Genomic DNA, 144,179 nt, shown 5'->3' on the forward strand with positions numbered 1-144,179 from the left:
CTTTAAAAGCCACTTGGTGTGTAAATGAAAGGGCCATTCTTCGGTCTGACACTTCGAAGAAAAAGCAGACAAGGTTGCTACAGGAGTGTACGTTTTCGGGGTATGGCGTGGCATGGCAAGAAATTTATTATGGTCCAGAGAAACTACGGCCAGAGGGCAAAGCCCCTAGGCTAAATCGGTGGCTCCGCCCACGTAGTCACCGGTAGACCAAAGGCTTCCCCGATGGCGTGAGCTCTCCGGACGAGCAAGAGTTGATCTTGGAGGGCTGCACTGGTTATACGCAGACTCCAGTCCTCCTCACTGTTGAGATCCGAGGCCCTTCGGTTGGGGCACAGCCAGAACATATGATCAAATAGACACGGTGTGTGTCCACAACGTTTACAATCGGCGGGAAAATCCCCGTCAATTTTGTTAAGCACAAAGGGTGTGGGATAAGATTTGGTTTGGATCAATCTTAATGTGACTGCCTGAGCTCGGGTAAGCTTCTGATGGGGGGGGGGGGGAGGAAAGAATCTTTTACCGTCCCTATAGTGTGAGATGACCTCATGAAAAGTGCTAAGAGGGTCTTCGTAGGAGCCGCAGTCATCCTGGGGCAATTCTTGATCTGGTGCGCGGCATGCGAGGTCTCGCACAGCAGAGTGAGCTTGCTCGTTAGGATTGCACCCATTGGGGCTGACCGAGTGGCCCTGATGAGTCGGAAACCAGACGAGTTGTGTGCTATCCAGCTTCTCGCTGTGATGAGTACTGAGACTGTTCATAAGTAACTTGTGTGCTTCCATTGATTCGGAGCCGGCTGAGTAATTCCTAATGGCTGTTCGGGAATCGGAGACAATCGTGGAGCTTCTCCTCATTGTAATTGCCAGTGCTATGCTGGTTTCTTCGGCAGCATGAATTGAGCTCGTTCGATGCCGCGCTTAATAATTTGCCTGTCTCATTAACCACAGCAGTAGCGTAGCGGTTGCCCGATTCATAAATAGTCGCATCGACAAAAAGAGCGGAGTTTTGTTGTTGGTGCAGTATACACAGAATGCATTTCGCTCTGGCGTCTCTTCTGCCCATGTTGTCGACAGGATGAATATACCTAGGTATGGGGTCCACAAATAGTCTCCGCCTCCTATTGTAGTTTAAACGTAGCGACGTCTCCTAGGCGGTATTCGGACTTCATCTAGAATTTTAAGCCCTGCGTGTGTTGGATAGTCGGGCAATTTGACTGAATTCGCCTTAATGAGCTCATATATAGTGTTATCAAGTCCTAACTTGTTAAGGAGCTCAGTACGCGTTTTGTGAGGAAGCCCCAGAACCCTTTTGAGTCCGGAGCGTATAAGTGTGCCTAGCTTAGCCTTCTCTTTTCCCCCTCTTCAGGTATGATGCAATGTAAGTGACATGACTGAGGAAGAAGTCCCGATATGCTCTGATGTTGTCCTCCTTGAGACTTGAATTTCAATTTGAGACCCTGCTGAGGAGCCGTCTTACCATTTTAATAACCGCTGTTTCATTGACAAACATTGGTTTTTACGAGTACAATGCGGCATTGCGAACCTAGCCTCCAGTTATACTGCAATCCGTGACAACTGCGCTTCTGTAGTCTGCTACTGAGCGACAGCGCTATGTACTAAAAAAATTAACTCCAGAGCACACTTCCTCGTCTACGATAGCGTAAGCACAGAGTGTATATGAAATGGTTTCGGCGTGATACCGGAAAGAAGCAATGAACTTGATAGAGAGAAACGGTAGGGATGTTAGTCTACAAAAACTGGTCTGCTAGCCTACACTGGGGAAGACATAGCGGAGTTTGAAAGTTAGAGGTGGAAAGAAAGAGGCAGGGAGGGGGGAGCGTGCATGCACAGTCTCGCTGCTCATGGTCACAGAATCGCCATTAGTCTATCACCGCCGGTGCAAGGCTGTTGAATTCAGTTGTTTCAGCGATGCCTTCGTCGCCTTCATCCTCGGTGACCTGTCAGGACGACATTCCAAAATGGTTACTGCTGTCATCGGTCTGTGGTCTACGAGAGGTATAGCGACCCCGAGTGATCGTCTGTGCCCACTGTAGTGAGGACAGTCGCAAAAGATGTGCTTTAATGTCTCCTCGCTATCACAGTTGTTACAAAGAAGGTTGTCAGCCATTGCAATGCGAAAGAAAAATGACTTCGTGAATGGCACTCGCAGCCATCATCGGCAAAGCAGAGTGGCCTCTCTGCTTTTCCGATGTACAGTAAATGTCTGAAGATGTACTGTTCGGTTAGTGGTAGTGCTAGTTGTTCAATCTACCTGCCGTATGCCAAGAGGAAAGAGTAACATCTTGTGCCACCACTGGAAGTTGGCTAGCTAGCAGGGGCGTGATGCCGGAGTTTCGGAAACGCTAGTAACGATCTTACAACAGTTGACCAAGGCAGTCTATCATACACGTTTGTGTTGCAGGAGTTACAAAAACTATATATTTGCGGCAACGTGATCACTCTTACGAGGCCAAAAATATGCACCTTACGCAAACTGCAATGATCTTCGTTCTTGCAATATTGGTTGTACGTCTGTAGTTAACGTCTATGCCATCCGGTAGCTCTAACGTGCCGATCACTCGCCGTTTGAGGATTGCCGGTCTAGCAAGCGCTACCTTGACGGCAAACTAGGGGGTCTAAACAGTAACCTCCTAGCAGGACAGCAATAAATGCCTAAAGATCCATCCCTTTTCCGTGATGGTCACTTCAGAGAGCAGCATTACCCTCTTCTAAACAGATCTGAAACATGCCACCGGAACGTTCACTTCAACAACTTGCGGTAAATGAACACGCACGGCGAATGCGCAATAGACGTGGATGCGAGGAGAGAAATATTTTTTTTTCGTCGACTCTAGCGTCTCGACATATTCACAATTTTGCACCAATTTGAGTCCCTTACACATGCTTTTGCTTTGCCGAATCGTCCTGATCCACTGTACCATTCCTCTGACCTTCCCGGTAGTGCGGATCATTGTTTTTGCGCACTAAATGTCGCAAATGTAAAAATTGAGAACGCACCCCAAACGTGTTCTCTCTGAAGCTACCGTGCGCTTCAAAACTGCAACTATCTATCTCGTTCGAATAGCTCACTCAACCGTGTGAGCGAAGTGCGGATTTGCGCATCAGCCATCACTTCCTGTGCAACTCTTGCTGCTTAGGCAAACTAAGCTGCAACTCTTCCGTGGGCCTCGAGTGGACTTGTCGACTTTCTTGATCACACGAGCGTGGCCTCCAGGCCATCATCCGCAGAAAGCCACACGAACAGTTCGTGCAATGCTTGAACGTGACCAGTGCATCTAACAGTAGCTACCAGTGTCGTGCTTGTTCCTCCCCTCTTAACCGTCCAGGGTGGCAAACAGTGCAATCTAGTTAACCGCAATTTTTCTTCATTGCCTCTGTCTTGTTGATGCTCTTTGAGTATTGGGATGCCCAATTCCTTACCTAGGAGAAACTCAACTATCGAGTCTCGAGCGTTGCAGTGTTATCCTGAGGGATCCCGCAAGGTGCCGGAGGGCATAATTATAATCACCAACCAGCCTTTTGTAGCAATATTCTGTATCTTTGGTCTTTGAGTAATTAATTCGTCCTCGCGCTGCCAATTGCTAGCATCATGGTAAGCTCAATTGGTTGAGCGACCGCTCCGGAAAGCCGCTGGTGCCGGGATCGATCCCCGGACCAGGACAAATTTTTCTTGAACTAGGAGGCCTTGCTTCCTGAGAAATTCTTATGAATTTCCTCGTGACGTCTTGAAAGGAATAATTGATAACTGTCCGTTTGTGCCACAATCTGTAAATAGGTGCAGTGCAGTCTCTAAACGCACCTCAGCTTCGTGTTATCGTAACACACTTTCGACAACATTCTTTGACGACAGCATTGTTTGACTCTTTCCCGTCGGCTATGTTCTACGCAGGTCAACACCACACTGGATGTGCTCGGCATCGACATGTGGCACCATCCCCACCAATTCGTTGTTTACAAGGTTATCACAGACTTCAAGCTCTCCTCTCGTCTCGTCTTCAGCTGGGAGAACCCTCTTGGGCTCGAATTCGTCCGGGGACACGAATTGTGCTCCTTGAGCTCCGTCTACCTGAATTTTAACCGGCGGGTACCGGTGGACACCCAGGTTCTTCTGGATGAACTTAAAAAGTGCACCCGAACAAAACAAGCTGACATGTACTGCACGGCACGCTCAAAGCATCCAATGCCACTACTTCTGGTCAACGCTCTGAGAAATCTGCAGCACCTCAGGTGTGTATATCGCTACTTTCGCTGCGTTAAGAACCGGCCAATGGCTTCAATATTGTTCGAAAGCTGAAGGCCACGCTCAGTGGTAGATCTGTGTGGCAGTAAATTGCTCCTCAAAATTCGCTGCTCTAGTCATTGTAAGAGGCCGCCCACATTTTTCTCTCGTGTTAACGTCCATACCTGCGGTCACCCCTAATGAGGGTCCGCAGCACTGTCACGTCATAAAACACGAACGGGTAAGAACTTAGTGTAGCGGCCTACCGCGATCTGCAGCTACGTGAATGTCAGCTTTATGATTAGCTCTACAAGAGCGCTTAGCTGCGTTAATAAATGGATGGATCTATTCTTCCATCTCAATTGATCATAAAGAAGCTCTGAACTGCTTCAGGGGCCCTAAAACTTTTCTGAACAAAACCAGCTTGCCTTGCCACTTGAGCACGGGCTATGGTAGCGCGTATGAACTTGTGCAATGGAGCTCAGGGTCACTGGTTCGCTACCAGTGACCCGGTACACATGTTTCAGTTTTGCCATGCTGGTTCACATGTTTCGATTTTGAAATCTACGAACGGCCTCACAAAATCAACACCTACTCTAGTACAACATTATGTGCAGACGACAGTAGTAGTAGTAGTAGTATTCATATGGGTTGGGATAAGGGGTCATGAGCTCGATGGGTGCGGCCACAAGTCCAGGGCTCCACTGGCGACTGCTGCCTGCCTGACGTGACCCAGAAGCGCAAGCTGTACCTCCGGGTCAGAACTGGCGAGCTGGGCCTCCCATTGCTCGAAAGTATTAGATAGGTTGTACTGGCCTAAAAGGCATGTAAAGTTGGTGGTCGGTTTAGGCATTCCCACGAGATGTGATAGAGATGGCGAGCCAATGGGCTTCTTACCATGCTGAAGATTTTTATTTTTCTTGTATGCGCTAGCACCTGTTGCAAATTTTCTTGGTTGCCAGTATCTTTTAGGGGAAGACAATGAAAGTATGTATATCGGAAGTTGAGAAAAATCTTTTCAATAAATGGTTTGCGTATACACTCAGATTCTGGTACTTGCTGCATTTGCCGTTGTTGATCACATCAGCTATTAAAACCCTGTATACCATAACAGCCTGTGTACATGTACCAAGGAATTCAGGTTTACTGGAGGTCATATAAATAAATCGTTGTACAAAAGGAACTCTCGAAATACATAACAATAAAGGTGAATATAAAGCCCTCTTAAGTCTACTAAATATGTGCACGTCGAATGTTTTGACTACGATTACGCACCTAAGCCGTAAAATAACTTTATTTAAGATCCGGCAAATGGAAGGCCCGGGCTTGGGGCCGCCTAGATGGCCGCTTGGAGCTGTTGCTCCCACGCTGCCTCCATGGCTCGCTGGACGGCCCAAAGTTGCTCCGTCAGTTCTGAACTGAGCAGCGCGGTCGACTACCGCGCCCGTAGATCCTCCGGGGGACTGCCATGTGATCTTGATACTTTGGACATCCCCACAACATGTGTTGAAGGGTGGCTCTAGCAGACTTACATAGCTGGCATGTATCGCCGGTGTATATCTCAGGGTAAAAAGTCTTTAATTGCACGGAATTCGGATAGCCGTCTCAATATTTTTTTTTCACTCACCGCCTATTTTATAGCAGCCTATCTTTTGTAATTGACAGAAAATGTGTAGAGTAACATTTTTTTTGTTACCTAAAGCTCGCCACAACATCGACACGTCTCGCCTTCTCACGCTGCCAGGCAGAAACGCTCAACAGACGCGACACCATTTATTACGAGTGAACTGCTTGTTCTTACCCGAACGATCGTTGAATGGAACAAGCTTAGTCACGAAACTGTGACACGGGAATAGCTATCACGATTTGAATCGCCCCTTCACTGAGAGTAATTTTCGCTCCAGCTGACATAATTTGCAAGGACAACCGTACGGAAAATTTTTGTACGCTCGTCCGCTATTCCGAACGTTTGAAAACCATTGGATCCACAGGAACGTTTTCGACGCGCATGCAACTTATATATATATATATATATATATATATATATACCGTATGTATATTATATCTATGGGTGTATCCATATATGTATGCAAACAATTATGTCAGCATCGCCCTAGTCGTGCCAAGCCTGAAAGAAGAGCGAAGCTGGTTGGCCTTCCTTGCCTCTCTAAATTTTTTCTTTCTTTCTTTTTCATTTTCTTTCTCTCTGTTCGTCGTGTCTGATCATTTCTGTCTTTCTCACTTTCTATCTTTTTAGGCGATTATTCCATTTATTTTTCTGTTTCTCTTTCTTTCTCATCTTCACGTGCTTGTTGTTTTTTTTTCACAATCGCACCTGCTGTACACGGTAGTGGGGCTTGCCCCATTCCTGTGGTGCATACTCACCTGAGGAGTTTTTCACGACGGAGCACAAGTTGCCGATAGCTCACAGCTTCGCTGCAAAGAGAATTAAGAGCGCGCGTGCCGGTTCATGATAATGATAGTGTTTTTACGACGGAGCACAAGTTAGCGACACCTTAAGCAGCTTCGTTGTTAAAACAAAACAAACCGTTTATTCACTTTGCTTCCAGAGGACCGGGCTTCACCAGATTAAATTCGGATGAGCGGCAACATCGTTTTAAAGGTCTAGAAAAGTGAGGATATGGTAGTTTTTGTAGGCACATAACAAGGCATTTTGTCCCATTGTCGATGAGTCTGGCCACGACACTCCGCGTATTGTACGCCATTGCGCTCACGAGAGCAGCATTTTGGGCAAGCTGGAAATTCATAAATTGAGAGCGACTGCACAACGAAAAAACGCGGACGACAAAGAAGACGCACCCAGCCCACCCACACAGAAGACACACACACACACCCAGGGTGTGTCTTCTTTCTCGTCCTTGTTTTTAGGGGCGAAGCTCATAAAGCCGTGGGTCTGTCCTTGCTCTGTCACCGGTTTGTAACCACCTAGTTGGGGCCATAGAGTTTCCTATGGTTGGGGCCACCTCTAGCTCGTGAGAAGCGCGCGTTCTGGTATGCATTAGAAGACGACCTTGACGAGTGAGACTCTCGTGCGTGTTGTCACTCGTCAACGTCGTTGTCGTCGTCTTCTTCTTCTACTGCATACCAGAACGCGCGCTACAATATCTTCTATGAAGGACCACGCTCGCGCCAATGCTATCGTAGTGCTGCAGCACGAGTTGGCTTCACCCCACTCATCATCATTCACCACGTGGATATGCTGTGATTTTTTTTCGTTGCGCAGTCTTTCTGAAGTTATGACAATACGCACACTTGAAGCGCCAGTCATATGGACGCCAGAAGACCGGTTCTTACAAAGAAAACGATTTTTTTGTTGAGATGTCTGTTTTCGTTACTCGATATATGTAATGGGTGTGTACGTGAATATTTGTATCTGGGTATGAATACAAACGTGGATGTTTTAGCGCAATCTCCGAACCGTTCAACACTCGCTGTTCCCTTTCTTTTTCTTTTTTACAATCCTCACAGAACCCTGAGTCTCCGCCTCCCGCTAGCCGAGAAATACGTAGTCCGCGTGTTTCTCGGCCTGCGAGACAACAGGAGCATTCAAAAGTTGACCCTCTCCCACATCGTCTTCGGTAGCAAGGCCATCGAAGCGCTGGCCCAAATGGTTCGAACGAACAGGACCATCACGAGTCTGTCTGTACAGCTCCAGTATAGCGGTCCCAGCAATTGGCACCAGCTGAAGGACATCCGCAACCGACTTGGGGAGGCCATCCTGGCCAACCACTTCATCATCAACCTCTCTGTCGGTATGGCGGACGTCAGCCGCGCCAGCAGCTATCAGATAAAAGAGGCCATCAGGCGCAACATGGTGAGGATCCCTTTTCAGATTTTGCGTACGTTTACTAATCGTGAAGGCAGTCTCTTTGGCTCTTCCACAAATGTTCTTTTGTTGGCTACGTTGAGTAATTTTCGTAAGTGACACATTAGCTCCCATGTTACAGCCACTGACTAGCGCATCCTGTTTTAAGGCGAAAGCCTTAGGTGCCTCACGAAACGCCAAAAGTGACCGCCAGTGGCGTCATCGTCACCACGAACAATGCCAAATGTCACGTGATCAGAGATTACGGCTTGATTGCGTCACCATATGACACCGTCGTGGCGTCAGAGATCAACAAAATTTATGCCGTCATTACGATGTCACTACCACGTCACACTCTCTTAAAAATATTGCTGCTTACTAACTTTGAGGTAGTGCTTGTCACAATATTTACTATATACGTGTTAAGGTATGGTAGTAACTGCAAAGTTTGTAACGGACTACAAAGCTGGCGGCGCCAGAAAGGCGGTGGGCGCGGCGTCACAAAGCGCGCCGTCCTCCGGAGAGGGCGTTGGAGGGATTTGCGAGGAAAGGCCGCTGTTTAAACAGTAAAACTTCCCTTCTTTCAACGTTAATTTACTAGATAACAACCCCCCCCCTCCGCGTTGTGTTGCAGGCATACCCGTTTCACTTGCAGTACAGGTGAGAAAAAGCACGTGTACGACTCCTTGCAACAACTAAATAAAACGTCGGTATTCGGGTTGCCTAGACGACCTTTGGTGAACTTCGTACCTTCATCTAAGCACACGTGATATCTATCCGAGATTTTGTACTTGACAATGCGCCGTCGCTAAAATGTTCCGCGTGATGCAAAGGGAAGGCAGATTACTTGTAAACATAAGTAGCTATTGTTATCGGTTGTTGAAAAAGTGATTCTTCTCGCTTTTTTCCTTCATAATATACAAGGAACATGCCTCCTCTGACCTTCACCGTAGCTTGAACATGCGACCATTGCGACTCTGAGAGGTTGGCTGCGAACTTTAAAGGGGTTATACTAGTGAAAATGTTGAGCTACACACAAAATATTAGCGCAGCTAGCACTACATCGTGCAAAGGTGGGTCACAGCAGAGCTGATGGGCACCTAGCTCGTCCTGACTTGGCTTGGATTTTATTCTATGGCTAGGCTCTTACCATAGCTCTATTTCACAGTGCAAAAATTGTTACAAAATGGAGCGAGTAACTCGTGAGATATTGTCAAGGCTGGCGAAATACGCGCACTATCAGCCTTGTGCGTCAGTCAGGCTGACTTATAAAGAACTGTGCAATTTGGCGAAGTGATGGAATATCGGAAACTTTTCAGTGTGCTACATATGACCTTAGTTTGTGAAGACGCATGCGCGCCCGCTCCCCTCTCTTCGAATCTTTCCCACAAACGTCAGTTATGAGGTACTATCCTGTCCACTTAGTTTCTTCCTGTTCTGCTTGACATGACCACAGCGCAAAGTCACAAGGCCAGTAAAAAGGACACAGACGGCAGCGTTGATTTACTCCGTTTATTTGTCACAATTGCGCATTACGTACTTGCGTAGTATATAACAAAAAGAGGGAACGATAAAAATAGTAAAAAGAAATGCAGCCATACATCATCATCACGACAGCCCGCCATGGTCATCACGTGTACAAACATGCTGAGGAAAATCAATTTCTTTCTGATATAAAACAATCGAAGGTCTACTGACACACACGCTGCCTAGCCTAGCCACTTCTGAGGCCTTATGAATGTCGCGTATCAGCTGGTGCCGATGACATCTGACCAAAGCACAACGCTGCAAGTCGGGAACGCAGCCAGAGCCTGAAAAATGAAGAGACGCTGTCTGCGTGCTCCTTCAGCCGCTGGCTTAAACACTGGCCAGTTTGGCCGGTATACTACCTCTTGCCGCCAGACAGGAGTATTGAGTACACTGTCGTCCTTTATGAAAGGGAACACACAAGCGCGGGCCTGCGCTCTGCGACGGCTGCCTAAAACTCCGTCAACCGACAGCTACAAAAGCAAGCCCGCTTTCTTTTGACGCAGGATCCACGGCCTCACATGGACGAGCAAATATAGACGAGCAAGCATAGACGAGCAATTGCATTTACACTTCATTGGAAATGGCTTCAAAAAAGTTTGAGTCATTAATAATACACGATTGTCTACCATTATTTATTTACTTCGCATTTCAAAGCCCTCCATAATAAGCATTTGCGGCACGTCGGAAATATCGCGCAGCATTTCAGAAAGCTCGTAATGTACAGTGTCTCTTGAAACGACAAGCAGCTTCACCATTTGTACATGGTTTGTGCTCATTGGAAGGGCTTCAGATTTCCGAGTTGTGTTTACAGAGAGCGCACTATCCTTAAATGTCAAGAAATTATTGTATGATGCTTGAAAGATGCATCTCAAGGGGGCAAATCTGCAGGGGAGTCCCCCCATGCAGCCTGAACAGAAGGGGAATCGGGACACCCCTAACCCCCCCCCCCCCCCCAATGATTCACTCCAATGCCAATACCATCACAGATACATGTTGACGCGCTCGAGTGGTGAAGATCGCTGGATCGAATTTCGGCTGCGGCGGCTGCATTTTAGATGGAGGCGAAAATGTTTGAGGCCCGTGTGCGTAGATTTAGGTGCACGTTTTAAAAAGCCCCAGGTGGTCAAAATTTCCGGAGCCTTCCACTACGGCGTTTCTCATAATCATATCGTGGTTTTGGCACGTTAACCCCCAGATATTATTATGTTGACGTCGCGCACGTGACCCGGAAAGCCGGAGAGGCCCGGAGAGAAGGAGTCGTTTCCTTGAATTTGTGGCGTACCCGAGGCTCGTAGCCCTGCCACGAGTGGCATTGTTGATCGCGACAGCATTCTCAACACGATCCGAATGTTTACTTGAAATGTTTAAAAAAATATCGCAGGTGGTTTAGAAGCCCTTTGACACTTTAAGACGCCAACTATGAAGAACTGTCTGTAAATGCGTCAAATCGATGCAATGTTATTTTGAGGCACTCGATATTACATTGCAACAAAAATAATGTCGTAATTGGTTTACGTGTTATAGTAATCATGCGTAATGGCTTTGTAATTAAATATATCTTTATTCTCAAGCTATTCATGCTCTGTTTTTCCATAAATAGAATGAAATCTCAGGCTAGAAATATAGTGCAAATTCATTTTAGGCTATAACCATGTTGAGCAAAGAAAATTTATACTTTTGACGTGGGTCGCGGGAAGCGGCACATAGAACGACTCGTCGAATATGCTGGTGAATTCAGCAAAGTGATCATATGCAACAGTGCACTGTAAAATGAAGTTAAATGAAGACAAACTTATGATAAGGAGTCCAATTCATTCAAAGCTCAACGTAGCTCGCTCTTTCTTTATTCCTAGTCGATACAAATAGCAAAACCCAATGGTGTACACAATTGTGTACATAGCGTATCCAAGGTTTAAGCACTTGTGCCCATAGCGAGTTGGTAGAGTGCCCGGTACCTATTGTCGTGGACAGATTACGGGTTCGACTCCAAGGTCATCGAAAACAAAACTTTCTTTTAGTTTAGTGACGAAGGAGTTTTTCTTTGTCATTTGTATTTCAGTGACTTGTTTCTGTCACGGAAGTAAGTCGGTGAAGCCCGGCGTGAAACTTTCGTGTTTAAAAAAAACACGTAAGAGTAACGACCAAGGAGCCGTGCGTGCAGCTATAGCAAACTAACAGCTTACGAGCGTTTGTAGAGTTTAGCTGACTAAAAAGGAGTGTTTATCGCATCGTAGCATCGCATTGTGCTCGGCGTTCGTGTGGTTCTGATCTCTTGCGTGAGTGTCTGCATCTGTTCGAAACTCGAAACGTTTCTGAAGCATCCGTATGAGTTAATGCGAAGGCGAAAACCTTCTTTGCGCCTCCCTCCGAAAGCTTTCTGCAACTGTGTTTTTGCAATGCCTCCAGGATCGGAGGCAGTGTGTTTCCTGCAAATCGCCTTGTTTTGCGCTGCCTCTGGGATTGGCCCACCTTTGACAAGTCAACGATGACACCAGATGGCGCCACCCATTTTGGGGATCTGTAACGTCATGACGGCCTCATATGGGGACGTCATCACGAGATAATTTTATTGCGCCAGCGTACCCCGCTGCCGACGGGGTACGCTGACGCGAGACGTCGGTCAGTTTTTTCGTTTCAGGAGGCATCTAAGGCTTTCCCCTTAATAAATGCGTTTCACCTCCTCTGCAGATGCTTGTCACCCAAGCCATCCGATATGTCCACGGTGCCAAGGGCATGACCGAAGCGCGGGCCTTCGACACCCTTCGGTACTCGGCCTCCTTGAAGTCGACGCTGTCCAAATACTACCACGTTGGAGATGACGAATCGGACCTCCTCATCAGCGAGGCACGAGCACGTCTGGCCGCCAACTACATCTTCTACACGGGCATCGTCAAGAGTAAGATCGACTGCTATCCTCACACTCAAAGGAGAATGAACGAAAAAACGATCGACATCCTTGACCCCGAATGCCTGGCCCACGTTTGCCGCTACCTCAGCCTCGGCGACGTTGCCAGCCCGTGAGATTCCCGGAGAAAATCCTGTTCCTACAGCATTTGAACTGGTGCTACTGCTTCTACTGCAGCCGGCAAAAAGAGTCGACGTGAAATTGTGACTCGGTATTTGGCGAACCCAAGTTTTTTCTTTGATGTATAATTTCTGCTCTTAAGGCAAGTCTGATTGAAATCCGTGACTGTTCACTAATATTAACAAGCTCGTCGCCTATCGAAACCTCCCTGTACAGCAACCGCCTTGACTCTTGGACCATTGGATATTAGCTAAATATAAGAATTTCCACAAATTAGTGTCGCACTTCAATAACTTGCACTGTGCCTCTACTTTCTTATTTGCAGTAATTTAATAATCGGCGGCTCCGCGCTATCTTTGTGCGCAGAAAGTATTTAATTCCATTACGTTTCCCACCAGTGTTCTGTCGCTTTCATGTCGGTGTACGATTAGCTACTTTTTCAAGCACCTTTCGATGCACCTAGATTTGGTGCACATATATAATTGTAATTGCGGTGTTCATTTTTACGCAAATTTCTGAATATATTTGATCCCGTTGCAACATTTCAACATGTTCATAATACCCTGTAATCATCAGGAGTTGTTAGCCTTTAAAGCCCACGGTGAGCTTTTTATGTTCCGAATCAAAACAGAAACGTGATTGTAAATACGATTGAATTTCGTTTTTATGTGAAGTTGTTACGGCTAATATAGGGGATGTCTAATACATTGTTTATGTTGTTCCGTTGTTTTGGCGTTACCGGAATAAAATGCCTAAGTCATACTGAGAGCGTCACAAGTTTGTGGAATCTACATTTTAAACTGAGTTTTAAAGGGTGTGCGAATATTCGAGTTTCGAATTCGAATCGAATAGTTCCTAATCGAATAATTCGATTCGACTTTCGCATAATTCGACAGGACGAATGTCTAAAACGCAACAAAGGCGAATGGTGCAACTTGGTTAGTGTAGGGTGGCTAAAGCTAAAGGTAACTTCACCGTTCGTTAAACTTTAACTGATATCCTGGTTCAAAAACGAGCGCATGTTGATCTTAAAGTGATTGTCATTTCCGCACATAGCAAAACACATAGGAAAACTGTCAAGTCCTTTACAACTTCGCTCCCGAAATGAAGACACGGACTTCATGCGTAGGTCGGTCGCATATGCCGCAAGCGCCGCAAAACGACGTGGCATTGGCCTGCGAAATCCTCGGTGATTGGCTTTGCGTGTTAAATTTGTTCACGCTGGGCAGTCGCCACTGCTGCACCGCACCACTACTACAGAAACTCCCATCGTTTCTGCTGTGAACGGGCGCCTGAAAAAACGCCAGGCCTGCGCTGAAACCGCAGCACAGTCATAGCGAAAGCTGGAAGAGCGGCGTTTCCAGAGCCCGTTGTAAGCTCTGTTGGGGCGACAGTACAAGTACGCTAGAAAGGTACCCACTAAGCCATAAATCACAATTTTTCTGCAGTTGGGAAGCCCCTACTAAGCCATTATTCGTCATTCTGCGGAGAAGCGAGGCACCAGCTACACGTCTGTAAGGCATTATCTTCACTTTGTTGACGCGACGACTGATGACGACGAAGAAATATGACTCAGCCCTTTGTAATGGGTTGGAATCTTTAAACGGGCCACCAGTTATGTAATTTGCATTGGGTGACGCCCGGTCGCTATTTCCCTCTCCCGTCATGCTGTATAATATCCGTTGACGTGGGAGAGAGACGGGGGGGGGGGGGGTGGCGAAGAACTTTACTGAGACCCCGAGGAAATGGATCATGCGCTTATGGGCTTCCTTGGCAACCAATAAAAGTGCACTTCCGAGGAACCCACTACGCTATAAATCATTGTAATTTTTGAGAAGTAGGGTAGCAGGCACTGTGCCATTTTTCGTCATTCTACGGACAGCATTGTTAACTGCTAAACGCATGTAAGGCATTATGCGCACTTTGTTGATGCTGTGCCTGATGACGATGAAGAATTATGGCAGAGCCCTTTGTAATGGGTTGGAAGCATTCAACAACCTTCTCGTTGCGCAATTCGCATTGTATGACGACTGGTTACAGAATTCGCGTTGTGCGACGTACGCTCGGTGCTTATTTTACTCTTCAACCACGCTATATTGCATATGCTAGTGTGGTTCTTTCCCGACATGAAGCCTGTATAGGACCTTTTTGCAAAGCAGTTTCAAGCACCGGCATGGCTCAGAGGTTGAATACTGGGCTCCCACGCAGAGGGCGCAGGTTCGAACCTCGTTCCATCCTGAAAATTTTTTCTTATTTCGTTTTTTTTTCTTATTTCGAGCGATACTGGTTACGGACACCGGCGGCGGCGGCGGACAACTACGGCGCCAAAAACGGCCGGTGAAATGATCTCATAACAGCTTTCGCTGTAAAACGCTGCTGTGAAAGGGCACCTGGAAAAGTTTGGCTGCGGAGCACCCATCGGCGATGAAGCACAACATTACCGTTGTCAGATGAGCCTTCTGCTCGACCATAGGGAAAGAAAACTAGCTACCTACCCCCCTCTATTAGCCTTTAGGAGGTTAACAGTGGCGCTGCTGACTGGAATGGCGGCTCTTCTATCCACATTCTTGCGCGCCCATAAAAGCTGAAAGAAAAGCCACTCCCGAACAAGCGCGTAATGAAGCTGCGAGCTCGCCGTAGCGTCCCTGATTTTTCCTTTGTCTTGCCGTAACTGGCGGTACACATTTCGTGTAAATATACAACTCGATTCGACATTCGTTATTTTTGGCCACTATTCGATTCGAGATGAAATTTCACGATTCGCACACCCCTAGAGTTACCTTCTTGCTCGCACTGCTGTTTTGAAAAAAAACTCAGTTTCGCATCAAAACGAAGAGCACATCTTGCTCACTTTGATTTCTGAACATGTAGGGTATATTTGTGCAAGGAAGCAATTTTACGAGTTATAACTTCACTGATTTACTGTATAAATATTTCGCTGAATTGTTTTTGTATGGAAACTCGCCCAAATTTAACCGAGTGAGAAGGAAACGATGGACTTAGCCTTGGAGTCATCTTAAGGGAATACATAAGCGAGAGATACTTTTTTTTTTTTTGCAGACTGGTCCGTCGCTTTTCTTTCCGTTTGAAGGTGTGGGGCATATGCAGAGGAACCGATATCACAGAGCACGGAATCCTCTAAGCGGAGAGGCTTGTTTAGCCTCGAATAATCAAGCCTTTGTGTACACAGTCGACTGTAATGCGGCGTTACGGGGTACACATAAGGTTACATTGCTGTACGAGCAGGAAAACAACCCCATGCGAAGAAAGCAGTACAGAGCGACGAACTTTTCGCTTTCTTCTGTTTTCGAGCGTTTTTGTTTTTGTAGTCGTGCTACTAGGTTTTCCTAGATGTCTGCCAACATGCGCAATGAGTCTACTGAAATAAAATAGTGGAACTTCTCGGGAAGTGCTTACATCACACAGGAATAATACGAGAGTTGTTCAATAAAGATTGAGACTGGGTGTGGTGCCATTTACTGTGCCCTCGCAGCGTCAGCTCTTCGCGTAATTCGAAAACGATGTGAAGCCATTAAAATCCTCCCGATCACTCGCTCCACTGCGGCAGCAGCAATACGCATCCAATGAATAGTTAGCATGTCGTAGCCTCCAAACTTTGACCAATGAAAACTAAAGCGGAAAGATTGGACAACACGATAGCCGTGGTCACATTTTTCGACTGCAAGAAAATGTTGTGTACCCATTGAGTTCTTACAGGCCAGACAGTGGAGGCAGTGTACTAAAGAAGTGTTTTGCATACACTCGGAGAGTATACATCTCGCGAAAAAGGCCCGAACTTGTGGAAAATTGGAACATTCACTGCCATGACGCAAGGGCTCACGATGCGAACTCTGTGGTCCAATTTCTCTCTCGCAAAATGATCTCAACCATTGCTCACTCATCCTGTAGGTCTCACCTGACCCCCTGTGAGTTTTTTTTTTTTTGTACCCCCGAGGCAAAAACGGACCTCTGGGTTTACTCATAAATAGCTTCACTCAGGTTTTTTAGGAATGGCAGAAACGCCAATACAAGTACACTGCGCGCAGTGGAGAATTCGTCGGAGGCGACAAGTGTGTTGAGTAATTTTCACAAATAAATGTTTCGGCCATTCAGACATCGTCTTATGGAACAACCCTCGTATTACGCTTTTTGTACTGCTCTACACCAATAGCAGATTTGAGATATCATTGGAGCCTTCAATTCTGAGGCGCGTGAGAATGCTTCGCGCTTGCGTGCGTAAGCGTTTTCGTTTTATCGAATTGCACTGCGGCACGAAATCCACCCAATTCCATGATGAATCCTGCGCTCGTGATGTATTCAGTCGGGGCCACGTATTTCCTAACAAACTTCTTTCGAATCATGTCATAAAAGCAGTCGTTACTTACAGATTTTCATTTTAAAATTGCCACCGCGATATCTTGTGCAGAAGAGGCCATTTTTTGAAGTCACGGTGAGTGCAGATCGTAGACCAAGGACTTGGCCTTCTGAAGTGAATGCGAAGCACTTTCTTTTATCTGTTAGGGGGGGGGGGGGCAGGGACGGACAAGACTTAACAGTATTATCTGGAGATCTTCGTGCCGAAACCACAATATCATCATAAGGCAAGCCGTAGTGAAAGGCCCCCAAAATTTCGAACATCTGGGGCTCTCTAAACAGCGTCATCACCTGCAAGCACGGACCTCTGTAATTTCACCTCCATCGCAATGCCACCGTCGTGGCCGGAAATCTAACCCGCGACTTCCGGCGCAGCAGCGGAGCACCGTAACCACCGTACCACGTTGGTTGCAAGTGGGGACAAGACGTCACTACACGTAACCTCTACGTCATTTTTATTGTAGTAATATTTTTTTTTGCATGAAGCCGCGTACGTGGCTATTTAATACAGGTCTATGCAAAGGGAGGCACTACAGGCCTAAGAGGAAGCCTGAACAACTTTTATTTGACCGAAACTCAGAAATGATTTTTAAACTATAACAATGGAGATCGCGTTTTTAAAACCCGAACTCAAGTTTCTAGGCCTGTGCACGTTTATAGCTAATTTCCTATATTTACCCGTCTATTCTAGCATATACCAAAGATGAGCTCAGGAGAAGCACTAGAAATACTACTTCACATTCTTGTACAGACTGTTCATGTCACAAAATTTGTCATAATTTCATTTGACAGCAACAAAACATCTTTTTTGGTGGCACTTCAGCGCTTGTCAGGCAAAGTGAGGCGGCAAGACGTAAGCGTTACAGCCACCTTGCCAAGCTATCCACAGCCGTGGTGGCAACGCATTTCTAAAGACCCTGTCTAAAGGTTCGAGTGCAGACCGGCATACCCTGTACATTTAGTTACCCTTAACTAGAACTTTCAGTGAGACGTAAGACGTGGAAAGTGTAGATCTTGCTGACCTGCATCCTTGGTGGTAGCTTGAAAGTCTCAACTGGGAAGTCAAGTCTGAAGGAAACTGAACACTACTACTAATTTCTTTGAGAGACTCGTAGAAGAAGGTTAGGCTGCGAAGCTCCAAAGATAAGCGCGCTTCAAAAAAAATCACACCATCTAAAGGGGACCATGAGAGCTAAAAGGGACCATGAGGCGATGCGAAGCAGCGTTTCGGCATGTCGAGCCCGCGTTTCAGAGTAGGAGGGGAGAGGGAAAGTGAGAAGGGAGAGGGCAAATGGAAAGAAGGAAGGCGGAGAGGGGGAGTGGAGGGGAGGGTTAGCGGAGAGGGGGTCGAGGAGTGGTGGTGTGTGGAGTGGGTTTGCGCATGTGCAGTAAAGGTGGTCACGCCACACACCACCTGTTTGAACTCCGCCATAAGATGCTTCGCATCTAAAACATGGTAAGGATGAGTATCCTCGCACACGTAGTGTTGCTGGAACTAACTTTTCGGTAAGAAGTCTTCTTCGAGGCAGCAGCTGCCTACCTTAGCTCATGTATGTGTATGCTCCGTACACTTTCCCCCAATCAAAAAAGGCGAAAGCTTGCACTCGGCCGCGCAAGGCTTGAGACACCGCGAACCTAGCCGAGCACGGCGCCGCTCGGACTCGGCTTTCCCGGTAGGCTGGATCCTGACGTACAGCTCGCACACGCGCAGCATTCCACTCACGGTGATCGGCAGTATTTTCCTGTCGTCTCTTGCTCTCCCTTACCATGGGCACATACAATTGAAACCCGCAATAACGAAATCGGCGGGAAAAGCACAAAAATTCGCTCTTGCGGGAATTTCGTTGGTGCGAGAATGCGGCACAAGAAACATGGAATTTACCAAAAACACATTTTATTTCCAAAAGTCAGTAAGTTTGCTTTGACGGGTTACCATGCAGCAATTTCGTGCCTCTCGATCGGGAATCTCGTTTGCCACGGCACAAAGTTCGCCCCATGCACAGATCAGTGACAGCGGCACTGCGCTCTCACCAGTACCGTCATGAAGTGCGCCTACAGGCGAACCTTCTTCCAGCTCCGCTGGATCAGCGCGGATCAACGCAGAATCGTGGACAGCGAGCTGCACGCAACGCCGAATTCTTCAGTGATGTCCATTCTTTTCCTGCCATTTTCCACCTCACTGATGATTGCAGCCTTAGCTTCCAGCGTGGTCAATTCTGCTTTTTCGTTGGAGGCGGCATCTTTGCAGGCAGCGAAATCGGACGAAGCAATCGCAACACACATTTCAGGTTGCACCAAGCCACAAAGCAAACACTCCACAAAATGGCTCCACACACGCGACCATGTGCACGCAAAGCCGACAAAGCCAAGCACAGAGCCAAGCCAACGAACGAAACTCCAAGAGGAATGTGGATATGGCTACGTAGTCCGCGATAACGAGCAGGTGTTTCGGCAAGCCATCATCATCATCATTGTCGCCAGCTTTATGTTTTTTTGCAAACAATGATGGCGGCTTCTTCTCAAGTGCGCTGTAGCGATAGTTTTGCACAACTGAAGTGTAGCATGAATGCGTTTCAGCAGTTTTCGAATGTAGTTAAGTTGCGAGAGTAGACTATTTGCGCACTCATGTTTCAAAAATTTCATTAATAAGTGACTGCGGTATGAATATATTTCATAGTCGCGAGTTACGAAATGCATTAAACGTATGGGCGTTCGCCGGTGCTCCGAAAATATTTCGTTGCAGTGAGAATTTCGTTCCCTCGGGATTTTGTTATCGCGGGTTTCGACTGCATTCTGAATCTGCTCGTCGCTACCGTTGCCGTTCTCGTACCGCAACAAGCCTCGCTTCACGATGCGCTGCTTCGTCTTCGGGAGTACGTACTGTCGGCGTCAAATGAAACGCGAACAGCGGAGAGCGTGGCACAAGCATTAGCAGAGGTATAGTGTGTGCCATCCCGTCAACACCACTGACATGCGCGCACATTTGATTTGGCAGGACTGAATTATTACCCTACAGTCCGATAATGTCGGCTCTGTTCTAGCTCTGATATTCGAAATAGAGAAAATAAAAGAAAATAACGACCAAAAACGTTCGGCACACCCACGCCGGCCACCATTATCACCATATCAGAACTAGAACACAAGTAAAAATATTACACCATAGGGGGATACCGCAGTGCCGCCAAACAGGATGTGTGCGCCTGTCAATGGTGATGACTGGATGGGGCTCACTAGGCCTTTGCTAATGCTTGAGCCACGCGCTCCGCTGTTCGTGTTTCATTTGGCGTCAATAGTACTTCCTTTGCGCGTCCCATGGCTGTACGCTGCGCAACCGATCGAGCGATGGAAGCGCTGCGAAACTCTGTTGCGCGAGGTGTTGCGCGTCGCTGGGCTCGGCTTAGCGATAGCAGCGTGGTTGTCGTTACTGCGCACCTGCGGCTTGGCAGGACGTCACGAGGCTTTGCTACGTGTTCTAGCAGCTGCAGCGTCGCTGGTTGCCACGGCTACGGCGCGGCTCGGTTTTCGTGAAACGCGCACGTTTTAAAAAACAAAGTTCGCGTTCGCTGGTCTTACAGTATTGATTGGGGTCCCTTCAACCACCTTCCTGTCGATTCATTAGCATGGCGACTCGACAGTTTAATCACTTCATTGTATGAGACATGTCCACACGCTAACGTTCTTGGCCGAGACATTGGCCCTTACACAAAACTGTTCACGTGGCGCAAACTTTTGACGCAGGACAAGAGAAGGGACGAAGGCGTAGGGGCGAAGAAGTGGCGCTCGTCTTCTTGCCTTGTACTCTTGTCTTGACCTTGTCTCTTGTTCTTAAGTAGTATTCCGCGCAGGAATGCCCCAAACCACCCACCGGGTGGCCTTCGTTTATAAGATTACAATGTTCTCTTAGAGGGCCCGTAAACCACTCCGAGTTCAAAGACGAGAGAGTGAATCCTTTCTCGCCTTCACCACCCCTCCTATAGGCGCTATCTTCGCCGCGCCACTTATTTCTTTGCAAACGCGTGGACAATGACGGCACTTAGCGTTGAGCCTATAACGATTTTGCACTTGGCCGCACGCCGTTATCTCCGCTTGCGCAGTCGAAAACGCACAAAACAATGTGAAATCGGTCGATCGCGCACGAAGGCCATGCGAGAGAAGGCAGAAAGGGCGTGCGATTGCACAGCAAGGCAGCGTAGGAGGCGATTCGCCACTGATATCCCTCGTATATCGGGCAATACAGAGCTTATTTTCGCATGGCGTCAAGTGAACAGACTGCTGGTGTCGCGAATGGTGCGGAAAAGACGGGGAACGCCTGGACAGAATGGTAAATTAGGCGGGCTTGCGAACCAGCGGTGTGAGCGGGCGAGGGGAGAGGGCAGCGGAGCGCATCACGAAACGAAGAGTGGTAGCTGCGCGACGTCCTTGTTTCAGCGAAGTAGAGTCACTAGAAAAATTTCAGAGTACCGCAAAGGTAGGCTGCACGCGGGCAACATTGAGCGGCGGCGGCCATTTCCCTTCCGGACCGTCCGGCGCGTTGGTAGCGTGTGTTGAGAAGTGACCGATCTCTTCGCCTCGATGCCGTGTTACGCTCGGCGTAACTGCAATATATGTGTGTGTTTCTTTAAAATGATATCAGAAGTCATTTCGAGTCATCGACAGTCTGAATTGACTGCGCGGTAAGCGGTGTAACTAATGAAACTTGCGGCGAATGTTGCCATGTGCTCGCGAACTCTCTTCGTGGCTTCATCGGTCTCTTTTCGTTTCACGGCCGGGTGTGTTCGCAAGGTCCGGAGCTGTAGACATAGTTGCGTTAGCGTAATGACCGTGCGAGATGCCATTTACTTCGACACTTGGTGAATGTTGACTGTTTGCGCTAGCTTTGCAGTCGGTGTTCAGGTTCACTTCATAGCGCATTCGAGAACGTTATCGAACATCGAGAACATTCAGCATTGCGTCTTTCGACTGATCGCTGACGCATATCTAACTTGCGCACCATGCTTGCTGTTCAGCTGGGTGTTATCTGTAATAGAAGTGGTATGTGTACGGTAAGTGGAAGTTGTGCGTGAAGTATTTGTCTCGGTTCGGAACGCCAGCAGCCGAACGCATGGGCGAATCGGCGTGCGGTAGGTAAGGTGCATCTTATTTTGCGAATATATTGTCATTTCCTAACAGATACGTAGAAAATAGGCCATCAAAAGTGATTGACGTCACTACTCAGTTGTTTCATTTCCTATTTTTTGTCTCCTTTATATTCCCAACGTTGCAGTGCATTTCCAAATATTTTGCTGTGTTCCGACAAGTTTTTTTTCTTTTTTTTCGCGTTGCCAGCGCGTAAACGGCTGGGGTTCAGTTTCTGCACTGCTTTTAATTTCAACTTTTTTTTTCGCAATGCACTGTTGTTAAAACTTCCTCGGTGCAGTGCTTTAGGTTATCTTGATCAGAAATAGCGCATCCCGAAAAGCTTTAACGCGTATGCTACTGCAACACAGTATGTATATAGATCTAGGGCTCGCATGAAATCGATTCCCTCAATGCGTGAGAGGATAAAGCATTTTTTTTTTGCTGCGACCATTTCTCTCCCGCTAAACGGTATTGTAAGGGTAAGCTCGGCGTAATGCAGCATTAGCAACATTCTTTTTTGAAAAAAATAAAATACGCTTAATAGCATTGCCTTATACCAAGTTTATCAACAGAGTTCCACGCTTCAGTTCTGCGCAGTGGCAAATGATCATGCGACAGTTGCCTTAAGGCATACAGTAAACAGTTATTATTTTAATAAATTTTCGCTCTCGTGCGTGACATGCTTATAACTCGAAATGCATGCACAATCTGTTCAACAGATCAAGATAAAAATAGCCGAGCAAATAGAAAGGTATTTATGTAGTTTTCAATATCGCTGAACATAGCGAACCGAAAAGGTGAAGTATCCTGTTGCATGAGAGGTTTTCCAGCAATGTTTGTGTAGTTCACTGAAGAAAGGAGTGTTCTTCGAAGGGGGCTAATTCATTCCGCGGCCAACTATGCAGCCACGTACAACAACGCTCTTTGGCGTTATTGTTTCCCACACGCGCCTGCACCAAAATCGCTTGGAAGGGATATGACGGCGAGAGGTCACGTGATGCGAGTGAGCCAATCGCGTCGGCGGCGGCGCGCGGAAAACAGATGCGATACTCTGAAATTTTTCCAGTGACTCTACAGCGAAGCGCATTACTGCGCCACCTGTTAAACAAGGTTGAAGTTACTGTCGATCGAGCAGAGGCTTTGCCTCGGCACCTGCCGAGTAATTGCTGCGAAAACAATATTGAAAAAGGCATTTTTATTAAAATTTATTCGATTTCCTGGAGGTGCCGCCGACGACATGCCGCCGCCGCTTGTGTTGGAGGCTGCCATCTTGGAAAACGCTCTCGTTCCGCTGAGGAGACGAAGTGAGCAGGCAAGCGGCTCGCTCCGTGAAGACGCCGGCTTTCGCAGCGTGCCGCGCTGCGCACTTCGCCTTTCCGCTCGTCCGCTGGGCAAACCCATCCAGCTATTACTCTCTAATAACGGGCTCGTCCTTTGTATGTTCCCCCGTTTATTAAGGGGCCCTTTAATATTTCATTCATACAGTGGCCCGCTCACCCGACGTAGCGCTTACCGCAGGGGGGAGGGGCCTGATAAATGACAGCTTCTTTGAATTCGACGAACCGCGCTCTATGTCGCTTCCTACCAGCGTTTATCTTCTGTGGTGCTTGACCATCAATTATGCAAATTCATTTTAGCTTGAGCGGGATCTAGAAAGCTTATAGCACCTTAGCACATGATGCGAGCCGTCTTATGCTGTGCGAAATCTTGTGCAAGAAATGCACGGCAACTATTCTTTTTAGAGCGACATTACTGTTCGAACAGCCAACTTGAGTCAACTTGAGTCAACTTGAGTCAACTTGAGCACGTAATGAGGATGGCTGGCTAGCTCTACACTGCAGAGCGTGTAGCTGTGAACAATTTAGTCAGAATGCAAAGGCGTTATCAAGTAACGGTGATGAACGGAAGAATTGATGCTATAAGCAGCAAATATTACAAAGTTGGGCAGAAATGCGCAGGTACTCGATCGCTATCCTTGTCGCATAAAGAATTGGCTTTCTTGAATGCGCCGTATCTAGTGGACATATTAATTTTTATGTGTTGTGAAAATGAAACGTAGAAGAACCGATGTACGACGTCTTGGTTCAGCACGTGCGCACCACCACTGTGTGAATTTGTGCCTCGTCTGCAGTAAATCAATTTGTTGGATGTTAGCACATGTGTAGTGTCCGTCCTTCTTCGTCCATATGTTGCATCTGCAATAAATATTATTTACCATGTGTTGCCAACCTGAACAAGTCTGTATTGTGTATTGTCTGGTTTCTCTCCGATGTGTGCATCTTCGCGCCCCGCCACGGTGGTCTAGTGGTTAAGGCGCTAGACTGCTGACACGAAGGTCGCGGGATCGAATCCCGGCCGCGGAGACTGCATTTTCGATGCAGGCAAAAATTTTTTAGGCCCCGGTGTACTTAGATTTCGGTGCATGTTAAAGAACCCCAGGTGGTCGAAATTTCCGGAGCGCTCCACTACGGCGTCCCTCATAATCTTATCGTGGTTTTGGGACGTTAAACCTCAGATATTATTAGTGTCCATCTTCACACGCCGACCCTCTTTGGCAATGAAGGCTGAACGTCTGCCCGTTTAATACTAATAATAATAATATCTGGGGTTTAACGTCCCGAAACCACGATATGATTATGAGAGACGCCGTAGTGGAGGGCTCCGGAGATTTCGACCACCTGGGGTTCTTTAACGTGCACCTAAATCTAAGTACACGGGCCTCAAACATTTTCGCCTCCATCGAAAATGCAGCCGCCGCGCCCGTTTAATACTCCGCAAGTGAGCTATATACCAGGCGATTGTTTTGAACATTTCATTTGTGATCTTTCAATAAACGAGTGAATTGTTTCCCGCTGCGCCAGTATTACAGAAGTTTGAATCTTTGCGCGGTATCTTCAGACAACTTTCTGAAACTTATGTTCTTTTAGGCAAGTTTTCACACTGGTAATCTTGTCGCGGGGTTATTAGGGAGCACAAGTGCAACGCGCGAGTATTATTTCTAGCTTAATGATGGCAGCGTGTCGATTATACCAGGACGCAAGAATGCTGGCCTGTTATCAATATGGTGGCTTCACTGTACTGTCTGAGGACGGAACGCCCATTTTTCGCAGCACCAGAAAAGCCGTTCTTTGAAAGCTATCGGCGTATACAGGATGCCCTAGCTATCTGTAGCCAAAGTGATGTCACGTGATATTTTTTTTTCGCGGGCATCTGTAGCAAACAGAAAAACACTGATACTTAATAGATATAAATTTAGAAATCGGCTAATGGGATGTTTTTTAAACTGATCTACAGCTTTGTCACTGGAATTGTTTGCCCAGCTTCGTTGCTTCAAGAGTTAGTTGATTAAACGTACCTAATTAGACAAAATAAGAACACAGAAAATAGTGTGACGTACTCCAGGCAATAGTCAGCAATCTGCATTTAGTTGCGTCGTCATAGCATGCGCCAGCATAATTTATAGAGCTAGACGGGCTTGCGAGAGAGAAAGAAATGTAGAAGGATAAAGCAAAAGAATCAAAGAAGAAGAGAACAGCAATAGAGTGATAGACAGAGAGAGAAAAAGATAGAAAGAAGAAGGAAGCAAGTGAGAAATGGAGAGAGGGAGAAATAAAGATAGAAACAGCAAGAAAGAGAAAGAAATAGATAAAGAGAGAAATAAATAAGTAGACCTAAACAGACAATAAAAAGACATTGAAAAAACAGGCATAGGTGAGAAGTAGAAATAAAGAGAAAATTTGCAAAACAGCAAAAGCTGGGACTTCGTAGGTACTTATACATCGGCTCCACGGTCTCTTCAGCTAGGATCAGGGTGTCGGAACGGAACGAAAACCGAAAAACGAAAAACGAAAAAAACGATATTTTGGACCGGAACGAAAACGTAACCGAAACTTTATCTATTATTTCGTTCCGGAGTGAAAACGAAATTTTTTTCAAACGTTTTTCGGTTCACGAGAAAACTTCGCAATCCGGAGCAACTGAGCTCGCACAATGTGAGCATATCTTATGGTACGGTATTAGCGCGTACCTCTGGCAGGAATTCCAAAGCAAAGATATGTTGAAATTGTGCGAAAAACGAAAACAGTGGCAACCAGAGATGTTTATATTAATGCAAGTGGATTTTTGCGCGCCTGTCACGCAGGCCAGCTTAGAGAGGGCATTGTCGGCGCCGAAGTTTGTTACAGCGAAAGCTGTTATGAGATCACAACAGCTGATTTTGGCGCCATAATTGTCCACCGCCGCCGGTGTCCATGACCGCTAACGCGTGATATAAAAAAATAAATGAGAGTGAGTGAAACAACTTTATTCGGTCCACAATAGACGCGAGTAAACTCAACGTCACCTGGCTAGGCCCACTCGGGGAGAAACAAATTTCTAGGTGCGGATGGCATTTCAACCAGCGCCCACTGCGTGGCAGTCGGGTCTTCCACAACAGTGCCACGCTACTGCTTCTATATGCTTGCGAGGAGCGCTTAACAAGCGTGAGTGCTGACGAGCAGTGCGGCCCAGTGTTCCGTATGCGATGCGAAGGCACAAATAGGTGCCCGAGCGGTGCACTGTTCCAACTAATAGCAGCAGATCTAGAGGGTCTTATTCCTCATTAACCAAATCTTATTTTTCTCCATATTCACAACCGCTCCAGACGCGTGCCAAAACTGCTTAGTTTTCTTGAATACTACTTTTGTCAGCATAAAAATAGGCTACGTCGTCATTTTACCATTAACACATTTAAGCATAAACAATATTAAAACACCACCATTCGTTCAAACATGCTGACCATGCAAATACTATAGGTAGCGGGAGAACTTCCCCTATGGGAATTAGTAGGGTGGTTGTACTACACGAGATATGTAACCAAGCTACTATCCCTCGATCTCGGTAACCTGTTTTGCGTACTCTTGCAGTTCTTAATGCATCTGATGACATCAGCTTTATGGGGCGTTCATTCTTAACTCGATAAAACTATCAAGATGCCTTTCTTACGTGGAGGAATTACATTGATGGAATTGAACTGCCCGGCCATTCCCAGAGTCCGAATGCGCTAAGTTTTTTTTTCATTCCGAGGAATTGAAAGGAATGGAATTGCGGCAAGTTCTAATTTCCCGCAATGGAATTGAAATGGAATGGAGGCGCCCATTCCGCCACACTGCTTCCCACCCACTGCAAAGTGCTCAGCCATAATTCTTTATCATCATCAGTCACAGCGCAAAGTGCACATAATGCCTTACATATGTGTAGCGTGTACAACGAGAGTCCGAAGAATGACGAAAAATGGCATAGTGGGAACTTCTCTACTTCAGAAGAATTGGGATGATTTATGGCGTAAGGGGTACCTTGCATGTGTACTTGTATTATTGCCCCAAGAGACTCTCCAGCGGGCTCTACAAAGTCCGCTCTTCCAGCTTTCGTTGTCACTGTGCTGCGTGTGTCGCGCAGGCCTGGCGATCTCTTTATCAGAACAGCGGTCTCGCACATCAGAGAGTACACTCAATGACGTGCTGCGTCTGAGATCGTACTCACTCCCTTGACACAAAGCACTGAGCCCACTGAAAAATTCGTATTTGTCTTTTGAGAAAATAAATACTATGACTTTGAAATTAATACTGGTTTGTGCTAGTTGGTAGAAATCGTGGTACAGTTACTTCCGCTCCTCTGAAGAACGTATTTTACCCTTGTCCCACTTTCCTAAGAGCAGGGCAAGTAACTACATCACAAATCCAATGTTCGTAATGATTACCTTAACTACAAATTTTTCCATAAAAAATACCGTTACGAACCGTTACGGAACATTTTTTTTTCGTTCCGGAACAGAAACGGAACGGAACTTTTTGCGGTGGAACGAAACTAAAACCGAAACGAAAAACATTTCGTTCCGACACCCTGGCTAGGATGATTTTTTTTTAACTAGCAGCCAAATTTCAGCAAATGTGTGTTCGAACGCCTCGTACACCCGCCCCCCCCCCCCCTTAAAAAAAACTAGCTGGGAATTTAAGCCGCAGCATAGATCTTAGCCGCGCAACAGCTCAGCTGTGGACTTACCTCGGTGGCATTCGCGTAACATAGCCCACTTTAGTTAAAACAAGAAGCGAATGGCTGAGCCTGCAGCTGTGACGTAAGAGAGTGCTTGCACGTGGAGCGAACCTGCTATGTTTCATCGGCGTGTTAAACTACTTTTATTGATTATTGATACGGTCGCAGCGTGATGTCTGTAGTCGGAACAACGGAACGTTGTGTTGTTCCGTTGTGATACCTTAATTCTCGATTCTCGAAGTCGCCGAAAGTGTCGCATACCCAAGAAAATGTCTTCGAATTATCACGATTGTCGCGCATGCTCTGTGTGGCGGAAGTGGCTGACAGTTATGAAGCCGTGGTCACGTCAGCCGTGACGTCTGCAGCGCCCGACGTTTATACCCCCTCAGCACCAGTGGGCGTGCACTAGAGTTGTAGTAGTCAGCCGCCGGCACCGGACGCTTTCGGTGCACGCATTTAGCCAGGGAGGCTGCGCATCGCTATTTTCCCGAGGTAAGAATCGTTTTCTTGAAGATATGCGGCGCATCGCAGCCGCAGAATAGGCATTTCCCGAACGCAAGTATAGTGTCGCTGTATTTTTCTTGACGTGCTGCTGGTAAGACTCGATCGCAAATACATATTTCGTGGTAGGTCAAGAGAACAGTCGTCGCACTTGTTCCAAGCTTATTGTTTCACGTAAGAGTTACGCCGGTTCACGAGTGGGAGAGCTATTAGGGATTGTTCACGGCAATGGCTAGTACGGGTAGCGCGATTAAGTTGGGCGCAAACGGCAGTCTTTGCCGAAGAGTGGCTGCACTTTCTGGGCCGCTCGCAGCTCGATTTTCGAGGTCTGCGCGCGGCTGCAGTCCCTAGCCTCTAAAGCAATCGAATGCGCAGCAACAGGATGCCAGCTTATTTTGCGAAGAAATGGCGGTTCCAGCAGACGTTACTAGGGTTGTTGCGGCAGCTGTAGGTCGCACTAGCAGGCGTAAACATCGGTCGCCTTGAGTCGCTCCTGCGTCGACAGTCGCAAAAGGTCGCGCGTCCGATGCCAGTCGCAAGCGTCAGGGGCGTAGCCAAGGGGGGGGGGGGGGTTGGGGGGGTTCAACCCCCCCCCCCGAAATTTTTCAGTTTTGCTTGCGTATAAAGGCACGCACACATACAAACGCACGCACGAACATACATAAAGTATGGTTGAACCCCCCCCCCGAAAAAAATTTCTGGCTACGCCCCTGGCAAGCGTGAATGAGGAGTTGGGGCAGTAGCCGCAAACGTGCGGTAACGCGAGCTGATGTCGCGGGAATGTGTAGGACATGCGCGCGGCTGATTTGTTAATCGACCCAGGCACTCTCCGACAATGCTTGTGCAATAACGTATGCTGTCGGGCTTGTTGGTGCATAGCTGGTTAGAAAATCGTTGGCGCAAAAGTAGAACGCGGACGAATAAGCAACACGGACAAGCGCACCAAGAACGTGGCCGACGCTTTGTCCGTGTTACAATAGTCTTCCACGTTCTTGTTTTGCCCCAACGATTTTCTAACCAGCGATGCTTGTTCTTCGCCATTGCATTTAATCCCAGGCCCTTGTGAACGGTGAATACCGAAAGACCTGCGAGCGTTGCGTGATACACTGCGTCGCTGAAATCGCGTGGCTCTCTTCTTCGAAAAGTAGCCCAAGTACCACGAGGATTCGCACCCACTGCTTTTTTCGGGCGCCTTGAGTGCGGGATCGTCGATTGACTGCTCTGCTGCTCAATCACGCGTCGAAGCATAGCCGCGCTGGTCTCCAGGAATATTTATCCCTTCCTGCAGGATTTTACTAGCTTTTGCATAATGCTCGCGTCAGCTTAAGAAGTAGGCACAAGATCGGCAAAGCGCCCGATGTTGCGCTTCCTACTTTCGCAGGCCTTCGTTTTCTTGTTGAGCTGCCATATCTTCCCGAGTGGCCAGCCACAGACGACGGCAGCAAATTTTACTCAACCACGACCGATAAGCGAAGGAATGGTTCATATCAGTTTCAGCTATTTGCTTGTTTGGAATCCGTAATTTGAATTTTGTAGTTTGAATGAAATGGTGCCAGCCTTAAGATATGATCATTCTTTTGGCGACAGTTCAAATCAGGGGTCCCACTCCTCCCGCGCACCTTTCGCTAGCGGCCCGGCCCGCACATGACTGTCTTAGTGAAGTTTGTGAGCAACACATAAGTGACTGGTTTCAAGCATTATTTCCGTGAGGCACCCAGCGCGGTCACTAGTGTCGAAACTTAATTGAGCGAAAACTTTATTTCAGAATGTGTGTCTAGAATTCATTCAGGACTTCGGTATCGATAAGTTTTCTCACATCTCTTTAATGGGATGTGGTAAAGGCATTTTTCTTTCAAATGACATTAGCTCACATCTTGTTCAGTAGACATCCTAATCAAACTTCGAGGTAGATTAGATAGTGGAGGCGTTTTACATTGACAAGCGAAACGTTTGTTAACCACCCCTCTGTTGCCTTACTTCAGAAATTTTGCTGTTCTCATCTGTACGTTAAGGCATGTGGTCACGCGTTGTGCCATGTGCGCGTTTGACGAGCTTTTTACCTGTTCGCGCAGATCGGAGGCTTGTCCAGTGAGGGTTTTAGAAAAAAAATAACGCAGTTGTTAGATTGCGCTCGTCTTTGTGTATCCCTTTGTCTCCGTGTGCTTGCGCGAATCCGTGAAGATGCTCCTCTTCAAGCTTCGCCCCCTCCCCTCCCACTCCAACCTTGATTGTCACGGCCCTTGCGGGACTGCATTAGTTAATGCAGCCCGTTAGATAATGCGAGTTCGAGACCCCTATATTAGGTAGACCCAGGCAATGTCGTAAGATATGCAGCCATCGTAGACTCATTGTCGCGGCAGCATTCTTCGTTAGGACGGGCAGCATTACCTATATTAACGCGATAGCGTTAAAGAGCTCGTTTCGCAGAAATTCCGCCGTCGGCGTCGGCACCGTTGGTTGTGAGCGAAAAATCATCATCTTGTCCGTGACCGAAAAATCGAAAAAGCTGCAAATAAAATAAATAATAAAAATGTTGGGTCCGAGTGAGAATCGAACCCAGGCCGCCTGCGTGTCAAGCAGGTGTTCTACCACACAGCCACGCCACTGCTTAGAGCTGCACTGAAAGTAACTTTGATGCTTCCCAAAAATACGCGTCCTGTATACAGGTGTCACGTTAGGAGATGTAATATGGCAGTAATATTGCGTGGTACAAGCGTACATTGCCATCGGGCGTCACACCATATCAATATCATAACGACTTGGTGGTTTAAAGACAGCCACCCATTACAAAAGGCCCGCACATTACTGCGCGTATTCCCTTCAGGCCACGTAGTGGGTGCATCGCAATTCGAAAAAAAAAATTCTTGTTTAAATCATGCTACCCATTATATAAGGCACACACCTTAGTGTGCGCATTCTGTTAAACACTCGTAGTGTTCGAAGTGCGCGCCAGGGGCAGGATATCGCTATCGCGTTCAACTCTTAAAGGCGAAGCTTAAGCGGCCCCCAATTTTTTAAAAGTAGACACACGTTACAAGTCAACAACGGTGTGTCGAGGTAGTGTGCCGTACAATAATTCGTGCGATCCCCAGTGTAAACGCCTGTTTAGCTATGCTATTCCGGATCATCTCCCTATTCTGCTCGACTTGTTGAAAAAGATTAGGTGGGCGTTGTCTTAGCGCGAACTGAGAATTTGACTAACGAGAGCGACTCATGTGTGCGACAGGCAACACTGACAAGCTTTCGCTTACGACCGCGGACGAATGTTTTCAAATGACGCGATTCACACTTTTTTTAGTTGATTGCATTCAGTGCACTGTACAGCTCTCCCATTTGGAAGCAAAGTGGAATGAACTTAGCGTTCGGCGATTTATCTGCGCGGTAGCTGTGAACCCATACGGCGATCTGGTGTGTGTATTCTCAAATGCCGCTTCACATAACCTTGAACTTCCAGCTACTTGTTGATATATATGGCGGTTTTGTAAGGCGACAGCTAATTGAACGGCTTTTCCTATGGGTTAATCCGGAATCTGCATGGGAGAGGGGAATGGGTTGGTCTGCAAAAAATTTGGGGTTGTCGACATCCTCCTGGAGAGGGGAGTAGGGCTATCAAAGCTGGTGTGCCATTTTCTGCCTTTTCAAACATGTTTGTTTGATGGTATTCTTTGTGCAAAAGCGTACAGGACAAGTTTTTCGTCCTACAAAAACAGCTTGCGCATAACCGTCGCTTAGCGACAGTGCAAACGACGGCACCTATTACAAAGTTGTACCGGCTCGTACTGAGCGCTTTTGCTCTGTTTGGTGCTTGTACATGCATCGCAGAAGTTCGCTGCAGTGATAACTAAATTACTGTCCACTATCCAGAACGTCACAAGTTTCTTCGGTCGTTCGATGCTAGATTATTCAATGTCGAGCGTTCAAGGCATTTTCATGACCATATTAATTTTGGTGAAGCTACTTCAGCCCTTTATTTTGTTGCACAGGTGTTCCGCAAGTAGTTTTGCTGAAAATCGTTTTCTCCCCATATACCGCACTTACAATTTTCGCCCAATTCTACGCATTGGCGATGAAAAAAAAGCGCTCAGTCAGTTTTTTTTTTTTTGACGGTGTGGAACATTGTGTCGAGCGTTCTATTTCGCATTTAATATGCAGCATTTCTAGCTGGAAGGTTTGGCCAGGAACACTAATAGGCAGTTTTATAATAGAGTACACAAAGCTTTGCGTTGGCGCTTGTTGCCACTGCACCTGCGTCACACGATATCTGCTTTGGTACCCACGTTAAGTGATGGAAATAGCTTATCGTACCCAATGAACGCAATCTCTGCATACTATATTTTAGGACTGCCTAATGTGTCGTCTATATTACAAAATTTTACCATAATGTCGGTTTCCTACCTATAAAGATAGTGCAGATATTGTTGCACCTTTTTAACACACTGCACTGTAGACGTGTACTACACGTCAAGACTGTTCAAAACTGTTCGCGCACTTTCTGAAAATGCGATAAGCATTCCGATAGTTGTGTTTGGTCCCTGCTCCATTATCTTCTCAAACATTTTGTTGATGCAAAATCGCGGAACTAACGCGCCCGCCTATGGGCATTTCGATTTCAGTGCGAGTCAACACGAATCTTCATGTTCGCACCGGCGCTACAATTGGTTCAACAACGCAGTAGCGGACAACGAACAAAGACGAGAACAAAGACAAGCGCTGTCTTTCTGTGCTTGCCTTTGTTCCCTTTGCCCCTTGTCCGCTACTGAGCTGTTAGTTTAAGATGGATTAGCACTAGCCCGATCTCAAACTTTACTACACTTGGCAAAATCACGCATCAGGATTTCGTCGCGCGTCTGGGCCGTTGCCATGTGAGACTTGTACCAAAGACGTCCACCCGGCACGGATCATTGAAGTGATTGCGACCGTGCCCTCATTATTCTTCGAACACTACCGATACAATTCGATGTAGGGGTGTGCATTTTGCGCTACTTTGCTTGTCGTTAGACGGTATTCGAGATGATCTTCCGCTTCGTTCTAGCGCAAAAAAAAAAAGCTGACACCGCAGAAAAGCATTTCACAACAGAACACTGCGCGTTGTCACATGTGCCCTTTCTTGCGTTTCTGCCGACGCTGCAGCAATGCAGGTGGCATACCCGCAAGCCCACATAGCCAACTTTAAAACCCGCCGCGCCAATCTAGTGGTTATGTGTTTTACTGCTGACACGCAACTCGTGGTATCGAATCTGGGTTGCGGCGGAGGCCGCACTTCGGTGGAGGTGATATGCTAGAGGCCCGTGTGCTTATATTTAGATGCTCGTTTAAAGAACCCCAGGCGGTCAAATTTTCTGAAGCCCTCCACTACGGCGTCTCTCATATTGGTATCGGGGTTTTCGGACGTAAAGCCCCAACAAATACATCGGCCAACATTACAGTACTCGATCAATACGCGCGGTTGGCACAAAGCAGAGTAGCGCCAGTTTTCATCGCTTTGCGAAGAGTGCTCGCGCAATATGTCGGTAAACCTTAGGCGAGGTTGCTTCATGAGGCAGATTTCTCTGCGGATAAGTGATGGCTTGACGCTGATCAGTGAAACATCTGGTCGATGACTTCAGATAAGTAACGCCCGCGATTTGTGAGAAACTCTAGCGGAGTGCTAGCGACATCATTAGAACAGACAACAAAGCGAGGGTAAGCGAACTGCTGTGTTTTAGGATTACATTTTGCAGGAGAACAGCCGCATAGCCTGTGGCGCAACTAGTGAGCGGTGGTTGGGTAATGGCGAACTGCGTGTCATTGTCGCTCGCAACAGCATTTTTGGCAGTGAGGGTAATTTTACATTTCTTTATTGCCGCGGCTGCAACTATTTTGGCCGTCAGAAGCGCTGTCGCTCTTGTAGCACCGAAGAAAAAAAAAATCCCGCGTAATCGCCAAGCTCCACACCCGATGCAGCCATGCTGCAAGATTAGCCTTCGGTCAGCGGATCATTCCAGCAGTCCACCGAACGTGTGTCACTGCTTTTCTTTCTCTTCGGTGCTACACCATTGACAGCGCTTGTGACGACCAAAGCAGTTGTTTGGCCCGCGGGGATAAACAAGGAAAGAAAATGAAAGGCAGTCGTCATAGGAGGCCTAGCATATTGCGGTATGGCGCATTTCAAAGCACATATATCTGTAGACGTTGTCCGTGCAGCCCCGAGAGCGATGCACCGGCATTCTAGACAAGCGTGTTGACCTCTATACATCCCCTCTGGATTAATAAATGCCCAGAGCCTCTGTTTTTAGCTAGGTGGTTAAACAGGCACCCAGAAATGCCAACTTGTCATACAGCGAACGAACTCTGTGAGAGCGCTTGTTAGTTGCCGGAATGCCAGATGGCTGGTCGTATCCGAGTTCAAGCAAGCTATTACCGAGCACACAATCGGTACATGCAATACAGCCACCCGAGTAAAAAAAAATCGGTTTCACCGCAAGGCCGAAGCAGTGAATGCGATAGCAACAAATTGTAATGTTATACGAAGTGAGGCTGGCAGCTAACTATTTTGGATCCGATCTCGCGTAACTCTACAAAACGCTGGTGTAAGAGGATACGGCCGCTCCAGGCAGGGCTGTGGTTTTCGCAGTCTCTTCGCGTTGAGAGCACAGCACGTAGAAGCGTATACGAGGCTGCCGAGGCAGCGCGTGCGCTAGCGACCGCGCCCTTAAGGCCCGAACACACGTACGCGTTGCAGCGCGTCAACGCGTGACTTTTTGACGCGGCGTCGCGCCCTCTCCCTATGGGGAGAGAAGGCGCGCGGCTACGCGAAGCTGCGCGCCCTCCCTCTCCATAGGGAGAGGGCGCGACGTCACGTCAAAAAGTCACACGTTGACGCGCTGCAACGCGTACGTGTGTTCGGGCCTTTATGATCAAAGTTCATAGTTGCTGGTCGAGTGACACCCCCTCTCGCGTTCATGCATGCGTTTAAGACGGGCGGGTGATTTCCTTGCTGCTAGAGTAGCAATCGACGGCAGGCTTCACATGCGTGGGGATGTCATTGCGTGCGCCCCCCGTGCGACGGAGATTGGTCGGCTCGTTTCATCTGTTTTAGCCGCGTTCATCGCCCCCGCTCGCGCGCTTTTACCCCCAGGTAGAACATACGATGGGCGAACTGATGTTATCGATTTCGACTTTAAACGGAAAATGACGGAAACGGCAACGCCGACGGCAGAAACGCGTAGTGAGTCCACATAATTGCTATCGAATAAAATGTATTTTTTAAAATTGATCGTGCTACGCCTAAGCCGGCGCTTCTAGCTTGAAAAAGAGCCGTACTTGACAAGAACCACCTGTAGAAAATGGCATGACTATTTAGGCGAGCTGGTGCTGATTTCATGCACATCATTACCAATTCACACCAACAACTCGCCGCTTCTGTTCGTTTGTTGCGCAACCTAGTTGTCTGCTGCTGCGTCGGTTCATAATCATGCAGTAACTGCGCTAACGAGACTTTTCTGTTCTTTTTCTCCTTACAGAATATGGCGGGCCCGTCGAAAAAGCGTCCCGACACCGGGATTCTGAGCGCCGAATACATGACCTCGCTCCAGAAGTTGTGCAGGCTGACCACTCCGACGGTGGGCGAAGTCTCCTCCATCTTCACCGGCGATTTTCGCCGTGCTCTCGGAGGCGCGAGGGCGAGACCTTCAGTCAGAGCTGAAGCTGCCTGTGCGCCGGCTGCATCACGATCGAGTGCCACTCCGTCAACATCCCGTGGTTCCAAGAAGCGTGGCGGCCAGTCTGGTAAAGACCTTGCACGGCTTTCTCTCTGCGAAAGACACATTTCCAATGCTTGCTACTACTTCTAGCGACGTGCGGTGAGCGGAAAATGTTCAAAGACCACGGCACGTAAGAGGTGGATACTCCTGCTGGAGCATGTGTTCTCAAAGCAGCAGGAATATCCAGCTCTTATCCGTGGTCCGGGTTGACGCAGACGTTACGTTGTCTAGGTAGGACGCTGCCATACGCAGCACGCATTTTGACGCACAAGTACGGGCATTCCAATGGCCCACGACGTGGCAGATATACTAGGCCTATCTTACCCGACGTGGGAGCGGCTCACTACATTCCATTTAACGCCTCGAAGAGCCTAAAGTTATTCCGTTCCTGCTGCTTCGACAGGGAGCCTTAAATTTAGATTTCCGCTAAAATGCGCTGACATGTACTGTGCAGTTCGGCCGAATGCGGTTACAGATCTCTGAGAAAATTTCCTCAGACCCAGTGGTCTCAACTCTCGATGCCGACTATACCAGTCATCGCGTGTACATTGTCAATTGCTGAACCACCACGATTACATGACTGTTCGCTCGCCGCGTTTACATCAACGCGATAAATGGCGCATCGCATCAATGTAAACGGAGGCAATGAGATTGACGGGGTTGGAATTCCTGATATTAGTCTGACAGACCGTTAATCGCAATGAGACCAGGGCAAGTTAATGCTTTACAGGTGAAAGGCATCACATCGGGAAATGTGATGTGCTCCTGTCGCAATTGTCGCATGCGTGTAAGCTGAGCCCCTTACTTAGGTGAACCATACTTACGCGCGATCTTGCAGGATGCCGACTGATGCTATCAATGGTCAGTCGGTGTTATTACAGGTCCAGGAGAAACGTCGAAATATCAACGATGGTTCGGCTTATGAGCGGATGTTCTTCGCGCACGTGGTTTGCCGCGCTCATCGACTGCGTAGTTGACGTCAGCCTTGCGAAAAAGCGACTCTCATGCATCAAGCGCCTACCACCAAGCTCCTGCAATCTCGTGTATCAAGCGCCATTGAAATGTGAATACGTGATGGCATCGTCAGCACCTACAAACTTCGCACAGTCATTACCTCACGTCACTGCTTTTGACAAATGAGGTAAATAGGGTATTTACCTCTACTGCATTACTCACGCACCAGGTCATGTATTTCAGATGTCTCCCATATCTGTCCAGTATTGTGTCGCTTCGTTTACGGCCTGTCTGGCATTTTCCGGTATGTGTACGCAGCACGCTTTACCCTCTCCCCTCCTACCCCTCACTGCCCTCAAGCCATCCTGCTGTAATATACTGTATGTGGCTGTGCTTTTAGCCTCCTCACAAGGAGGTTCTATAGAACCTCTGGAGTGGCAGTCCCGGCCGCCGCCAACGGGAGCAAGTGAAGCCGCCGGCGGCCATGTAGCTAGAGGAAAAACACGGCGCGACCGCCATAGACGGCAATGGAATACGCGCGGCGCGCGCGTTGGTTTGCAGTCCCACAATCAAAAAATGAGATGGAAACTGCTTTAAACCCACGAACAGTTGCCTCTTCTCGTTTATGAAACAAATTATGTCATACTATTATGTCAGCTGCAGACTCTCAGAATAATCTGTTGTCGAAGGGGTGCTTCGTATATCGAGCGCGCTGTAATTACATATGTGTTACTAGGAACTGGGTTTTTGTGTTGTAACGGCGTCAGTGTTCAAGGGGTAACCACAAGCTAACGTGGAACGCACTTATTCTCTTTACATCATAAGGGACAAGTATAAGCACTACATATCAGCTTACCGCTTCTGGTGTTGGCAATACGCACGTATCCGTTGGCAGTGTTACCGAACCGTAAACAACTGGTTATATAACACATAATTATGCGGCTCTTGAACATATATATATATGTGCGTATGAAATTTATACAGATCTTTAGCGTCATTTTGTAACTTGTCGCTATAAAAAAAAAAATACGCCACAGTCACCATCCTGCCGCATGCTTCGCATAACACCGACTCCCACGGTACGTGGGATCTGCCGAATTTTTTGTGTTGAAGCTGCGTCAAGGAGGTAGAAACTAACAGGCTTTCGTAGATGCGCTGGGAAAGCAGGAAAAATTGTAGGTACAAATTGTAGGTGCCAGGCCGTCTGCCCCGTTCTGTCGAAGCAGCATTCTGCGAAGTGAATAGAGCAGAGGTGGTTGGTTGGTTGTTGTTCCTTGGCAACCTGGCGCAACCCACCGCGGGGTATCGGCCATGAAACGGGCGGCACCTTATTTTAGAGATAAAATTGTTTTACATGGAGCAGAGATGGTCAGAGCTGGTCGAGCTGGTAACCGTCCTTAGCTCTAACCACTTCTTCGACCGGCACGTTCCCAGGTAGAACGCTGCGCGCAGTCTTTTGGAAACATGTAACACGGATAATCACGTCATGGAATGTTGCGTTTGCCAATTCCTCGATAAACATCCATCAAATTCGATATCCATGCACCGGATAAATGTGCATGCACGCCGTCAGTCTTGACTTGCAAGAAAACACCAGAAAGCTCGGAATTCTAAGGGCGTTCTGACTTCCTACTCGTACCAATATTGCTCGGTACGTCCAGCTAGACTGCACCCACTTCGTGTATACACTTAAAAATCACGTACAACGTCGTGTCAGCGAACATTTAAAGCGTAAAATTTTCGTCGCTACAACTGCACGCATGTATTACATGTATGCGCACCTTTCAAATTGTTTCCAGTTTAACAGCGTGCACGAAAAACAGACAATCGTCAGCGAACTAAGTGAGGACACTTACACGTGAAAAGTGATCCCAGGCGTCTTCTTATTGCGATTTGTGCAGCCATAAGCGACGCACGAAGTCGTCATGGCCTCGTAAAATGTTTAACTGCTTTACAAAAGCATGCCACCGTCCCCAAAGACAACTGCGACGGCGGGGCAACGGAGCGCACTCCGTCGTCTGCTTCCGAGTTTTTCCTTTTGCAATATGGCGGCGACCGGCTTCACTTACGGGGGCGCCACCTCCACTCCAGAAGAAATAGTATATAACCTCCTTGCCTCCTCATCACCCTCATGTCCGTTCCACCCGCTTGCTATACTAAACATGCTTATGCTTTACCGTACGCCTCCTCCTTTCCATACCTCTCGCCCTCACTTCTCCACACGCCACTCCTCCTCACCTTTACTTCTCTCTCCCACTCTTTTGCTAAAAGCATCACCTCCTACGATCACATCAATCCTTACACTCACTTACTACTTGCATACTATACGGTATATGCCTATGCTATCCATTATCCTCTCCTCCTCGACCTTTCCATCCTTGCATGTGCCAACTGTTTAACGTCGCCCTTACAGAGCTCCGCCGTTAACATAAAACCCTTTATTGGCCGAATGAGAGCACACCAAAAGCAAGCAAATCGCAATATGATAGCCGCGATAACGTGCGTCGATCGCAGAGAATATGATGTTCGGGTGTAGCTTGCCTGCATATATTACATGCACCATCGTACAATCTCGCGTTGTCGCCGGTACTCCAAGTTCTGTAATGTGCACAACCACTGGCCTCGTGCGCGCAATCTGATTAGAACACTCGAAAACATCGGAGAACCATTAGCCAGTGCCAGCCTTGGGTTGAGAAACACTGAGTTTACAGCGCACACGACCGCACCGGCTAGACGCCTTGCCTAGACTTCGGCAACCATCCGGATTCTCTCGACTTTAGGCAATTGCGCTTTGCCGACTGTGGCCTGTTGTCGCTTTCACGAAATCCACCGACTAAACGCGTTGCCTAGACTTTTGTAACTGTCCGAATTCTCTGGACTATGGACAGTTGTGCTTTGCCGAATGTGGCCTGTTGTCGCTTTCACCTGGTATGGAAGACAGCTCTGCTTGCAACCAATGCAACAGTGAAGAAACAATATAACACGTTCTTTGTCTCTGTCGTCGCTACAGCGTGCCGACTGTCGCTAGCTGCTTTGTTGGCCCGCCTTGACGACAGGCCCCTGTCGGAACAGTCGGTACTAGAATGCCAACCCGAACTTTCGTCGCACCGGAAGTAAATTAATGCCTTATTGAACTTCTTGCGTTGCAGCGACCTATTAGATAGGCTATCGTACTGCCGGTCAGCAACCTTATTTCCTTTTGGTGCACCCGCTCTTCTCTCGACCCTTCTTTCTATATTCTTTGCCCTCCCCTTAGTGTAGCAAGCCGGACGCAATTTCAAGCATTGCACGAAATACTTTTTCTTCAGAACCAGCATCTCTCTCTTACTTACACCGGTTAAATAAATGTATTTCATAGAATTTTGTTTATTAGGTATCATGTGATGTACTAGAATACCGTGCTGCTCCGTACCTGACCTGTCTATCTTATCTTTAGCATTGGACCGGAAAGTAGCCTTGCCTGGCTATCGCTGCAGTTGTCTGTATCTGTAAAGAAAAAGTAAAGAAAAAAATAGCCCACTTTTAGAATTGAAATTCTCCTTGCCCGACCTGCCTTTATCTCGTTTCTCTCTCTCTCTCTCTCTGTCAGGTCTCCGAAAAGGTCGCGGCCGCAAGAGTGTCGCACGTGAGGAACCCGACGACGAGGATGAACCCAAGGTTGAAGACGTCGGCTTCGCACGCCCGTGCACGTGGAAAGCCGATAGTCCGTGCTGGCTTAGGGACGAGCTGCCAGAGTGGAATCGCCTGCTTGCCAAAAACTTCTTCGAGCTGCAGGAGCACTCGTGGTCCGAGTTTAAATTCACCGGATATCTCTGGTCCCAGATCGACATGCCCGAAGAGGGCGCTACACTCCGGGTTTCGCTGCTCATCAACTTTCTACTGCGCCACCACAGGTGAGCAGCAGGAGCTCGGTTGGGCTTTGCTTTGCTTCGTAACCTAATCTAGTCGATGGTTGGTGAAGGCATGGTGGTTGTCGCTGATCCCGTTAATGGGGAGGCAGTCCCCAGGCAGATTTCAAGGGCTGAGGTATCGGCCCCCCGAAACGCACCGCGAAAGCGCGGACAATTTAGGGTATGTACTTTTAGTGCACCCGCGAACGTCAGATGCGGTCCAATGATAGTCGGAACCAAGAGTGGATAGCCGAAACAAAATATATTTAGATAGGGCTGTACAAGCATCACACAAACATGCACACTCGGCTAGTATCGATTACAACTTTCAATATAACTTTGACGGTGTTAAAACAGGAACGAACAAACAAATCGCGCTACAAATGCAGTCTCATGCATTCAAGAGCACTTAGTCTTCAATATTCACCAAAATTCTTGGAACGTATTCCGAAGGTGTCTCTTCCAGGAAACAGTCGCACGAAGTCCACTCCAGCGCTGATCGTCGCTGTTCCCTTCTGTCACTGGCCCCGAACGTTTCTCTTCCAGAAAACACTCACGCAACTTTTCACTGCTTCCTCGGCGTCCCCAATAGATTCCCCCTCCCGTCGCCGCGTGCTTATATCTGTGCGCGCCCAAATTCGGGAAGCTTCCAGGTGTCTCCTTTGCGCGTAACACAGTGGAAGTACCGGACAGGGCTAGATCATTATCGCATGTTCGTCTGCGGAATCGGTCGGCGCCGCTTTGATTTCTCGTTTCTCGTTCTTGCGCGGCCGTAAGGCTGTCTCAGCGGCACCTATAGTGGAGAGGGCAACGGAGTGCTTTCGGCGTATTTTGATACTTGTTTGTTCAGGAGCCAAGCTTCTTAGGGGAGGCCCGCACCCCGCCGTCGCAGCTCCCTTTTAAGCATCGCTTTAGGCTGGAGTGGCCGTTGAGTTAAGAGCAAATGTTTAGGCCTTGAGCGGTTTGGTTCTAGCGCGCCAGAAATTCGAGGGTGAAAGAAATAAGCTCTGTGCACAACCGGTTATGATGGTCGTCTTCACTTTCACCATCTTTATGGTGGATTGTGAAATGACAACAATCATTGTAGCGCACTGCAAGTGCTTTGTCGAAGGTAGTAGCAGACGCTGTCCCCACCCGGCGCCGGTGCAAATAGAAATTAAAAAGCTGCACGCTCCGGACGCCGTCACAGCTCCCCGCCACATCATCGCTCGCACCCCTCTCGCAGCCGCCTCCCTCTCCCTGCGCCGCGCGTGCCGCACACTCAGTCGTTCACGCCACCGAGCGCAGCAGACGCTGTCCCCACCTGCTCCCCACCCTACCGCCTTCATGAAAGCCAGCAGCGAGATCAGTCTCATAGTCGTTTGGGTCCCATTACTAAGGAGCTTAGCTCATCGGTTGTATTCGTACGCGGAACAATTATTGAGGAACTGTTGGCGCCGTCATTTCTTGCTGTCGTCTCACGGCGCGTGCCTAATTAAGCGCTCGATTGTGACAGTGGTACACATTAAAGGAACACTCAAGTGAAACAATACTTTAATCTGATAAATTTTGTCTGAAAAGTTTAAGGGCGTTAATTGCACCACCGTAGGTTTATTAATATATTAGAAAATCGAAAGTTTCTTTTACCTCCGACACCTCTGTGGTGAAGACACTGATTTCAGTGTATTTTCGTATTTTGGTCATATTGGCTCAACAAAATTTCCTGATACTTCCTGTGTTAAGTCTCTGGCTCTCTCACAAGAGAATACACTTCTTTTTCACGTAGATGCGAACGCGGGCAGTTCAAAGTAATGTCGCCACCCACATTTTCTTTTTGCACGTTTTCTCGCATAACAAGTCTTCTCGCAGCAAGCGTGGAGTTTTTGGTATCGTGAAATAATTTGCTAGTACGAAGGAACTTTTGCTTATCTTTAGTTTATCTTTATGTGACACCAGAGTCACTTCTACCCGACCCTCTCAGGCCCAAGTAATCTTCAATGTGAGCAGCAGGTTTTTTCACAATTTGAGACGCGCAAGTTCAAGGTAGTCCAAAAAGTTGTGCTCACACTTTTGTATCGGGAGAAATTGATATAATTTTTTAATTCTTGAATATTTTAACTTTTTCGATGGGATCGCACAGCAACCAATAGCCAAAATTTCGACAGAGAACTAAAATACATGCCCTACCTCTGCACGGTCACAGAAGCTGCAGCGCTCAGCGAATTCTAGAAGAGCCCGGCCTCTTCTGTCATTCTTTGGTAGACAAGTCACCTTCTTTGTGTGTACCAGGTTGGCAGCATATGTAGAACAGTTGCCAAATGTGAGTTATAGCGGAAGAACATCCATTTTTGTTGCTTACGGGGTCGTTGCTGACTGAACTACAAAATTGATTATCCCAGTTGTTATCACTGGGCCTGCAAACGGCTAAAAGACCTGGAGCGACGTGCGTAGGGGTTTCACGATGCACAAAACAATTTCTATGAATTTTTGCGAAGCACCTTATGCGCTCGGGCTGTCGGCGTCTCCTGTCGTCGCCCGTCACAGTAAAGCAACTGGCAAATAAGACGGCGTGTTCACTCAGGCAAAGCTCGCGAGAACGCGCACTCGCCCGCTAGAGAACGCCAGGTGGGCTTCGCCGAGTGACGAATAAGACGGCGCGTTGACTCGTCAAAAGCTGTCTGCGATAGGCGCTGAACGCTGTCTGCGCCGCTGTCTGTAGCAACGAGGACGCTGTGCTTTCATTGGAGAAACACCGGTGATTCGCACCTCCCCGGATTTCACGTTAGTGGAGCCTTTTTAAAGTCTTCCTCATGATACTTGAACGCAGAAATTTCTGTCTGTCTGTCGCATGATTCAGCCACCCGGCTAAAGTTTACGCACTTGCTAAAAGACCAGCCATCTTCAACTGGTAGCTGCGTTCATATTGTGAACATTGTCGATAAAAGAGCAAATATTACGCATATCTGAGGCGCAACATCAATGCGTATTAGGTGGTGTCTTTCTTTACTAGAAAATATAGATATTGTGAAGACGCGTCGCCGGTCAGCAGTATCGCCAACACATTCCTCGCGCTGCTGGTCGCTGGCATCTTTCTGGACGGTGCTCTGCCCCGACTCGCTGTTTCTTCAGAGCGTCACAACAGGAACGCACCGCCAATAAACCTCTTCTCAATACGTAATTCTAAAGACCCTAGTGTTTCTAAGGCTGCGCTGAAAATGCGACGCTATGCACGAAAAACCCCCTGCCAACGATATGGTGCTGCCACCTGGCAGTGGCCCGGGGTTCTGCACAAGCTCGTTTCCCGACGCCACTGCCAGATGGCATCCATATCTCACGCAGCACCTCCTCTATTTTAACAATGCCAGCCAGATGCGGCCGATTCAACATAAAGCAGGCGCTGTCTGAGGCAAGGCAAATCATAAATGGCCGCTTGATGAAAAAATTGGTACGAGAACAGCATCACTGGTGGCCGCGGATGAGACCAGGTCTCGTGTAGTACGGCCGGCACAACACTAGTCTTTCGACGTTATTTGCAGCGAAGCACGCAGATACGCGGCCAATTTTTTTTAAACGGTACCTTCATAGTGTGCGGAACGTTGCATTGGGTACGGTAGCACACACGTTATTTTATTATATTATTACAATAAATAGCCAATAGTCAAACGCTGCCCCATGGTGGTACGCCACATAACGGCTGACCAAAGTTCGTGTTATGTCCACTGTCTTAACGAATCGTACGCGTTTTTAAAACTGTTGTAGCGCATATTTTGTGCTAATTGGGCTGTGATTGCTTGTCATACTTGATATTGCCGCAAGTCTTATATTTCATGAGTTGAAGCTTCACCCACAAAGACTGTGGGCAACGCGCTGCGCAGGCCTCGCCGTGATGTGTAGGAAGCTTCGCAATCCGTTAAGATTGCGCGCCGCACGAGAATGTTCCAGCTTTGTCGAGAGATAACGCCGCCAACAGCGATATCGCTGGAAAGTTCGATAGCACCTGTATAAAAGCCGACGCACTTCGCCGCTTGTCAATTGATCGACGGACGACGCCCTGTTCGCCGCTATCATTGTACAGCGTGTATTGCTGTAGTTCTAGTTCTCATTTTCCCGGCCACAAGTTCGGCCAAATAAACAGTTTCATTCTGCAAACGCCGACTGCTTTCTTCGTCGACGTCACGACCACGTGACATCTGGTGGAGGTGCTGCTAGTTCATGTTCCGGACGCCCCCGACAAGCCTTGAACCCAGCCCACGTCGCAAAGAAGACACCGACACCATCAGCGGCAGTCGAGCCAGCCGCAGACTGGAAGGACTACCCCCACAATACGGACCCCTACCGGACAAGACCAGGATCACAACGAAGAAGACAACAGCCACAATGACAACCGCTGTGGCGCCTACAACGGTCGTCATGCATCAACCGAGGGAGCCGCCGACATTCCGCGGATCACCATGCGAGGATCCAGAAAGCTGGCTGGAGGCATACGACCGAGTCTCCACGTTCAACAACTGGGACTGCGACGAGAAGCTACGCCATGTCTACTTCGCCCTTCAAGATGGCGCAAGGACCCGGTTCGAGAATCGAGAGTCCACGCTAACATCATGGGACCTCTTCCGCACCGGATTTCTCAACACCTTCACGAGCGTCATCCGGAAAGAAAGGGCTGAAACCCTTCTCGAGACCCGTGTACAGCTCCCCAATGAAAACGTCGGACTGTACACCGAAGAAATGACTCGACTATTCCGCCATGCCGATCCAGCCATGTCCGAAGAAAAGAAAGTTCGCTTCCTGATGCGGGGTGTGAAGGAAGAACTCTTCGCCGGACTTGTGCGCAACCCGCCGAAGACGGTCTCGGAATTCCTTTCAGAGGCCACCACAATCGAAAAGGCACTAGAAATCCGCACTAGGCAGTACAACCGCCGCATTCCTACGACGACCTACGGGGAGGTTCAGGCGCTGCAGTCTGATGACCTGCGTGACACCATCAGAGCGATTGTGCGGGAAGAGCTGCGCAAACTGTTACCTTCGCCGCAGCATCAAGTGCATTCAATCGCCGACGTTGTCCGCGAGGAAGTCCGGCAATCGCTTGGAATTCCCGAAGCACCGCAGGCTCAGCCGGAAGCCATGAGCTATGCTGCTGCAGCCCGACGCAACGCCCCACCCCCTCGCCCACGTCAAGACGACGCGTCGCCGCAGCAGTTCCGCCGCCAGGCACCGCCGCCACCACCACCGACGCCATACCGCCCGCCGACAGGACAACGCTGCGCCCCCCGAAAGACCGACGTTTGGCGTGCCCCTGACAACCGGCCGCTCTGCTATCACTGCCGGGAAGCCGGCCACACATACCGCCGATGCCAGTATCGACAGATGGGGCTACGCGGATTCGCCGTTAACGCGCCGCGCCCGCAGCCAGGCGAACGGCCTCGCGACATCGACGACTACAGTGGGAAGAACGACGAGCTTCCCGCTCGCCGTCGCCCGGCCGATACATGTCACCGCACCGCCGGCAGTACACTGGCCCAAACCGGGGCCGGTCGCCTAGCCCGTATCCGGGAAACTAAGGGCAGCAACCGATGGAGGTGCGGTTGCTGTACGACGAAATGCCGAAGACCCTCCGCGGCCGCCGACGACGACAACGCGACGAGACCTTCAGAACACGACGCAAACCGGACGGAGCCCTCACGACGAAACTTCGCGGCCCGAAGAAAACCTGACGACGCAACGTAGAAACAGCGGGACAAATCGACGAAGCCGTGATCCGACGCCACGACATAACCGCAACGAAAGACGACGAACTAGCGACCTCGATATCCTTATCGACGGCCACAGCATCACAGCTCTCGTCGACACCGGTGCCGACTATTCCTTCGTCAGTGGGCCATTCGCCACCAAGCTGAAGAAAGTAAAGACCGCTTGGAGTGGCCCCGAAATCCGGACAGCTGGAGGCCACCTGATAACACCGATTGGTGTCTGCACGGCGAGAGTCACCATCAATAACCACACTTATCCTGCGAGCTTTGTAATCCTACAAAACTGCTCCAGGGATGTGATACTCGGAATGGACTTCCTAAGTGACCACGGCGCCGTTATCGACCTGAGGTCTGAGTCGATAACACTAACCTCGGACAAAGCGCTCCCGCCCCAACCGACGCCAGGGAACCATGCACTGAATGTGATAGAAGAGCAGGTGACCGTTCCGCCGCGCTCCAGCGTCATTATTTCCGTCGGCACTGAAAAACCTGCAAACCTTGAAGGCGTAATCGATGGCGATCAGCAACTACTCCTGAATCGTCAAATTTGCGTCGCAAGAGGTATCGCCGAGCTGCATGACGGTAAAGCAAAGGTACTGCTGACAAACTTCAGCCACGAATATAGGCACCTCAACATGGGTACGACGATTGCCTACATCGACGAATGTGTAGCCGCCAGCGATGCTTTCGCCCTCTTCGATGCTGCCGAACCTGCTTCGACGAATAGAGGTCCCGAACCGGATTTTGACGTCAACCCGAGCCTTCCGAAGGTCAAGCAAGACCAGCTCAAAACCCTGCTCCTGCAATACAAGCACTGTTTCTCGTCGTCCTCGCGGGTCCGACAAACGCCCCTTGCTAAGCACCGCATTATAACAGAAGAAAATTCTCGACCACTCCGACAGAGCCCCTACAGAGTTTCGACGCGAGAACGTGAGGCCATAAAGAAACAAGTCGACGAAATGCTACGCGACGATATCATCCAGCCTTCAAAGAGTCCGTGGGCGTCACCCGTGGTATTAGTGAAGAAGGACGGGACACTGCGCTTCTGCGTTGATTATCGGCGCCTGAATAAAATCACGAAGAAGGACGTGTACCCCCTCCCACGGATAGACGACACCCTGGATCGACTTCACAACGCAACGTACTTTTCGTCGATGGACCTCAAGACCGGCTATTGGCAGAATCGAAGTAGATGAAGAGACCGAGAAAAGACCGCTTTTATAACACCCGACGGCCTCTTTGAGTTCAAGGTCATGCCTTTCGGTCTTTGCGCGGCACCTGCGTCGTTCCAGCGCGTCATGGACACTGTACTGGCTGGATTGAAGTGGCAGACGTGCCTTGTGTATTTGGACGACGTCGTCGTGTTTTCCTCGACCTTCGACGAGCATCTCCGGCGGCTTGAGGCAGTACTTCAAGCAATCAAGACCTCTGGACTGACCCTGAAGCCTGAAAAGTGCCGATTCGCATACGACGAGCTCCTGTTTCTCGGTCATGTGATCAGCAAGTCTGGAGTGCGCCCAGACCCGCGGAAAACAGCGGCCATCGCCGACTTCGCGCCTCCCACCGACAAGGAGGCCGTCCGCCGATTTCTCGGCTTATGCGCCTATTACAGACGCTTCGTCAAAAGTTTTTCTCGCATCGCCGAACCACTCACGCTTCTCACGAAGACTAACGTGGAATTCAGGTGGGAACCGGAGCAAGTGCAAGCATTTGAGGAACTTAAACGACGCCTGCAGACGCCACCCATACTTGCGCATTTCGACGATTGCGCCGATACTGAAATACACACCGACGCAAGCAGCGTAGGACTCGGTGCCGTCCTTGTGCAAAAGACTGACGGCCTTGAAAGGGTTATCAGTTATGCTAGCCGGTCACTATCCAAGGCAGAAGCAAACTATTCCACAACAGAAAAGGAATGCCTTGCCATTCTCTGGGCTACGTCAAAGTTTCGCCCCTACCTCTATGGCAGGCCCTTCAAAGTTGTCAGTGACCATCACGCCTTATGTTGGCTAGCTAACTTGAAGGACCCTTCAGGTCGTCTCGCACGATGGAGTTTGAGGCTTCAAGAATTCGACATTACCGTCGTGTACAAGTCCGGACGAAAACACTCTGACGCCGACTGCCTCTCTCGTGCACCCGTCGACGCGCCGCCGCAAGACGACGACGATGACTGCTTCCTCGGAACTATAAGTGCCGACGACTTCGCCGAAAGGCAACGGGCCGACGCGGAACTGGGGGGCCTTATGGAGTACCTCGAGTGCAAGACCGCCGTTGTTCCGAGGATATTCAAGCGAGGACTATCGTCGTTTTTCTTACGGAACGGCGTTCTCCTGAAAAAGAACTTCTCGCCACTTCGAACGGACTATCTTCTTGTCGTGCCCTCATCATTGCGACCAGAATCCTCCAGGCCCTACACGACGACCCGACAGCTGGACACCTCGGTGTTTCCCGCACGCTCGCCAGAATACAGGAAAAGTACTACTGGCCACGCCTTGCTGCCGACGTCGCCCACTACGTCAAGACTTGCCGAGATTGCCAGCGACGGAAGACACCGCCGACTAGGCCAGCGGGACTTCTGCAGCCAATCGAACCACCTCACCGGCCGTTCCAGCAAATGGGGATGGACCTACTGGGGCCGTTCCCGACGTCGACTTCCGGCAACAAGTGGATCGTCGTAGCAACTGACTACCTCTCCCGCTACGCCGAGACAAAGGCATTGCCCAAAGGCGGTGCCGCGGAGGTAGCCAAGTTCTTCGTGGAGAACATCGTCTTGCGTCATGGCGCCCCAGAGGTCCTCATCACAGACAGAGGTACCGCCTTTACTGCGGACCTAACTCAGGCGATCTTAAAATACAGCGAGACGAGCCACCGCCGCACCACCGCCTACCACCCGCAGACCAATGGCCTCACCGAGCGTCTAAATAAGACCATCGCCGACATGCTCGCCATGTACGTCGACGTTGAGCACAAGACGTGGGACGCCGTCCTTCCGTACGTGACCTTCGCTTACAACACGGCCGTCCAAGAAACGACGCAGATGACGCCGTACAAGTTGGTCTACGGAAGGAGCCCGGCGACGACGTTCGACGCCATGCTACCCAACGTCACCGACGAAGAAAATGTCGACGCCGCCGCTTACTTACAACGTGCCGAAGAAGCTCGACAGCTGGCCCGCCTGCGCATCAAGACCCAGCAGCATACAGACAGCCGTCGCTACAATCTTCGACGACGCTTCGTCGAGTACCAGCCCGGCGACCGTGTCTGGGTCTGGACGCCAATACGACGACGCGGACTAAGCGAGAAGCTTCTTCGACGATACTTCGGACCGTACAGGGTACTTCGACGTCTCGGCACACTCGACTACGAGGTTGTCCCCGACGGCATCACGAACTCTCAGAGGCGCCGAGCTCGACCCGAGGTCGTGCATGTGGTGCGCCTTAAACCGTACTATGCTCGTTAACGCACCTGAGGACTCTAATGTTTGCTTTCTTTATTAATTTTCTTTAGTATTGCATGTATTCATGTTCTGTTTTTAAGCACCGGGACGATGCTTTTTCAGAGGGGGGCATTGCCGCAAGTCTTATATTTCATGAGTTGAAGCTTCACCCACAAAGACTGTGGGCAACGCGCTGCGCAGGCCTCGCCGTGATGTTTAGGAAGCTTCGCGATTGTTTTGGAACAATCCGTTAAGATTGCGCGCCGCACGAGAATGTTCCAGCTTTGTCGAGAGATAACGCCGCCAACAGCGATATCGCTGGAAAGTTCGATAGCACCTGTATAGAAGCCGACGCACTTCGCCGCTTGTCAGTTGATCGACGGACGACGCCCTGTTCGCCGCTATCATTGTACAGCGTGTATTGCTGTAGTTCTAGTTCTCATTTTCCCGGCCACAAGTTCGGCCAAATAAACAGTTTCATTCTGCAAACGCCGACTGCTTTCTTCGTCGACGTCACGACCACGTGACAATATCTCCGAATTTGTTCTCGTTTTTAGCTTCCAAACATGTTTGTAATGTTGTCCCCAAAACTTGCATCAAGGCTTTTGACACTCTGAATGGATCTTCAAGCAGGCACGTCGCTCCGTCAATCCGTTCCCCTGCTTTCGACGTGAAAACCTAGGAATCGCCTTTTTCTTCACTCTGTTGTCAGTCACTACTCGTTTAGGCTAAACCGGAGAGTGCTAACGATCAAATGAGATCACGGTGTTGCTCAAGAAAGTACCCCTAAAAGGTATCCGCTGGCAGCATGTACGGCTTGCGCAGATGTAGTTCTATTTGACGATGTCCGCCGCGGTGGTGTAGCAAGTACAGTGCCCGGCTGCTGACCCAAAGGCCGCTGGTTCGATCTCGGCCACGGCGGTCGCATTTCGATGGAGGCAAAATGCCAGTGGGTCATGTACTGTGCGGAGTCAGTGCACCTTCAACACCAGATGTTCCATATTTCCGGAGCCCTTCACTACAGCTTGCTTCCTAATCACATCGTGATTTTGGCGCGTGAAATCCCAGATATTATCTATTTCAGGAGATGCACTCTGGGTAGAAGGGAGGCACCGGCTGCACAGCAACTTATTGTTTTGATGTTCTGACCGGAGACAGTGGTGTGAGCAATATCACTCTGTCGAACCGATATTGTTTTTTAGTAGGTGCACTACTGAACGTTTTGTACGTTGTTAGTTCTAGTCTTTTATTGTTCGACTGCAATGGAGTTGTACTGCACATTCATGGACGAATCAAACGCGCACAAGGAATTACAAAGAGCAACGCCTTCGGCAAGCGATACTTTGTCAACACGGTACGCCGCGGACCGTGTTGACAAAGTTGACTAATTGATGTTGACTAATTCATGCCAACCCTAGTTTGGTATGAAAATCGCCCGAAACGGGCGTGTCCCTCCAAAAACGGATTTTCAGCTGGGCTTCTTATAAACGATTTTTGGGGTGAGCTGCACAACGACAGAGGGTTAAACACCACGACGAGAACAACGGAACGAAGACGATAGGACAAGAGCTTCGTTCCTTTGTTGTCATTGTTCTCCTCGCGCTGTTTTATTCTCTGCTCTAATTATGAACCGACTAGCAATCATCGAGCTGTTACCAATGCACAAGGGCGATACAAGAAAGGTGCGTTCGTGTTTGCTAGCTTCGCTGTTCCGGTTTTGCACATAAGTTCTCCCTAAGGTTCCTGGTCTTGCGGTTTCCGAAAATAGAACACTGCGAAGAAAAACACACTACTGCTGTTTATTTCTTTCTAATGTCATTTCAGAGCAACATAACAGCCACACTGCTAAAATTTGTGGAAACGAAGATACACACACACACACACACACACACACACACACACACACACACACGCCCGCTGTTTCGGCTAGCAGCACTTGAGCGAATGGTAACATTTTGTGCTGCTTTGCCTCAGAAACACTGGCTAGATTTTTTAGTAACAAATTAAAATGGCTTTGTACGCAGCAGTCAATGTATAGAAGGAACTGAATTCTGCAATATCCGTTGCAGGAAAGTTAAGTAGCCTGAGCGCCCGCTTTTGAGAGGCACAGAAATGTTTCTCCACTTGATGAACGACATATCAAAAATCGGAAATATCCTTTGTTTTGGTGAGTGCTGCATACAATAAATGATACAAGGACATTCAAAGGCGGATCAGAATAAACTAATCGAGTTCGTAATGATAAAAAATACAATCGCCATTTGTGCATTTATTTGATGAATCTACAATAGAGAACCCATTCTGTCACGCGGCCGCCTCCCGGGCTCGCAGGCCGCCAGTAGGATTATCGGAGAGCACCAGTGCAGATAACGCAATCGCGATCACTGTGTTAAATATTTCGCAGTATGCGCAGTACCACAACGGGTTTTCACATCAGCTGGTCTTCCAGTGTGCTCTTTCCTGAAGGTACTGAATGGGCGCGACGATATGGGAGGAGTGGACTAAACTTTATTGCTGTATGCGTAAGGACCACTCGGTCTGCCGTACGACTATGATCAAAATAAGGCACGCAGAAGAAATGACGATTTGAATCTGCATACAGCTTTGCGCGTGTTTTGCCTGTGCATTTCCCTTCAATATGCAGTTTCACAATTCAATTCACTGCTTGTGATCTTCTCAAGGCTGACGCGGCACCGCGTAGCATAAGAATGGTGCGTACCAGCTTGCGGAATCACGTGGCTTTCTTTGCAACTTGGAAACGCAATCACCGGCAGCACGCGCTCCGCCGAAAACGCGCGCGCGGCAGCACGAAAATTGCCTCCGCGGGCGAGCCGACGACCTTCGAGGTTTTCAGCGGCCCACCAGGGGAGCATCCGGCGCTGGCGTCGCGCGCGCGAAATTTAGGTTGCCTCGTCTATTGTGAAGCTTATTGGCGAACAAAGTTTCAAGTCCACATAATTGATGACGCAACATTAACACCCTACAAATTTTAATTTTCTCGAGTTATTTTCTCGATCGCAGTAGCAAGTGGGCCGACGCGCCGCCGCCTTGTCATCTGTGCAACATGCGTTCGCCGAATTCCTCTCACCCCTCAGGTCACCGCCGCGTGCACAACCAGCACCACGACGGAATAGAAAAGGAATTTCGGAACAATAGGGTGCACCTGGCCGAGTGCTAAGCTCATGACATTTCAAAGAGGCATTCGTGGGACGCACGATCACTGTTTCGCGTACGCTACTGAGTTGTACTCCAAACAAGGGCCGCAGAAAAAATGTCTTTTCTTCCCTTCAACCTCTGCTCGAGGGAGTAAATGAGCTGTTCGTCCTCCCATTGGTCTTTTCCGAGGTAGGTCGAGTCCTCCGAATTTGCACACGACACGAACTTCGCCGCAGTTGGTCGTCTCGCACATTAACGACACGATTTGAGGACTAAAGCTGTCGTTGCTCCCCCCTTGAGCCGGGGTTTTTTTAGTGTAGTTTCTGCTGAAACAATGGCTTGAAAAGGTAAAAACTGTTTTTAATGTTTTACATGCATTACTTGAACCTGGTATGAAATCCAAAGCTCGGGAAACGGCACAATTGATTGAGGCATAGAAGTGGCGGCGGCGTGCAAGGGGCCGAACAAATGTGAACTGTTTCGACGCGCGCGAACATAGGAGGGCCGGAAGGGGGGGGGGGGGTCCTCCCAGTCTGACGTTTTCGATCGCTCTTCGCTTTTCAAGAGCATGGGGATGCGCCTTAAGTACGCAAGTCAAAGAAAAAAAAACAAAGCAAACGAAACCGACGCGTTTTCTCTAGCCTTAACTAGTTCGCATTCTCAATGTCCATGGTGTACAGTGCTCATGGATTCAAACTCAACTTTTTATTATAACGACTGGTATACGTCATTGCTCGAGATAATCGCGTCAGGTCGCGACGAATCTGGTCACTACAGAAAATTTTGGCTCTCGAGTCGAAATTACGCCGATATGAACCGAACTGAAGAGGGTGGCAACAAAAGTATGTGCGTTACTTGGGCCTAAATTGTCCGGTTTCAGTCCGTGAGTACTGCACGTGCACTGCTCACTTTTTGTTCGACCCGTGAGGCACGATGGTGGTATTCACGCATTTCTATTGACTGTTGGTGTGACGCAGCAACTTCACAATTTCTGTTTGCAGGTGTCTGACTCGAGTCAGTGTGGACTTTGCAGTAAGTGAGCTCGAACACGAAATCTTCTGGGACGGCATAAAGAACGGCGCAGCCGCCGTCACCTTCCTGGAGTACAAGGGCACCATGGCTCAGCACGAGGGCCTTGTGAGTGCGCTTCGACTCTTTGCGACAAGGATTTGTGCGTGAACCCGACGAGACATCACCTAAACTATAGTCACATGCTACTTAACTAAAGTTTCAAAGTACCGTCTTTCTTTTAAACGAGGAGCCGCCACGCCGAGCACCCTCCTCTCCCGCCTTTCGCCTCCCCGATTCACGGGCCGTCGCCCGGGAAACGCGCGCGTTATCAGCGTGACACGTAGCATTCTTGATAGGAAATTGGCGCAAGCCGGGTTATGGGGCCAGCGCCCGCACGGTGGCCGTTTGTGAGAGGATATAGATAAGGTTTCGACACTTGGGAGAAGAGGGTTGGACACTTTGGAGAGGATATGGAGGAGAGTGTAGCTACTTTCTATATATTAAGGGACTTTAACCTTAAGGAGTGCGGAGCGCCCCCACCTAAACGACCGAAGCGCAGCAGCCCATCGCTTCCGCGACTAAGGTAGCCGCGCTCATGCGCTCGGCATTGTTCTCCGAAGGCGGGGTCACCGGCCGCCTGGCGCATGACGTCACTGTGGAATACGCTCCCATTGACGCAGGCTTGTGGGCATAATATTTTGAAATGCAGCGGAATTATGAAGTTATGTTCGACTGTAGCCGCCTTTGCTTGTGTAATGCGACTAATGTTCATCTTTCGGGACATCTGCAAGGTGCTCCAGCTATCCAGCACCACGGTTTAAAAAATTAGAATTGTTACGCAGAGAACCACTCTCTCTCTCTCTCATATATATATATATATATATATATATATATATATTTTTTCCCTGTACACAGCAGTAGCGCCAGTGACAGTTTCGTTCACACTTAATCAGTTATATAAAAGTAAGTTTTGAGACACATTAACGCAGACGAACGCACAAGAAGCCAAGGAGGGTATAGGGGACGCTAGTTTTTGTAATTTAGATACAAAATGTGAAGACATAAAGTGGACGAAAAGACAATTTTCCGCCGGCAGGGACCAAACCTGAAACCTTCGAATAACTTGTGCAACGCTCTACCATTTACGTTTTTAAGGATAAAGTACTATTCTGGCTTATTGTCGATGGGTCCTCTGACGACCTTTTCAAGGCATGTCTAACAATTGTGCCCGCGTTTGCACGACTATTTTTTTTTATAACCCACAGCGGTGCCTTAGCACGCGAAATGTCGTGCTGCTACTGAACTCGAGGACATGGGTTCGACCGCCGACCACAGCGGCCGCATTTGTGTGGCAGTGAATCGCAAAAGAACCGCCTGCTTCAATCTTTTGCTTGTTACGAATGGCCCCAGTGGGCCTGAATTATTGCGGAGTCCACCACTACGGCCTACTACAGTCGTATCTTGGTTTTTGCGCCTGAACCGCCGCAAACAATACTTTCCACAGAGAAAGCTGTTACGAGATCACAGTAGCCGGTTTTGGCGGCGAAGTTGTCCGCCGCCCACTTTTCCGTAACCGCTATCGCGCTCATTGAGAAAATCCAGGATGGAGTGTAATTTGAGCCCGGCCCTTCGCTTGGCAGTTCTACCACAAAGCCACGCTGGTGCTTGAAACCCCTTGGCAAAAAGACCCTATAAAGGTGCCATGACGGGCAAGGAATCGCGTTATCTAACGTAATGTAGCATGGTAGATGAGTAAAATAAGTCTGACAATGCGAATTGCGAACAAATAGGAAAGCATTTCACCCTTTACTAAGAGCTCAACCGTAATTCATCATCAGTCACAGCATCAACAAAGTGCGCATAAAGACTTACAGACGCGTAGTTGCTACCTCGCTTCTCCAAAGAATGACAGAATAAAGTATACTTCTCTACCTCGCAATATTATGAATTATGGCGTAGTGGGTGCCTTGCCACTGTACTTGTAGCAGTCGCCCGAAGAGTTTACCACCGACTCTAGAAAGGCCGTTCCTCCAGCTTTCTCTGACTGTGCTGCGTGTTCCGCAAAAGCCTGGAGTTTTTTCTTTCGTTTTGCTGAATGGTTACGATAAGCTTATTCGAGGGCGCTGCTTTCAGTGGGATAGTTGCTGCATACGCTCCTCGAGGGGCACGTATACGATAGGTGTAATCTTCAGGCGTCGCCACTTCAATTTTTCTCGCTTCGGGGCTTTCTCCGACTGAAAAAATGCACTCATTAAGTACGTTGCTTGCTTAGTCATCTTACTGAATCCTTCATATTCAGAAGATCGCAGCTGAAGTTACCAAATTTCTAACTCGATAAATGCGATTAACACATATTGATTACACCTGCTCCAGAGTACTAGGAATAATGCGTTAATGTCATTTGCGTAAGGCTGTTTTGATATGCTGGTAAAATTGACAGCAACTTGATCCACGTTAAACTTGAGCTGCACGTTAAAGAACAAAACTCTAAGGCAAGGCGAAGAACTGGGGACGAAACCAGACCTTAGTATGTTACGTTCTTGTGTCAATGTAAACCCACGTTCGCTACAACCCTGAATACTTGTTACAAATTTTTCGCGTCTTCAGCTGATTTTGGCGCTGATCTAAACGTGGTCCTCTAAAACTTCTCAAAACTTTGTTCAATGTTCACTCCTTGTAATTTCGTTATGTGAAAAATTTCACATTTAAAAACACTAAATTCGTCACCTCCCTTTGTCCTTGTTTGCGCGCGCTTAAGTATCGGTGATAAAAATATTGTTTGCGTAAAGTTCTAATGTGACCGGCATTCTTTATATCAACATCAGGGTATGAATCCACTGCACGTAGAGTACTGACGGATTGAAACGCGACATCATTTTTCAAGCATAAAGACTGCTACCAGCAATAGCTCGCGACAACAGCGTTAAGCTGCAAGCCTGGCCGCAAAAAGTGATGTTGGCTGTGACGGAAGTGTTAGTCAAAATTAGGCTTATGCTGAAACAAGCCGTATATCTTGCAAACGAGAGTACGAGCTTTCCATAGCCCTATATGTTTCCTATGCCAATCCCTGAGTAGTGCAATACATGTTGCCTTTATTTCTCCCTTGTCCTTTACAGGCACCGAGGGAAGAATACCACCTCTGGGCTCAGTCTCTTCTTTCATTGACAAATCTACACTCCCTGTACCTAAGTCGTGTATTCATCGACTTGAAAGTCTGTGAACTGTTGTCCGACTTCATGGAGGACACTACTACGCTCGTCACTCTCTCGCTGAAGAAGATCAAGGTATTGTTCAAAGCCCATTAAGAATACTCGCTCAATTGTCTTTTTTTATTCCGTCGTCATCAAGACCTACACGTGCATTCGTAATGAAGTGCTTTTTTTCACATGGTGGAGGGATATTTTGGCGCACTAATAAGCAACCGGCTACTCTGGTCTTAAAGGGATCGAACGCAGAGCACATGCAGGGTCCAATATTCTCATATAAAGCTGCTTTTGCCCTCTAACACCAGAACATAACCAATACGCATCGCACATTATATAAGACCTTCATTACACGACACTCCAATATGACGTCTCGAGAGTACAGAGAATAATATCTTATATGAAGTTCTGAATTCGGCAGGTGGTACATACGTCATGTAGATGAATTGTCAGGCAAACGCATGAGTCAAGGTAACACCAGTTACAATCATGTACATGTATCTACATGCTGACGTTAAAATAAAACATATATAACGTTACCTTCAAGGCAACATAATCAAGTCGTATAAATATACACTGACGTTAAAAAAACTCCATTCTATTCTTGGCAGTTAAAATTACCTGCTCTGATCTGCGCTCCTGCCTCTGTGTATGATGCAATACCACGGTGCACTGCACGGGCAACACTTCCATTCCGTTCAGAACAAACTGGTGCTACGCCTGTATGTGCTGTACTTGCACAATGCAGGCGTGATGTGTAATTCAATTTGTTTTTCAGACATACATACACAATGTGAAATACGTCCACGAGTTAAGAGGGTCTGTGTATGTATGTCTGAAATAAACTTCTAAAGAATATTGAGTAAACATTGCACATATTAAAATCCGTACACATACTTCATATTGAAATACGCTGGCCTGACCCTGGCACACTATATTGAATAGAAAAAATAAATTGTTCCTAATAACCAACCACACCACAGCTTTTGCCTCGTGAAGGTCGACGCTTTTTTTTTCTTGCGAAATCATACTGCGCTACCGCTCCTTAAAATATTCTAAATATTGTTGTAATGAAACCTTTGCATGGGGAATCCAATAACCCGAATTCCTTTCATTCTATCTAGCCATACATGCTAAAAGCAATGGGGGAAAATAAAACTGACTTAAAATTTATTTTTGAACTTTCTAGATTTACTCAAATGTATGTCTTCATGTGCCATTAGTTAGTTTCACTTTTCGAGCATGCACGGAAACTATATTGTATAGGCTTATAAAAAAGCCCTTGGTCGTTATGCACTGCACTTGAAAAGAATGTTTGAGTGACTTCGCTGATATACATACCGGTATTCCTTTTCTTTTATTTGTAAGAGGACATTTTAGCATATCTAACGTTCGTCACGGTATTTCACCTACAACTCGGTGCACGAAAGACTCCAATACTGTCTCGAACGTGCCTTATTCTGGCCAAGCTAATTTGACTTCTCGGGTGCAAATGAGAAGATTGACAATGCGGCTTTCTCAGAGGAGTTTGCCTATAAAACCCGGTGCTTTTCCTCGGTTGCGTAGTGTCATGTAGCCGATTAGCTTCCATTGCTTCGGACGATGCCTTGAGTTAGGCGCATTTATCGTTTTGCCCGATGACTGCTTTCCACCTCTGATGGACATGCAGTAGCTCTCGCCATGCTGGCACATGGCCCGTTTACCAGGCATCAAATATGTGTGCCAACGCTTAGAGCACGTGCGTATGAGGGCTCCTAATATTCGCTGCAGAAGACGGAGCATAAGATTTAAACTTTCAGTTGCTAGTAAGGCCTTGTCTCTTCTTATCCTACAGACTCTGTAGCGCTTTACCGTCGTGAACGTATACGAACATACCCAACTGCCAGTCATTATAACTGGAGACCGAGCTCGTTTTCTCCGGATCAGAATACCTGGAATATCTTGGCAATGCCTTCCTTGGGAATACACGGCAGCGTGCCAACTGCACGAAAACTACAGAAAAAATTGCCGCCCAAGCACCCCGTAGAGATGTTTAACCAGCGAAGTTGAAACTGTGTGGTTCCGGTGTTCATCACGAGCTGGGATTTAGTGGATGAGTCTTTTGATGCAGCTTTTCGTATTTCTATCACCACATTTAAGAGATGCGTGCTTCAAACTTTGCCTTTCGTGACGCTAGCCTAAAGCATATTAAGAACACCTAAGTGAATTCATTGGTAACGATTGATGCTTCGACGGGTATCATCCCTAGCTAAATATGCTGACAAAACCTGAAGAGGATCCAGGGCAAGCGCGGACACACTTAGTGGTCGCATATGCTCTTATTGCTTGCTCATTATAGTTTGTGCGCGCTCACAAACCACCGTATTTTGCCACCTACGAGTCATACACAACTTCACTGTAAATGTAGACGAGGAGGTTTTTAACTGCAGTGTACTCAATAGTTATTGTGTCGGCGGTTTGACACAGCCGTAGAGCAAACAAGGTAAAATATGAGGAAGCTGATTATTCAGTGGGTCATGCTTTATCTTGTTCATGTTTCCTTGCCGTATGTGCCACACCTCTTTCGCTGTTCAAATGGGACCATGCCAGCGCCCGACTGCACTCGGTCGCTTAATCGACACGGCTTGCTTGTATCTATAATAGCTGGCTTCGGAACTGTACCGTATTTACTCAACTGTAACGCGACCACGATTGTAACGTGAGGGGTCAAGTTTCATTGCGTCCAGGAAAAAATATTTTGGTATTCTATTATAACGCGAGGGTCGACCTTAGGCGGAAAAAATTTTAAAAAATATGCTCGTTGCATTACATTCGAGTAAATACGGTAACTCATTTCGTCTGCGTTGTTTTAGGTGAGTGCCGCACACTGATTAAGCCGCTGCATTGTTTCTCTTGAGCGTCCGAACCTTGCACGCATGAATGTGTAAGGATTATATCAATTGAAACACGGATGCATGAATTCGCCGAGTTTACGTAGATTGGTTGATTGAACGCCGGGCCTAAGTTTCGAGCCGCTGAGCATTGGGAGGGTGTGCACCATAAACTGCTAGTGGTCTACATGCAAACATCCTGCCGTGTTGCACTCGGTGGGGGAAGGTATGACAAAAGAGGAAGGGTGTGCTTTTGTAGCCTGGCTATGCCTTAGCGAAGTGCAGGGTTGTTGACTTAAATGTGATTTCGTAACCATGTGCGCACTCTAATCGAGTCAACGTTTTTTAACCTCCTCCGCTCTAGTACGGCTGTAGCGTTTGTGAAGGTGCCACAATCGTCGGTACGCATAATGCCGTCACAAGTTAGTGATGTCCATGTACTTAAGGAACGCGTTTTTGCCATGTCTGAAAGCATGATATCAATCTGATGTTTCCCCTATAGTTAGCATTAACCTTGTTCATACACTTGCAGCCTGAGGAAAAAGTTGTCGGCTGCCTTCTGGAAGCCTTCACAATGAACAAGACGATCAAGAATTTCTATGTAAGTGAGGAGTTTGCAATGGCAAAAGATGGTCAACCACTCGCATTCTTCGTCCTGAATCACACAGTCATCGATACACTAGAGGTAAGCAATGCTCGCACTTTTGGGGTTTGCCACTAATCGCTGGAATAAGTGAAGTGATTTTTTATGCGGACTTCTAAAAGTGCCCAATGTCTTTATACTTTTTGATACGGTGATGAAAACCAGCGAGAGAGGAAAAACAATCTTCACCTTAAATAGGTCCTGCAGAACTTTTTGAGCATCGTCAGAAAATGCTGCAGATGGGCTCAGATTTTCAGAAGCCTCGACTACCGAGCATTGAGCACAGCATGCCGCACGCCATTCGCAAGTAAATTGGAAAGTCCGCTAAAAATCACCCGCGCTTGTATCGAAGTGTCCTATTGCCAAAAAAAAAACTGCGCCACAGACCCAAAAGCACGCGTACACGGCCATTCGCTGATTCTAGCATCGCGAGCTGCGTAGTTACTACGGCCGCCGTGGTGTGCCGCAGTGCTATAATTAACCTCTAAAATTACACCAGCGCGCTCATGATCCCAGTGAAAGTGAGACGCGTGGGGAGAAAACAGTGTTCACGACTATACCGCGCGCCGACGTACGAACGTAGCTTCTTGCCCCCCTTGTCATCCCTGCCCCTGTGTAGCTTTCAGCAGGCTTGCTCGGACGAAAGGAGAGAAAAAAGCGCTTGAAGCGTGCACAAATCCAACTCCGCTCGTACTTCAAAGAGTGAATTTTTGCGACAGCCGATCCGCGAGGAAAACTCCGAAGAAGTGCTGCAGGGCCCCTTTTAATTTTCATTTCTTGCGGCACGGGATTGTAGTATCCCACAAGCTTGGTTTCCTTCTAGGCTGGTTCAGTGGCCGAGCAAGATTCTGCGATTCTGGCCGAGCACGGCCAGAATCGCAGTTGTGCATATTGTGGCTCTTCGTGAACCCGACGGCATTGATTATCCACTTCCCTCACTAGCACCGACATATAAAAAGGCAACAAATCCCTCGCGCAATGTTGTCTCTACTTTCTAGCTTTGAGAGCGGGCCTGTTCTCCTCGGTGCTAGCTTGGACGGTGACACCTCGAGAGAAGAGAGAAAAATGTAATGCGGAAAGGCAGGGAGGTTAACCAGAAAACATATCTGGTTTGCTACCCTGCACTGGGGAAGGGGTAAGGGGAGACAGAAAAGTCAGAAAGAGAGAGATGGGATAGGGAGGGAGCGAAGCACAAACGCACACACACACACACACAGGAGTGTCACAATCGTTCAACGAGGCGGGTCGCTCGCAGAAACTTAATCAGCGCCTGCGTTGCTTTCTGGCGTGAAGCTCGATCGTTCCGACATTCCAAGATTGACTGCTCAGAGAGCGGCTGGTCGTCGAGGCGAGCAAATACTGCTGCGAGGGATTGTCTCTCAGAGCTGTATTGAGGGCACTGACATAAAATGTGTTCAATGGTTTCGTCATTGCCACAATATTCACATGCAGCGCTGTCTCTCATTCCGATGCGGTACGCAAAGGCGTTCGTAAAAGACACCCCAAGCCACATGCGGCAGAGAAGGGTCGTCTCTGATCGGGGCAGGCCAGATGGAATGCTGAGTCGTAGGCATGGATCCAGGCGGTGAAGACGGGTGTGCAGAAAACCGGGCGTGTTCCACATAGACCTCGAAGTGACTCAAGAAACCAAGCTTGTCGAGCGGTAGCAGCAGCCACCGCGGAACTCATGCTGCGGTGCTGTCCCGCGCGGCAAGCACCGGCGCACCGTCCACATTTTTCCTCGTGTTGCAGATGCGTGAGACACGTGACAGCTGCTGAGGTCTCGAGGGCCGCCGGTTAGCGTCTCTTGCCGGACCGACGGGCAGTGATGCGCGAGAGAGTACAGAGCGACACTGCGCATGTCTGTTGCTATGAAAACGCAGTTGCGAGGGGAAAGGGGCGATTCACATCAAAGCTTCAAGCTGAAAAGCGCACGGAAGATAGTTTCCCGAGTTTCTAACGGGAGGAGTAGGGCTATCGCTATAAAGAAGTTTCTCCTTGTAGTAAGTTACACTTGCACAATACCAAAAGGCCTAACTGTTACCCCTAGAATGTGCATGCTTAGAGAACACACGCGATGAGAAATCACAGGTGGCCTCACCACCGTAACCTTCCAGCGCCAGCTTACCGCTGTCATAAATTATTACGGCGCCTGCTAGGGCCTACAACGGGATAAATAGCGTTGCTTTCTAGGAGTATGAGACTTAAGATGGCTTGTTTCAGAAAACCATTTTGTTCATATGGCCACGTGCTTCTTTTTGCAATTTTGTATGTAACTGTTCCGTTACACGCATAACCAACGTCTTGCGCAAACCGCACCCGAATGTCTGGGAACATTCTAGATTATTTCAGTATCTTCTGATAAGCTTGAGGGCGCAAACGCCAACAGTGGAGTTAATTCTCGAACTAACGAGGGCCACCATCTATAAGGTTCGAATGTTCGATGTCGCATGTATAAAGGCCGACGCGCCTTACCGCAGATTAGATTACCGACGGCCGACGCTATGTTCACTGCTATAAGTGTATAGCGTGTTTTACCTGTCGTTTGACTTTTAGTTTCCCGGCACAGGTTCGCCCCAATAAAGTTTAGTCTTGAACACGCAGACTGCTGCGTTCGTCAGCGTCACGTCCGCGTGACAATACGAACGAAGTACAAGGACAATGAAATTCGTGACTAATTGACACCAACATTCAAGGGCCGCATGTGTGGCACAATTCAAGAACTACACTTGGACTTTCATTTTCTTGCTTCCAGTACTTAACCTGATGGCAAAATAATGACATAAGATTCTCAAGAACTTAAGGTCTTTCTACGTTCAATGCACGTACTCAAAATCAAAATTTTCGCATTGCCTTCAAACAGGCATAATCGATTTTGCCTCAAAACCGCATTTACAAACGGCTACCTGTTACACCTTGGTTTAATCCCATACCCGCATTCTGAACAAATCTGCCACAAGCCGCCGTGTGATTTGCAGACACTTAAACTCCCAATAATAATATCTGCGGTTTAACGTCCCAAAATCACGATAGGATTATGAAGGACGCCGTAGAGGGCTGCGGAAATATCGGCCACCTGCTGTTCCTTAAAGCGCACCGACATGCCGACACTGACATTACACGGGCCTCTAGCATTTTGCCTGCCTCGGCATGCGACTGCCTCGGCAGGGATCGAACCCGGGACATTCGGCTCGGCAACCGAGCGCCGCAACCGCAACACCACCACGTGTGGCAAAACTCCCAATCGCGTTTGCTCGCCTTGACAATAGCACGATGCCGACAGCAACCATTTTAGCATGTCGTCCTGAGATGTAATCGCTCATGAAGGCGACGAAGTCGCTGTTAAACTTCTTGCAGACAACAGACTTGCGCAGGCGGTTATGGACCAACAGTGATGTCGTGGCTGTGAGCACTGCGACTTTGTGTGTTTGTACTTCCCCATATCTCTCTTTATACATATAAACTTTACCCGATCTATACCTCTTTCAAACACCCCCATTCATTTCCCCAGTGTAGGATAGCGTACCAGCAATTCTAGGCTATTTAACACCCCTACCTTTACTCTCTTCGCTTCCTCCCGTCTGGTAGGTCGGAAAAAGTGGAACACATTTTTAGAACGCTCTGGATAGGGAAAGGAAATTGTTTCCATAGTAGATTGTACGGAAGTTTCAAAGCGCCATTCTTCCCATAGGACATCGGGAAAAATGTTCTCCTTCACAGCAACGTGCAATTTTCTTCTCTTACTTCCGAAAGACATTAGTCTAATGGATACCTACCTAAGCCGTCCTACATAGCAGCCTCTCTCACCTGGACATACCACGACCATATATTCTTTTCCTTTCCAGCCGTCTTGCTCTAAGGGCTTCCTGTCGTCAAACAGGGCCCTTAAAATTGCATGTAGGCGCCATATATACGCCATCTGATTTTCTGTATTTCAGAAAAAGACGGCATTCTATCTCTTTGTCGGTGTGAGCTCATTTCATTTTGCTTCAATGTCCATGAAACTCTTCTTGGCAGGTGAGAGGGGGAGGCGTCTGTGTCCCGTCAGCCCTACTGAGAGCAGCGGTGTTGGGTCCCAGCCTTAAGTGCCTCAAAATCTACGAGTGCAAGATCTTAGCCAACGATATCCACGAGATGTCCAAAGCCCTGACTCGAAAACGACCGACTCCAGAACCTTCTACAAACGCAAGCTCTCTTGCCTGGGAGATCTCCGTCGCGTGCTGAGGGATCTTCGCATGCTGATAAGGGATCTGTGTCGCCTGCGGACGGAATTCGTCGACTGCCGAGCCATCCCCTGGGACTCGTTCGACTGCCGAGCCATCCCCCTGTGAGGGAACTTCGTCGACTGCCGAGCCATCCCCCGGCGAGGGAACTTCGTCGACTGCCGAGCCATCCCCCGGCGAGGGAACTTCGTCGACTGCCGAGCCATCCCCCGGCGAGGGAACTTCGTCGACTGCCGAGCCATCCCCCGGCGAGGGAACTTCGTCGACTGCCGTGCCATCCCCCGGCGAGGGAACTTCGTCGACTGCCGTGCCATCCCCCGGCGAGGGAACTTCGTCGACTGCCGTGCCATCCCCCGGCGAGGGAACTTCGTCGACTGCCGTGCCATCCCCCGGCGAGGGAACTTCGTCGACTGCCGTGCCATCCCCCTGCGAGGGAACTTCGTCGACTGCCGTGCCATCCCCCTGCGAGGGAACTTCGTCGACTGCTAACGGAGCCGCGCCTGCTGCTGGCGGAGCCACGCCTGCTGCTGACGGAGCCACTAAACCTGAGTCACCTACGCCGACGTGTCGCCTGGAAAAGCTCCGTTTCTATGATATCGCCAACAGCAACCCTATCTTAGAAGAATCTTACGCCTCCCTCATCGGAGGCAAGCATTTTCTACCTACATGGCGAACGTGTTGGACTAGTGGGTCCGTAATTGTAAACTGCCGAGCGCAAATTATGTACCTTCGCTGTGCTGTGTATGTTCTATGCCCCGTGCCTAATTTGCGCTCTGCAGTTTACTATAGTGACAGATAAAAGCTCTTCAAGTTAGTGTATAACCGGCGTCTCTGAATCTAGACTCATTGAGAAACCATTTCCTTTTTTAGGGGGGGGGGGGGTATTCGTTGTCCGTCGATCATTTGCTGCGCAAAAAAGGCTCACGCTTTGGTGCACTTGCGGTTCAGGCAGTACTAATTTATGAAATCATTAGATGAGTACCCAAGTGCGGTATTCAAGAAACTCGCAAAGACACTGACGTCACTTGCGATGAAATTGTACGAGTGGCTAAACATACCAACTACTGAAACGTTCCTTCGACGCAAATATTATGAAAGCTTATCTTACGGTGAATTGCATTGGCGGATTCGGAGTGGCCGACGAACTGTACACCGGAGCACTCCAATTCATGGAGAGCACGCGAAAGAAATCTTCCAATGGAACACAAGCGCCCTCGCCAGAGAAAGCGGTAGGGGGCGCTAGCGCACATCTGCTTCTCAAGCGCCCAGCATTCCTCGCGGTTCGCGCCGTTTTCGCCTTCACGGGCGCCGGCGGAGAGAATGGATGCGGTCGAACAGCGCATTTCATCGCACAGGCGGTACGCCACGCTCTGCGCACGCTCGGGGAGCTTGCGACTTCCGGTCTAATCCGCCTCTTTTCGCGGAGTAGAGAGCCGCTCCGTGAAGTAGAACTGGCGCTGGAGCTGCTCCAGATCTGCCAATGAAACATACAGGGAGCACTCTCAATCCGCCAATGGAACAGACTTGCTCCGAATGGAGCAGAAAACTGCTACCGGAAGTGCTCCGAATCTGCCAATGGAATACACCATTAGTCCTGTCAGTAGGGCTTGCCGGTTCAATGGCGCAAAATTAATGCTAGGTAATGAAGGCCGGCCACCTTGGCTTTCAGTCGAGAATCGAAATGGTCTGTGGACATCGACATTATGCGGACATCGTCGTGTGTATTCATATCTATAAATATATCTACCTCTTCCTGCGCGCATATAATCCACGAAAAGCAATCTAGCAAGCAAAGACTTGCGGTACTGCAGAAACGAGAGATCGGCAAGCAGACTTTGTTAAAGTAAATGCCATATCGCTGCTACTGTCCCGGACGCAGGAGAATTCACTTCTACATACGGGCGCACGTTACTGCCGACTCCATGCGACAAACGAACAACCGGTCGGGTCTTGGGCGCGTGTTTACACATACTTAACCGCGCAATGGCGGGACTTCCGGATGCTGCCCCCCCCCCCCCCCCCCGAGTCAAAACACCAAAAGTGACGTCCTACCACTGGACAAAGTTGGAGTTAAAGGGAATGTTCCTCGCAGCTTTGCATAAGTTTCATTTTCTGCCAGCGTCACCGGTTGGTCAGTGCCACTGGGGTGCCAGTAGCCTATGCCGTGCCGCTTAGAGGTTTTCACTATTTTGTCAGCATCGCTACTGCCGGAGTCGGAGTCAATACGTGCCGCTGTACAAATCGTGTCGTATGTGATGTTTCTGCTCAGGTGGCGGTGGCAGGAAATTTTGCTAATACGCTCCTTAGTGGTATGGACACGCGTGTTATTGCAGAAGCGCGCGTCTCGTCCTACTCTATTGAGTCCAGAAGCATTGGCTATTGTCTACTACCGCCTAGTATCACCCTATTATTGGTAAACGTTAGCTAATAGTAACTATCCGCTGTCAAAAGCGCAGCAGTGTCCCCATGCAACGCAAATACAATGGTTCGTTCACTGCTTTAGCTCGCAAAATGACATTTCAGCCTCAGCTTTTTAACTGAGACAAATGCAAAGTACAACTTTTATGTTTAACAAAGGTAAACACATTCATTTAATGAAATCGCAGGGAGACTAAAACAATCGAGCACGTGGTTTCTATTGTCGTGAAAATAAACAGTGGTTCCCTCCTGGGAACTTGCCAGTGCGTAAGGATACGCATTGGCGTTTTCTATCGCTCCTTGAAATTCGCAACCAACTCTGTGCGTAATCTGTACTAGCCTACTTAAGTCGTCTGCAATGAAATATTTCGGGCCAATATTGTTGGCACACGCTTACCAGTTCACCATTGTATTGAACTCTGTCATTATTTTCCTGCGCTCACCCCGTTTTGCATTACTCGCGTGGATCCGCACACTTGAACACGCCCTTTTTGTCCCGGAGATCTCGCCAATAAATGCCGACTAGTTGAAACGCGCCTGTAAGTCGGAAAGTTACCCCTCTAGTGTCCTGAACAGATACAAGGAGGGTTACGAAGAGGGTTCAACTTAAAGGACGAAGCAGCGAGCCATGAAAATAAAAAAAAAATTAGGTGTATCGTTAAAGGACAAGACGAGCACAGTAGCTCAGTGAACAAACTGATGTTAAGGACATCTTAGTCGATGTCAAAAATATATTTGCATGGACAGGGCATATAGCGTGAACGCAAGATAACCGCTGGTCATTAATGGTAACCGACTAGCTTTCAAGAGAAGGCAAGTGCGTGAGAGACATGCAAAAATTTCGGCTCATTAAGAAGAGTTAGGTTGATAACTTTCGCGCGGATAACGTGGCGACATCAAGCATAGCACCGGGTTTATTCGTGAAACATAGGAGAGGCCTTCGCCCAGCAGTGGGCGTAGTCAAGCTGATAACGATCATGTAATTTACGCCTACCCCGTGTCGGTCTTCTGGTGCAGGGGTGCTGCTCGACCTCACGTTCTACAACTGCTCCCTGGACGCCACGTTCGCTACAGCGGCGGCAAACGCACTCGCCAAAGACTCGCGCCTGAGAACTCTCGAGCTTCAGAACAATCCCATCCCTATCACCGGGTGCACCGAAATGATCGAAGCCTTAAAGGTAAGTCCCGAACGGACTGGATGCTCATTTGCGAAGGTGGGGTGAATGTAAAGGGCTTGTTTTCTTGGGCTAGTTGGAAATAACGTGCGGTTTTTTTCTTGACGCTCTTGAAGACCGACTGGCATTTGATGTTTGAAGGCTACTTTATTTAGTCAAACATTTAGTTGGCAAAAAGGCATCTCAATGCCTTGCATAGTGTCCATCCTGGTCATTAAACCGCACAAGGAGCAGTAATGTATACACATAATTTAACAATAGTAACATAGAAGCAGCCATGTTTATAGAAATTATACTAAACAGCGCATCTCCAAATGAACACTGGTACTTTGAAGCCTGCCTGCAACACTTGGTTCATGACAATAGTGCATTGCAACACTTTTTTTGACTGTACAATGCAAGAAATATGTACAGATACCCAGACTTATGGAGTGCCAGACCATGCAAATACTGAAAGTATTCACTTACTGAATATTCGCAACCAATCTGCTACAACATTTGCTAGAGCACTTCCGTTTGTGCCTTACTGTATGCCTCTCTGTCCTTGTCTTCGTGAAGCGCGGACGAAAAATACAGTATTCGGTGAATGTGTGCCTTCGTGTGTGCTTATGTCAACAAATAAATGGTCGCATGCTTCTGCAGCAGCAGGTGGCCAGTCGCTTGTTCTTTTCAATACAATGAGATAGCGCTGTCCTCAGCACTCTATTGAAATTGCTGAAATATAGAGTAGCGCTTTCGCCTCTGTCTCCTCTCCTAGCAGCCGCAGCAGCGCCGTTAGGTTAGACTTAGGACGCCCGTGTGATTAGACTTATGTGCACTATAAAGAACTTCCTGAGAGGTCGGAATCAATCCAGTCCCATAATACGATGCGAGTCATAATTGTATCAAGGTTTTGCAACGTAAAATCCAAGCAATTATTATTACTGTACACCCCACCCTGGCTTCTCAGGCAAGCCTGTGAACGTATTCCGGTGAGTAGACAAATCTCGGAAAAGAGCCGTATGACTTTTTTTGTACTCACTTACCACTTACGACTTTAAAAGACACGTGACCTCTCTTCGGAGGTTATTGTACTCTCGTCGGAGAGTCGTGGGACACAAAGACGCTTAACGTGGCTATTTAAACAGCACTATACGTGCTGAGGACCCAGTGGAAACAGTAACGCATACTTTCTTGTTCTTGTAGTGTGTCTAGGCTCAGCTAGCATTCAACATTTCGTGATTTGTACGCCAGCGCTCGGGTAACGGGATACGTCTGCGATAGTCGTGCTTACACCTTGACTGAACGCTGATCCCAAGGCACAGAACCCACTCCTTCCATAAGTGTAATATTTTACAGCGAAAGCTGTTATGAGATCATTTCAACGGCCGTTTTTGGTGGCGTAGTTGTCTGCCGCTGCCGCCGCCGCCGCCGGTGTCCGTAACCACTATCGCTCGAAATAAGAAAAAAAAACGAAATAAGAAAAAATTTCCAGGATGGAACGGGGTTCGAACCTGGGTCCTCTGCGTGGGAGGCCAGTGTTGTACCTCAGAGCCATGCCGGTGTTTGGAACTGCCTTGCAAAATGACGCTATACAGGCCTCATGTCCAGAAGGAACCACATTAGCATATGTAATTTAGTGTGGTAGAAGAGTGAAATAACAACCGCGCACCACACAACGTGAATTCTGTAACCAGGCGTCACACAATGCGAATTGCGCAACGAGTGGGCTGTTGGATGCTTCCAACCCACTACAAGGGGCTCTGCAATAATTCTTCATCGTCATCAGCCACAACACCAACAAAGTGCGCATGATGCCTTACATGTTTTAGCGGGTACCACGGCTCTCCGTTGAATGACGAAAAATGGCATAGTGGCTGCTGCCTACTTCACAGAAATTATGATTTATAGCGTAGTGGGTTCCTCGCAAGTGCACTTGCATTGGTTGCCAAGGAAGCCCATGAGCCCATCATCCATTTCCTCAGGGTCTCAACAAAGTTCTTCCCCCCTCTCTCTGTCTCTCTTTCTCACGTCAATGTATGTTATATTGCATGGTGGGAGAGTTAAATAGCGACCGGGCGTCACACAATGCGAATTACGTAAGTGGTGAGCCGTTTAAAGCTTCCAGCCCATTACAAAGAGCTGAGCCACAATTCTTCATCGTCATCAGTCGTCACGTAAGCATTTCAATTTCACAGAACTTATGATGATTTATAGCGTAGTGGGTTCCTCGCATGTGCACTTGCATTGGTTGCCAAGGAAGCCCATAAGCCCATCATCCATTTCCTCAGGGTCTCAATAAAGTTCTTCCCCCTTCTCTCTGTCTCTCTTTCTCACGTCAATGTATGTTATATTGCATGGTGGGAGAGTTAAATAGCAACCGGGCGTCACACAATGCGAAGCCACAATTCTTCATCGCCATCAGTCGTCACGTAAACAAAGTGCACATAATGCCTTACATATGTGTAGCTGGAACCTCGCTTCTGCGCACTAAGACGAATAATCGCGTTGTAGGTGCTTCCCATCTTCACAAATATTGTGATTTATGGCGTAGTGGGGACCTTGCTAGTGTACTTGTATTAGTAGCCCCAAGAGAGTTTAGAACGGGCTCTAGAAATGCTGCTCTTCCAGCATTCGCTGTGACTGTGCTGCGCTTTCCGCGCAGGCCTGGCATTTTTTCCCTGAGAGTATTGTTTCGTTTGTTTCTGTTCCTGCACGATCTGAATGTTTTCGTGCTCGCGCGTTTCTCAACTAAATTCCTCGCTGTGTGCCTGCGTTGTCATGGTCAGGAATTGTCGACAGTGACGTAGTTGAGGAAGCTGCCACCAGATGCCACTACAGAAGCTAAAATTGCTCGCGCGCGCTGGCCTAACCAGCGGCACGCACGTTGAGGCATTGACGCACACTCTTGGTCTCGCTCTCCCGCGCACGTTCCCGAGCACTGCATTAAAGAACTCTCAGCAGCGCGAGCTGTTCCGGCACACCCCCTATAGGAATGTAGAAGCAGATGTTTTGCTTTGGAAACAAGGATAAGATCGACAAAACGACCGAGGCAGTTACATGACTTTAGCTACACAGTAAAGCAGAATATCAAATTAAGGAGCTCTTCCCTACCAATAAAAAACTGCGAGTAGTTTTTGAAACCTCCTCTCTGAGCTTTGTCGTGGAAGTTGAGAGGCCAAAAGAAGTCTAAATTAAGGCAGCTCTCATGGGCTTTGTGGCAAAACCTTCAAATTGCCTGCGAAGGTAGGTGCTCTGAGGCACGTTATTAGAGTTACGCCTATAATTTCCTATTGGTGCTCTAGTATCTGAAGAAGAGCCGTTTTCAAAATCATATGTTCGTGAGACACGATTTTGTGTCCTTCTGATTCAGTTACGGCCCGGCCGCCGCCGAGAGATTGCGCGACAGGTAGATGTCCCGAAATCCTGGCGATGAGCTATCTCTCTACTTCTAACAGTCTATAGCAGCAATCTCCATTTTTTTAAAATATTACTGCAACTACTAAACCAATGCGACGAGGCGTAACTGACTGGCCAGTCATCCTTGAATCGCTTAAGGTAGCGACACAATTGGAGTCCCAAAGTAAAGGATCGTCCTCACTGCAATCGCTTCCGGGCAGATCGGCCGGCAAACACGGCTCGGCATTTTTTTTCTAAACATGTCACGAGGAATATTGGGATTCGCTGATATTGGATTATGTCGATCCTTCTCCCATCATTATTCTTACCCGTATGTCAGTGGATTAGTCGGGATTCGCTTGAGCACTGCATGTTACTGAATTACCCATAACCGCCGAAGGAGGAGTCGACACGGAACTGAAAAGGGGATTGACGCCCTTTTCTGCTATCTCAAATTCTTTCTTGGTGCTTTAATCTTTGTGTACTTCAGGAGCACCCATCAACTATCCCAGCAAGTTTTACTGAGCATCGCATGGTTGCGTCGATCGTTACTCACTTAGTTACTGTGCAATCGCGGGCTTCAACTACTTGCAGTGGATTGACATTTATCACATGTTCTTTGGCCTCTGAAACATGAACAATAATACTGTAGCATCCCAAGGCTCTAGAGCTTTAGAAAACGTAGGTTGCTTTCAGGAAGCAACCTACGTTTAATTGAAGCAAGCGCATTTGCAGGTTTTACTAAATGTCACGTTGAGACAGTCCACATGGCATTAACGGTTTATTTCCCGAATATTCGTGGTTCCGCGATTGTTTCTACGGGTGCGCCTGCTCTTTTTCTGCGTTTATTACGAACAAGCCCATGTTTCGGTCTTTTCTGGGTCATCGATGTTCAAAAAAATTTTAGTGGCTCGCTCTTCAGCGGAAACTTGCTCTTCACTCAAGAAGTCTAATTAAAATTTCAGAAGAGGTTTTTTAGGGGCTAGTTGGTACATAATAGTTGAAATAGCCAGCACTGAAACGTTCACAAAGGCGGCAGACAAGAACTACACAGACGAAGCGCATTTAACAAGTGATGTAGTGAAACGAAAAGACGGAAAGGGGTAGATCAAATGCATAAAAACACAGGGCATTGTGGGAAATCCGCGCCTGAGCAAACATGAATGGCAAGTATGGTAAAACACACGTATTTCTTGTATGCCCTCTTTGTGAAGTTTGCAGCGCTGCCTCTCCGAATCAAAGGAAGTTGATTACTTGTCATCAGTAGACCAAAGCCGTATTCACTTCGGTCATTCTCCCTGTTAGAGGCTGCATGCGTAGAGCACATTCACAATGTCTCATTTCCTCCCACAGGTGAACAAGAGTCTCGCGACGCTCTCCTTTAACGTGACAGGCATGCCTGCCGCCAACCTAATGGCCCCCTTTTTTCAAGCCATCGACGACTGCAACGCCGCCTCTCGCCTGAAGATCAGCTGGGTTCAACCCCGTGGTCCCGACTTTGCCAAGGGCGTCGAAAAGTGCAGGTCTTGCATCGTCATGTGCAGTTTGGACACAAGACGCATGCCGGAAGCCGGCGTCCTCCTGGACACCGTGAGAACCAGTACCAAAAACTTCGCGGCCACCATCGAGTGCAGCGTTATGGCACAGAGACCTGTGTTTCAAAAACTGGTCCAAATCTGCGGTGCGACAAAGTTTCTCAGGTATTTTTCAAGTATTCGCCCTGACTACTCTCGCTTAGTTTAGGCGTCCTTCAAATTAACCTTTTCCCGGTGTGTCGTATCGCGCATGCGGTCGGCGGGGATGAGGTGCACGCAGTGTTTTTTTTTTTTTTTTTTGGTGGCCACAATGCGAGAAGAGCGAACCGAATGACACCAAGCGTCGCAAGTTTGCTAATTATCCCCTAAAAAGTGTGCTCTCAGGGCTCCGGGGGTCTCTACCAGAGCGTCGCAAAAAATTTCGGGGGCCGTGGAGCACCATTGTTGATTTTGGCGATCTCCGACCGATGCGCTGTTCGGACCTAGAAAACGGTTCACTTACTAGTCGCTCACTGTACTGCTGCAACTAAGGGATGCACGTCGTAGTAGGCTAATTCTTTCCAAGGAAAACCAGAGTGCCCCAGAGCGATAGGGGTGGGGTGTAGAAAGCATGATCCTCTTTCCAGTTTTGGTGCCATAGGGCATTTTATGGTGCCTGCAAATGAGTGACTGTGGAGTGGTCCCGGAAAAAAAATGTATTGCCTACTTAGCGCTTGAGAGGCTCGGGCGGCCAACACTCCATCCCTTCGTCCGCATTAGCATACACGCAATTTCACAGCGTTCGAATAATAGCTTGTCACTTGTAAAATTTGCCCCCCAATTTTATAAGTACTCAATTTTAATTCACTACCGAGGTAAGTTAGGCGTATATCACACGGAGTACTAGTGATTGCAAAGACACGATACGATGGCTAAACATTTTATTCGTGGGGCGAATGCTTGAACCATGAATGAGAGAAGAAACGAGCACCAACTACCAATTGTTCATTGACGATCAAAGCTGGAACATAAGTAAACTTCCAAGCATGTGCAGTGGCGCGAAAGCGTGACGTACGGCATCGCATCACGGAAGCTGTCCTTTAAAACAGAACTAAGAACTATATAGCACAACGCGTGCGCCATTTACACAGGTGGACCTTCTCTTTCTAATGTGAAACAATTCTAATACTTCGCTCGTCGTTTGGCCCCTGCTCTTGCCAATAATCGTAAGTTGCGCGAAACGGGGTACTCATGAGCGTGATTTAACAAGTGCTGGAAGGTGCACACAATGAATTTTACAAATGCTATTCATTGTGGGCGTAGCCCGACAAACGTAGACGGAAGAGGAAACACAGCACAGGACAGGCGCTAAACCACACTGATCCACGTGTTACTTTTTCAAACAATGGCTCTGAAGGGTAAAGAAAGAGAGGCCTTTTTACAGAAAGGCAGAGGTCGGCCTGAGCGCTGGTATGCTCTAGCCTGCTACTCTACACGAGGGGAGGGGAAAGTGGAGGAAAAAGAGTGATGAATGACGATGCTGAGCTAGAGAGTGAGTATATATACAGCCCTGTCCAGTCGGCGGCTGTTCTATAGCCGCGCCTTCAGTCCAGTGGCCTGTAGGAAAGCTGTGACCGCTCGTACGACCACAGGTGCACTGCTGGCGTCAGGCCAAGGGCTCAACACAACCTCATCAGTTAATGGCCTATTTAAAATCGTTCAAGTCGCGGAAACCAATTTGTGTCGGTCAAGCGCATATGCTGGGCAGGTAGAAAATGTGTTCGTGTTTCTGGAAAAGAACTTGTTAATTTTAAGGGCTCGTTTTTCTTTGTTATACGTTAATATTGTGTACAACATGTAAAATAACTTAACACGTGGCTCAGTGTGGCGCCTGCCCGGTGGGGTTCTATTTTCTAAGTTTGTCGCTCTACGCCCACAATGAATCCCCACAAACTAGCACAATTTGCAGTTTTGTTAAGCATCATTACTAATCGTATTTTCATGCTCCCTCAGGCGGTCGTTAACACACCATCCCGTTTGTCCCAATTTAGGACTTGCCACAGATCGGGGGAGTTTCGTAGACTCCTTCGGCACAACGCCGAAAAGGCTTCAGGTGCCTCTTTTGGAAACCTCGCTGCCTAGCAAGAGCGGTTCGCTGGCACAACTGAGCCAGTTTATTCGGAGCAGAACGCAGAACAGTAATTCCATACCTAGTGGCCACTTCTACAGGTTACAGCTTTGACCGGGAATGAACAGTAGGCATTTGTTGCTCCTGGTTCTTGTCTGAACTTGGTATGCGTTTCAAGCATTGCGCCAGAAATAGCCTGTTTAGCGAACTTGAGCACGAACTCCACCTGCCACAACTTCGTCTAGGAGACAGGAGTTAGGGCGTGATCACAGGACTAAGTTGTCATTGTTACATGCATACAAGCTAACTTTCTGCCGTTCGAAGCTTCTCCTCAAATCATGTGGATTCCGTGCGGCACATTTTGGCAGGCATGATGCTATTACCTCGGCAAGTAACCACTGTCCAAGCTGTTCATTTATAGTCTTCAGTATTATCTATGTTACATGTTTCGATCATTCGATACTGTCACGCGGTTGTGATTGTGAAGAACCAAGCACTGAAGTCGGTAAAGCTTGTATTATTGACTGGACGAATTTACGCAAGGCAAAAGGAACGCTCAATGTAGTCGGCCACGAAATACGGTCCACGTGATCGTGTGGTGAAATTGTCGTCTGGTGGCTAACAGTGTGCTGTCGAAAGCATAGCGCTGGCCTCTCAATCGGCAAACCAATGCTATCGATAACAGACGGCTTGCCACTAGCTAGTGCAGACGGAACTTTCGCCACGCGCCTGCTTGGTATTTTGTGGCTCACTGGTAACACACGCGCTACAATGGTAGCGGCCAGCACGGTCTTCCATAATCTATTTGATCATCGGTGACACTCCTCTGATTTGTAACATTCCAAAGGAATGTTCTACCAACTCCAAAGATATTGGTAGAACATTCAAATAAATGTAGGCCGTTGTGGAATTTTGCCATCTTCAGCAGCCTCACTTTATTATTTGGCCTTGTCTTTCTGCACATTTATTTCAACATCTTTAATGATCAAGCTAATATCCCTATACGGTAATTGTTTCAAAGGGCGAAATGTGTGCACTGCCGTAAAGTACTTCTGTACCAACAATTCTTGGCACAATCTTCATGCTGTAGGACCTTGACTCTTGCTTTTAATTAACCATTTTCTCTTAAGCAGCAGTGCTCTTTTGTTCACGGACATTTAATCACGCGAACCATAAACCATATCTGGAACCAGGCGCAAGCTGTACAGCATTCTTGATTCAGCATTGAACCTTCGAAGGTTAAATGCTTCCCGCTCCTTCTTAGAAAGGCACTGCTTTTTAAATGGCAAATGCCTTAGTTGGCGGTGTTAGCGTCCTCTTCCTCGAGACTCTGCGAGGCAACCAAAATCTCGGAAGGCACCGTTCAAGACCCCGCGTGACTTTATTCGAGCCAGCGATGACATCGTGTCAGGATGCCCTAATGCGGCAATACTCGCGACTTTACGGTGACGCAACGCGATGACGTAACGACCTTACATAACAAGGTCGTCAACATTTGACATCGTCATTCCGTCAAAGACGGGCCAATTACACAGGCAGCGAAGCCCTAGCTGAGGTGCTCAAAGCTTCGGTGGAGGCTACACGAACATTGAAATCCAGTGAGCACGCCAAAGTATTTTATCTACTCTCTCACGCTGCGGCTCGTCGCGTCTTGCAGAAAGTCTGCTCCCCGATTGAATAACTTGCATTTTTACACATGCACATTTACAAGAGTGTAACATGCTCCTTCTGTCTTTTTTTTTCTCTTCTCGATGCAGTGACCTCACGCTGAGAGTCAATCTGTCGGAAAACGATGGGATAGACCTGATTAGGTCGCTCGAGAGGAACAAAACTGTGCAAGTCCTTACCCTCTCCGAGTTCCTCTTCAGGAAAAGGGCCGTCAGAGCACTCGGCCAACTGGTGACAAACAACCGCCACATCAATGAACTCACCGTTACCATTCGGGAAGGGGCATCGGAGTGGAACCAAATGAAGTCAGCATGTCGTGAACTGAAGGAGGCCATTCTGTCTAACCGCACGCTCACCGTCTTGAATGTGGAGTTGATCACCGTTAACCTGGCCAGCGACTTCGCCATCAAGGACACCCTCCGGCGTAACGTGGTGAGCCTCATTTTCAGCGAAAAACGAACGTTTGCGAGCGTACATTCTGATAAATTTTTAAGGAAAGTACATTGCAAAGGTCGACTCTCAGTATAAATACGCAGCGCGAAAGTCGACGAGCATGGCTTTAAGGAATAGCAGCTGTGGTATTCGAGGCTTTTTTTTCTCGAAATCAACATTATCGGTATTGTGTTTCCCCGCAGTTATGAGAGAGAGAGAGAGAGACGAAAGGAAGGTAGAGAGGCTAACGACACCGTAGTATCCTGGTATGCTATCCTGCACTCGGGTGGTGCCCCGCCACGGTGGTCTAGTGGTTATGGCGCTCGGCTGCTGACCCGAAGGTCGCGGGATCGAATCCCGGCCGCGGCGGCTGCATTTTCGATGGAGGCGAAAATGTTTGAGGCCCGTGTACTTAGATTTAGGTGCACGTTAAAGAACCCCAGGTGGTCGAAATTTCCGGAGCCCTCCACTACGGCGTCTCTCATAATCATATTGTGGTTTTGGGACGTTAAACCCCAGATATTATTATTATTATTATTATTGCACTCGGGTGGGGAAAAGAGATTTAAAATAGGAGAGGGAGAAAAAATAAAAAGTAAGAAACACCCTCGGGACTGCTCTATTCTATACTCCGAGCAGTCGCACGGAACATGCCAATTCGTCTCTTCATCGCCAGAGCTCACAGGGGGCGGTTTCTGCCATCCGTATGTAGAATGCATAGGTAGACGCGACTCCCAACCATAATCTACAAAGAACGGCAGCGTTATCGCAGTGGTGTCTTGATGAAAGTCTAAGGCCAAACGTTGGATCAAGGGAGTGTAATCGTGCATGCGTGATATGACTAATCAGTGTTATGTTGTGTTGACTAGAGAGCATACGGGACTCCAGCAGCGTCTGTCCTAGAGAGCGGTAGGGATAGGTCGTGGTCTTCCGTATGGGCTGGACGGGCAGCTTGATCGGCCCGTTCATTACCGATAATCCCAAAGTAACTAGGTAGTCATTGAAATGTCGCGGCCTTTCTCCGTTATGTGGTCTAACATCTCTGCAGTCTCGAATGCCAACTGGCATAAAGTCGACAGCAGACACTGCAGTGCCGCTCTGAAGTCTTCCAGCTTTTTGTCCTTTGGTCATTAATGAAAACCAGCACTGCGCGAAGAGCTCTTAGCGCTGCTGCCATCGATGTTATTGGACGAGCCATCATGAATTTGATAGTTGTGGTTATCATTATCACGACCACGGCGGTTGGGCTGCTTGGCAGGATGGGGTAGCCGGTGTAGACGTGTAGATTCGTAGCGTTTCTCGTACCACAGCAGTAGTGAGCTGGTTGGAACAGCTGCTGACGTCTTGTTTCTCCTGGATGCCCAGTGTTGTCAGGTTGACGATTGACTGTTTGAGGCACGATGGAGGAATGGAAGGTCTCGACGCAGGCTTGAAGCCAGTTGTAATTGGTTCGCAATGCGCGGTTGCTGTTTACCAAAGAGGAGTTGCATGATCGGTGCCCTGGTGAAGAGGATGGGTGGTGGTGGATAGCCCGGGCAAGATGTCTCGTGTCCTCAGAGCTTCAGCCTCAATGTGGTTCATGAAGTGGTTCTTAGCGATGGCTATAGTCGCCGCTGTTGATGCGCTCTGTTTGCAGGCCTAGACAAATCCAAAGCGTCTGGGCTTGAACACTTTGTAGGATGCGTCGACTTGTTTCGTGTGCATTAGTTATTGCAAGCGGCTTGTACCGCAAGAAACTGAAATAAAGCTCTCTGTACAGCTCTAACATAGCACTGGACAATATTCCCCTAAGTCATCGCAGTAAACGTTTTGCTAGGTCTTCCAAGCGAAGTGACATATCGACCGCGTTTTCAGGAGCGATACGTGAGAACTTCTTGATGCCTCTGTAAATTATGACACGTAGGAACTTGCGTGATCGATACCCTCGTTTACGTCTAAACTTAAGCTTTACCGGTTGTAACGCAATTATTAAACACTAGTTATTCCCGAACAGTTAGAGCTATAGTTCTTCCAGCTATTTCGTCAACAGATTGCCGCGCTTTTTGTTAGTTTTTCAATGCCCCAATAGCTCCCGGTACTACTTTGGCGAAATCTGAATTGTTTGCTTCGCACCTTCGTGTAGTCCGCGAAAAGGGTCGGAACTTCTACGAACCGCAGAAGCGTGATGAGACTTTTTTTCCCTCGTATTCTGCGATGTAGAATGTCTGCAACCCGTGGTATGAAACTGGGTCCTAATAAACCCGGTTCCCCACATGCTATGTTTAAAGGACACTGCAGAAAAATATTCAGTTTGATTATATTGGCTTTTTTACCTGCGGTGAAAGCGATTACCTTTTTCTGGAAGTTCAGTAAACCATTTTTTTTTTCGTGTAAAACAGCCGCCGAAAGTCTCTCGCGCCGCTGCCTAATTTGAAGTGCCCACTTCGATATGAGGACTTGATGTAGCAATCTCAGCTGACGATTTCCGTGAATCGGTGGGCACCTCAGCTCCACGGCTGTAATATGTGGTAACAAGTCGGGTTTATTTTAGTACGTTTTATTCTCAAAATTCAGGGTAATCCACTTTCCATCTGTAGGCCGCAGCCATAATTGAGTGACCGAAGTAGAGGAACTGACGCCACTTATTGCAATAACGCTGGAGGAGACAGAGGGTGCCACAGTAATGTCTAGAGTTTCTCGTTTTCTTGCTTATGCACTTTTTTCTGGCCAGTAATAATTGATTCGTTATTATACAGGTCCGATATTTCAATCTAGGCGAACCTAATTATTCCCGTTAGGATTCGTTTAAGTTCTCAACGTCATTATCGTGCAGTAGAATGAAAGAAATACCCATGATCGCATTTGTTCATGTCACCGAAGGGAAATTTTGACGGTCGCTAGTTCCACAAAGTAGCCTCAGTTGCTATGGCTATCGTTCATGTAAATATATACACACACCACCGATAGCGAAGTCGGCTACCAGTTGCCTTCTAGGATGAACACTACCTTTAGCCGTTCCTGGAGAGAGCGAGCAGAAAACGGGACTAGTGTGTAGACGAGTATAATCCAGCAGTTGTTGAGTAATCAGGCTTGTGATCCCCATACACTGTTTCACTATTCAACAAGAATTAATTTTGGTGCTGTTCAAATATCAGCTTAGTGGAATTAGTTAACATTGCCTAAATATACCCTTGGATATGCTAGGTTTTTTCTTCATAAATACGCTTGTCCATGAAAATGATATTCCTTCACGTTCACTTGTTTGAACTTGTCATGGTGGGAAATGACACGCACTGTTTGAAATCAACAGCCTGAACGCGCCCACTGCAGGCCACAGGCCTCGCCCTTGTTTCTCCAATTGACCCTGTGCTTGCTTGCGAATTGATCTCATCTGTCCAGTCCCCCCCCCCCCTAGAATCTCTCCCTGGCGCGCTTGCCTTCTCTTAAATCCAGTCGGTCACTCTTAATGACCAGCTGATATCTTGCATTCATGCTACGTGCCCTGCCCATGATTTTGACAAAGAAATCTAACACGCAATTGTTCTGTAACCCACTATGTCGTCCTCTTGTCCCTTAATGTTTCCCTTATTACTACTATCCGAGATAACATTTGAGCATCGTTGTCAAGTTGAAGAACGATCCAAGCACAGAGAACACATTCCCACCCTTACGCTTGGTTCCTCAGTTAAGTATAGCAGAACTTGCCATGGAAGCAACATAAAAGTTTGTTGGTATAAGGTAATATGTAGTTACTGCAGGATCCTGATGAAAGAACGCATTGCTGTTGTGCTATATCCATCTTTTTGTCGTGACAAAGTGCACTGCGTCGCGTGTGTGTCGTTACAACAGAGCTGTAGTACAAGGGATGTTTGTTGTACCACAGGAAAATGCTGTAAGAAAATGCCACGAATTGGCGCACGCACCAGAAATGTCCCTGAAATACAAGATATTTTTCGTAGCGCTACAGCAGGTCTGACAGAACAGGGCTAGAACAGAGCGTCGCGATAGAGAAGGTAAAACCATGCCATGTCTCAAAATGCAAGACCTCATAAATTTCTCTTGTGTTGTTCAACTGGGATCTCCATAGGCAAAGTAAAAGCGTGCTTCTGTTCAGGCGAGTTCAACTACTTTTCTGAACGCAGATGTATGTCAACGAGGCGGTCTATTTCGTCAAGGGTTCCAACGAAAGGAGTCACGCCGCAGCCTTTGAAGCTCTGAAGAAATCGTATTCGCTGAAGAAGGCGGTGAAGCGGACCTTCAGTATGACTGACGATCAAGCGCTGGCAAAGATAGAAGATGCACATAAACGGTTCGCTGCCAACTTCTTCATGCTAACCGGTGTCGTCAAGGAACGAGTGCGCTGTGAACCGAACCCCAACGGGCTAGCCACACTCGAAGAGTGCGACGTGAGAGTACTCACACACCTTTGCCGCTTTATAAACCTGAACGATGTGCTGCAGGTTTGAATCTCCAAAGGATGGACAGTTTCCAATTGCACTTTGCTGTTAGCATGTTAATCTTAGCCTCCTTATGTTCAAATTATACTACTGTTGCGTCTGATGCGCTTACTAGGTGTCTTTTGCGGCCATGGAGAGTTTCACCGCGTAAACTATCCGAAGTGGCCAAGATTTCCTCGTAACCAAATTCACTTCATTCCCGCAGTTTTGTATTGAATAAATCTTTTGGAATCTCTACATGGTTGTGGACATTTTTATTCCTACGGCATTATGGGACAACTGCAAGAATCTGTCGGTACGTAGTTGAATTTCCATTGGCTTCTACATGCACAACCACGAAGCGCAAGCCTTCTTCTGAAACTTTTACGCGAAAATATACGCGGGTCTCGGCCATCATTCAGCACACCTCACCGGGTATATTATGTCTTGTACTGACATTTACGATACTAACTGCACTGGCTTTTTTGTGGCAGTGTTAATTTCGAGTGCACTTTCATTTGATAAATGTCCAAACTCTTCGCATTTTTCATTCCCGTGAACCAAGATGAGTCGTAACAAATGAGCCGCGGAGGCCACATCATAGGCGCCTGGTTCGTAGAAATGTGTGCTGGATTGGAACATTTTCTCTAATCCTCATGACGTCTGGTTAGCGAAACAGACTTATGGACTTTTCTATGAAAAATAAGAACGCGAAATAAAAAGGTATTTATTTAAACAACCCGAACCGCACAATGCATTTCAACATGCATCTAACGAACTTTCTCACGCTATAACCAAGCCAGTTTTTTTATGATAGGGAAACTCTACTACATGTGTGTTGTCAACGACATGAACCATTGGTGACTGTTGGATACCATTGCACATCTGTCATCTCGGGTAAATAAACCTGACAAGTTTGTTACGGAAGTAGCTGAGCAAGTTTTTGCTGAAATTGTCGTTTGCGATTAACAGGTAGTTGTTTCACATATGGCCCCTAATGACGTATAAGTGCACATATGGAATGTCATAACGGAAAACAGTTTTATTCACGGGCGAGACAATAATCATGACTTACGAAGGACGTTTATTTCCCCCAACAATAATATGTAGGTGCAATGTGCGAATAATTTATAGCAGTGTTTTCATATATTACCAAAAGCCTTATTCTATTGCGCCCTCTGAGAGAGACCCACGCCGCTACCATGCAGTGCCGCTGCAGCCCCTGTGGTATATGGGAAGGTGCGCTTGTAATATACGTCTCGACGACACGCCCCTTAACGTGTTTTCGTGTTGCCCACTCGCATGCATTCTCTGCATTATAGTGGCGTGATTTTAATTTTTGGTGTGCTTGGAGTTGGCGATGTGCGGCGTTTCATCATAGGTGAACACGTTGAGTCCGGTGTCCAACGGTAACGGGACAATGCGGATAACATTGAACGCCGAGCGCTTGCCTCGGGCGGTTGTACGCCTAGCGATCTGTCTTCTAGATAAGAAACCGGGGCAACGCTTTGAAGCGCTGGCTAGATTCACCTGAATCACTATTCCTGCAGACTGGTTTCCTGCATGAACACGCTGTGCTTACAAATATTCCTGCTGTCGGTGAGCACATGACTAAGTTATCTATCACGCTATGATTCGCGTGCCCGTGCACGTTACAGGTAACGTAATATAATTTATCGGGGCATAAGGGAAGACATAGTATGCGCAGTGTCCGGTGCACTTTTTGTGTTTATTACCACACTCGGTGCTTATTGCCTGCAGCGTAACGAAATAGAGTTACGTGACAGCTGAATAAAACAGTAATGTCATAATTTTGGCGAGACTAGGGGTCATTTCTTCTTGTTAGAACGGAAGCACATAAGCAATGTGCAGTTTAAGAAACCTGCGTTTGCGTATAAGATGGATGGGACCGCTGATTATAGGTGCGGGTGGCTCCGTCGCGCGAAAGGCGCACGGATGGGTGCCAAGTGGGGAGGGGCGGAAAATTGAATGGCTCCGGCAGCGAGTTCGTATATTGACCTGCTGGACGTGGCCGCGTGCAGTCGTGCGCGCCGCATCATTAGAGGTGATCAGCAGGTGATTCATACCTTTGTACGTATTGTGCACTCATCGCAAAGCTCGCGCTCAACAGCACAAAGGTCAGTTCGCTTGCTGCTGCGGCCGCGTTTTGTTACATCATCATTTTTTTTCTCAATTGTTCGAGGCCGCGTGCTAAAGGAGTAAGGTGTTTGAAAACACGCCAATTTGTTGCAATCGCATCCACTGCTTCGTCCTGGCGGCGAAACTGTGACGGGCTGTTGTATGCTGTTGTCTGTCCTCTCATGTTTGGCGTTAGGCAGGCAAAGCCATGTGTAGCATTGCCATGTAGAATACAGCATAGCATAGTATATATAGCATAGCAAGGGAGCGAGGAAGGGAAGCGAGGGCAAGGAGTGATGGAGATGAGGATAGAAAGGAGAGGAGAGGGTAAATCATCGCATAGCCATGTATAATACAGTATAGTCAGGTGTGGTATAGTATAGCAATGGGCGGGAAAGGGATGTGAAAGTAATGAGGTGAGAAGACAAAGCATAGCACAGGCATGTTGAGCGACACGCAGGAAAAACCATGTAAAGCATAGTCCTGTATAACATAGTATGTCAAGTGAGTGAGAAAAGGAAGTGAGGGTGAGAAAGAAGGAAAGAAGGAGGAGAGGTTAAAGCATAGCATAGCCGCGTATAGTGTAAGCAAGGGGCGGGAAGAGGAATTCAGGGTAAGGAGGAGATAAAGGAGGGGAGAGGGTGTCGCTGCGTTACAAATGCAGGTTTTATTTCTTGTCAAGGACGCCTGGCTGGCTGGAGGCTTGGAACGTCAGCGCGCGCTTGCGCGTGAACGCCAGCGTCACCGATGGGCAGGCGAATCACTGCTCCAGAATTCGTGCACCTTTCATGCTGAGTGCATTTTTTTTGTTAGGCCGACTCACTAGACAACTCCGAGTAGCACTGTTTCCTCATAATAAAGAAATGCAAACAATCATCTTGTTTATTGAAAAATGGTGTGAGCACAGACTTGGATGTTGCCGGAAGAAAAGTTGGTGGTGTGCAAGTGAGCGACCGTATATATGCGCGAAGTCTTAATGTTCAGCGTATCGAGCCCACGAATTGCATTTATAAATATGTAAGAACAAGAACAAATAATCAGGTATACATAGTTATTTTCAATCATGACGCCTGATATGTTTGTCTGGGGCTCACGTTTGAAAAATCTGCTTGGTCTTCTATACAGTCCAATACATTTACTCAGGATTACCTGCCCCATCACTATTTAATGTGCGGGCCCATGATCATGCAGGTTTATGGCGATAATGACGGCTGAAGATCGCCGATGTTACATTTAAAGAACAGTTTAGTTCCCGCCTCTACCCCGGGAAACCACGGGCGAATGGCAGGCTGTTGTGAGAAGCGCTTCATTGCTTAATTTTCATTTGCTCAACCACTGCGAAGCTTGTTTTCTGCCGCACTCGTCGACTGGGTGGGTGGGGCCACTGCGGTGAGACTGGCCCCTCCCCCTCTCCTCTGGTGGGGAACACTACGCACGCCTGCGGGTAACATCATGGTAAACAGCAAAGAAATCGGCACGTACGGAACACACTGTATATGGAGAATTACAATAAGGACCGGTGCTGAAGTAACAGCTGCTCAGACAGACTATTTGAAAAGAATGAGAAAATAAATACGAAATAGTCCATCTGCGTGTGCAACCTAAGGCTACTAGTTTATACAACGTCCTCTGGCCGTCTGACAGACTGTCTCGGTCCACTTTACCATTGCACTGCACATAAAAAGCCAGCAGACTAACACAAGAGGACATCTACGCGGCCCTCTGCGTTAAAATGTACCCAGAGGGTACCACGTCAAATGACTGCACGGAGTTCCAAGTACTGAAGAAGATGCAGCTCGTCCATTGGGACGGCACACTATTCCAAGTAAGCGTGAAAATAAAAACGCAGCAGACTTTTCTAAGAGCGTATTAAAAAGCCTTCACCCACACGCGACAAGGTACAGGTGCGTGCAAAAGTATACGGACCACGGGATCGCGTGGCAGAATGCATCGACGCGCCATCTACCGACGCTGCGCCTGCTGTCGAGAGCACCACTGAAGCAGCGGTGCGCATGCGCGTCCCTACATATCAGATGGCCTCTCATGTCGCTCTGTCGGACGTGGTTATGACACTCGTAGACAAAACGTCAACTGGGTGTCGCTTTCGTTGACCCATCTAATCTGCGCCGTTGTTTTACGAAGCGGCTGCGGCGGGGCCGGCTCAAGCGCCGTGCGCGCGTCGCTTTTTACACCGGTCAATCAGCCTAACAAAGCATCGTAGAACCTAGTGAAGCTAAGCATACATGATTAAGTTTCTCAACCCAGCTCGTCTTTGTCGCTTTAAGCCATGTTAAGCTTAGATGTGCCTTGTTAAGTCAAAGTAAGTGTAGCCGAAACTGATTAAACCTAGTTGAGCATGGTATCTCGTAATAAAGCCAAGCATGAGTAAGTTCATTTAAGCAAATCCTAATTAAGCTTAGCCCAGCTTGCCGTTTTCATGTTAGTCCAAGTTGACCTTACATGAACGCAGTTGAGTCAAGGAAAGTATAGGGAAATCTAATTAAGCGTAGTTTATCATGGTTTCGCCCGATATAGCCAAGCACATTAAGCATAAACAAGGCAAGCCTACTTGTGACCAGGTAAGCCAAGTCGAATCAGCCCAATGAAGCCAAGCTCAGGATGATTACCCTTGACCAAGCTGAGGCTAATTAGAATCATTAAAGCCTAATTAGCGTTAATTATGCCACTAATTAGGCTTATATCAAACCAAGCACACCCTAGATACTCGAATTTCACGTGACCTATTTCCTCAACGTTAATTAAGCTAATTAACCTAATTAAGTGGTGTCAAGACACGCAGAGATGAATCTGATTAGGCATGGTTGAGCATGGCACTTCGAAATTAAATCAGAGCGTAATTAGCTTTAATTAAGCAAATCAAATTAATCGTGTTATTTACAAGCAATCGAAGCTGATTCCCTGTGAGCCCCTTGCAGCCAAGCTCAGGAGCATTACCGCTGACCAAGCTGAAGCTAATAAAACTCAGTTAATCCTAAGTAGTGTTAATTAGGAAAAGGTTCAATTACGTTTCCCTGTGTTCTGGGCGATCGAACCAAGCTCACCCGCGACACTCGTGTCATGTTAAACTAATTAAGTTAATTAGTTTAATTAACGTTGAGGAAATAGGCCACGTGAAACTCGAGTATCTAGGGTGTGCTTGGTTTGATATAAGCCTAATTAGTGCCATAATTAACGCTAATTAGGCTTTAATGATTCTAATTAGCCTCAGCTTGGTCAAGGGTAATCATCCTGAGCTTGGCTTCATTGGGCTGATTCGACTTGGCTTAACTGGTCACAAGTAGGCTTGCCTTGTTTATGCTTAATATGCTTGGCTATGTCGGGTGAAACCATGATAAACTACGCTTAATTAGATTTGCCTATACTTTCCTCGACTCAACTGCGTTCAATATAAGGTCAACTTGGACTAACATGAAAACGGCAAGCTGGGCTAAGCTTAATTAGGATTTGCTTAAATGAACTTACTCATGCTTGGCTTTATTACGAGATACCATGCTCAACTAGATTTAATCAGTTTCGGCTACACTTACTTTGGCTTAACAAGGCACATCTAAGCTTAACATGGCTTAAAGCGACAAAGACGAGCTGGGTTGAGAAACTTAATCATGTATGCTTAGCTTCACCAGGTTCTACGATGCTTAGTTAGGCTGATTGACCGGTGTAAAAAGCGACGCGCGCACGGCGCTTGAGCCGGCCCCGCCGCAGCCGCTTCGTAAAACAACGGCGCAGATTAGATGGAGCAACGAAAGCGACTCCCAGATGACGTTTTGTCTACTAGTGCCATAACCACGTCAGACAGAGCGACATGAGAGGCCATCTGATATGTAGGGACGCGCATGCGCACCGCTGCTTCAGTGGCGCTCTCGACCAACGTTACTAGAACAAACTCAGTTTAAAAGCTCCGCCGGAGAGGTGGTCCGCGTGGCGGTCGTGAGAACTAGTGGCGCTGCAGTCACGTCTAGCTCCCGCGGCTGGCGCTTGTTGTGATCGGCGCCGCCGATGTACGAGCGCACGTGGGTTACAGCGTCGTCTGCGCTTTGTTAGCTCGTCATTTTTGCGACTGTTCTTGACGAGGCTTAGCGTCTTGTACGAAGACACGTGCATGATGTACGAAGCGTAACGAGGGCGAACAGATTCACAGTGCGGTATGCGGACTTGCTTTGCGCCGGGCTGCAAGAGCGGCTACCGCAACGACGACTCCGCTTCACGACACTTCTTCGGACCTGCAAAAGACCCTACGCCATTCTAGCTTTGCATCGCAAAGATAAAAAGCTTACTGCGAAATGCAAGGTCTGTGACGTTCATTTTGAGAGTGACGGCATTGTAAAGCACTATCGTCGTGTCGTTGCGGGACAAGAAGTTTTGATCCCACGTGGAAAATGGGAACTCGCGCCAGGTGCCGTGCCGCGCTTGTCCCCAGTACTTCCACACCACATTTCAAAGCCAAAATGTTCGGGATTTAGGCGCAAATCCCCCCCAAAACGCACGGCGTCCCGCGAAAGCTCAGTGCCCAATTTGGAGGAGCCGCCAGAAATAGAACAGCAAAACGAAAGGCAGGCGATTACCTATATACGCTACCGAGACTGAGAGTTGCATCACACTGACATTCGATTAGTTGTCAGCTGTCGCTATGCCTTCAAAGCAGTGGATTTTTGAGAGGTTTTACGACGAGGTATTGAACAAAATGTGCGGAATATTTTACACTCGCCGGCTCAGCGGAAAAATTTGACACGGCACACATAGAAAAGACGAGGACCAGCGCTGGTCCTCGTCATTTCTATGTGTACCGTGTCAAATTTTTTTGCGCTGAGCAGTTTAATAATGGAATACCAACTAGCCCAATCCCACACTTTGCTTCGGGAACGGAGACTTATTGTGTAAAAGATAATTGTAGTTGACGAGCAGTTTAACTGCGAAGTGAACGGCTACAGCACGAAACGCAAACGGCTGTCGTACAGTGTAAAGTTCTGCGGGCATGTAACATGTGCTCGGTACGGTACGGTACGGAGAACTTTATTTAAAGATCCGGAGAAGTGCCACCCCTTAGGGTGACACCGCGGGCCCCTCCCACGTGGGGACAGTTAGACCTAGCCTAACCGCCGCATCGCAAGCTCTCTGGACAGCCCAAAGTTTTTTTTTTTTTTTTTATCTGGGGTTTAACGTCCCAAAACCACGATATGATTATGAGAGACGCCGTAGTGGAGGGCTCCGGAAATTTCGACCACCTGGGGTTCTTTAACGTGCACCTAAATCTAAGTACACGGGCCTCAAACATTTTCGCCTCCATCGAAAACGCAGCCGCCGCGGCCGGGATTCGATCGCGCGACCTGCGGGTCAGCAGTTGAGCGCCATAACCACTAGACCACCGTGGCGGGGCGTGGACAGCCCAAAGTTGATGCTGATATTCCGAGCTCTTGAGGGCGAAGTTGAATACTGACGACTCTTCTAGCGACAGAGTACGCGCGAATAACTGCTCGATGCCCATCATGGCCGATCTGTTCGAATTGTTTAAGCACCGTAGAAGGATGCGACGTAGAAAGATGAGACACCGAAAATACAACTATCCACTGAAAAAATTGCTCAGAGACGACATCTATTCAATGTAATTGCACACAGCGATTTCATTTCCCGAGTTCTCGCAAAATTCTCCGATTTTGGGTCAGTATTCCTTCACCAGTCGCGAAAACGTGTCGCGTAAACATTCCAAAGCATTGGTGATGTTTTTCGAGAAAGTTTTTTTCAATAAATTGTAGAAACATGAGTACTGTTTTTCTAGAACCTTTTTGTATCTCGAGTAAGTATGCTTCTTTGTGCACTATAACGGCTTTTACAAACGTGTTGGGTTGTTCTTGGTCTAGATAAGACGGCAGCGGCTAAAATTGTGGTGGTAGTTATAAAAATTACTCTGAAAACCCTCATTCGCTTAGAAACTCCTATGCCTGGAAGTTAAGCGCAATGTAGACAGCTCAAATATTGTCACAGGGTCGTGACGTCGACGAAGGCAGCAGTCAGCAGGTCCCAGATTTTATTTGGCCGAACTTGTGGCCGGGAAACTGAAAGTCAAACTACAGCAATACACTGATAGCGGCGAACAGAGCGTCGACCGTCGATCAACTGACAAGCGGTCAAGCGCGTCGGCTTTTATACAGGCGCTATCGAACTTTCAAGCAATATCGCTGGTGGTGGCGTTATCTCTCGGCAAAGCTGGAACATTCGCGTGCAGCGCGCAATCTCACCAAAACGATCTATTACAATCGCGAAGCTTCTCGAACAGTGTTTCGCGGACAGCGTCGAGCGTTGATAACCGTCCTTGCTGGTCAAACCCGAATACATCAAAATAAAACAAGAAGTGGGCGTGGCAATATAAATCGAACATCGATTCTTAGCCAATCAAAGAACAACGCACGCGGGCCAATGCATGCAGACGACCTTATGCATATCCACCTAAATATCCACCTAACTAGTACAATAAGAAAGTTGCCGCGCAGTTGCCGCGAGCAGCTGCGCGGCGGACCGCAGCCGTGGCAGCAGACGACGCGCCGATAGTGGCGCAAGACGGAACTGCAGCGCCGCTAGTTCTCGCGACCGCCGTTCGGACCACCCTCCTCCGCTGGCGGAGATACGGAGCTTTGAAACTGAGTTTGTTCTAGTAACGTTGCTCTCGACAGCAGGCGCAGCGTCGGTAGATGGCGCGTCGATGCATTCTGCCACGCGATCCCGTGGTCCGTATACTTTTGCACGCGCCTGTACATGAGTCAAACACTTTCGAAACACTATTGACGCACTGTTAGCGCAATCGCCCTCAGCAACGATTTAGTTCAACGGACCCCATGCCCCTTTCGATGTAATATTGTCCCGTGGTCGTGACGTTGACGAAGGCAGCAGTCAGCGTGTTCAAGACTAAACTTTTAATTTTGCCGAACCTGTGCCCGGAAAATGAAAATAACAACGTGCAAGCGATTCGCACTCTAGACTGATATTGGCGAAACCGGGCGTCTGCCGTCGAGTAATCTGACAAGCGGTAAACAAGCGTCGGATTTTATATATGTTCAATAGAAGATTGAAGCGTTACCGCTTGGTGGCGGCGTAAGCTCTCGAATGCACAAGACTATTCGTGTCCTGCGCGCAAGCTTAACGGAGTGATATTAAACAATCGCGAAGCTTCTGAAACATTGCGGCGGGGTCTGCACCGAGCGATGCAGTCTTTCCGGGTGAAATCCGAATACATCAAAATAACACGAGCGGCAATATGTCATAGCGCAGATTTCCGATGCCGACCATAAGTTCGATTCGAGTACTCTAAGTCATCGTGGATGACATGGCCACACCATAGCGAAAACGAAGCTGCTATTTCTAGCGAGGCTTGAATGCATCCCCGTGCATGCGCACGGACCATGAATACATGGCCATATGCGAAGATCACGAGGCTGCTAGGCGCCACAGCAAGCAAGAATTTTAGCCAAGTCCTCCGGCCAATCGCATAAGGCACGGCTGCGAAAATGTGCTGCCAGAAAAACGAAGTAGGAGCCTCGCTCACACTCGCAATATCTGAGGTTGTACGCACCAAAAGACACGATATGACTATAACACAAGCCGAAGTGGAGGCTTCCGGAAATTTCGACCGTCTGGCCTTCTTTAACATGCTTCTAGCATTTCGCCTACATCGAAATTTCGGCCACCGCGGCGTTTGTTCATGCTTGTGCGTTTCAGAATTTGAAGCGTCAAACAAGAGCGGCAGTGTTTCATCAAACCTGCGTCTCACCGCGGTACCACAGCGTCTCGAGTGCGAGAAACAGGCCGCTAGGCATAATGATCGCGTCCTCGCTTTGGCTGACAAAATAGTGCAAATGACGCCGACGCCGTAACTTTTATGAGTTTTCCTGGCGAGATGAGAATCGAACTGAGAAAATAATTTGGAGCAATACTTGACAGCCAGCAAACAGTAATCCATCAACTAATGAAAACGTGCCATGTACTGTGCACATCACGCACGTAAAAAATTCCAGGTTTTTTAAGACGGTAATGCCCCGCCATTGCATGCCTTATTATATTATAAATTGGTGGCGTAAACCGCATAATTGTGCTTTAACAAGGTCGAGTTTCTGAACAACTGTGAGGACACGTTATAGCAGTCTTGGGACGTTCTTACAGTAATTTTAAGAGTAAGTCGACCCCTTTTCCGATGAGGAAGCAGGTCCGCGCCTATCTATTTCGCATGTGCGTGTGCCTCTATAATTCGGTGAATAAATTGCGACAACGAACAGAACAGCGCATCGGTGCACATTTGTAGATAACGATAGATAAGGTTAACGACTGAGATGTGCACTGAGTCGATGCAAAGTGCAGTTGACCAACGCTTTAATAGCACCACGCTTGCGTCCACTAGCCGGCCGGCGAACGCCTTCTAATTGCGCGAATTGACGAGGCCATTAAGAGGAGCGCATGCGCACCAGGTTTCTTCGACGCGTTTGTCTAATTAATCTACTTCGTCCTTCCGAAAGGCGGCGCACCGCCCCCTTCTCGGTCACTTTAGTGCCAGCTTCCCTGCTTATCGCAGATGGCTGTGCCCATTACTAATAAGTCGGGAAGCTGGCGCCGTGTCATTCGCGCCAGTGGCCATGTCTTGTTGGTAGTCCAGCATACGAAACCTGCGCCACGGTAGAACTGCGTGCGCACGCGCTACTCGCTTATCTCATTTCTTGGTGCCGTTAGGAAGAGTTTACCTACTGCCGGTTCACTCGACGCTAGCGCGGTGCTGCGGAAGCATATGAGTGAGACTGCCAAAACATATCTGCGAAAGAACCGAATATTATGCAGACGACTGCTCGGGGCATGCAGCTGTTCCTCAGCATGCGGATTTGCATCATGGTGAAGTTGACGCTAAAGTCGTGTGTCGTTTGAGCTTGTACAGCCCAGACGACTCGTTTCAAAGGATGCTAAATGGTATCATTTAGCACATTTTGAAGAGGATTTAAATGGCCTAAGAGGCATTCAGAAGGCAAGTGAGCCAAAGGGAGGCGAGAAGTTGTGTGCGCAGGTGAGATATGAAAGTTTGCGGCAATAACATTGCCGCCGAATGCGCAAGACCAGGTTAATTAGCGAAACATTGCGGAGGCCTTTGCTCTGCAGTGAGCGTAGTGAAGTTGATGAAGAAATGGTGTCATTTACGAAGCGGCAGTTAACTGAAGTTATTTCGGTTATGCGCATGCACACTACGGCAGTTAATGCGCTAGTTCGTGAACTTCTTACTGGTTTCGGTTTCCCCTGAACTCATACATGCCGTGACGCTCGCTGTTTACGCAGAGTACTTATCACGCTCATTCGGCTCCACTATTCACCTCACTAAATATTCTTCCTATTTCAAACATCATCCTCTTTAACTTAGCCGTAATTGCCTATCACATGGTACGTAATACGAATCGTCTGTATATATAGGTAAGAAATTTACAATTTTTCTAATAATACACATTTCTCGCTCCAAAGTAATATTTTACAGCCTAGGGCGCGCACAAATTACGGGCAGAAAACAGTAAGCTTCTCTGCAATCAGGGCGTGGGACACTCTACCTTTGGAGGACAAAACCTCGCCCTCACTCTATGCTTTCAAACATTCAGTTCGCCATTATTTGAATCATTCTTTGAATCTTTGAATTACATGTAATCACTATCGTTACTTATCCGTCGCTTCTGCAGTGCATCTCGTGTATCCTTTATTCAGGTTCATTGCATTTTTTCTATGTGAAATACTTAGTAGTATCACACTCGTAAAGGCTGTCTCTGTGACAAGCTGTTAGCCCTTATTTATTTACTAATTTATTCTCTATGTGCATTTCAGTGTCAAATAGTCTTATTGTCATTGCATCCCATGTTGCCACTCGTATTATTTTGTACGCAATTTGTGCATATCTCTCTCTATTTGTGCATATCTTCCGCCGGAAGTGTTCCCTCCTCATACAGATGGCGCTAAGCCCCATGAGCAGCTGATGAGCCGGCATTTTCTGAACCTATAGGCCTCTACGGCAGCTTCGCTACCATTTCTATCGACCTTAGCTATGCCACGAAGAGTACCGTCTTTCAGCATGCTAACGCCGAGCTATTTATATGCACCATTTACTTCAGCGTGCTTTCTTATTCACCGGCGAGATGGCGCGCAGTGCGTGAGGGGCGAGGCGCACTTCGCCCTACGGGGCGTGGTCGCCTGCGTGCGCCTCGTGGAGGGAGCAGGGGGGTTGTATGTCTTGTGCTTTCACCGCGCTGTCCGCGCTGAAGTTACAGAGCGTACAAAGGACACTTCGATCGCTGCAGCGGCCGCGTTTGCGAAACGAGCCTGCTGTTCAAACAGGAATAAGTAGCAACTGTGACACTTGATAGTTCGCGCTCGCCCTGTGTGTGTCCTTTTCGTGCGTCCTTTGCTCTTGAGTGGCACTCCAATTTGTTGCCATCGCATTCATTGCTTCGCCGTTGCGGCTAAACTGTGACTTTTTATATTTATCTCATTACAGTGTTCGCACTAAGGGACATCTTTCTGTATATCTCTCCCTATATGTACACCCCCCACCCATGTACGTTCAATAAACTGAAACTGTTTCGATGCTGCCAAGATTTATGCTCGTGCGGTGAGGTCGTGGGGCCAACATGCAATGAAAGTCATTGCTTTTTCTCGCTAGTACCGCTGCAGATTGTGAGCGTTTCACAAGCATGTTCAAAGTAAATAGTTGAACGGCTGAGGCATTGTCACACCATCAGGCCACTCACTTCCTCTATGAACACATCATCAAATTCATCGTCGCTGTATCTTTCTTATATCTCCTCAGTACCACGCAACTGTTTTTTTTTTATTTAGATGTAAACATCACGGAAGGCTAACGTTCGATGTTTTCGGATAGCCAGTTTTCGAAGGCTAAAACCTGCTAAGCGCAGAGAGTCTCAATGCGCTCTATTCAAGATAGATAGATAGATAGTTAACATTATTCGGGTCCGGAAAGATCTTCCCCTGTTTTCTAGGGGCAAGACTGCGGGCCACTGCCACGTTGCATATGGGAATCGGGTGTCTGTTCTAGAAGAAAAAAAAAAGAATGAGATCGATCAAAGAAAAACGAAGAGCCCCAAATATCCGTGTAGCCACAACAGCAACTAACACGACGAACACGACCCTATGGCTTGTCGCAAGACAATTAACGACACGAAAAAGGCTCGAAATGCGACGAGCAGGGAGCGTGCAAGGTTTGTAGAATTATAATAATTTCGAATATAAACATGCAGTGCTAGTGCCGACATACGTCTCTAACTTTCTGAACTATTTCTCGAGAGTGCCAGTTAAGAAAGTGTAGCCGTACCTCTGACAACTCTCTCCAGATCACTTCTAAAGTCAGAATCCATGAGTTCTCCGAAACGGCGAAATAACTCGCACATGCGTTAAGTTGGAAAGATGGGAAAGTTGGTACTGGATCATGATGTTCAACAGAGCAAAGAACAAAGGACGGTAGAAAAGAGGCCAGCACCTGTCCTGTTCTCTTTTCTACCGCACCTGGTCCTTTGCGCTGTTCAACACCATGAACTCGAACAAGGCTTCGCATCATCCCGATGACTGCTGCGCATACTCAGTTAGACGCACATCCGAGATATGGTATTATCACAGGAACTACCGATAGTAACCCTTGCTCTCCAGCTGCGTAGTAGCATATACGTCAGCAGTGACGTTCACACTTACGCCATTGGTGCAAGTGTGCCATGCTTTAGGTGTAAGCCCGCGTAAGGAGATGTTTTAAGTGAACGATCTTTGTCCCAGCATTTGCGACATTTACGCAGCCACATCGCAAGCCTTCGAAGGTAAGCACTGCCTTTATTGACATACGCGAGATGAACCCGCGGCAAGTTTCGCACATGTTTAGAAGAGGAAAGAGGTGAACATTTATTTCAAGTTGTTGTGGGGCGGATTCAACGCGAATGACAAAAGAAAGGAAAGCGAAGTACTACACGTTTCCCTTTTTCAGCGCCTTATTTAGCATTCTTTTTGTGGTGTTCTGGGTGGCGGCTGGCCCAGAACACCTTAGAGACGAAACCCAGTGTAAAGGTACACGCCATTACTCGTGCCAAGCCTCGGCCGCGACTGCCCGTCAGCGGCCGCTGAGCGCGAGCTGAGAGCGCGCCATCGTTCATCCTTCTCTTCTACGCTCAGCGCGCTGGCAGCCGCCGCTCCCATCTTGTTCAGAAAAAAAAAGAATGGTACCAGCGTATATTTCCTTGTTCTATGGTGGCGCTTTTCGTGACATTTTCATAGTGACGTAATAGGTCAGCGAAGCGACCGAACTACTAATTGCTTTTCGCTGACATATGTAGGGACCTAGCAAAGGAACTGGAAACAGCTGCTGTAGTTAAAGAACGGTAGTCAAACGAACCTGTGCCGCGCGACGATTAACACAATCAAAACGACAGCTGTACCTGGTCTAGGCGCACGTTCGTAATTTCCAGTGTTCCTTATCACCTATACATGTCCCAAGGAACTTCGTCATCACACGCTCATTTTGTTTCCCGCTGACATTAGGCAGATCCCTGGTTGCCCCGTCAAACTCAATGAATCCGCCCGCAGTACATCCCGCACATCGACTGACCACGCAGGTACTGGCCGATTCGAGGCCGTGAAAAACAGGGATGTTTCATCCGCCTATAATGGAATCAATAAGCACTTCTAACTCTCGCGTAGGATCTTCCCGCGGCCTGGCCCTAAGCTAAGTAGGCCTCAATCGCTTACTCTAAGGCTATTAAAAACGGAGTCTCACCCAAATCTGCATATGCGACACGAATATACCCAGAAATCTAGCTTCTTGATGTATGCAACCGCTGCAAACTCACCACGGCTAGGCTTAGACACATGCTCTGGGAGTGCACCACTGTGTATAACGACGCTAACCTCGGTGCTACCTCGGCTAGGTGGGATTCTGCGTTGCGTAGCTCAAGCCTAGCCGACCAGAAATGGGCCGTCCAGCAAGCCCGCGATGCGGCTGTCAGGATAGGTTTTTCAGTCCCAACATGGGAGCCCTAAGGGCACTCGCGCGCTTCTTGGAGTACATTAATAAATTTATTCCATTCCATTCCACCTATACTAGTTTACCTGTTACAAGATAGCGGCTGGTCGTTGTTTGCGTCACTTTTTGAAACCGTTACTCGGCGCACGGTAGACGAGGAGTAAGTTTGTTTGTGGTCTTCTTAAGTTGTTTTTCGCCATATACAGTCTGTTCTCTCAGTTAAGAAGATCGTTAGCTAATGCCAGTGCCCGGTCTACTAGACTTCGCTGACCAGCTGGGCCCGGCGCCGTCATCATTCGATCACAAGTTTCTTCGATAGCTTAAACGGTGTGAGCTTGTTTACATGTCCAATTCTGCAACATCATTCTGATTGTTTCGCTTGCGTTAGTGATACATCGCTATGTATGCGTTGAAGGGTGTTTGGTATATACTGGAAACATTTTGGCTGCGACAGTAGTGCGTAGTCTATACAACGTTTGTGTATTCCAACGACACGCGTGCTGGTTTTGTTTTCTGCAAAAAAAAAAACGGTGGCTTCTGCCTTTCTCAGTTGTCGATGTTGTCTAGAATATTGCCTTCCCCTTAAGTAGTGTGCAAGGTTGCGTCGTATTCCATTACCGTAGCACTCGTCGCACTTCCGTGTACTTGCGGTAGGAAGTCTTGGATTGTATGAAATCAGGCAAAGAGCATGTGCTGCTCATTGCCCACCAGGCGCTTGCTGCTATTGCGTCCTCGCGGCGTAGGTCTATGGGAGCTGCAATCTTTTTGATTATTGCAGAACCTTCAGGAGGCGGCCATCCGCAGCCCGCTCCTGGCCGACCAGCTTTGGGCTGTCCAGCAGGCCCGCGAAGCGGCCGACAGGCTTGGCCTGACGGTCCCGACGTGGGAGTCGCCCACTGCGCGCTAGGGCGCGTCCCGCAGGACCTCATTAAAGTTATTTCAATCAATCAATCAGTGCTGCGGCGGGAATGTTCTTGAGAACAGCAGTGTAGGATTTAAGAAAACACGATCAGCCAACTGATACAGCACAGGCGCTGAACCAGAACTTAAGACGCTACGTACAGCCACGTCTGTATAGAGCGCGCGAGCCGCCGGCGTTGCTCTCGTGGGCGTCATCTTGCGGTGGTTGCGGTGTATGAGGTGGCTTGCCTAGGAGCATGCGCATCCTAACAGACATCCAGGCCTGCTATGCATGAGATGCGATGTTGAAGACTGCCCTTGTTTAACCGAAATCGCACTCGGCCTCAGGGCGCTTGCCACATCTCGATACCAAGGAATGGCGCGTTTGGGCTGATAACACGCGCTGGACTCTTTCAGAACAAAGGATGCGCACTTCTTCGCTGTTCCGGGATACGCGGTTATATGAAAAAGTGATAACCTCAGCGGAGGCGCACAGCTGGCGAAACAAGGGCGCTTTCCAACGTCATTTCCGGTTTAAAGGAATGTGCGCAGATCTGCATATCTATTAGGTCGCGCATGCTCCTGGGCACATCTCGTCAGAACCCGCAAACACTTCAATATGTCACCCCGCAGAACAAAGCCATTACTTAGCCATGTTGCTCCTTTACTGTTTCCGTGTTTTTTGCGCTACGTTTAATAATTGTATATTACCAACTCGCCCAGCAAGACGTCCTTCTGGACAAAGCCAGCTGCTGACACGCTCTAGACAGATATAGACGGGGTTGTGCATCTATGCATACATGGACGGTGCTGGGCAGTTGAACATCGTATACGCAGTGGACGGAGTTTGCCTTTGCTGCATACGTCTTGTTTCAGCGCCTCTGTTGCGTGTATCATTGTTTGTGTGCCCGTTTTCTTTCATTTTGCCCTCCTGTTCTCAAGATCATGTAATCCGCAAGCATTTTTAACTATACCGCGCGAGCGTCGACCGCCCGCAGTATCAGCCCCTTACAACGGCAATAATCTGCGAGACCAGCAGGAGTAGTACTACTACTACCTGGGCGTACTACTGCCGGTATCGCAGATTATCGCCGTTCTAAGGGACTGATACTGCGTGCGGTCGACGCTCGCGCGGTATAGTTAAAAATGCTGGAGGATTACATGATCTTGAGAACAGGAGGGCAAAATGAAAGAAAACGGGCACACAAACAGTGATACACACAACAGAGGCGCTGAAACAAGAGGTATGCAGCAAAGGCGAACTCCGTTCACTGCGTACATGATGTGGTACAGCCAGCCTGTACCACATAGGCAGATATGTGTTGTTATGTATAGGTATCAGCGCGCAATTTGTCAACCGCTCCAGATGAAGGCTGTGTTTCTTACATGGGGTGATGCCGAGAAAGATTGCCACTCCCTTGGCGTTTCTGGATTTCTGACCGGCTATGGCAGCGGCTACTCAGTTACGTTTGTTGACGATCAAGCTATGTCCGTATGTTCATTTATCCTTGAAGGTCACCGCTTTCCCATACCTTGTTCGGAATCTGGTAGTGTTTTTTCGTTAGAGTTCTAATACTTTCACGTTTTATCTCGGTGTTCAATATACATTTTAGTACGCTTGCTTTGTGATTTTGCACATTACAAGGATGTAACATTGAATAGTAGCTGCATTTTAATTTTTCTCCTGTGATTAACGTGCGCGCTTTGTGCAATGTAAGACCTGTACTTATCATTGTGACTTCTAGGAATCTCGCTTTAACATACTGAATCATATGCTTCAACTTTGGGGATCTCGTGCTGCAAAGCGGACGTCTTGATTCAAGGTGCCAACTTCACTTGTAGCAACAACTACGTTGTGCGTCCCTTCTGTTTGACCGAGCTTTATATTTTCCCTCGTTTTTGCGCAACAATGATGAAGTTTTCAGGCCAATTCTTGAGGCGCCCACTAGTGCTGACGGCTGGGTGGGTTGCTATATCATTGTTAAACGGGTACAGAGCACAAAGAAAGAGATTATCATCTCTTGTCATACCGGAAAAAATGGGAACAAGCGAAGCTTGGTGTGCGTACCTGCCGTGCTGCTTTTTTTTCTTCCTTTCTTAGGGGCGAAGCTCCTTAAGGCGGCACCCGTTCGTCCCTCGTAGTCGTAGTCGTAGTAGTAGTGCGTAACAAGTCTTACGCTTTGACCTCCAAGGTGGTGCCGGTGGGAGATTTTTCCTGTGCGTTGTTGAACAATAAAAAATTCGCAGCGTGCGCGTTAACTAAAAGCCGAATTCTTCTGTCTCTCATTCCCCATTAGCAGCCATTGGCATGTTCCAGTAGGAAACGTTAGTAGAAGTACAAGTGTAAGTGTTAGCTAAAAGCCGACTTCTTCTGTCTCTCATTCCCATTAGCAGCCATTGTTTACCTCCAAGGTAGTGCCTGGTGAGATTTCTCCTGTGCGTGATTAAACAATAAAAATTTTGTTCAAAACGCCGTTGATTGATGAAATAAACCAACGAAAGACGCCAGATGTTTTGTAAAAGCAAAACGAAAGAACGCCAGATGTTTCTAAAGCAAAGCGAAAAGACGCCAGCTGCTTAACGAAAGACGCCAGATGTTTTCTAAAGCAATGGTTTTCTAAACAATGAGAATTCACAGCGTACATGTAAAATTAAAGTGAGCTGCAAGTCGTCATAACTCATCGAACCTTTAGTATAAACGCGCCCGATCTCACGTCGGTGATGGTGTACTGGGCAGAATTCACGGAAGATTCACGGTTTACCGACGAACCTCCGCAGCTTCGCCCACTCATCATCATTCACTCCGTGGATATGCTGTGATTTTTTTCTTTTTTTTATGAAATTGCACAATGGTCCCTCGTAACCGTTAACATCCTCCATGCCGGGAATTAGACCGCCTGCACGTGCTAGCAGCGCAACGGTTCAGTTGCTACATGCGAAGACGACGGTCGGGCGTGCATATCAGGCGACAATGAACTGTCGCAAAGTGAAATGCCGAGTCTCCTTGATGAAAGACCAGGTCAATGTTGTAATAAATTATGGCGTACTTTAGATCAGTTGTAGCTACAACGTAACTGTCTGATTATTTTAGTCAGTCATGTTATATTTCTTCATAAACTGAATTCGAAAAAGTACTCAAATTACATGCCATAGTTATTCGCGGTCAGCGGTCATCCCTAAAAAGCTAAAGAAAAATTCCATTCTAACACAAAAGTGTCTTATGCCAGGGTCCACGGAGACTGCACTGACGCATTTCCGTCAAGGAAATACGTCAATGAAAACAGACCGCAAAGAAAAACCACCCAAAAAAGTTTTGATCATGTGTACGACAGGGGAGTCGAACCCGCGCTCTCCCGCTCCGCGACGATAGGCGCCAGGGCCTCTACCCACTACGCCACCGACGCTCATGTGCGATGATGTACAAAGGCGCTTTATATCTGTCGCAGCTTTTCCCTTTTACAGTGAGCTTCGTTAGCGCGGGGGGCGGCGTCTCCGTCAGGGATTGGTGCAGTGAAGTACTGCATCCTGACATTAACGAGCTCCGATAGCAAGCAGCGAGCGCCTTGGTAGTTTCAGCTTTCGGTGCAGCGAGATAGGCGCCAGCGAGCGGAATGCGTTCCAGAATTCCGGGCTCAAGCCACGAACTCTGCCTCTCGCCTTCCTGAAGCACTGTGTGGTATTTGCATGAGCACGGGCGTAGGTTATATTATTACTGGAGTGCGCACACCTTCGCGTCTCTCTCCTCAAATGAGCACACTTTGAATGAGTGCATAGAGAGTACCTGTGTATGTTATGTGCAAGTTGATGCCATCTCTGCGTGGGATTTAGTATAGGTTGTGTTCAGGTCTATGTTAACCATGTCAGGTACCACAAAGGTTTACTCGTGATTTTGGCGCAGGTCGTCGCGATGGAGCGATGCCGCCAGGCATCAACGTCAGTGTATCCATGTCAAACGGTGCTAAAGCTGCCAAACACCAACAGACATTGTGCAAGCGCTCATGCATCAATGCAAAATAAACGTAAACTATACTGTCGTGAAGACGTGGTTCACTTTCGTGTTATACTGATATCTATGACGGAGGTGTCAACCGTGTTGTTTTAATGCCCACCGAAACGCCTCATGGGCAACGTCTTGTTCAAAAGGGTACAGCCTTCAGCAAAGCGATCACGCGCAGCAAGGTATTTCAACCAGAAGTGACCAAGGAACTCTAGGAAATAAGTATGACTAATTTACGATTAGTTTTGTGTTTGCGGTCACCTCCTTGCCAATACCACACAGAAATGGCAAAACTAAATCGTGCCTCAGGACTCCGTGTTGTAAAGCAATATTTGTTGCAGACAGAAAACTGTGATGAAGACATGCTTTCTTTCTTTGTTACAGAAAAGAATGGCGAGCTCGTCGAGGGCGGTTCGCGACCCCGGCATTCTAACCCCGGAGTACATGGCTTCGCTCGCGAGTCTGTGCAGGGTGAACTGCCCAACGGTAAACGAAATCACCGCGATTTTCACCATCGAGTTTCGCCGCGCCCTGAGGGGAGGGCTGCCGAGGACGTCTGCTGGGCCTGTAGGTGTCAGTCTCCAAGTTCCATCGACGTCCAGGGGACATCCGTCGGCAACCAGGGGTGGCGTCAGATTCCGTAAGTCTAGTTTCCCTGCGATTTTCTTGCCCATTTTTACACTGAAGCTGTTTGTGCATTTGCCATTCACGATAAACACGCAGATGAGTTCGATATGTGGCCCCTAATTGCGTCGTCTAACAGCACATTTGGAATTGAATAAAACATATGCAGCATTCGGTGATGGGGAGATAACTACCATGCTCTTTGTCATGTGTAAGCGAAACTTCACTGTGCAGTATACCTTAGCGGAGTCCACAGCACACTGAAGGATGCAGCGGTAGGACACGCGCCAAAGTCAACGTGGTCCGTAATTTAGAGCTCGCCAATTCGAAGTGACGCTGGTATGCGATGAGCAAGGGCATCCTTTAATCCGGCATTACTACTTAATAATAATGTCTGGGGTTAAACTCAAATGCTTATCATCCCTCCGCATTGTGGACCCGTACCTCATCCTTAACTCAGAATTTCTTGTTAAATTCCTACGCAATGCCAACCCTGCATATTGTCGTGCCGTAAGTGTAGACGTGGGGGATCATTTTTATTCCCTCCCTCATGATCATCTGTTGGTGGCGGTTAAGGAATGTATTACTATTGATAATGATGAACTTGCCTTCATAACTGACAGTGGCATCGCAACTGAGTCGTTTTTGGAGCTCCTGTCCTTTTATTTAGGGTCTATGTTTATATCCTACAGCGATGTGTTCTCTGTTCAAAAGGCTGGCATATGCATAGGGTCTGGGGTTGCTTTTATCCTCAGCGACATCTTTCTGAGTAAAGTTGACAGGGAGCTAGAGACCGTACTTGATAAGCTCACTACTAAAGTTTTTCGCTATGTCGATGATTTCATAGTTTTATTTATTAATGACGCTCATGACGTCAAGGCCGCGGAAAGTTTGAGCCATTTTGAGCAAAAAGGCCTTGGCATTAAATTTACCTCTGAAATTTTGAAGGATGACTCAATTCAGTTCCTTGATTTAAAGGTAGGGTTCACAATGAATGTTTGCTGGCAGTATGCACCCAGATCGGTAAAACCTTTGTTGAAGTAGAGTTCAGGTCACACAAAGTTAGTAAAAAATGCTATTGCTCGTTCCTGCTTTCACTCTGCGTTGACCCAATCTTGTCATCATTTGGTGGCATCCAGTTTCGCTCGTCAGGTGAAAAAATTGACGGAAACTGCTTTTCCGCAAGAGTTGCTCTCTGTTACTTGAGAGAAGATACTTATGGAAATAAAAAAAGGCAGCGCCAACGAACCCAAGCCAGCCCAAGCAACAGGCAAGAAAGTCGCTGTAATACCATACATCCATTGGTCTTACTCACCGACTCAAGCAGGTTGCCTACTACCATGATGTACGGGCTTTGATCTCGGCGCGAAATAAGTTGAGCAGACTGTGTGTAAAGGCTGACCTTGGCGTAAAGATTAAAGAGGTTGATGCAAGGGTATGTTGCACTGTAAAGCATGCCCATAGCTACGTATCTTGCTGCTCCTGCGTTGTTTATTCAACACCTCTGTCATGTAACCGCGTTTACGTGGGCCAGACGGGGCGGTGCCTTAATGTGCGATTAAGGGAGCATCACAATTCCTTGAAAGGCCCGGCAAGCTCATCACTTCATTGCCGCCACTGTGAGTGTACGCCCGTTTTTGGTTCCGCTACAATTTTGTACAAACACAGAAGCCAGAAAGCACGTGAACTTGTTGAGGCCGCACACATCTCTAAACTGTCGCAAGCATGTGTCAGCCAGACGTCGGTAACACTACATGATAAGGAATTTGCATGTCTTGGAATAAGATGAGACATGTGGCATGTGTTTGCTTTGGTTTTTGAGCGAGGGAAGAGGCAAATGTTCTTTGCGCATGCACCGTTTCCGCGGTGCGATGTTTATACGTTTACTCCTGATTAAAGAAGCTTAGTTGAAAGTCAGCGCCTGTTCTTGTCTTTTCTTCCTGTGTGCGTAGTCTTGATATTTGCGCTGTTTACCTCCATTGGATGTTGCGTTCGTTGAGATATTTGTAATTGCAATTATTTATCATTGCTTCACAATGTGAAGGAAGGTTCCTGAACAAAGGTGAATTTTTCATCAACTGGGAAGGTTTCTTTATAAGAAACGCGTTTGGATTTTCTTTGAGGCTTCGTGCTAAACGCGAGCGGACGAGTTTTTTTTTCACACCGTACCGTCCACCCGTCCGTTTTTACCTGCGCTTGCTGGCGAGAGATGCACCATCGGTGGTCCGATCACCACGGAGGCGATCCGAAATGTCATGTTCGCAGCTCAACTTTACTCGCTTTTCCTATTTTGTGAGGAAGCGCCCTATCGCTTTCGAGCTACCAAGGTGGCCCAGTGGTTAGGTGCTCGGGAGCTGACCCGGAAGACGCGCGTTGCATACCGGCCGCAGCGGTCCCAATTGAATGGAGACGAAATAGCACAGGCCCACGTGATGCTCTGTCTCATGCACGTTAAAGACCCCCAGGTGTTCGAAGTTATCTGCTGGCCTCCACTCTGACATCTCTCATAGCCTCAGTCGCTTTGGGGTTTTTAACCCCACCAAACAATCATTCAAGCGGCTTTTCCTGGCACTCGGTGCACCTGTTTCTACTCCTTAAGCGTCACTCTACTCTGTGACGCATAATTCTTGTCTGGACCAACCCAAACCAACGGATAATATTCGTTTGTCTGTAAACTGCTTACTCTTGGTGGATACCAAATTACCAGAGCCGTTGACGGCAGTAGCAAAGCTGACAATAACGTCTGTAGGCGTTTAATTCAAATATGACAGATTTGAGAATTTTATTTTCCTCCTACTATGTTCTAGTCGAAAGAAAATGATGAATGTACTTCCACCTAATGATTACTTAGCTGCAAATAATTTACACCAGCAGTGAAGTGGAACACACAAATGATTACAGTATTGTCCCCGTAAGCTTCTGGTTAGGCTCTGCATTATCAGACGTCGCTACCAGCGTTGTTCATCGCTAGATGTCTCCGCTGACGCTGTATCCGTAAACTGCAAGAAATCTAAGAAAAAAACTATAAATCTCTCTCACCTTTCACTGCAACTGTGATCTCGTATGGGGTTTTACACGACTGCATCCAACAAATGGAGCGCGTGCTCGATAATTAGGCCTCCGCTGCCGCGTTGGCTCAGTGGTTGCAGTGCTCGGATTCTGACCCTATAGTCTCTGGTTTGATTTTGGTCACGGAGGTCGCATTTCGATGGAGGCGAAAAGCGAAGGGCCCGTCTACTGTGCGATGTCAGTGTAGGTACAGGACTCGGGTGGCCGAAATTACCCGGAACACCCCATTACGGCATCTTTTATAGCCTGAGTCGCTTTGGAACGTTACGACTAGATAAACCTGCCGAATAAGAAGCCCTCCGGAATTCGCGAAGTATGACACTTTGCCATCGGAAATTTTCACCCTGATTTTTTTGTCTGACCATCCTTGCCGCAGGTCGTTACCCCCCAGAGTTGGTCACGGGCCGTCGCGGGGACGGCGACACCAGTGGCGGCACCAGACGGCGACACGAAAGCGACCCCGATCAGCGCTACGATCGTTCGTGCACATGGGAGCCCGGGAAACCGTGCTGGCTTTCGACTGAACTAGCACGATGGAATCGAGTGCTTGCCAGGGGCTGCTTCGAGCTGTGGGAACACGTGTGGACCGAGTTGACCATATCTGGGTTCCCATGGCCCGAGTTTGATGAGCCCGGTGTCTCGGATTTGCTTCGTGTTTCACTACTGATACACTTTCTGCTGCGCCAGCACAGGTTAGCAGCTAGATTACTTTTTTCCTCGCAGAATCGCTGCCGTTGATGCTTATCGAAAGCATTGTATATTAGATAATACAAAAGGAAAGAATGAAACTTCGGATGCCACTGGGGTTTTCTTTTGGAAGGTTGAAAGCATGCGCGTGCGACAGAGGCGTAAGGTGTCCACTTGTACGGGAAAGGGCGGGCATGCATCAGGCTTCAAGCGGCACAGGCGGTGGATCGAGCTGGACTAACTCATGCGAAAGAAAGCGTAGCGTCCACGCTGATGTGACTTTACATTTTTCCTGCTGCCCTCGTATGACATGAGTAATAACTGTAAGAGTTGCTACTGACTGTCGAGTGAGGCGTGGGATTTATACCTTTTGCAGATGCGTGAAGCGCGTCATTATCAACTTCGACGTAAGCTCGCTGCAAGATGTCATGTTCTGGGACGCCATAAGGAACGGAACGGCTGCCCTCACCTACTTGGAATTCCAGCTCACGAAAGCTTGCCAAGTGGGCCAAGTGAGTGAGCTTTCATATGCGAGAAATCTCTGCAGCCGGCTCAAGGCAGACGTCGTGTGGCCATTGCAAACCTAACCCAGTTTTCTTTTTTGCTGTGATGCGTATATTACTAAAACTTCGTCACTTTTAAGTGTGCCGCAATTTAGGTGTTCGGCTTGTCGTCCATCCGCAAACTTCATGTGGCGTGATTGCTCAAAATGAAGTGGTCAGTCAATGCGGGCCAAAAACAAGGCTTAAAACCGGGTTAAAATAAACGAACGAGGTCTAGAATAATATACATAAAAGCAATAATCAAGAAGTCATCGCTATCAATAACTTAAGATGGCTCAAACCGCTTCGGAAGCATGCGGCTGGCACCTCCGCTGCGCACGAGACGGCGCCACCACCTCGACAAACACGCGATCTCTCCTCCCACAGGCGCTTGTCAGTCGTTTTGGTCGCTACAGCTTAAGAGAGAAACAACCTGACTGAACTCGCTGCGCACGACACGTATCTCAATTGCCTTAACAAGCAGGAACGCGATGAAGCGCATAAAAAAGCGCGCATGTCGCACACCTCATTCGCGAATATCCCTACCAAGGTTCTACTAATGCGGGGAAAACCCTACGTGCATAGCTCAAACGTTGACGTTAGCGAAAATGTCGTAAACGGAGCAGTATGAACTCTACGAACGGGAATCGCTGGGTGCCCGTGCTACGCACTTCCTCAGGTTTCACAGCAGTGGACCTACATTTAGCGCAGGATTTAGAACTACACCAATCGTTACACAATTTGCTTTCTTTAGTATGTCAAAAATAGTGAGCACTAGAGGGCGAGGAGTGGGGGGGGGGGGAGGGGCTTATGTTATTATGGGTGCGCCATGCTTTCCCTCATCTTTAGTCAGTCGCAGCCGCTCCGTCATTGTTTGAGGTACATGGTAATGGACACACAGGTTTTTGACAACGGCTGCCGAGGACACTTGACGTTGCATTCTAGAACTGTTTACTGCCCACATTTCTCCGGAAAGTCGAGCATTAAAGGCACAGGCCACTATGAAAAGTACGTGATCACCTAATTTTACAGCGGAAGCTGTTATGAGATCACAAGAACAGCGGATTTTGGTGGTGTAGTTTCCGGCCGCCGCCGCTGCCGTTGTCCGTAACCGCTATCGCGTGAAATGGAAAAAATCTCCCACCGGCACCACCTTGGAGGTCAAAGCGTAAGACTGGTTACGGACTACGACTACGAGGGACGAACGGGTGCCGCCTTAAGGAGCTTCGCCCCTAAAAAAAGGCAGATCCCACGCGTTGTGGAAATCGGTTTCATGCGAAGTCAGCGAGTACTTCAAAGCCGTATTTTATGGCTTTGAGCCAAGCTTTACGAGGTGGATCGACATGTTTATAATGCGAAGCATTTCTTAGCGAACTTCTACGACATTGAGCGTATCTATCTATCTATCTATCTATCTATCTATCTATCTATCTATCTATCTATCTATCTATCTATCTATCTATCTATCTATCTATCTATCTATCTATCTATCTATCTATCTATCTATCTATCTATCTATCTATCTATCTATCTATCTATCTATCTATCTATCTATCTATCTATCTATCTATCTATCTATCTATCTATCTATCTATCTATCTATCTATCTATCTATCTATCTATCTATCTATCTATCTATCTATCTATCTATCTATCTATCTATCTATCCGCCTACGACTGTGCTCTCCTGGCCGTTTCGTTCATGGGGTGTATACCAAAATTGGTATGGCATAGGATGACTGTATGACGAACATAAATGACTGGTCATAACATAAAAATCATGATATGCATGTCATGTACAGCATGATTTACATACTACAGTCTTGGGGCTCTTGCAGCCGTTTCGCTAATTTGATATATACCAATATTGCTATGGCTTGGCAAGAGAGTATGGCGAACATAAATAACAGGAGTTTATATGAAAATCATGACACGCATGTCATGCACAGCATGACTTACGTGCCACGCTCATGGTGCGCTGGCGGACGTTTCGTTCGCTTGATATACACCAAAATTGGTATTGCGCGACCTCACTGTGTGACAAACATAAATAGCAGGAGTTAATGTGAAAATCACGGCACGCACATCATGTACAGCATGACTTACGTGCCACGCTCATGGTGCGCTGGCGGCCGTTTGGCTAGATCGATATACACCAAAATTGGTATTGCATGATGTGACTGTGTGATGAACATAAATAATAGGCGTTGACATAAAAATCATGACAGACGAGTCATGTGCAGCATGACTTACATGCCACGCTCATGGTGCGCTGGCGGAGGTCTCGCTAGGTTGATATACACCAAAATTGGTATTGCGCGACATGAGTGTCGGACGACCATAAATAACAGGATTTAATATGACAATCATGAGGCGCATGTCATGTAGGGCACGATTTAGACACCACGCTCATGGTGCGCTCGCGGCCGTTTTGTTAGCTGGATATATACGAAAATCAGTGTGGCATGACCTGAGTGCGTGTCGAATATAAATAGCAGATCACGAATCCTATATATGTACCAGAATGCACGTTTCATTAGCATGGCATATACCAGATTATACATCCATGCATTCATGGCAAACTTGCGATATATAGTGAACTAGATGTCACGACATGAATGACTTCGTTTGCCTCCATGGCAAACAAGACGATATATGCAGCTCTTTGCTGGCTGCTTCGCATTACTTCGATTCCCACATTGCGGGGGATCTGCCGGCTTTTTGTAAGTGCAGTAGCTGTGTGCACATTCTGGGCTTACCAGGCACGTCGACAACACTGGCGTTTAAAGGGTAATTTATGTTGCGACGTAACGTCAGCCTTCACGTTAGATTACATACGTCAGTATCATCGAAACTGAGGGCACTTTAGGGTGCAATCATGTGAACATCATACGTAACTTTCGTTAATACATTCCTTCGGGGTCGAGCAATGCTTTAATATCGCTTGCTGAATCATACGGATACAAATGTAATGTTTATTAGACTGCTCTAAAGGCGGAGCCAACACTGGAACCACGATTGACGTTAACCCGATATGTCACCTGTGTCGTAGGAGTACATATGTAGTGTTTATTGCTTTCTTGTAAAATTACATAGGCAGCGCTACAACGAAAATTGATATTGCACCGTCATTACGCCTGCATAGGCTGTTTTTCCAAAGAAGTTTATAGACCAGCCGTGGCTCTGTGGTAGAGTACCTGATTGCCACGCAGAATGCTTGGATTTGATTCCTTCTGGGATCCTAACTTTTCTTCTTTCCATTCGTCAGGTCAACGCTGCCGATGTCGGCTTTTCTTAACGCTGTCGCATTTGAATTTATAATGTCTGTTCCGCTATTCCTGGGTAGATATCAACTGTCAATCACCTGTGGCGAATACCCGCACCACGGATTTTTTACGTAGCGGCCGTGCGCCTACACCGCGGGCCGTGGTAAACGGGTGCGCGCCACACGTGTCTGGAGGAAAGGGTTTGACGACGTACGCGGCAGAATTTTCACGTCATTGATGTCATCACCCGACAGTAATCTTCGTCATATCCTCTTACGTTCCCATGCCACTTTTGGTCTACACCAAGGAGGCGATCTTGACAGCACAAGACGTAGGCGGCTAGATAGATAGATAGATAGATAGATAGATAGATAGATAGATAGATAGATAGATAGATAGATAGATAGATAGATAGATAGATAGATAGATAGATAGATAGATAGATAGATAGATAGATAGATAGATAGATAGATAGATAGATAGATAGATAGATAGATAGATAGATAGATAGATAGATAGATAGATAGATAGATAGATAGATAGATAGATAGATAGATAGATAGATAGATAGGGATGGATGGATGGATGGATGGATGGATGGATGTTTAGGTGTTTTCATTTCGCGATACCTTGAGCAAATGCGCATGCGTCAAGGCGCCGCGGCGCGGCGCGAGTGGGAGTATAACATGCTCGGTTTTTTGCGTATACATAACGTGACGAACCTGGCGTCACCAATTTGCATTACATGGTGTCGGGGCGCTCGCGACCGTTTAATTAAATGTATATATAAAAAAATGGTGTGCCGAGACATTTTTGTATATCAAACATGAATAACAGGTGGTACCATCAAAATTTTAACCTGCATGCCATGCACGGCATGACTTGGATGCCACGCTCATGGTGCGCTCGTAGCCGTTTCGGTAGCTTGACATATACAAAATTTGATATTGCGTCACGTGAGAGTATGGCTAACCTAAATGACAGGTTGTATTATGAAAATCATGTGATGCTTGTCACATACGGCATGGCTGACATGGCATGCTCATATTGCGTTGGCGGCCGGTTCGCTAGCTTGATATACATCAAAATTTACACTGCGCGACGTCACGCCTATGACGAACATAAATCACAGGGCGTAACATGAAAATAATGACAATACATCGCCCTGTACGGCATGTTTTATATACTACGCGCATGGGGCGCTTGCGGCCGTTAGCGAACTAGATATACATCAATATTTATATTGCGTGACGTGACTGTACGACGAACGTAAATGGCAGGTGGTAACATGAAAAAAGTGATATGCATGTCAGGCACTTGATGGTTTACATGCCACGCTCACTTCACATGCGCGACCGGCTCTTTAGCGAAATGTACCCCAAAACTGGTACTGAGCGACGTGACTGTATGACGAACATAAATGACAGGTGGTAATATGAAAATAATGACATCCATGTCATCTAGGATATGATTTACATGCCATGCTCGTGGCCGGTTCGCTAGCTGGATATATACCTAAATTGGTATTGCGTGACGTCACCCTATCACAAACATAAATGCCATGTGGTAACATGAAAATAGTGGCATGTATGTCATGTACGACATGGTTTACATGGCCCGCTCATGGTGCGTTTGCCACTGTTTCGCTAGTTTCATATACACCAAAATTGGTATTGCGCTACGCGGCTGTGTGACGACTTTAAATGACAGGTGGTGACATGAAAAAAATGACTTATGTCATGTGTGGCACGATTTACATGACATGCTCATGGTGCAGTCGCGGCTGGTTCGCTAGCTCGATATACCTCAAAACTGGTATGGCGTGACGTCACGGTATGACGCCCATAAATTACATGTGGACGCATGCTAGTCAAGACATGCACGTCATGTACGGCATCATTTGCACGCCCCGCTCATGGTGCACTCCGGGGCGTTTCGCTAACCTGATATACACTACATTTGGTTTTGCGCGAAGTGACCGGATATCGAACATGAATGGCAGGTCATGCATTTTACATACCGGATTATACGCTTCAGCAGCATGGTATATACCAGACTTTACATGCATGCTTGCATGACAAACCTGCGATTGTGAAATACATGTCACGACACAAATGATTTCATTCAATGATGTCATTTCACGCCTTGAAAGACAAACAAGGCGATGTATGCGCCTCCTTTCTGGCTGCTGCGCATTTCGTCGATTGCCACAGTGCGTCGGATCTGCCGGATTTTTTTTGTTTGTCAAGAGGAGCAGTGTTGACTTTTCTTTTCTGAATCTTGTTCTTGTATGCTTTGGCTTTGCAGGTTCCGAGGGCTGACTGCATTCGCTGGGCTGACTCCATTTCCAACCTCAGATCCCTTGAGTCCTTGAGCATTTCGCGTGTTTACTTCGAAGGCGAAAGCGCTGAGCTCTTGGCCAACTTCCTGCAGGAAACCACTACGCTCACCGCTCTCTCTATGGATGATGTGGAGGTGATTTTCCGCTTTTCTGGCTTGTCTAGCCAACTTTTTTCAGCCTATTCTATGGCTATAGATAAGCATAACATTTTGGTATTATAATGCTTTGTACTCTGCTCCTTACTTTGTGTCACGCAAACACTATGGTGTGCTGCACCTGTAAGCCTGCCAGTATGTTTAGTTTGAACCCACAGGACCTTGATGCCTCTATAAAAGCTGGAATGTAGGGTGATAGACCGGGGGAGGTTGGTGTCTTCTCTCTCTTACCTTTAATCACATAGATATTCTGATGAATACTGCGAATTGAATTTGTCCTCTCGGTTAGAATTGTAAACATTCGTAATGTGCAGAAGTGTTGATAGGCGGGCTAACTGGTATATATTTATTATTAAAACTTGGCAGCGCAAACAAACAGGACGCAGAAGGAGCGGGACACAGACAAGCGCAGACTGAAGCGTGTTTATTCTCAGGAGAAATATATAGCGCAAGAACACGAGGGGAGAGGGCAATACAAGAGGGAAGGGATTTCTTCTGTCAATAAATCCAAATATTATTCTGAGGTTGTTTGTGTCCCGCTATTTGTGTGGCCCGTTTGTTTGGGCAGCCAGGTTTCCATAATGATTCATAATGTGACTTTCTGGCAGCGTCTGAAGGATTTAGACAATCAAATGGGAGGATATTTGATCGTTAAGGTGTCATGTAGCCCATTCGGGTTCATGGTCTATGACAAGCTTTCTCAATGGGCAGATTTTTTAATCGCTGGTGGGGCTAGTTGGTGGTTGCTCATTGTTGGTCATTGCTCACTTTCAGCCTGTTGGCGACATTCCCGGGAGATTCCTGGAAGCTCTCGTCCTGAACAGGACGCTAAAGAACTTACGCCTGTGCGACACGCTTTTGATGGCTCGAAACGGCGAGGCCCTCGCGAAGTTCGTCCGCAACCACTCCGTCATCGAAAGCATTGAGGTAAGGGACGACCAAGCTAGCAAGGCTGCCATCGTGTTCGCTGAAATAAGCCAACATGTTTAATGGGACGTCTGAGGGCACGTTTTCTACTTGCGGGATCTGACTTGGGGATCTCATATTCTGCCAGTCAACACGTCATCCGGCGCCCAGTATATGTTTCACGATAAAAAGTATGCCCATTCTGAAGGGGCACTAAAGTCAGACAATAAATTAGTTTTGACTGATAATTTATGCTACGAAAACTCTGTCGTTAATTTCGCCACCATATGTTTACTTATAGATGAGAGAGTCAATGTCAAGTTTCACTTTTCAATTTCCCGACATAATGTCGGATGGTAACGTCACGGATTTCTGTCTGTTTCCGGTTTGCCATGCGTCGTAGATGGAAAATAATCATCATGAACCGGCGCGCACTCTTTTTGTCCTCTTCTACATCGCCCTTCTCTGCTTTTTTTTATTAAATGTGTTTAAGGAGAGGTTGGAGCCTATACATGGCCCCGGCTACTCCTCTTCCCTTACTTATTAATTAGCTTCATGAGCTTATAAATAAAAGTAGACTCACTCACGGCAATGTCCTTTTAAAAGAAATGTTCACACGTCATGCATAATGTCCACGTGATGGACACAATGTTCACACACAAGACACACAAGAGCAGTCCTTTGTAGAATGCGATGACATCACACAAAATCCCTGGGCATTGCCCACACTTTAAACACAGCTGTCTTGAATCACAAGAGGCAACGCGAAGCACGTGACCAGAAGTATCTCAATGTAAAGAATAATTAGAAATATGAATCAATATCTTTTTGATATTCCCGACTCTTCTAAAAACTGTACTAGGGCTCGTGCAGCAATGTTTGAAGAGTTTCTGTTGGCCATGGACCCAATACTTTTGCTAATGATAGCGGCCGTCTGTCCAATCTGTGTAGTTTTTGTAAGAATTTTTTACGGTGAACAGCATAATTTTTTTGCAGTGTAGGAGGAGGTGTTCTATGTCTTCTTCCGCCTCTTCACATGTACATGTAGCGCAGTTAGTTTTTCTTATCCTTTATAGGAAGCTCTTAGTGTAGGCAGTGCCTAGACGAAGTCTGTGAATTACTGTTTCTACAGAACGGCTAATTTTAATCGGAATTTGAAATTCCATTCCAGAATCGATTGTATATATTTGATAGTTTTGAGCTCCATTCGCGAACCAAGTCTCTTTGGACAATCGACCACAGAGTTCCTCTTGAGCTTCGCTTCCAAAAAACTTGCGCGTCCGGCGTGGGATGTAATAACTGTGATGGGCGAGACAGGTAGTACAGCGAAAGAGAAAGATAGAGAGAAAGTCTTGGCGAGAAAACGTTATTTGGGTGGGAAGATTCCAGCCCCCGCGATCGGAAGGCACGCGTCGCAACCACTCGGCTCTCCGGGCACGCTAGCAGAGCATAGCATAGCCTATAGTATAGTAAAGCAAAGGAGTGGGAAATTAATGTGAGGGTGAGGATAAAAATTATGAGGGGAATTGAATTCAGAGAGAAAGAAAGAGATAGAAAGAGAAATATAGAAATACAGAGATAGAAAGACACATACTAAAAAAGATAAGAGCTCAAGCAAACTGATGTATAGTGTAATATAGCAAGGGGCGGGAAGAAGACAGGTAAAAGGGTAAAAGCCTAGTCAAGCCAGGACGAGCTTAGGTGCCCATGAGCTCTGCTGTAAGCCAGCATTGCACGACTTAGTGCAAGCAGAGCTAATTTTTTCCTACCTAGGCGACATTGACTCAATGATATGAGTCTATGACCCCGTAGGAGGACAATGTACTTGTTTTTTACTGATTAGGAACTAAGTTGTACCCAGTAGACGCATTCGAAATCTACGACGTCACGATGTTTGGTGCGGGAATTTCAAGGTGGCGTCGCCACGTGCACTTGCTTATTGCGCATTTTCACTCTAGCTAATCGCCTTCACGCGGCAACCATGGTAAATTCTGAATACCGAACGAGTAATTTATGACGATGTGAAAAATCGTTTCCTCTTTAGTGGCCCATTAAGTACCTCGTAAAGCTCTTGCAGTATAGCATAAGCACACTCGCCATGTTGTAGTCTGGCCAGTGGGAGAATAGCGTTGTTCTAACAGTGTATCGCAGTTAACCTCAAGAATACAAATGTTTGTGCCAGTCAGCCATAAAAGTTTATTATTTGTGCTCGTAGTGATGGATGCTGCAGCCCCCGCAGATCGAGCCTAGTTGGTGCGCTAGAGTGGTAGACGTTGCAAGGTAGCTCCGTTTCGCAATTGCAAGACTGATTTCAAAATGTTACCAGTGCAAAGAACGATTAGGAAGATACGAGACAACAAAGGTAAAGAGCGCTCTTTACCTTTGGTGTCTAGACCCTTCCTAATCGTTCTTTGCGCTGTTAACATTTTGAAATGAATCCACACCAACTTGCCCAAGTCTCAACCTTTGCAAGGCTGAGTCACAGCAAAAGCCAAGGTGTCGCGTTCGGTTTCCGAAAGTTGCTTTGAATCTTTGGAATTTTAATGTTATCCGCAGAAGCAATGCAGAATACGATAAATACATCAAAAGCATCCAGACCCTTAGCATAAAACTAGTTTGGATTCATAAATAAAAAGTAAAAAATTCGACATACGTATATACAAAATACCCATTTGTAGCTTTTGTGTGCCTATGCAGGTAGGTGCCAGAGTATTGTACTTATATTTAAACATTATTATAGGTCTTTGTAATTGTGTTTCAAGTTGACATAAATATATTTACTTCGTTTTATTTGAACAGTAAGACTGTTTTACAAAGTACAAGCATTAATAGAGAGCTGTCTTTCGCCACATACACTTTTAACAAGTTCATATCTATAGGAGCACTCCAAATTAACGTATGGTGTCATAACCATGAGTGCTTCCTCACGATTATTGAAGTAACCTGTCCCGTTGCGCATCTTAAAGTGACACTACTTCCGAGTCGGTGCTTGAATTCCGCCGGGTGCGCATACTAGTGATGCAGAACTATCGGTAAATTGACTATCGATAGTACCGATATTTTTTTTTGAAACTATCGATAGTGCAATCGGTAGTTCCATCGTTAATATTACTAGCGATATTACTGCCACGCGTGTTTATTGCTTTGTTTTCACGTACTCGGGTTCAGTATAACCCACAAAAACTGTTAGCAACGTTTGACGCAGACTGTGCCGTAATGTTTTAGAAGTTTCACATTTGTTTGAGATCATTCCGTTAGGACTAAGCACGGAACGCGAATAGTCAAGTTCATTCGAGAGGTTACGCGAGCACCAGCGATAACGCTGGAAGGTTTGATGACTGATGTATAAAGGACGACGCGTTCCACCGATGATCAGATTACTCAACGGCTGACGACTGCTTCCGCTGCTATCAGTTCGCAGCATGTATCGCTTGCATTTTGAGTTTTGATTTTCTGGGCACAAGTTCGCTCAAATAAAGAGCTCCGTATTTCCCAGTGTTGCTGCAGCATTCTTCACCGTCACAACCACTTGACAATACTATCAATAGTGGTGTGAATAATGATGCGGTTGCTGGCCAGCCATTTTGCCAAAATATTTGCGATAGCCTACTACCAGCTTCGCTTTATTTGTGAGCAATTTTCGGCAGAGAAGCGAATTATTTCCGTCGTGAAAATGGCGGAATATATCCATCAATAAATTCGTATCCAAAAGCAACCAGTTACACCTTACAATTAACTTCTTGATACTTTTTTTTATTTTGAAATCATAAAATGTAATATCAACTTGAAGCCGCGCAGTCCCTCCACATGTGAAGGTTTCTTTTCCGCTACAGCTGAACAGTTTGACTTTATGATCATGTGTCAGCAAAGCACGCTGGTGAAGAACACAAGCATGTCAACTTTCTTGCCCTCCAGCCTGCTCTTACGGCTTCACTATGTACCACGCGCGCGGGGAACCAAGTTTATTCTGCAGTGAGTCCGCGCTGTCGATTTTATACTATCGATAGTACCATCGAATTTTTTACTATCGATAGCGCTATCGATAGTATTTTTCACCATCGATAGTTCGATAGTGACTCAGCTATCGATAGTATCGATAGTACCATCGATAGTTCTGCATCACTAGGGCATACCCATCTGACCCGGGACCGCCGGGTTAAATGCGTAATGCCCACACCATGTGGAATGTATCCGCAAGCGGATGATGCGGGCCTTCCCCACAGAAGACAGGACTGAAATGCTTAAGTATCGCTGGTCATAATACAGTGTTGGTGTATAGACGTAAGAGCCAGCGCTCGTCAGCCTTTGTCAGGCCCGGTGCTGGGGGCGTAAATCGGAGCCTGTTCGAACTGTACATCACTGCGATGTCGCGATATGAGGTGACCAGATCAGGTTCTCGATCGCCAGGCGATGGAGCGCGAGGCGCCTGGGTGGTGCAGTCATCGCCTCTCTCGAACCAATGTGGAATGCAGAGTGAAGAAATTTTCAAGAATGCGGCGGTCGCCAGTGTCTTCTGGCTACCCAGTCTAAGCATGCCTATGAAGTCCTCTTTCAAGCAGTATGTTTTGCGGCCCCACGTGCGCTTATATGCAATGAGTGCTTTCACAGCCGTCCGAGCTTTTAACAAACTCATTACTGACTTGTTTGATGAGTGAACGCGCGTAGACAAACATTACAGTGCTATCTTACGGGTTCCATTTCGATATGTGTGTTTTTAGAGGTTGTTATTACGCGACACGCTATTTTAACGGCTACTGTGTTGGTTTTTTTTTTAAACCTCAAGTTGTCGGATTCGAACCCCTGTCGCACTGGTCAAATTTCTGTGGAAGTGAAATGCGAGATCATTGGCTTAATTGAGTTTAGGCGCACGTCAATCGGCTCCAGACGGTGAGGAGTAATTCATAATTGCCCGGTGCGGTATGTCGCCTAACGATATCGCAGTTTTGGTGCGTAAAAATGGCCATTTACTCTTGTATATAGCTTTTTTGGGCCTATAGAATTCGAGAGTTTTTGTACCCTTTTCTTCTGTTCATGAAATTCACCTCGAAGTTCCTTATAGGAACAGGAGCAGCTGCCGGAGGCACCACCCACAGTAGGACATTGATGTGCAGTTCTTGTAAGGGATGTCCCTCGTTAGCGTGGGTCTTTCCCATGAAGACAAATTTGACCCACATTTTATAGGACCTCTTTTAGGCGCCCACTCCTGGGCTGGGCGTCGTAATTCGACGTCGTTTACTCTCAGTAGATGACCAACGCAGGCGAATGAGGTCGTCAAGGTAACATGTCTCTCACACGTCGGCACGTTGTCTTGTACGAGGTCTGGTTCGCTAATGTATAACTTAATGCACTAGCAAGTGTACAGCAGTGTTTCGCCTTCAAGTGTTCCAAGAAGTGTACAACTTTTTCTGCACACGTATTCACTTTATCATTGTCTCCTGCTCTTACATGAGTATCAATTTGTGGGCTCAAACAGCTAAGATTTTATCTCAACCTCAGCCAGTCAACATTGCCTTTGTGATGCAGTCACATCATCTGCAACTTGATGCGTTGACTTGCGTCCACTCTCGGCAGGTGACTGGGGTGGAACACTTTTCCCCGTCAGCCCTCCTGAAAGCGGCAGTGCAGAGCCCGAGTCTGAGGCGTCTACACATCAACTCATGTACCATCAAAGCCATTGATATCGAGCAGATGGCCGACGACCTGACTCGGCCGCCGGCGGCTCCAGCATCTTGTGAAAACTTGATGTCAAGGCCAGGTTCACCGTCGAGACGCCTTGAGGAGCTTGGATTCTACCGATGCTTCGGTTGCGACCCAATAGTGGAAGAAGCCTATGCATCCCTCATAGGAGGCAAGCGTTCTTTCTAACATAACTAGCGGGGCTCATATTAGCCTAAAACTTGTGTAGGAGAACAATCAGTGACTTACCGTGACAACACGCGGACATTGAAGCTATAAGTTCGCGTGTGTGATTGGCTAGCGAGATCACGTGGTGACCTTAATGCGCCTGTAGATTTGAAATACGCCATTAGTTTGTTTCTTCTTTGTTCATTCCGTGGCTGCAGTTATGTGGCCTGCGTGACGCCTACTATTGCGAAGACAGTACATGGTAAAAATAAGACAGTTTAGTCTCATTCCAAGCATAATAATCATTGTCATGATTCCGAGCATGAACATTCCGATCAGCGTTATTTAACGTATTCACCACCATTTCGTTTTATTTATTTATTTGCCCCCCCTTTTAACGCGACAGCGTTGAGGAGCTCGTATCGCAGAAATTCCGCCGTCGGCGTCGGTGTCGGCGCCATTGGTTGTGAGCGAAAAATCATCATCTTGTCCGTGACCGAAAAATGGAAAAAGCTGCAAATAAAATAAATAATAAAAATGTTGGGTCCGAGTGAGAATCGAACCCAGGCCGTTCGCGTGGCAAGCAGGTGTGCTACCACACAGCCACGCCTCTTTTTGTAAGCTTTCTGCACCACACCGAGCTAGCGCTCGGTGTGGTGCAGAAAGCTTACAATTTTTCCCGGTTATGGCGGCATTGCATAACCACGTTGTTCGGAGAAAGCTTTCGAATGGGGCGGGGCCGGATCACATCCCCACTAAGCTTCAAGCTTAGTGTTATAGCTTAAGCATAGTATGCCACATGCCACACACGCTTAAAATGGTTTCAGATGGCACAGGTCTTCGCCTGTGCTTGGAGCTGCACTGAAAGTAGCTTTCATGCATCCCAAAAATACGCGTCCTGTATACAGGTGTCACATTACCAGATGTAATATTGCAGTAATATTGCGTGGTACAAGCGTACATTGCCATCGGGCGTCACACCATGTCACCGTCATAACGACTTGGTGGTTTAAAGACAGTCACCCATTACAAAAGGCACACACATTACTGCGCGTATTCCCTTAATACCACGTAGTGGGTGCATTGCAACTTCAAAAAAGTTTCTCGCGCATAATTGCTCCTGGTTTAAAGCATGTTACCCATTACGTAAGGCACACACCTTAGTGCGCGCACTCTGTTAAACACTAGGGGCACCTTAGTGCGCGCACTCTGTTCGAAGTGCGCACTAGGGGCAGGATATGGCTATCGCGCTGAACTCTTAAAGTCGAAGCTTAAGCGTCCCCCAATGTTTGGTAATGTGACCTGCGTGACAGCCATCTCTCATTATAACGACGACGACGGCACACGGTAAACTAAGAAACCTTTGCTGTAGAAGCTTAAGTTTTTTTCGTTAAGAACAGCCGCTCGTTTTGGTGGCGGTATTGCTGATCTGGTGGAGATGTTATCAACTGCCGCTGCCGTAGTCGGTGTCCGTAGAAGCCATTCCGCACAGGGAGAGAGAGAAAAAAAATTCGGTAATTTCGGACTAAGGCGCGAAGCTTGGCAGAACAAAGTACAGGCGCATCGGCACTCGTACTGCCCGCCGAACGACACGTCTATAGAGATCTGCGGCTTCCTCCTCCGGAGTACGCACTTTCTTAGGATGCCCCATGGCTGTCTCGGCACCATCGGGCGCAGCCAGGCTATGCACTGTAGAGCGGAGGTTGCGCGCGATGACTCCGTCGGTGGGCATGGCTTAGCTACCGCGAAGGCGCGGCCTGACCAGGTAGTGCGGTATCTGGTCGGGATGCTTGCTTGCCATTTCCTTCTATCTTACGTTCTCACTCTTTGCGCCCATTGCTTTAAACTGCCATCGGTCGCTATTCGCCTCGTCTCCCTCGGTCGCTATGCGCGACGGTCTCCATCGTAGAGCGTGTGTTGTGCTCGCCCGTGACTAGGCAACGGCGCGGCGAGTATTTTGCATCACCACTGCGGTTTTTATAATTTGACTAACAGTTTAGGGTTAACAGCGCAAAAATAACACACGGCGGACAGGAAAAAGACCCTAAGTATGCACAACCAACTAGCCCAGTCAGCCACTTTATTGACTAACAGCTTGGCTCTTAAAACAGCGCGCCAGTTCTACACTGTGAAGACTAGAAACTGCGGAGGAGAGCTAAGGATTCGCCTGCATTTTTTGATGCTTTGCTTGTATTTGTGTAAGTCAAAGCTGCGGGTTCGCTTGTCTTTGCTAGCGCTCGGTGTGGTGCAGAAAGCTTACAATTTTCCCGGTTATGGCGGCATTGCATAACCACGTTGTTCGGAGAAAGCTCTCGAATGGGGCGGGGCCGGATCAATAGATCGACTGAAAAAAGAAAGATGCCTTTCGCATTCGAGTCGTCTTCGGCCAATGAATATGGGACCCTATGAGATCTATTTGCTTGTCACCCACACTGCGTCTGGTTACATCGCGCTAGAAGTCTGGGGTCCTCGATTGTGTAACACAATGCATTACGAAGTGCGCAGCACACTTTCGCCTTGAAGTGCTACCGATAGTTCAATATCTAACCAAATATTAAAACTGGTTGGAGAACTTGTATGCAAGAAAGTCGTACTATACGACTATCTGTGGGCGCAGGTGGCCTGCTCAGACTCACGGTGTCCGGCTGCTTCCTGCGAGAGACGTTTGCGACTGCTGCGGCACTCAACCTGCGCAATGACACCCGTTTGAAGAAACTAGACGTCAAGCAGAACTCTATCGGTGTCGGCGGGTTCTGCGAAATGATCGATGCCATGAAGGCGAGTCTCAATTATTCTTAACCAGCGCATATGTGAACTCGTGTAAAATTGATGAAAACGAACAGACAATGAAGCCAAGAAAGTGTAGGGAATGGTGTTTGTACTCTTTTAATTGTATTGTAATAAATGTGATCAAAATGTGGAAGGATTAAAGTGGACCAAGGGGGGAAAGAACTTGCCACCAGTAGGAACAAAACCTGCAACGTTTGGATAAGGCGCGCGATATTGTATTAATTGATCTATGGCGGGGGTCATCCTCCCGTACACTCCTTCTCTTTGGTTTTCAATAAGGTTGTCTCTAACACAGAAAAAATTCGGCAAATCCTACGCGTTGTAGGAGTCGATTTCATGCGAATCAGGGAGCTAGTAGTTCTATGCTGCATTTTTTGGCTTTGAGCTAAGTGTTACGACGTGGATCGACGTGTTTTGGTAAATGGAGGAGTTCTATGCACATCATGGGGCTAACCAGGCACGCCGACTACACTGATGTTTAATTGGTAACTTAAGGTCTGACGTAGTATAGCACTCGCGTTAGAGCAGACGTCTGTCTTATGAAAGCGAAGTGCACGCTACTGTGCGGTGACGTGAATATCATACGTAACGTTCGTTAGCGTACTCCTCCAGGGTGTAGCAACGTCACAATATAGCTACCTGGTTCATAGCAATATAAATGTAATGTTTATTAGGCTGCTATAAAAGCGGAGCCAACACTGCATCCACAATTGACGTTAACCCGACATGAGGCCTGTAGCATACGCAGTGTCTATTGCTTTCTTATAAAATTAGATAGCCAGCACTACAACCACGATTGACGTTGCACCGACATTACGCCGGCACAGGGTCTTTTTGCAAAGCAGTTTCTAGACCTGGCGTGACTCTGTGGTAGAATACGCTACTGCCACGCAGAATGCTTGGATTCGATTCCAGCCGAGATGCTAATTTTTATTCTTTGCATTCCTCGAATCAACGCTGCCGGTGTCGGTTTGTCTTAACGCTTTCGCACTTCAATTACGAGTATCTGTTCTCGCTGTTCTTGGGTAGATATAAACTGTCAATCACTGGTGGCGCATACCCTTTAACCACGGCCCGTGGTATACGGGTACGTGCCGCACGTGTCTGAAGGAACGGTTTTGACGACGTATGCGACAGGACATTAAAGTTATTTATGTCATGGCCAGACAGCCATATTTGTCAAACCCTCTTACCCTCCCATGCCAATTTTGGTCTACACTAAGTTAAGGAGGCAATCGCGGGAGCACCCAGACGTATGGGGCTAGCTTAGATAGATAGATAGATAGATAGATAGATAGATAGATAGATAGATAGATAGATAGATAGATAGATAGATAGATAGATAGATAGATAGATAGATAGATAGATAGATAGATAGATAGATAGATAGATAGATAGATAGATAGATAGATAGATAGATAGATAGATAGATAGATAGATAGATAGATAGATAGATAGATAGATAGATAGATAGATAGATAGATAGAAGTGCTCAAAGTGTCTTCGGTTCGCTATGAAATGCTTCCTTTTTCGTTCACACGTGTGAAATTAATGTTATATGTATCTTGGCCCATTTCCAGCCCGGATTCCAGGTGTTGTCGTTACTTCAGACACGAAGCATTCTGAGGCAATGTCATGATTTGCGGTGAAATATAATTATTATAGCATCTGCTAAATACGTAAAACCTAGACCTATCATCCCGGATTTTTGAAACATGAAATGATTTTAGTTCCCTTTATTCGCAAACTTCCACTTACCTTAAGCCAAACGACGGGGCCTTAATTGGGCACCGTTGCGAGAGCAAGAAGTTGAAAAAATGTAGTTTCTGGCCCGCAGCCTTTTGTTCAGGAGTGCATTAGATGCGCTAGTTATTTCTCAAACAAATTATCAAGTGTTGCTTCGGAAAGAAAATTTATTCATTCATTCATTCCTTCATTCCAAATTCTTCCTAATGCCTGTTCTCAATATCACTGAAACTGTATCTTCTAGTACGTTGTCATTTTATTTGAAGTATTCGAATAACGCCTTTCCATAGGCAAATACAGGGCACCGTACACTTGCTCGTTTGAACGCCAGCGCCACGCTTGTGCTCTTTTGAACCAATAGTTTCACAGCGCATACAACGAGGACGAGCAAAGAAGAGACACACAGCGCTCCTTTGAACGGCGTGGCGGCCGGAGCAAATCATGTAGGCAACGGCTTCGCGGAGTGGATTGGCGTCTCCTTCGAGAGATGGTGCCCCACTGCGTGCAGCACAATGCGCAGCTTGGCGCCTAAGTTTGTAATTCGGGCCTGTTGGCTTGCCAATAGGATGCACGATGGCGTGATCTTTTATAAACATGCAACGCATGTGTATAAACACAATACGCATGTCGCGAGAGTCAACAATATACTTGCACACTACAACCCACAAACGCTAATTCTTTTAATGAACTTAGCTGGGCAGATTGGTATTAGGTGAATGCTTCCATACTACTAGAGCACAAGCACTACAGAACAAGAGAAAGGACAAGCGCTAGACATCAACTAATTTTTATTCGACATAAAGCACAGAATATATAAAATCCCTTTGCGCATATGCTGGTGCCATGTCACAGACAGTTTTTCAAAAGGAATTTCACCGCCGCCTATCTGTACCACCCACATTCATGTGTTTTTTGCTTGCACAGATAGTCCAATTCCTTTTTTCGACAATGCAATGGATGGAGTGCTGACACATGCCTCACCCGCCCTGTGTATTTCAAGAGCCTCAATTACCTTCTTTTCACTTTCTAGCCCTCCAACATGCATCACAGAAGTAGTGTCATATGCCGGGATACAACATTCGCACATTTTGCAGTGCATCGTCAATAAACCTCCCCCTGCTAGTGACCTAACAGCCGTAGGACGCTCCCTGAGCCGTTCATTGACGCATCTGCCGGTCTGGCTTATATACACTTTGCCGCAGACAAGCGGACTGGAGCACACGACTGCTGTTCTACAAGCTGTAAACTTCGATTGGTGTTTCATAGAACACCGCGGCTTCTCAGGTTCCGTCACTGCGGAGCATAACCTTGCCAGCTTATTTGGAGCCGTGAACAGCGCGCAAAAGTGTGGTCTTCGCGTCCTGTTCACGGCACCTAATAAGATGGCGAGGTTATGATCCTCAGTGACGGAACCTGAGAAGCTGCGATGTTCTAGGAAACACCATTCGGGGTCTCCTCGCAGCCGCCGTTGCCTTTCTCTTTCCCTAGTGTTCTGTCATTGTACCCTTTTCCTAGTATTCCTTCTCGCTGAAGCACTCCGTACAAATGCTTCAGCGAAGCTCAAACGTGCGGACACGGTGTTTATCAATGGGATGATACCGACGGTTTATTAAAGCTTTTATCAATTACTGGTTACCTTCTAATCATATTTTGTGTTTGCTGCCCGTCTGTTGCCTTCTTTATTTTTATTGAATCAGCAGTGAGCAGTGGATTTGCGCAATTTCTGTGGCACATATCTATCACGATGAGTTTTTGTTGTACTCATTTATACACACCAAGGTTTTTCCAGTCGGCTTAAACAGCTTTGCTGGCAAATACGAGAACGTCCGGCCAACCCGTCAAAAGCTATGAAAATGCGGTCTCTGGCCCCAACCCTTTTTACAAGACCGCTTGACCTACTCCAGTTACTGCCCAAATAGGTTTAACGAATCATTGCTTTCAAGTTCTTAATCATTGTTCACATTATCATGGTAGCCTGCAGTCTTTTTGCCCTGATTTTTATCTGTCGGCATTTGTTCCATACCAACCCGCCCGATTCAAAGACGGTCGCCGCGAGGTATCAGTTCTTCAAGTGCAAAATTCGCTATTGTCGTTCGCTTTATGGCTTTATTTGTGTATCACTTTCGCGGTCTCTAACTTGTCCCTGCAGGTGAACAGCAGTCTGGGAACGCTTGCGTTCTCCGTTATAGGCAGGCAGAGCGCCGGCGTGATGGAGCCCTTCTTTAACATCATCCGCCAGCTCAATGTTTCCTCCCGTCTGGACATCTCCTGGATAGACCCTAGCGGCGCCGACTTTGCTGATGGCGTTAAGTTGTGCGACACCAGCTCGGCCTTTTGTGAACTGAACAGGCGGGCGACCGACGACGCCACGGTTCTGCTGAATGCTGTGGCCGACAGCCGCACCAATCACGAAGCGAAAATAGAGTGCAGCTACCTCATGAACCATGCTGTGCTTCAAAAGCTGGTCGATACCTTGGCTGAAACGAGGTTCTTGAGGTATCGTCATTTTACGCACACGCTCTAACTGTCGTCTTGCAACAGGCTCAGTGCTCTTCAAGTTTATTCGCAAATGTCCGCTTTTCTTCAACTAAGCAATGCACACAATGACGGTGTCGAAATGCGTATTCAGAGGTCCAGTAAAGAGGGTACACTTTTTTTTTGGCGCCATCATCACTTGTCCAGTGTTAGTGCAGTAAATTACTCAAGTAACAATGCCCAGAAGGGGTTTCATGCAAGTTGGTTGCGAGTTATCACATCGTAGCAATGCTGTCTTCGGTAAACATGAAATTAACTCTTCCGCTACCGTTGACGGGTAAAGTCGTCATGAGATTCTGCAATAGAATGACCGATGAAGACTATACTCGTCAACAAACATTGGTCCCACATGGAAGTGATGAAGACTACACTCGTCATACTTGTTTCTTGACGCTAGATGGCCACACCTGTCTATGTTGCGCCAATTGTGTCTTTACTTTCATTGTTTGCCATCTTTCATTGTACTGCCACGCGGCGAAGGCACCTTCGAGTTATCTTTTTTATGCGATTAGTGAAATCAAGAAACCCCATTAATTTTAAAGAGTGGTACCGTTTTATTCAGAAACAAAAGGTCTACAAATTAAACGACAAAACTTTTGCGGTAATTTTGGCATGTTTTTGTTGTTTTATTGCGGTACCCCGAATTGGTTGAACAAAAAGAATTTCTAAACAGCGGGCTAAGCTGCAGCGCAGAGTCTCTGACCTTATGCGTTGCCAGCGAATGTTAAATGCCCGACTGAGTTCTCCTTTCTCACTGAATCCCTGGTTAGTGTTTTCTGTTTCGGTGCAGAGACTTGAACCTCAACACCGATCTACCCGGAGGTGACGGTGCCAGCCTGCTCAAGGCGCTCGCGCGTAACGGCAGCGTCCGTGTCCTAAAGATTTCGAACTTCGCCTTCAGCGAAAGCGTCATCCTGTCGCTGGGCCAACTGATCAGGGACAACCGGTGCATCAACTTCTTCACCATTTACTTGGCGGACAACAAGGAGGGTGCGAAGCAAGTGCGGCCAATCTGCCGCATGCTAGGCGTGTCCATTCTACGGAACCGCGCGCTCGTATCTCTCGAAGTGAAAGTGGGCGGCTACAACTACGCCAATGAATTTGCCATCAAGGCAACTCTACGACGCAACATGGTGAGCTTCCGCTATCGATGTTGGCTGTGCTTGCAAGTATTTTCATAACGATGCCTTGAGCGTACTGCGTACCGAGTTTCAGCCAGTTACCCACAAGTATCTCGTCTTAGCTCGATGATTGTTGAACAGTGACGCTGTCTTTGATTATGGTCAGGCGGATCGCGTCCGCGGACAAAACGAGTGCTCTGGCGTTATACACTCAAAGAAGAAATCGAGTATTTAGGAAATATTTCTGCCACACACCAATGTTAGTAATCTGGCTTGCTCGCGTTTCCTTTCTTGAAAACCCGGCTCTCGTCACTTTTCTATCAACAATGCTATGTCACGCTGATAACGCGCGCGCCGTTCGTGGCCCGGAAGTTCCGGGACCGTGGTGATAACGCGAGGAAAGTACGTGAGGTCGATGACGATTATAGTTGTGTGGCAGCAATACTCCACAAATACTCTATTTTTTTCTTATAGTGTATGACAACTTCATTGTCGTATAGTGCCAAAATGTCATGCAGGTGCATATATGACATCACTTCTGGAAATACTGTCATGTCATGATGAAATAATGCTTTCGTGACATTCCTTTTTGTTCTGTGGTTTACTCTTTGCTTTGCACGTTTTCATCAGAGGTGCAATAGTCCTTCCGCATACGCGGCTGTCGCCCAGGGGATCCTTTGTGCCTAAGCAACATAGTTGAAAGTTGACCGTCTTTCCTATCGGTCCTCTGCCCCTTTCGTAGGTGGTGTTCATAAATTTTTCCGCCGCTCATCCTAGTAGTGCTACACAGGAAATGGGCCGCCATGCCGACGCCACTCGAAAGCACCTTTCTATGGACGGCCGCTACCTACAATAAATTTCAACGCGCATGCATCACTTAAACAGCTCTCAAAAGAAATTCTGCGTAGATTTCCTTTTAGCACGAAAACATTTTATGCTGGGGTCCACCACGGCTCCACTAACGTATTTCCGTCATGGATATGACGTTGTAACATATATATTAATAGCTGGCAAAGAACAAATCTACACGAAAATGTTCCGTCGCCGGGAGTCTAAACTACGACTCTTCGCTCCGCAGCGCGCGGTGCGAACCGGTACGGCCAGAGACGGCACGTTCTTTAGCGTACTAACGGCGAGCTATTTATATACACCATTTACCGTTGGTGGTACTCAGAGATTGGTGGCATTTCAGCGTTTTTTTGTTATCACTAGTGAGATGGCGTGAAGGGCTCCATGGGCGCGCTTTAAGGTCGTCGTGCAGCGCGCTGCGATGCGCGCGTGCCTCCACAGGGCGTGATCACTCGTGCGCGCGCGCTTATCTCGTGATGGGGGGTGGTGTACGTCTTGTGCTCTCAACGCAAGTTTGCGTTGAAGTTACAGAGAGCACGAAGGCCAATTTGCTCACTGAAGCGGCCACTTTTGCGAGAGGAGCCCGCTGCTCACACACAAATAAGTTACAACTGTGACAGATAGTTCACGCTCATCCTGAGTACACTTGTGGGTTCGTTTCGTACGTCCTCCATTGTGTTTGAGCAGGGCGCTCGAACTGTCGAGCTGTGACAGTTGTTAGTTCACGCTCATCCTGTGTATGTTCTTTTCTGTGCGTCCTTTCTGCTCGAGCTGCGCGTTGCGAGTTTCGAGCTGGCTGCCCCCTTCTTCGCGTGACATTACAATTTGTGGCTACAACATTCATTCCTTCGCCATTGTGTCGAAACAATACACAACAAACGCTAACTACCTCTGTGAAGACACCTTTCACTATCGTGTTATACCGATTCATATGACAAAGGGATCAGCCATGTTTTTCGAGCAATGCGCTTTTTTATCACCAGAAACGAATTTTACTTCGCGTGCAACTCTTTGAGCGCTGAAAGGCGAAATGAAAATGCGTTTTTCAAATCCACGACTCCAACCACTGTTGAGCTGAACGATCTGAACGCATGCGGTGGTCCTCTCATGTTTGTTTCTCCAACGCTCGAAGCTCTAGTGTACTTTGTTCAGGCCACTAGAGCAGCTTCTTCGATACGCAGATGAACGTCCACCAGGCCGCCCGCTTTGTCAACGGCGCCGACGAAAGGAGCGCCATTGTGGCCTTCGAAGAACTGCAAAACTCGTACTCCCTGACGAAGGTGCTCATCCAATACTTCACCATGCCCGAGGAAGATGCACTCGCGATGATACGCGATGCCCGCACTCGGCTCGCTGCCGGCTACTTCACCTACACTGGCGTCGTCATGCGCAGCGTAGCTTGTGAGCCAAACCTCGAAGAGCGACCCACTCTGGAAGCACTCGGAACGAACCTTGTTGCGCGCGTTTGCAGTTATCTCAACCTGACCGATGTGGGCCAGACCTAAAGGACCAGAGCAGGGATTCTCGGCCCTGCCACTTCCATGGGATCTGGCTCTCTTAACCCAATGTCAGCGTCCCTGCATCCCGAACATTGGGTGCCTTCTTCTTTACAGACTTTTCGGAGCTTGAGTGCGCAACCTCCAATTGAAAATCACATGTTTGGTTTTGAAGCTTTTTCACTAAGCCCAGTTCTCAAGCTGTACAGTTTCTCTAGTGAATGAGTAACCTACAATTGTCAGACGGACACGGTTATACATTTCTATAGCACACATTTACGGTTTTCTTTTTACTTCTGTGAAACTGCATTTCTAAACAAAATTGTGATATTGGATGGCTGCTGCCGACATGCTCAAAAAGTGTCAGGACTCTAAGTGTAACTACATCACAAAAACCTGTTCAAAATTCCTTACCGTCCTGCTACTATGCCATACTAAAACTTGTTTCACTTTTACGATGTTCACTACGCTCATTCTGTATCGCTGTACCAAAATTTTTCAGCTCATTTTAGGCCTTTTTTATGTCATCACTCTTCTGCCTTCACTCTTCACTTCATAACTTTTCGTTTAGGACACAGCAATGAGCAAGGTATGAAATCGGAACTGCTTTGTTTTTATAAGATCCTACTTGAATGAAACATTTTTAAGCGTTCTAATAAAATTTTGTGTCTATCAATGTTCAGTGTTTCACAGTATTTAGATGCCACAAAAGCCAACCTCATACATGCGAGATATTCATGAAGAGACATATGCGATACAGTTTCCGCGCTATAGTTAAGGCGCTGTTATAAAAACAGTACCATTACTTAACCGTAGTGCAAAAAAACTTGCAGGTTCCAAATTGCTTCTTCATCCATTACCATAATCCACCATAGAAATGGATTGTCTTTCATCACAGTGGGGGACATCTTGAAGGCATGGTGGGTGGTGTTCTGTACCCTCCAAGCAAGAGAGCAACCTTTGCTTAGGCGTTCAGTAGTCTATACTGAACCAGGACAGAAAGGAAGAAGTTAATCACATCAACAGACGCCAGGGTAGACGCGTCCTCCTGCTCAAATATGAATTACCGCGTGCAGCTATTACCGTGAATTGCTGCTCTTTGGTTCCCCATTATGGATGGTCAATTGCACACAGACGCATACGTTTGCCATTTGCTCAGAGGGATGAACTAATTGTGCATTGTCTGAGGCGCACAACAGCACCAATCTTCTTTCCACCGTGTACACTACAATATCCGCCAATATGATAGAAAACATTCCGTGGTTATAATGGATTGTAGCAATGAATGATGAACAAATCTTCGAAAGGGTTCTAGCAGATACGTTCCAATTTCGGAATTGAATATACTGGTGAGGGAAGGATCTGTTTAATTAAAGGATTAATGAAACAGCATAGTGATCAGATCGCTGACAGTCAGGCGAATGTTCTCCACGCGTAGCTCAGCTTTTCTACCTTCGCTTCGTCTCCGCCAAGATGCACAAAATCTTCCTCCGGCGCAGGCGAGGCTTTGCGAGCGAGCTAAGAAACCGCTAGGTGCTGATGCTTCAGTATCTGCAATGATAGTGCTCAATGGAGTCACATGAACCACATCTCTACCATGAACAGCAAACAGGAGGTCAAATGCGATCATGTTCTCGTCACTCAGTTTGTTGGGTATGGCGAACGGGCCTCTCTCTGTACGTTGAGATGAACTTGCCATGCGAGCCTTTCATTCGATTAGGATTCCACAGTTAAATTATGTCGACTGGAGCGAAAAAGATATGTTCCGGGAGCCATAGCGTGCCTTGGTTGCTACTTACGAAGAGAGTGTTCAAGAGAGCCACTAGAATCGCCTGTTCGGCATGTAATTCTCACTGAAGCAAAGACTTCGTGCGGGGAAAAGGTAATACGGTACAAATCGGTTCTGTGGGATTCGGCAGAACTGATTTCCTTGATGTGTCCATGTACTTCGAGTTGTCGTCAAATTCGCCCTCGCGCTGCCCATTGCTAGCTTCCTAATTAGAGCGATCGTTCCGAAAATACTTTGGTCTCTGGTTCGATCCCTCGACCAGGTCTAATTTTTCGGCAACTAAGAAGCTTTTCTTCTGATAAATCCGTATGCATTTCCTTGGGGCTTCGTGCTACAAGCGGGTGGTTGTCATTTTCTCTTTCTTAACCCTTCCACATTGCGGGCACAGTTTCCTACAATATTTACTAGAGGGAACTCGGGCACTAGTGTCTAACGGAGCTGCAACGCATGGCGCTGCAGCTAGCATGGGAATGATAGGTAGTACACGGATGCGTCTGAACTTCGTTCTTTCGGCTCCATTTGGCTCCGCGTCGCCTGCATCCGCTTTGTCGCAAAGCGCAGTTTAGCAAAAGTCAGTAGTTCCACTTCACAACTTTAACCTTTTTAGGCTCGCCAATTCAAATATTGTCACGGAGCTCACAACGATCTATTTTAATGAACGCTAAAACACAGAATGAACAAAGCTACAAGTGCGTTCAAAGCCGTATGCACGAAGATTAGGCAAATTTGTGTATACTACCCATCATTCCCATGGCGGTGGAACGATCGCAGTGCCAGAGTTCCCGCGATCTAGTTGTAGGAAACTGTAGGCTTGCGGCATTCGGAAGATTTCATATACATGCACATAGAGCACTAGTAATAAAACATAAAACTGTTAAGAGGATGAAGTGTTGCCACTTCGCTAAACGGAAATCGAACTATTTTCTTGCCTATTGCAATTAGTAATGCTTTGTCTGCGTAAGCAACATAGACATATCTGGTGTGATGCATTTTTTGTGAGGCACCCCATGTGTTCGCCACGCGCTGCAAGATAACCGTGGAACAAAAAGTCTATGTTTCAGGATTCGTGCCCAGATTTTAGATATTCTGGATATTGATATCGACTTGTTTCTGGAATTACTACGTGAATTGCCTTTCAGAAATGACCCATATATCAGATACGGAAAATGCCTTCTTTGAAAAGGGAACGTTAGTTGACACAGAAAATAGCACCGCAAATAAAGAGCATATTGTGCGTAGAAGTAACATATTTGCAAAGGGTTGTGTGCAGTTGCTTACACTGAATAAATCCCTGAAAGAATATTTTGACATAGTATAAAACACGTTGAACAGCCTACTGATGGAAGATCACAGAATTTTTATACGTATAATTTTTTATAACAGCTATCCATTCAGGAGGCAGTGTGTTCCAAGTCTTGGCACCATGAAATCAAGCACTCGTTGACCGTACGTGTTACGAGTACCTGGTAGGTTGAAATTTATAATTATTTCTCTCCTTCTATTTCGAATGAATGCAATGAACAAGCTTTGTGACAATTACTGATTTCCGCGTAAAGATTGTTAATCAAAATGACAACTTTCATTTTCCATGCCAAAGAGAATGGTAATATGCCGAGTCGACCCAAAAGCATGCAGTTATCATCATGTAGCCTTGTGTATCTCATAATACGCAAGACCCTTTTCTGTAACTGAATGATGGTATCTAAGTATCTTTTATATGTTCTAGACCACGATTCTGAACCGTATATGTGACAGTGAAATGTCGAAAAGTACACAATTTTATGTAGCCCGCCTTTCGCCGATTATCCAATTTTAAGTATGCTAAGATTAAGATATTCTGTGCCTTATAATATATAATAGCAAGCAAAAGCTAATTTGGCGTATATACTATACACACGTGGTCTTGAGTTCAAGTTGCAGCCTAAATGCTCCATGTTGTCCATCTGTTCTCTCCGCAATGCAGTCCAACTAGGGGTGGCGCACTGCGCGATTCAAGATGGCGGCCGAAGGAGGGTCAACCCGGGGATGCTATCCTGGACTTTCGCCATTTTCTGTATAATTTGATGTAGGCGTGACGTGTTGGTGACGCAATCACATGAATTGCTTGCGCAACGTGACATAAAGGGGACACGAAATACGAAGAAACGCGCAATTAAGTGTCATTTTGTTTCTTTTATTGTTAATGCAACAACAAAATTATAAAAAAGGAAAGTGAAGGGCTTAGATTTAAAGTTGTGAAGCGGACGATAGTGTCTGACATTCAGCGCCATTCTTGGAGATGAGCGACGAAGCCATAATAACCATCCTAGCGTCGACATTGCCGTAATCGTCAATGTTACCGTAATCGGTACGACGGGAGCTGTAACAGACGCTGACAGAGCGCCTTAACCGCTTGGGCCAGCAGCAGGCCGCCGCCAGAGTGGCGGCGGCTCTAGTGAAGTAAGGTGGCGGCAGCCCAAGCCCTACGTGCGGAATCGCAGCTTAATCAGGCAGGCTTGCGTTTTACTCGGATGGTCTTGAAGTTTCAGCTATGCACATGCTTACTGCAGGAGAAACAGGTGGAGGGCCGTTTGATTTGGGGATGCACGTTTCGGCGGACGGTGCCCGCATCTTTAGATTCGCGCGTTGACTCCGTGTTGGACTGCGGCGGCCCTTCGTTCCCAAGGCTCGCGGCGACCAGAAGCGCTGCCTTAGTACCTAGATTAGGAGCTGCGCAACATTGCAAGTATCATTCATGCAACTTCTGTTTCTTCTGTATTTTTTTTGCGGTGGCAGTTCAGTGTCTAGTTTATCTGAAGTGATGTGACAAATAGCCCAAACGCGAGTTATGCTATTTAAAGGTCTCCGATGCGCGAAGCACATTCCTGAACTGCCGTGGTCATTAACATTGTGCTGTATGTTTTGCTTAGGATGTGTATAGACCACTGTAAATAAAAGTTACACTAATGTAAATATACAGAAGCCCAAACAATAACAGTTTCGTTTGATCACCATATATAATGCACGATCAATTGAGCCTAGGCTAATCTCAATCCACAAAAGTGATACATCCCCGAAGGTGTTTTTTTAGGGGCGAAGCTCCTTAAGGCGGCACCCGTTCGTCCTTCGTAGTCGTAGTAGTCGTAGTGCGTAACCAGTCTTACGCTTTGACCTCCAAGGTGGTGCCGGTGGGAGATTTTTCCTGTGCGTTGTTGAACAATAAAAAATTCGCAGCGTGCGCGTTAACTAAAAGCCGAATTCTTCTGTCTCTCATTCCCCATTAGCAGCCATTGGCATGTTCCAGTAGGAAACGTTAGTAGAAGTAGAAGTGTAAGTGTTAGCTAAAAGCCGACTTCTTCTGTGTCTCATTCCCATTAGCAGCCATTGTTTACCTCCAAGGTAGTGCCTGGTGAGATTTCTCCTGTGCGTGATTAAACAATAAAAATTTTGTTCAAAACGCCGTTGATTGATGAAATAAACCAACGAAAGACGCCAGATGTTTTCTAAAAGGAAAACGAAAGAACGCCAGATGTTTCTAAAGCAAAACGAAAAGACGCCAACTGCTTAACGAAAGACGCCAGATGTTTTCTAAAGCAATGGTTTTCTAAACAATGAAAATTCACAGCGTACATGTAAAATAAAGTGAGCTGCAAGTCGTCATAACTCATCGAACCTTTAGTATAAACGCGCCCGATCTCACGTCGGTGATGATGTACTGGGCAGAATTCACGGAAGATTCACGGTTTACCGATGAACCTCCGCAGCTTCGCCCACTCATCATCATTCACTCCGTGGATATGCTGTGATTTTTTTTATTCGCGTGAGTTTGCCCTGCGGCATCAATACATGTTACACAAAATGGTGCAGCTGTGTTTCCTCCATGAAGTCCAGGAGGGACCTATGGTTCGGACCGTATATCCATAGCTGCAGATCCGGTGGCCTGGTGTGCTGAAGTCCTGCACGCCGCAGGTGGCTTAGACGAGCCGCTTGTAGCCCAGGGCATGTCCATAAGAGGTGGTTCAGGTCCGCGTCCCGCACCGGCGCAGGACAAAATGGGCAGCTTGAAGTTGTGTCGGTGTAGCCCCACTTAGCGCGGATTGAAGGTGTCACAGCCGCACTCACGCGAACTCTTCGGAGCGATACCTCCTCTTGACGAGTAAGTCCACTCGGGAGGTCATGACCACGCGGAGGTATGAAAGCTCGCGTGGTGCGCCGAAGATTTTCTTTGTGAATGTCCACAGTGTCAGAAGGTGGCAGCCGGAGCAGAGGTAAGGGGTACATGATGGTTACAGGATGGCATGCGGCATCTGCCGCGGCATGAGCCAGAACACTAGACCGGCGAATCCAACATACTCGAGCAGAGCATGGATAAGCTGCAGCACAACGATGAAATTGCACTGCTACACCCACAGAAAGGTCTACGCGACGGAGTGCGCGCACCGCTTGCGTCGAGTCCGTGTAAAGGATCACACTTGATGGGTGTTGCATCTCGACGAGCGGTTGAAGTCCGGCAAGACCATCGCAGAGGGCAACTAACTCGGCTAGTACGGATGTAATGGGGGTGTCTAATGCAGAGGAGCATGTCTGGTTGGTATGTGGTTGAGATGGGCACACTAAGGAAGTGTGCAGTATAGCAGATGTCAACCCGGCGTCCACATATGCTCTTAGGTCAAGTGCCTGAGGTGCCAAAGATAAAGGGCCGAGCGGTGTGCACCTTGAAATAGATTTAACATTCACTTCTTGACGGATACATCCAAGTGGCTTGTTGGTGGTCACTTGGCAATGATCCCACGGTGGCACTGACAACGTAGGTTCGTCAACCAAAGGGGCTTTAGGGTTCATGTAATTCGCTAGGGCAGCAGCCGATGGGAGATACTTACATGTTGCTTACGACACAGGAATAAGAAGCGCATCATGGCTACTGATAAAGAAAATGGATTCTATTTCACGCAATTTATGTTACTTTGCACTGGCAGCACTAAGTGCACATACTCCATGAAAATAGGTGTCCTTTTTGTAGATGTCCTTATTTCAAAACTGGCTGGCACAATATTAGAGGCGTCCTTTGTTGTTCTTGGCAGCAGTGAATTATGAGACAACGATGTAAATAACGTGACAACTTGAGTGCTTTTTATTATTGCAAGGACGAAAGATACCATGGCTGCTCAAGAGCTATAGAAAAAAACAAGTCGATTTCTGCAAAGCACTTGGAAAATCATTACAGAAGAACGTGATTTGCCTCGCAGCACACTGAAATATCATGCATTACTCTTGCATGGAAACTTTTATAGTGCACAACAGAAATTAGGACAGAAAGCAGTGACATGGGTAGAGCTTTGTGTCTGGGTCGCCCCTTTGTGGCTGGTTCACTTGATGCGCTAAAAATGTTTACATAGATTTCCAAGAAGCGCAAGCTTGTGCCCAAAATGTACGAGTGGCTACTACGTGAATAGATCTCTTGTACAGCACCTGCGACACTCGTTCAGCCATCATAGGATGTGAAAAGTCTTTCACTGGGTTCCCAATGTGAATAAAGTCCTGAAAACAACGCTCTGGAATAGCATTTGAGGTAGCATGCACTGGTGCAAAATAACGCAGGCTTTATCCAGAGTTACTATGGCCTCAACAAACTAGTCTTGCTAGGATTTGCTGAAGACATTGAGCACGATTTTGCCTAACTACCAGGTTCAATTAGGAAGCTCTCAACGAACCGACACAACGAAGCTTCTGTCAGAATAAAAGTCCTGCAAGAACACACATACAGGTGATATGGATAAGATCAAACACAAGGCAAGCGGCTAACTTGCCGTGAACAAGGAAGCAGGTTTTGTCATTGTGCAATTCCTCTGAACATAAGTACGGATGGTAGGTACAGGATCGCACTCAATACAAGTAGCTACTTTGTCATGAGAAAAAAAAATAGGCTTCTTCTGTTCCATGTTTATGTGCACATCTCGCAAGAATGTGAGCCCCATCACATGCAGGGATGCCTTGGTGTGAACCACTGCAGAAGGTAATCCCGCCTGGTATATGCCTACAGTTGACGGATCGTCGCTCTTGTTGTTGTAAATGTCCGCTTCATTCGAGTTCAGTGCCAGGGATGTCGTTTGGCTCGGGAAGCTTCTTCCGAAAACCGAGGTTATGAAACACCACGCAAACTGCGACGATCTTTGACGTGAAGAGTGGGCTGCAGTACAGTGCTGTGAACCTCTGCAGGCACCAAAAGCGGGCTTTGAGGACTCCAATCCACTGTTCCACGACGCACCGCCGTGACGAGTGGGTGCGGTTGTATCGGGCAGCAGGACATCCCGCAGGATATGCTCCAGGCATGGAGACAAGCAGTCTTGGCTGCAGCGGGTATGCACTGTCTGATGATGATGATGATGATGATGATGTGCCTCTACGCATGGCTCATACCCACACTGGGAAATTGGCCAAGAAATGTTGATATGATTTTTTTATAGTTACAACTAATGTCGTTGTTGTTGTTGTTGTCCTCTCCTCGTGGCACATACCCAATGGAGGGGGTCGGCCGAGTAGTTGGGGAATTCATGCTATAATTTCTGCATGGTGTGACTCCTTGTTACGCTATTTGTTTTTAATTATTGAATTGATGTGCCACTTACGAGTAATGAAAAATTTAATGCCCATAAAATTTAGCAGGAGATTGTTTTAGTAGCAATGATGTATACCTGAACAGCGAGGAAAACATCCCTGTGGCTGTACCCAAGGGTAGTGGCCCCAAAAGAAAGAAGAATGGGTTCTGATAATTCCAGGCCCAGTTTTCGAAGAGGTGGTGCTGGAAGTATTTTCCTGAATGCGTTGAACCGGCGACATGATATGAAAATGTGACCAATCGTTTCTTCTTGATTGCAGAAGAGGCAGAGAGAGGAGTTCACTAAACCTGATCGGCGGAAGTAAAAATTGAGGCAAGTAACTCGGCAACGAATTTTTGTTATGGCAACTTCCATCATCCTTGAATTAGCTACATCGCTGTACCAAGAGAATAGAAGGTCCTTGTACTCTGGTGAAGCTGTCAATACTGAGTCTAATGAGCTTTTTCTGATTGTAAGTGTGCGGAACGCGCCGTCGTGATGTGAGCTGTTGGCGGGAAAACAGGAATTATCCGTGCGGCCAGTGACGCCTTTGCAAGACTATCCGCCATTTCATTGCAAAACAAGCCCTTGTAGCCAGGTACCCAAATTAAATGAATACATTGAAGATGCGCGGGGACCAGTCACCGGATGTGGAAAGCAAAGAGCACACAGACAATGAATCGGTCAATACTGCCGCTACTGGAATTGAAGTACTTAAGTCGCGTAAAGCGTGAACTATCCCCATAAATTCAGCAAGGAAGACGGGGATAAAATCAGGCAATCGCAGTGAAAAAGGCTAAACAAGTTCAGGGCAAAATATTCCGATACCCAATCTTTCCTCAGACTGCCCTGCATCCGTTGCAATAAAAACATTTCTTGGCAGGGTTTGTAGATGTTCTTGTACCAAAACCATTTAAAATACCGGAAGGTAACAATTTTGCGTGGTTCGGAAAAATATCATGATACTCAATTTCGGGAGAGTTATGTTGTGTAGTCAGAGGAAGGAAATCACGAATTTGTAATTTATTGGACTGAACAAAAATAATTTGTGGTTTATGAAATTTGGGCCAGTGCGCTAAGAAAAATAAGTCAGGACCCGAGATAAAGATGATCAGATGGCAGATAGAGGGTGATTCGTATAATCTTAAGAAAGTTTGCACCGTTAGAAGGTTAAAGCGGCATAAAAGGGGTGGCGTGCGCGCTTCTAGGTATAACACTGCATTTGCAGCATACTTAGGAAGGCCTACGCACAGCTGTAGAGCTTCTCTCTCAAGAAATACCAGCGGCCGAAGTTTGTACGCTGGCGAATCTGAAAATAGAAGACAACCAAATTCTAACACCGGCTGGACATACATTTTATATATCATCAAAAGTGTCTTCCTTCTCATCCCGGAACTAGGGCTGCTCGCCCTGCGCAAAACACCCATAGCGCGTAGTCCTTTTGTCGCGACGTATTCAATATGGGGACCCAATTGAGATTTTCATTAAATAACTCCAAGGTACTTTAGTGATTCGACTTGTGAGATATCGTGGAGCTTTTAAATTATAGGTATGTGCACCGCATATTGAACAGGAAAAACGAGAATTGCACACCTATTAGTATTCAGGTTCAATGGTAAACCATCTAGCCAATCTTCGAGTTTAAGTATACTTGCAGTGTATTGTAAAGACAATGAATGTCATTGGCCATCGCAAAAAAAGCAATGTCATCTGCATAAACATAACTTTTCACCACTGGCTAAAGGGGGATAGCACTCAGCAATATGTTTAACAGAACTGGGGATAGTACTGACCCCTGAGGTACACCCCGAGTTTGTTTTTGTTTTGAAGAAGAGAAGCCGTCTTTAAAAGAGTAAAACTCTCTTCCACTTAAAAATTCCGTCACCCATGCTACTATAAAAGCAGGAAACCTGTGACTCCAGAGCGGATTAATTAAAATGGGATGCTCTACACTATCACATGCTTTACATATGTCTAATGTAACTAAAGCCGTATACTGTTTTTTTGTTCCTGGTAGTGTGAATACGGCTTTCTATGTCCACATGCGCGTGTCATATTGAATAGCCAGATCTAAAACCTATTTTACAAGAACTCAGTGTTTATCGCTAACAATTTTTATTATATGGCCATGGAGGACCCTTTCAATAAGTTTTACTACATTGGATGTTAATGCTATTGGTCTTATGTTATCCGGATTATAACCTGCCCCTTGCTGCTTAAGCAATGGTATACTTTTGAAAATGGTCAGTTGTTGAACTAGTTGGTTCGACATCTTGCATAGGGGAGCGCGGATTTGTTTAGAAGGACAACACGACAGAAAGGACACTGAGTGACAACTGAATTTATTCTAAAAAAACTTCTCACCAAGAAAGCTTATGCGCAGGCGCATTCACAACAGCCACTGTCACACACAAAAAATTTCCGAATCATTGGCACATGTGGTAACAATCTAAGATCATTTAAAGGGTGTTACATATGATCAGCTGCTGTGAAGGAAGTTTACTTCCTTCATCGTCAAATGCGCCGAAGGTGCCCTGATGCACGCGTCTGCTGCAATCTTATTAGTCTGGTCCACCACTAGAATCGCTATTTCACGCCTTCCCTTTGCTCTAGTCATTACGTCGGCCTCCTCAAAAAGTGCTGTGCACCCGCACTTCCTGCAATGCGCAGGAAGGTGCGCCCCGTAGCACCCTTTAAGTGAACTGTAACACCCTTTAAGATATGTAACACCCTTTAAGTGATCTTAGATTGTTACCGCATATGTGAGTGATTCGGCAATTTTTTGTGTGTGACAGTGACAGTTGTGAATGCGCCTGCGCATAAGCTTTCTTGGTGACAAGAGTTTTAGAATAAACTCAGTTGCAAGTGAGCGTTCTTTCTGTCATGCTCTGTTCATTCTAGCCAAATCCACGCTCCCCTATGCAAAAAGTATAATTCTGGCAATCTTCCATTCATAAGGTACCCATGCTTTTCTAAGGGAATAGTTTACCAAGCATATAAGATCATCCAGGGTATTCCTGGTACAGTATCTTCAGCATTGTGTTTGTTATACTCTCAGGACTTGATGCAACATTTGGCAATCTTTCCATGACTTGATCTAATTCGCAAGTCGATATTTCTGAGTATTCTGAGAATACTGGTGAAGAAACAGAATTTGAAAGCCGCGTTGCAAACCTGTTTTCTAGTCCTAGAGCCAATTGATATATTCATTCCTGTAGTTCTTGCGAGGTGTAAACTGTCGAGTCTGTATTTCCTGGCATTGATATCCTCTTTCTGCACCAAAAGGAATTGAATAACGCACGTTTGTTATTCAATTTAGACAGGTAATCGAAACGTTTTTTTAAATCAAATTCCTCTTTCGCACGTGAAACTGTACGTCTGAATGTTGCTGCAATGAATTGGTAATCCTTCCAATTTTGTGGACTCTGATTACATATAAGTCTTTTCCATCCAGCTTTCCTTCTTCTATAATCCCGTGTGCACTCATCGTTCCACCACCTCCTAGGCGGGGCATTCTTCGCTGACGCCGAAGCAATTACAAATTCTGATGCGTTTTTGCAGGCTTCTAAAGCTGAACAAAGATTCACTCTGAGGTATTCGTTTCTGCCACTGGACACTGTGTTAATATTAGAACTCAAGCATACTTTAAACTTTCTTTAATTGACTAATGTTCTCTCTTTTCTTTCGAGCGATTTTATGGGACAGGCGGTTTCAAAATACACAGGAATGTGGTCGCTATTTTAACCAAAATCAATTGTTCTCCAAGCCTTCACTGAAACACTGCAACTACAAAATGAAAGATCTAACCCTTATCGTGCCCGAGTGCGAACGAATGTAGGCTGCCTCATTTTAGGCATGTAAAGTTTTTATGACTGACCCAGTCCCACAGAAGTGTACCAGAGGAGTCTGTTCTAAATCCCCATGAAACATGATGGCAGTTGAAGTCGCCAGTAAGAAGAAATGCATACTTGAAACTGGCAAGGGCACTATCTACTTGTTGTGTACTGTACACACCCATAGGAAAATATGCATTTTTAATAGAGAAAGGTTGATCTCGTGGAATACTGAGACATATTTCCAAAATTTCGCAGTCCGATGACATAAGCTGATAGACTATGTTCGCTGTATGACAAGATTTATTCGATAATAGTATCATTATACCACCTCCTAGTGATGAACAATCTAACCGAAATGCACGAAAACTTTTAACATAATTTTCAGCAGGATTAAGCCATGTTTCTTATAATAATAATATGTCAGGAATTAATTGATGAACTAAGCAAAATAAATCCGCTGAAGCCGAAATCAAAGAACGACAATTCAGCTGTAAAACATTTAACGTACCTATGTTGCTGAACGGATCACTTCAGCAACTACTGTTTCAAAGATGCTTTCTTTATTAACTGACTTAATTAGAATTTCCTTTCTTCGCTTTTGTGTTTGGGCAGTGGGAATTTACTGGAGACCCAGTTCGCTTCTGGCGCCTGGTCTCGAGGCTTATGTTCATTTCATCCTGGACCTCAGCTTGAGCTGAGGTGGAGGGTTCAGATGGAATGGACATTTGGTTTTCTCGGGGTGTCCGCTGTGGTACTGAATTAGACGACTCTGCCGCTGCACAAGATGAAGGTTTGTCCATTGGTACTACAGGTGTTGAGAATAGCTATGTCATTTGAGAAGACAACGCTTGCGAGATACACTCGCACTCGTAATGATGTGCTCCATGGCCTTCGACATTGCTTTCTCTATCGCTGACTCAATAAAATTCACAAGTTTTGTGTCAGAGGATCTTGCCTAGCGGCTACTGCAGCTTATTTGAAGGCTCTGTCGTTAACACCTGTTACAGATTCTCTCCGCGAGCATCGTCGCCTGTCCATTATTTCGAGTAACTGGGTTTCATTTGCTCTTGCCGAACAAGTGGAATAATCAGCCGCGTGGTTTCATGCAAAAAGGCAGCACTTCAGTTTATTCATCAGATGGGTGATCATCGCCCCAGACTCGGCAGCGTGAAATGGATTTACAGCCCCCCGCACTGTGTCCGGCAGTTACGGCATTGAAGAGGACGAGAAGCAAGGCGTTCTACTCCATATCTTCAACTCTGATGGGCAAGGTGTACCAGCAAAGGTAGCAATAACTGATTCAGT

General features: G+C 47.3%; 6 protein-coding genes across 7 annotated transcripts in view; all 6 read left to right on the top strand.

Moving 5' to 3' along the window:
* The window catches only part of LOC119406569 (uncharacterized), a 14,004-nt gene extending 9,693 nt beyond the window's left edge, over positions 1 to 4,311 (top strand). Inside the window, exon 5 of the mRNA XM_037673309.2 lies at positions 3,907 to 4,311. Coding sequence (XP_037529237.2) covers positions 3,907 to 4,311 — 405 coding nt within the window. The remainder of the gene's footprint in view (positions 1 to 3,906) is intronic.
* Positions 4,312 to 7,740: 3,429 nt separating this feature from the next.
* On the top strand, positions 7,741 to 13,306 carry LOC119407011 (uncharacterized). Its single transcript, XM_037673833.2, has 2 exons — positions 7,741 to 8,071; positions 12,281 to 13,306. Exons 1-2 carry the CDS (start codon positions 7,865 to 7,867, stop codon positions 12,611 to 12,613), a joined length of 540 nt encoding a protein of 179 aa, XP_037529761.1. The 5' UTR covers positions 7,741 to 7,864; the 3' UTR covers positions 12,614 to 13,306.
* Positions 13,307 to 28,536: 15,230 nt separating this feature from the next.
* Positions 28,537 to 65,762, top strand: LOC119372203 (uncharacterized). Of its 2 annotated transcripts, none has more exons than XM_049419565.1 (8): positions 28,537 to 28,631; positions 36,143 to 36,407; positions 40,926 to 41,229; positions 54,549 to 54,684; positions 57,675 to 57,842; positions 61,164 to 61,316; positions 65,292 to 65,526; positions 65,664 to 65,762. In XM_049419565.1, exons 2-7 carry the CDS (start codon positions 36,146 to 36,148, stop codon positions 65,496 to 65,498), a joined length of 1,230 nt encoding a protein of 409 aa, XP_049275522.1. In that variant the 5' UTR covers positions 28,537 to 28,631; positions 36,143 to 36,145; the 3' UTR covers positions 65,499 to 65,526; positions 65,664 to 65,762. The 2 variants fall into 2 exon arrangements, with proteins under 2 accessions (XP_049275522.1, XP_049275521.1); XM_049419564.1 differs by having other exon boundaries at positions 65,628 to 65,737.
* Positions 65,763 to 67,963: 2,201 nt separating this feature from the next.
* LOC119372204 (uncharacterized) lies at positions 67,964 to 82,883 on the top strand. Its single transcript, XM_049420143.1, has 5 exons — positions 67,964 to 67,982; positions 68,933 to 69,093; positions 73,822 to 74,168; positions 77,868 to 78,210; positions 82,332 to 82,883. The coding sequence occupies exons 1-5, from the start codon at positions 67,964 to 67,966 to the stop codon at positions 82,653 to 82,655; spliced, it is 1,194 nt and encodes a 397-aa protein (XP_049276100.1). The 3' UTR covers positions 82,656 to 82,883.
* Positions 82,884 to 103,093: 20,210 nt separating this feature from the next.
* LOC119406570 (uncharacterized) lies at positions 103,094 to 120,158 on the top strand. Its single transcript, XM_037673310.2, has 6 exons — positions 103,094 to 103,343; positions 106,773 to 107,088; positions 107,460 to 107,595; positions 113,199 to 113,366; positions 114,162 to 114,314; positions 119,865 to 120,158. Exons 1-6 carry the CDS (start codon positions 103,094 to 103,096, stop codon positions 120,156 to 120,158), a joined length of 1,317 nt encoding a protein of 438 aa, XP_037529238.2.
* Positions 120,159 to 126,828: 6,670 nt separating this feature from the next.
* LOC125760016 (uncharacterized) lies at positions 126,829 to 130,821 on the top strand. Its single transcript, XM_049419590.1, has 3 exons — positions 126,829 to 127,169; positions 127,999 to 128,341; positions 130,360 to 130,821. Exons 1-3 carry the CDS (start codon positions 126,883 to 126,885, stop codon positions 130,681 to 130,683), a joined length of 954 nt encoding a protein of 317 aa, XP_049275547.1. The 5' UTR covers positions 126,829 to 126,882; the 3' UTR covers positions 130,684 to 130,821.
* Positions 130,822 to 144,179: the final 13,358 nt, after the last annotated feature.

Source organism: Rhipicephalus sanguineus, chromosome 10 (genome assembly GCF_013339695.2).
Source record: "Rhipicephalus sanguineus isolate Rsan-2018 chromosome 10, BIME_Rsan_1.4, whole genome shotgun sequence".
NCBI lineage: Eukaryota > Metazoa > Arthropoda > Arachnida > Ixodida > Ixodidae > Rhipicephalus > Rhipicephalus sanguineus.

Coding starts and splice junctions, on each gene's coding strand:
- LOC119406570 (XM_037673310.2), top strand. CDS start 103,094: ATGGCGAGCTCGTCGAGGGCGGTTCGCGACCCCGGCATTCTAACCCCG. Junction 107,089..107,459: donor TTTCTGCTGCGCCAGCACAG/GTTAGCAGCTAG, acceptor TACCTTTTGCAG/ATGCGTGAAGCGCGTCATTA. Junction 113,367..114,161: donor TCTCTATGGATGATGTGGAG/GTGATTTTCCGC, acceptor GCTCACTTTCAG/CCTGTTGGCGACATTCCCGG.
- LOC119372204 (XM_049420143.1), top strand. Junction 74,169..77,867: donor GGTGCGACAAAGTTTCTCAG/GTATTTTTCAAG, acceptor TTCTCGATGCAG/TGACCTCACGCTGAGAGTCA. Junction 78,211..82,331: donor ACACCCTCCGGCGTAACGTG/GTGAGCCTCATT, acceptor TTCTGAACGCAG/ATGTATGTCAACGAGGCGGT.
- LOC119372203 (XM_049419565.1), top strand. CDS start 36,146: ATGGCGGGCCCGTCGAAAAAGCGTCCCGACACCGGGATTCTGAGCGCC. Junction 54,685..57,674: donor TGGCTCAGCACGAGGGCCTT/GTGAGTGCGCTT, acceptor TGTCCTTTACAG/GCACCGAGGGAAGAATACCA. Junction 61,317..65,291: donor CAGTCATCGATACACTAGAG/GTAAGCAATGCT, acceptor TCTTCTTGGCAG/GTGAGAGGGGGAGGCGTCTG.
- LOC125760016 (XM_049419590.1), top strand. CDS start 126,883: ATGGAGCCCTTCTTTAACATCATCCGCCAGCTCAATGTTTCCTCCCGT. Junction 127,170..127,998: donor GCTGAAACGAGGTTCTTGAG/GTATCGTCATTT, acceptor GTTTCGGTGCAG/AGACTTGAACCTCAACACCG. Junction 128,342..130,359: donor CAACTCTACGACGCAACATG/GTGAGCTTCCGC, acceptor TTCGATACGCAG/ATGAACGTCCACCAGGCCGC.
- LOC119407011 (XM_037673833.2), top strand. CDS start 7,865: ATGGTTCGAACGAACAGGACCATCACGAGTCTGTCTGTACAGCTCCAG. Junction 8,072..12,280: donor AGGCCATCAGGCGCAACATG/GTGAGGATCCCT, acceptor CCTCCTCTGCAG/ATGCTTGTCACCCAAGCCAT.